The 143,329-nt window shown below is 42.7% G+C and overlaps 6 protein-coding genes and 2 long non-coding RNA genes across 11 annotated transcripts; 5 read left to right on the top strand and 3 right to left on the bottom strand.

Annotated features, from left to right (window-relative positions):
* The first annotated feature begins 1,042 nt into the window (after positions 1-1,042).
* On the top strand, positions 1,043-8,294 carry RBM15 (RNA binding motif protein 15). The gene is made up of 2 exons (XM_044443183.1): positions 1,043-4,917; positions 7,924-8,294. Exon 1 carries the CDS (start codon positions 1,100-1,102, stop codon positions 3,932-3,934), a length of 2,835 nt encoding a protein of 944 aa, XP_044299118.1. The 5' UTR covers positions 1,043-1,099; the 3' UTR covers positions 3,935-4,917; positions 7,924-8,294.
* Positions 8,295-28,326: 20,032 nt separating this feature from the next.
* Positions 28,327-41,894, bottom strand: SLC16A4 (solute carrier family 16 member 4). Its single transcript, XM_044443212.1, has 7 exons — positions 41,626-41,894; positions 40,774-40,917; positions 39,639-39,800; positions 38,126-38,698; positions 36,010-36,221; positions 33,703-33,796; positions 28,327-28,503 (listed from the first exon to the last, which is right to left on the bottom strand). The coding sequence occupies exons 1-7, from the start codon at positions 41,741-41,743 to the stop codon at positions 28,361-28,363; spliced, it is 1,446 nt and encodes a 481-aa protein (XP_044299147.1). The 5' UTR covers positions 41,744-41,894; the 3' UTR covers positions 28,327-28,360.
* Positions 30,422-34,282, top strand: LOC123029860. The gene is made up of 2 exons (XR_006415989.1): positions 30,422-31,095; positions 31,490-34,282. It is a non-coding gene; the product is annotated as an uncharacterized LOC123029860 (long non-coding RNA).
* Positions 36,013-41,091, top strand: LOC123029854. Of its 2 annotated transcripts, XR_006415988.1 has the most exons (3): positions 36,013-36,135; positions 38,782-39,847; positions 40,405-41,091. It is a non-coding gene; the product is annotated as an uncharacterized LOC123029854 (long non-coding RNA). The 2 variants fall into 2 exon arrangements; XR_006415987.1 differs by having other exon boundaries at positions 38,782-41,091.
* Positions 41,895-48,241: 6,347 nt separating the features above from the next.
* Positions 48,242-52,142, bottom strand: LAMTOR5 (late endosomal/lysosomal adaptor, MAPK and MTOR activator 5). Its single transcript, XM_044443198.1, has 4 exons — positions 52,082-52,142; positions 51,838-51,899; positions 49,293-49,410; positions 48,242-48,575 (listed from the first exon to the last, which is right to left on the bottom strand). The coding sequence occupies exons 1-4, from the start codon at positions 52,114-52,116 to the stop codon at positions 48,515-48,517; spliced, it is 276 nt and encodes a 91-aa protein (XP_044299133.1). The 5' UTR covers positions 52,117-52,142; the 3' UTR covers positions 48,242-48,514.
* Positions 52,143-69,822: 17,680 nt separating this feature from the next.
* On the top strand, positions 69,823-79,625 carry PROK1 (prokineticin 1). The gene is made up of 3 exons (XM_044450907.1): positions 69,823-69,894; positions 77,251-77,376; positions 79,506-79,625. Exons 1-3 carry the CDS (start codon positions 69,823-69,825, stop codon positions 79,623-79,625), a joined length of 318 nt encoding a protein of 105 aa, XP_044306842.1.
* Positions 79,626-90,437: 10,812 nt separating this feature from the next.
* Positions 90,438-99,470, top strand: LOC123029828 (embryonic pepsinogen-like). Its single transcript, XM_044443171.1, has 9 exons — positions 90,438-90,493; positions 91,808-91,964; positions 92,371-92,488; positions 93,076-93,194; positions 94,387-94,586; positions 95,001-95,114; positions 96,050-96,194; positions 96,761-96,859; positions 99,295-99,470. Exons 1-9 carry the CDS (start codon positions 90,438-90,440, stop codon positions 99,430-99,432), a joined length of 1,146 nt encoding a protein of 381 aa, XP_044299106.1. The 3' UTR covers positions 99,433-99,470.
* Positions 98,072-129,904, bottom strand: ADGRE3 (adhesion G protein-coupled receptor E3). Of its 3 annotated transcripts, XM_044443142.1 has the most exons (18): positions 129,841-129,904; positions 128,750-128,785; positions 127,001-127,132; positions 124,982-125,122; positions 122,160-122,300; positions 121,093-121,142; positions 118,774-118,860; positions 115,711-115,894; positions 113,828-113,947; positions 112,822-113,012; positions 112,169-112,339; positions 110,715-110,909; positions 108,939-109,174; positions 107,495-107,561; positions 105,465-105,556; positions 103,975-104,143; positions 103,130-103,228; positions 98,072-101,410 (listed from the first exon to the last, which is right to left on the bottom strand). In XM_044443142.1, exons 1-18 carry the CDS (start codon positions 129,869-129,871, stop codon positions 101,327-101,329), a joined length of 2,226 nt encoding a protein of 741 aa, XP_044299077.1. In that variant the 5' UTR covers positions 129,872-129,904; the 3' UTR covers positions 98,072-101,326. The 3 variants fall into 3 exon arrangements, with proteins under 3 accessions (XP_044299077.1, XP_044299086.1, XP_044299094.1); XM_044443151.1 differs by lacking the exon at positions 118,774-118,860; XM_044443159.1 differs by lacking the exons at positions 128,750-128,785; positions 129,841-129,904 and having other exon boundaries at positions 127,055-127,125.
* Between the last annotated feature and the right edge of the window lie 13,425 nt (positions 129,905-143,329).

Below are 143,329 nucleotides of genomic sequence, written 5' to 3'. Positions count from 1 at the left end.
TCAGCTGTGGCATCTTCTCTCCGGAAACCTGTCACCAAATATGGCCTAAATTGTCTTTTTAGTGCCAGATAAAAATTTGTTAGGCGTTTCTTCTTCTTGTTGTTGTTCTTACATCTCATTATTAGTGGCCTGTTCGCGTCGTGTTACACTGTTTAATTGGACCAAAGCTTGAACAGCCACTGGCCGGTGCTTTAATCAATCAATAAACACCAGATCAGTGTGGCCGGCCCAGTGAGCCGACTTGGGCGACAGTTCGCGGCTGTTGTGCGTATTTCTGTGATGCGAGTGCAGCGCGCTTGGGGTTCGGGGGTCGCGCGAGCCCCTGCGACGGTGGAAGGCCTTGACGTCTCGCCTCGGCTGCCTTCCCAGTTGGCCGCAGCCTTCGCACGCTCGTCGCGAACGGGCTCGCCACAGAATTTCAGGGACACGCCGGCGAGGCGAGAAAGACGAGCGTCCGCTCCCTTCGCGCCTCCGCCAAGACAAACGAAGAAACTCTCGCCAAATCTCTAAAGGGCGCCGTTGACCGTCCAATGAGCTGACAGCTACAGCATCCTCGCCGCCAGTTGAGGCCGTTGCAATAGGCAATAGCATTATCCAATCAAATCAAAGGCGCTGCGCGAGCCTTTTTCTCCTTGGTTAGTACAAATGGAGGTGGGCCGGAATCACCGATTCGGAGAAAACGACCAATCAATGCTTGAGCTATTCCGGAGAGCGGAATGGCTGGGATTGATGCTATTGCTGGCCAACCCAATCTGTGCTCCTACTTTTAGCTTCGTAACACTTGACCTATGGGGTGCCACTAGTGCTATTCTTGTCCACTGGGGCTTAACAACTCTAGGAGTGATGGGCGCTTCGTCTAATCAGATTACGGGTGAGATTCTGAAGGCGGGCTTTCCGCTTCCGGAGCTCTGAGCCGCAAGAACATCCCCCCAAACCGTACTGACAAACGTTTCGTGCAATGAGAAGAATAGATTGCAATTAAGCTGTCCAATGGATGCCAAGTGGGCGGATTTCGAGTCTGCAGGAGGTTCCAAGATGGCGGCGGGTGCGTGAGGCGCGATAGTCAGCGCGCGATTCTTTTTCGCTGCTGCTCGTCGCCATGAAGGGCAAGGAGCGTTCCCCTGCCAAGGCCAAGCGGTCCCGGGGAGGCGAGGAGTCCTCCTCAGCGCGGGGAGAGCGAAGCAGTAAGAAGCCGAGCAACGGCGGCGGGAAATCGGCGGGTGGCGGCTCCGGTGAGGGCGGTGGCGGCAGCAGTAGCAGTCGGCGGAGCCTTCACCTGGAAAAAGCGAGTCGGGCCAGTAGTCGCGAATATGACTCCACCGCAGTGAGCGGAGGGAGCAGTAGCCGCCACGGGTATGGCGGGAGCAACAGCAGCAGCAAGAACGCCGAGTCCTCGTCATCCTCGCGTGGCAGCAGCAGCCGCGGCGGCGGAGATTCCCGCGCGCCCCCATCCGACTCTGGCGGCAGCAGCGAGTACAAGACGCTCAAGATCAGCGAGTTGGGCTCCGCGCTTAGCGACGAAGCCATCGAGGACGGGCTCTTCCACGAATTCAAGCGCTTCGGAGACGTAAGTGTCAAGATCAGCCGCCTCCCGCCGGGCACCGGGGCTGGCGACGAGCGAGTGGCCTTTGTCAATTTCCGCCGCCCCGAGGACGCCCGAGCTGCCAAGCACGCTCGAGGCCGTTTGGTCCTCTACGACCGGCCCCTAAAGATCGAGGCTGTCTACGTGGGGGGCAGTAGCAGCGGAGGGGGAAGCGGCCGGCGCCGCAGCAGTCGTTCTCCGGCCCTTCTGGACAAGGACTCGCCCTATGGGGCCGCAGCGGTGGGTGTAGCAGGGGCCACCCCTGCAGCCATCAGGCATCCCCCTGCTGGGGCTGCTCAGAGGGCTCTCTCTCCTGCTGGGGGAGGAGCAGGTTTGGGGTACAGAGACTTCAGACTGCAGCAGCTTGCCCTGGGCCGTCTGCCACCACCACCTCTCCCTAGAGAGTTGGAAAGAGAGCGAGACTATGGGGGCTTCTATGACCGGGTGAGGCCTGCGTACAGTTTGGATCGAGTGGCTGGAGTGGCAGCAGCTGCATTTCGTGGGGTTGGTGTTACAGGAACAGCCAGTGAGGAAGAGATAAGCCCTGAAGATGACCAGAGAGCCAATCGCACACTTTTTCTGGGCAATTTAGATATATCAGTGACTGAGTCAGACCTCCGTCGGGCGTTTGACCGCTTTGGAGTTATCACTGAAGTAGATATCAAGAGGCCAACCCGAGGTCAGACAAGTACATACGGATTTCTCAAGTTTGAGAATTTGGATATGGCCCACCGAGCTAAACTAGCCATGTCTGGTAAAGTGCTGCTTCGTAATCCTATCAAAATTGGCTATGGTAAGGCCACTCCTACCACAAGACTATGGGTGGGTGGCCTGGGACCTTGGGTACCATTGGCTGCCCTTGCCAGGGAATTTGACCGTTTTGGCACTATTCGTACTATTGACTATCGTAAAGGAGACTCATGGGCCTACATCCAGTATGAGAGCTTGGATGCTGCACAAGCTGCTTGTACCCATATGCGTGGGTTTCCGCTGGGTGGGCCAGACCGCCGTCTGAGGGTAGACTTTGCTGACACCGAGCATCGATATCAACAGCCCTATTTGCAACCATTACCACTTCCACCCCCCACCCACTATGAACTAGTAGCAGAGACATCTGCTTTTGGGGCACATCGTGGAGCTCCACCAGACCCACTCCGAGGTGCTCGGGATAGGTCCCCACCACTGTTATATGGGGATCGTGATAGAGATCTTTATCCTGAGACAGAATGGGTACCTCCTCCACCTCCTGTTCGGGAGAGAGGTAACAGAGCCACTGTTTATGATGCACTGGAAAGTCTTGAACGCCGACGAGATGGTTGGTCTCTAGAAAGAACTCGTGGGGAAAGGGAGCTAGGCAGCAGCAGTAGAGACCCACCGAGGAAGCGAAGGCTAGTGGAGGATGGAGGGCGACATTTGGACCGTTCACCCGACAGTGAACGATCATCTTCCTCTCGCAAACGGCACTGCCCTGCTGCAACTTCTCCACAAGACCGTAGTCCTGAGCCGGGTATAAGCAGAGACCGCTATAGTAGTGATACAGAACGGCCGTCTTCTCGTTTGCTCCTGCTGGAACGTTCTTCACCCATCAGAGAGCCACGCAGGGGTAGTTTGGAGAGAGGACAGAGTGAAAAGCGTGACCACAAGAGCTCAGTTGAAAGGGAGAGAAAACATCGTGCACTCACATCTGCTGCTGCCCAAGAGTGCAAGAGCCCTGCTAAAAAGGACGATCATGTTTCTGAAGGGGGCAGTAGTGGGGGATCTCGTCTGAAACCTCCACCCCAAAAACAGCAACAGCAGGATGGAACGTCCAAGTCTGGATCTTCTGCCAAACTGTGCCTGGCCTGGCAAGGAATGCTTCTGCTGAAGAACAGCAACTTTCCATCTAACATGCATCTGCTTCAAGGAGATCTGAGCGTGGCAAGTAGTCTTCTGGTGGAAGGAGCAACTGGTGGGAAAGTGGCCCAGCTTAAGATCACCCAGCGTCTTCGTTTGGACCAGCCCAAGCTGGATGAAGTTACCCGTCGTATCAAAGTGGCAGGGCCTAATGGATATGCTATTCTCTTGGCTGTGCCTGGTACAACAGACAACCGTGCCTCATCTGGGGCGGGTGAAGCTAACACCACCTCTACTCAGCGGCCACTCAGAAACCTGGTGTCCTATCTTAAACAAAAACAGGCAGCTGGGGTGATAAGCCTCCCAGTGGGAGGCAACAAAGACAAAGAAAACAGCGGGGTCTTGCATGCTTTCCCACCCTGTGATTTTTCTCAACAGTTCCTGGATTCCACAGCCAAGGCTCTGGCTAAGTCAGAGGATGACTATCTGGTTATGATTATTGTCCGTGGTGCATCGTAAAGCCCTAATGCATTCTGTGCTCAGTCCTGCTGCTTCACACAGGCCCCTACCGTTTGTTCCAGTGTCTGCCAGGTGCTATGCGATAAGCCTTAGCCAGCTTCCCAAGTATAATTTTTAATTAGAACGGTAGCTAACGTTACCTCCCCAGAATTTTCTATAAACTGTTTAGAAGGCAGACTTTAGCTATTCATTATTATGGTTAGGCTACCTCTGACTACCTTGCTGATGAGTAGGTAGCAGGAAAGGAAAGTCTGCTTCAACTAAAATATGTGACCCAGAATGAGCTCATTGCCCTCTTCTTTTTTAGGTTTTAACTTGTCCTTTTTCATTTCATAACATTAAAGTAGCTATAAAATCTTTTCCTTACACTTACAAATCAAAGTTTCCCAGTATAAAGTATTCATGGCTCATGTAGTCATTTGCCTAAAAAAACAAGCAAATGCCCATTCGGAGCCCTATTGCTTAGTGAAGGCCTTGTGCCTGTAACGCTGAAATCAAAACAACCCCCATAAAGAACCTGATAGCAAAATATGAGTTTCATAGACTCACAGATGGCTTCCCTGAGAGGTGATACTTATGGTCCATTCTAGACTTTTTTCACTGTTTATTTTCCAAGTTTACAGAAATGCATGCCCACAAAGAATGCTTCTAATAAGTGTATTCTGTTCCTTTAAACTACTTATGCATTTGGGGTTGTAGTTGTAATACATGAAAAAAGCTGAGGGCTTTGCTACAATCCATGAATATCTTATGCTTCAGTATGCAAGAAACAGGTGCTTTTAAAGACAACTGTGATTACTTGCATTTTTGTTATTATCACCAGTGCTAATTGTGGTAGGCACAGTGAATTTTAGAATGTAACTTGGAAATACAACTTTCAGAGATGGCAACTTTTGTGAAAAGTTCTGCAAAACAACCATTTCAGTACAATTTTACCCATTTGAAAGTAAGAAAGGAATGTTTCCTGCAAAGATGTTTTTCAGGTGAGATATAATGGGCATTATACAAGATTTTATAGTCTGGATTGCATTGTTTTAATCTTGACATTTTTGCAATCAGCTTGCATTTCCACATGTTGGGGAAGCAGCTCACTTATTCAAAGAAAATAATTCATTTGAAAATGAGGTGTTTCTTAAAAAACGAAAAACAAAAAAAAAGTTTTTCAATGGTACCCTAATAAGACTAGAAAAAAATAGTTGTTCAGATGTGTGGCTTCACTTGTCTAATCTCTGCATTGGTCCAAAAATAGTGTTAGTCTTTGAAGCTATTATGCCAGTCTTTGGGTAACAAAAGATTATATTTTCTACCAGGTGTAAAATGGTTCTTCCCAAATATGAAAGATTACAGTATTTTGAAATGTGACTTGTTGAAAACAATATGCTGCTAGGTGTAGCAGTATATTGGGAAACATAAAGTCACTTTTTAGAGTGGAGCCTCACTTCTGAAATTAGCTTGTTCTTTCACTTCTGAAAATATGGCTGTAGCAGTCTAAATCCAACAAGGCATTTGAAATAATGTTTAGTATAAAATACAAATTTAAAATATCAGTTGTCCTGTAATAAAGGAAGAAACATTTGAACTTTGGATTTAAAAGCCCTTCATCTCATACACAAAATCCAGCCACTGTTGTTGTTTTTGTTGTTAACAATGAGAATTGTGTAATAGTTTGAAATGGTGGCATAACCTTAGGGGAAGTGTTTCATATGTTCACTCCTTCCAGACAAAGTCAGTAGGGCAGGTTTATCTTGCTGGTTACTTCATAATATGAATATTACTGGGGTTATGCATGTTACTGCTTTTGTCAAGGACTAATGGCATATACAGTGAGTTCTACTGTAGTTGTCTGGAGAGGGAATCTGATTTATGTTGGATTAATAGGCCATTTAAAGAAAACCAATCTATTAATCCTTCAAAACATTTAAATTTGTTTATATTGAGAAGTCAAGCTTGTCGGCAAAAGCATGCATTCTCTAACATGCAGTGCTCTCCTTTATTAAATGTCCTACAGAACTTGAATGTTAGGTAAATTTTTTGAATATATTTGTTTACAAGCAAAAATTTGGCAACTGCTATTTGAAAACAGTGGATTTTTCTCCTCCTTGAAAATGAAAATCAGTTATGCTCATTACTGCTTATTTTCATGAACTGAGGTGTATAAAGGTTACATAAAATGGGCTATTTTAGTTTTCCCAAATTCTTATTTAATATTTTTGGTTTTATATATATGTATGTATGCATATATATATATATATCTGGTTCATTTGTAGTTATAAGAGGAGAGAAGATTTTAGGAACCCTTTGTAGGCTAAAAGGATTGATGAGGAACATTTTATATGACAGCACTTAGTCATGACTGCCATAAAATCTAAATAACAATTTCAATATGCTCTGAATGTTCATAGCAGTCCAAGTTATCCTGGCAGTAGTTCGGCACTAGCAGAAGTTGAATCTAATGCCATTTCTACACAGAAAGAAAAAGAATTGTCTCTGTATATGGCGGTATGGGACTTTAATGGAAGCAATGTGTACTTGAATGCTGCATGTATTCATACAAGTGTGTTTTCATCCATTGTAGTGTATGGCATTAGAATGGGTAATGTGTCTGTTTCTAAAACATAATTTAATAGCCATCTTTTTGTTGTTGCTGCTTATGGAAAAATCTTAAGTGGCATATTGTCATTAGAACGTAAATTCTCACAATTGGAAACTTTAAATGGCTGTTTTGGTTGTTAGCCAGTGGCTGTGCATGCTTGAAAGTTCAGCATATAGATTGCTGTGGCATGAATGTAAGGCTACCTCATTGCTGTGAGATCCACTTCTGTGTTCTATATAGTAGCATCCTATTTTGAGAGGTCCACATGAGAACAATGGAAGTGGAGTCAAGATTAGCATTTTAAAGCAATCTTTAGTGTGGATCACTCCTTTCCAAGGAGTATAAAGGAGAAGGAAGTAACTTCTTTGGACAATTCAAGCAAGCAGCTAGAGCATGGCTATTATTTAGAGTAAAAAGACACAGGGAATACATCCAAAGACTTTTTGGCATTGGATGATAAGTGGAAAATATAGAAATTGCCACTAAAATGAGCACAAGAACAGTGCTTGTTGGACACCAGATAAAATGGCGTAATTTGAGGAATAACTGGAAGTGAAAGCAAATTGTAAGAATAGATTTGTCTTATTTTTCTGGGCTTCCATTTATTTTCTGTAGATGAAAATAAGGGGCAAAATCTGATGTTATGCAAATAGACTTCTGATTCTGCAGTGGAATTTTCCTCTCCTCAAAGCCTCTTGTATCCCCTTCCTCAAATCTGCTATGGAGTGGCCCCAATTTTCCAGAGCAAAGTTTGAGGGGAAGGACTGCAGGGAGGAGGCAGAATTTCCCCCTCCCCTTTCAGCTGATGGAAGCAGTTCCATTGCTAAGAGAAGTTAATTAGATACTGCCCATTGATTATACTCCAGATTTGCTTTAATTAGCAATATTTCCAGTTGTACTTATCCAAGCTTTTTGAAAAAAATGGGAGAAATGTATGCATATGTAGAAGGGGGAGAATCTAATGTATATTGCTGGCTTTCCCCCTCACCAATTACTGTTGAGCCTGCAGCTGGAGATGCATAGAAAAGTGTGATAAGCATACAAACAGAACACTAAATTTCATGTTCTTGTTTGAGTTGCCTTTATGGAAGTGAGAGAAATTATGTGAATTGTGAAATAATTCAGTTGATTTTTCTCCTGGGTTTTTACTAGTTCAGTTCAATATTTCAATCTGTAACCTACATTTTAAACCCCTGAACTGCTCATTGTGCATCTATATACAGATGTTGGTTAATTCAAAAATTTTGTACCAGTGAAGGATGATTGGTGCTTTCAGACTTTACCTAGAATATTGAGTCAAAAGCCTTGTAATTATATACATTATCTGTTAATGTAGGGAGAGGACAAACTTGTTCTAAACATTTGTACTGAATAACCTCTTCTTTCCTCCTGAAAGCAAGGCTGGTGAACTGCCGAAGACATCAAGGGATTTCAAGTGCTAATGGACCTTTGCGAAGAAAAAGCTTTGGCTTATGTGGAATTTACATGGGCCTCATGGAAGAAAGCTTATCTGTTTAGTATTTGTGCATTTTACTAAAATGGCAGCTTAAAAAAAAGTTGTGTATCTGCTATTGTGATGCCAATGCCCGTGTTTTTAAGTGGAAAATTGACCTCTTTGCTTTGTGCTGTGTACACAAGATTTCTGCAAAAGTAAAGGAAAAAAACCTTTTTATGGCTCACACAGCTTAAAGTAGCTGTCACTCAAAACATGCGCTCACAGTTGAGCTGATTTTGTTTCATTATAAATAAATTGTTTCTTTTGAGGAAGTGGTTTTTCTGCCTGGAAATGAATTGACGACAAACCTTTGACCCCTTTGTTTGCAGCTGTGGGGGTACTTTGCTGCTGCTGCTCCTGCTGCTGCTCCTGCTCCTCCTCGATCTGATAGTTGTGGGTCTCAGACAAGAAGCAGGGAGACCTACGCTTTGATGTTGACCATCCTGTTGTATCAGATCTGAAGAAAATCTGGTCTGGTGTGTTGCTGTGTCCCCCGTGTTTACAGTGAATGGGGATCAATGGCTGCTATCTCCTCACCTTTACGAGGAAATGGTGCTGTTGCTGGCATGCAAGAAACAGGGAATGCATCTTAAGTCTCAGAACAGTGTACAAATCTGGGACTTGGTTGATTATGAAGAGCTGGAGTTCCTGAATTTTAAGTTCTTGATTTGTTTTGTTCACCTAACTTGTTTGGCCTTAGTTCTGATTTTAGTTTGAAGAAAATTTGAAATTGCTTTGCATCTTGCGCATAACCTTTTCACCAAATTGAAAAAAAGAAAACGTAAACTCATAAATTAAGTGATAGCACGTTTCCAGACACACTTGAAGAGCTCCTCCACCTCCAGGGGCTTTTCACCAGAGTTATGCAGTCCTGGGTGTAGTTCTGAATGGATGAAGAGTTCCTGAGAGATAGAGTGCTGTCATTTAAATCCTGTACCATTGGTATTTGTGCTCTTACTTGACGAGTTTTGAAGCAATTGCTCTACACACCTTGGATGTGCATGCAACCTTGATCGTTTCGTAGGTACCACTACAAACTTGTAGTTTGTAGTACAGATGATGAGAGGAGAAAAAAAGTGGTGACACTTTGAAAAAATGTGCTATAATTCCTGCATTTGGGGATCTTGAGCTTTGGAAAGCTGTTCCCACTGCGCAGGAGTACAACTCTTTGCTGCAGGAGACTTCGGGGCACAGCTGTCGACACACCACCAGAGGTCAAGAGGAAGCGAACAGTGCTGCACCTGCACCGTGGCTGCAGAAACTGCATTTGTTTGCCAGTCTCTTAGAATTAACTAGTTGCCATTTGACATACAGATGGAAGACACCTTGAAATGCAAGCTTGCTCTGGTTGCCTTGAAATATTTAACCTATTGTGGATAAAGAACACTAGCACTGTCCTGTATCCATGCAGGATGATTGCTAGGCAGCAGGTGCTTATCAACAAAGGATGCATCGATTGTGTTCTGCAAATTATGTGTCCATGGCAAACTGCTGTATAAAACTTAAACAGGTAAGGGGATTTTAAGAGGTGAAACTAAATTGTGATTCTAGAGAGCTGGGTTTACTGCTTTAGGCTTTTCTCATAGCCATCAAAGTCCTGTTACTGGATTGCTCTTACTAACTCACTTTTCCCACCAAGTTCAATGACTTCCAGCACAGCTGAGTACTAATTTGAACTTGTCATTTAATGTCACTTTTCTGTTGGTTCCTGATGTTGTCTTTAATTTTGCAAATAGTTGTGAAGATAGTACATTGTTCCTATTTATAAATGTTGACTATTTTGTTTGGTAAATTTAAAAGACTGCTTCTTAGATGATATCTTTCTACATGGTCCAGAGTGTTCTGTAGGAAAACCATCATGTGAAAAATATGTATGTGCTGCTGTATGCCTGTGTAGCAAAATAGACAACTGTGCATCACATGATTGTGTCCTTTTCCATATAGAATGTATGTAGGCTGTTCATTATGTCTGAAGAGGTGTTCAGTTAGTAAATGATTCCTTTTTATTATGAGGTTTGGCTAGTGATACAGCAGTTCTTCTTGTGGGATGCTGAAGCAAATTAGTACAAAGCTACTTATTACAGACACAATTATAAATTATCTGGTCAGTAGCTGGAATTTTCCCTCTAGAGGCTTAGCATTGTAAGAAAACCAGTAATTATAAGGAGGTGTTGAACATCCTCTGCAGTTATAGTCCAAGTAATTAGTCCCTCTTAACAGTGCAATCCTGTACAGTTCTACTAAGAATTAAATCCCATTGAGTCCATGGGGCTTATTCCTATAAATGCATGAAAAAGAGTGTGGCCTGAAAGACTTTTTGATTGAGTGAATGGTATGGTTGACTTAGACTGCAATCCCATACACATTTACTTAAGAGTAAAACTTATTTATTGGGATTTCTGAGTAGACATGCAAAGGATTGCACTGTAACGAAATGGGAGAGGTTTACTTTTGAAATTGCAGTGTACTGCATGTGCAACATTTCTCTAGTGTTTATTTTTCAGTAGTGTGTTCAAGTAGATAGAACTGATTCACTTTGATGCAAAAGTGCTGATTGTACTTTCCTTCTGATTGTTTACCCCAGTGTCTTTTAACTGCAGTTTGTACTTGGTGCTGGGGGATGCTCTCATGGCTGTTCCATAATAGTGAGTTGTTTCTTCACAGGCTTGGTCAGCCCCTCTGGAATGGTTAGAGGGACATCTTTTTCTGAAAGGTAACTGTATATCTTTATTAAAATACTGAAATGCTATTGCTGAAGAGGGCTTGGGCTATGGCGTATCAGAATGTGAAAAAAATGGATTCAGTTATGTAAGTGTACCAGATACAGGGAATTTCTTTGAATACTGACCCTATTTCTCTAAAGGTGTCTTATGTGGTAAGAATCCTTCAGTTGCCATGATCCAGCTAAAGTTAGTTGCTTTCAACCTCCATTGATTGCATCAAGGGAGAAAAGAGTACATTTATTTTCCCACTAAAATCAGTGGATCTGAAAAGTGCTGACATTTTGCTGGCATCATGCCCTAAATGGTTAGCTTTAGATAATAGCAAAAAAGAAAGTGTTTTAAATTATACAGTTACATAATATGTGTATATATATAAATATACCCCATTAAGCAAACTTTTGTCTATCTATCTAAAGTCTAAGCTTTAAATTTTCCTTTGAAATTGGATAAAGTAAATGTTGGTTCTTAAGAAAAACATTTCTCAGTCAGACAGTACCTTTGTTAGGTCCAACCAAATATGCACAAAATTATGGATGAGTTTTCAGCATCTCCAGATCCCTTCATCAAGCAAGATGTTACAAAAAGTATGGGTGGGAATGTTGACATCTGTATGCTCAGTGCCTTAAAACAGAGGAAAGAAACTAAATGGAGTATGGTCTACCATATGTCATGTAGGTTCAGATTATACCTGGAATTCTTAGAGGACCAAAAAATTTGCAATGACTAATTTCTCCCATTTGGGAAAGTATAAAATCCTGTTGATGTCTGGATTAGTCTGCAACTTTAGGCAAACCACAGAATTTCCTTGTTCATCCCAGCAGTCCTAGATGTAACCCCTCCTTGTTGAATCCAGTTTAAGTCTCTGGTTGTGCAGCATCAAGGCAGCCTATTCTTCCCTCCTCAGAAAATTTGCCTGATGAAACAATATGGAGAAATTTATTTGTTTACTGCATTTCTATACTGTGCCTATAGCCAGTCAGCTCTCTGTGCATATTTGGTAGACACTGATGGGATTTTAAAAAATAGAAAAATGATGCACGAAACAAAATTAAATACAACAGTTCGCTCACAATTGTAAATAAACTCAATCACTTCTTCATGCTGTTTTTTTTAAAAATATCTGTCAAATAACTATTCTTGATGTTATTAACAATTGTATGCACTAACAGGTCTCTGTGAAAGATCTGGGGAAAACATGCAGATGTCCCTTATATAACTTTAGAATTTTGCAGTATGAGTTAATAAGAATTCAAAGGGAGCTTCCTTTTGCTTTATTTGCTTGTCACAGTAAAACATGGTTTATTTGATGTATATGAGCTATAGAAAGCCTCAAGCTCTTGCATTTCTGCACACTTTTTTCTTGACTTTAGTTAGCCAAATTCATAATCTGTGGTTTATGGTTGGCTTGTCCCTAAACTCACAGTAGTTAATATTCACAATCCATGGACTGACTGAAATGAGAAACTAGTTAACTATAACTCACAGTTAAAGCTTTCAGAGTTTTCCTCCTGGCCACATGGAAAGAGAACATGTGACCCTCAAGGGGTGTTGTACTTTATCCATGTTGCAAAAAACCATGGATGAAAGCTATTCTTGGTGGATATAAATGTTTATCTAAACAACCTTTTCTAATACTAGTGTAACTCTAACAATGGGGGAAATGTAGAGCTGTGAACATAGGTTTATTCTCCTGTGCAGTTCTGTCCTAGGTTCTGTATTAAACTTTTAGATGGGAAAAGGCAAGAAAAAGCTAGTACAGTAAAGATTAATTAATCAGAAATCCTGCCAGTTGGAGCTTGCTGAAGGGAAACTAATGCTTCAATTGACCATTGACTAATTTCTTCTGTGTCTAGTTGCTGATGGGTGATCCAAGTCTTGTAAAAAATTAGCTCATCCAGATAGACTGTGGTCTTATCTCACAGAGCACATCTTATATTTGTAACCAAAATGGCACAGTTAGATTCACAACACAGATAAGTATGTACTTTTGCTGTGTAAATATAGAACACATTAGATCATAGGGACTGTAACTTTTTAAAATTAGTTAAGACTGAAGTTATTTGGAACCTTATCCTTTACAAGGACTTTAAAATAATGGATCATGGGAAATCAGTTATGTTCCTATTTGGTGAATGTTGCATATGCCTGAAGAAACTGGTTTTGCACAGCCTGATGCTTCTTAATCTGGGATTCTGAAACAGTAGAAGTAAGATTTCATTAATTGATACTGAAATATCAATACTAGAAATAGTCAGGTTTCTTGCTCCATATCAGACATAAAGAAGCCAGTAATAACAGGTGATACTGTAATCATTGGTTGGCCTCAAAGTGCTTATTGAGATAGGTGAGTTGTAGTTGCTTAGAAATCGCACTAGATTGTACAGACGTATGCACAATGAAATTATTTTGCCTATATTTTTAAATTGTAATTGCAGGATTGTCTACAAGTATAGATTTTGTGTCCATGTAACTGCTTATTTATACATAATGTCCATGTGGTAGTGGCTTGTTGGCTAATAGACTATGTAGAGTTGTATGTATTTGTAATCCTGCACAGAGATTTTTTTTTTTTGTATTCAGGGCAGAAGGCAGCATTCTGAGAAACTATGCTTTAATTAACCCCCCCCCCCCCACAAAGAAAAACCCCTTACCTAGCCAATGTGGGAGAAAATGCATGTAGGCATGCCTTTTGCAACCTGAGTAGTGGGGAGAAGGGCATGTGAACCAACTTGCTCTTTGTAGCAGGATTTTTGTGTTCTTGCTACTTTATTGCTCCTCATGAAAACTAGAATATATTATGCAAAATAAGCAGGTATCGGTAAATATGCATAACTTACACAGCTAAATTGCACTTTTCCTACTGTAGTTTAGTGCATGGTACACATAGCCCTTAGTTTAAAGCCCATCATATTCAGTCTGGGAGCTAAGTTAATGCAACAATTAAAATATAAAGAAAAGAACACAATTAACTTTCTGTGCTTTTGACCAGCTCAAACATTGCAAATGAATGTGTGGATATCAGGATACCCAACTTAGCAAATTGCTGTTTTCAGGAGCCTGGATTTTAGTGTTCAGTCTTCAGAACCTACCCACTGGATTCCATATGCTGTTATAGTAATCTTTCACAAGTTAGGAGATTCCTGATGGAATTTCAAGTCAGAAAAGAGACATACAGGTCAGGGTGTGGTTTCAGGTATAAAATAATTGTTCTGATGTCCTCATTAAGATGTTTTGAACAATGTGCTCTATATATCATTTTTGCTTTAATCCTGCCTTGTGTATTTGAGATAAATTTTAGTCACAGTGAAATTCATTTCTGAATAAATCTAATTGCAGCAAGTTAGACATCAAAGTGGGTAGGATTTTGACTGCAGTTGATCTGAATTTACTACTACTTACTGCAAAGCTTTGTGCGTCACAGAATTTTCCTTTTTAGACAAAGTTTTTTTCTGCATGGTTTGAGGATCCTAATAGGCGCAATCTTCTGCAGTTTGTGATATAATGAATACATTTCACTAACTACTTGTTGCATTTTATTTTCTATTCTGCACACCATTGATTTGGTGAACAGAATACCATCCAGCATCAACACTGTAGGAGGAAAGATGGCTTTTCTGTATTCAGTATACTTGTACAAAGACGTAGGGTATCAGGAAATGGTGAACAGGAGGGTGATAGTGAGGGCCAAGCATTTCTCTAGCTATTTCATAGTTTTATCATCTTCTAGATATCTCCACTTGACAACCTTCTGGCCAATAATGCTCCAAAGATTTGCTGCGTTGATGAGAATTTCTGACTTGGGAATACAAATGGCAATGGGAGGTGGTAATTAGCAGCCAGTAGTGGTTGTAGTGAGAAGTGAAAGACATCACAGAGAGGGAAGAAAAGCACTATGACGGCATGGTGTCAGTGAAGTGGTTCTTGGACTAGATTAGATTAAGAGTTGAAATCTGCAGTGATACTCTGATCTTTTGCTTCTGCTGGTTTACCTAGGGTTGGTCATGAGAAAAACAACTATTACTTTAAAGACTGAGGCTGCTGACTTTGCTTAGAAGACCTGGTCCTGTGAAGGCCAAAGTTTGCCCAATATTACCTCTGAGGTGTTTAGCAAGGTCTGGAGGAATAGAATGTCAGTAATAGAACAGAATATCAGTAATAGAACAGAATGTCAGTAATCTTCACAGATGCCTTGGCTTGTTCATAAAAGAGATAACGAGTTTTCATGGAATGCTTGTTCACAGAAGTAAAGGTCTGACAAGACTAGAATTTCTACTGCTATATTACGCTATGCCATCACTACCCCAGCAAAGTTTTCTGGGTTGGTCCCTTAAACAGTTTTGTAAACTTCTCAGATATTTTGGGGGTGACTTTATTAAATTCTGAGGCAAGCATCCTAAAGAAAACTCAGGAGTGCTGTTGAGTCACACCGGATCCCTAGCTTCAGTCACAGCATGTAGACTATATGGTAGGAGCCTATATTTTATACTGGCATGAACATGGTAGTGAAAGAATACCATAGTTTTTTATCTGTCTGAAACATAAATGTGCTTCTTACATACCATTTGTAGTACAGACATGCTAGGTTAGTCCTTTCCTAGGATTTCAGGAGTTGGTAAGGACCTGAGGAAATTAACCGATTGTTATTACTACATGGGATAGAAGATTGACTAGGATATTCAGTGTAACTTTTTATAGGTATTCTTGAATACCAGTTACCCTGTGCTGAGGTGTCTGGTCTATGGAGGATCACAGTGATTGGAAGGGAGACTATAGAAGAACCTCTAGAGGAAGACCAAAGGAGTGCTGCCAGTAAAAGCATCACATAGATGTGTGCACTTGCTGTCTGGCAGAAAGCTCTGGTTAGTGAATAGCCTAGTGGTCCCAATCTTTTCCCACCCAGGAATAGCCATTCTTTATATATTGCTATATTATGCAGAAAAAACAAAAAAATCTTGTTTTGATCGAAGGGCTGCTATTTTAAATTGGTGTTCACAGTATTAGTTCAGTCTTCTTTTACTTGTGAATATATGGGAAGTCTCTTGCCAGTTAGAATCATGCCTGTCCTAGCCAACAAAAGTTGATGAGCACTTGTGGCCATTGATAAATTAACTTTTAGCCAGGTGCATCTATGGTGGTGGGGGTCATCATCTGTCTTGGGCTTTTCCCATACAAACTGGCAGGTTTGGATCTTACCGCTTTGGACAAGAGAATGTGTCATTATGTAGGCGACATCAAAGATCTTTCTGTTTACACAGTGAACAAAGCTGGAAAGATAATTTATCTTACTATCTATATAATGGCACAAATTTACATTTTTCCTTTTTGTCCAACTCAGATGCTAACTATTAGAGTATCTAACAGAGTTAGAGAGGACTGGGTTGTTGTATGTAATTACACAAGACCAAAACAAATTTGCTGGGCATCAAACTCCAAATCATTGGAGCATAGGCTTAAGTTGTACTGAATTATAACTAGATTTTGACAAAACAAAATTATTCAGAATAGCAAATAAATAAATGACATATGAGATTCTATTTAAATAAGGAGGTGACTGATATTGGGATCCTGTCCTACTGTGAATTCAGTCCCATTGGCCTCTGTGTGAAGGAAAAGCTTGTAAGAGCTTCAATAAAATGTGCTAAATAAGGGAAGTGCAGTGTCAGGAAAGACTGAATATAGTAGGTATTATACAGAGCTATGGTACATATACATTTAGGATGCTGTGTTCAGTTGTAATCATTCCATCTCAAAAATGATATGAATGTATCCAAGGCTTTAAAAATTAAGTGAAGTTGGCAAAATGCCCTTATGTCAAATATGCATTGTGTGAAGAAAAACTCTCTCATATCTGTCCTGAGGTCTTGTCAGCCACATTGGATGCTGTCAAGCTCTATTGCGGACAGAAGAGAGAAAAAAATCACTATTTCTACCTGCTTTCTTCCCTACCATTAGTGTTTTCAGTAAATATGAGCCGCCCAGATGTGCTGTGGCACAACTGGGTGGCATACAAATGTTTTAAATACATGAAGGATGGGCAATGTGTGGCCTCCAGTTGTTTTGAATTGCAGTTTCCATCAGCCCTAGGTAGTATAGCCACTGGAGAGCGATGACTGGATTTCCAGGCAGAAACAGCTCAAGGACCACAAGTGGCCCACCCTTGCTATAAATTTAAAGGGAAAGAGAGCCAGTTTCAGTTTCCTTCATCATAAGTGTAAAGTTCAAAAGTGTGTTGGCTTTAAGGCACGTAAAACAAAGTAACCTGTGTTGATCCATGAGAACCAAAATCCTCAGTTGGGCATTTAAAGGAACTAGCTAGATACATACAGAATTGCAGGCAAGAGATCTTGAGATACTTTAATCTGGTAAGATGTTATAAAAAACAGTGGATAGGGAAAAGAGCATTGTGTGTTGGAGGTCTGAATAGTGAAGTCCTGAAGTTTGCGTGGTCATTCTGGAAGAAATGAGTGCAGACTTAAGTGGATTGTGGTCTGTTAGTTGTCACAGAAATTTCAGGTTATATCTAGGACTGTTGGGATAAGCACGTAAAGGCGAGCACATTTTGGAAAATAAAGAATCCATTATGATTTGAATTTGTCTCCAGCCTTAGGTGAAGCACAGGTTCCTGACAGGCAGAAATAGAAGTAAAGGGAAAAGGTTTTATAGTAATAAAGCTGGAGATAAATTGTGGTTTATGAGCAGCAAAGTCAAATGAAGCCAAAGTAGATAGTTTTGCCTAGCTGTTGAAAGTAAAATCTGCCCAATTTAGCTTGGTGTCTACTACTTGAAAATGAGCCATCACATTTGATTATGATCTTTCTTCAGTCACTAACTAATGTCACCTACTTTGGCTTCTATTGACTTATCTAGTGTTTCACCCTAAATTAATCCCTGCTTTTACTAATACAAAAGCTGCTGTATTTAGTTTCTGTTTTTGCTCTCTGCCTACCAGTGCACCAGTGTTTTTGTTTTGAAATTTTTATTTTCTTAGCATAAACAAGTACACAAAAAAGAATATGAAACAAAGTAAGCTAAAATAAAGCAAGCTAAAATGAACAAAGTTGCCAAGGGAATTTTAAACAAATACAGCCTATATATTCAGACCCCCAAATCTATCTTCCTACCTTTCAACACTCTGTGAGAGTTTAAATCATTAATCTATACAACAACAAATCTTCCAGTCACTTCAAATCTCTACTGCTTTTTTTCTCCTTTCCAAACTCCCTTCAGATCCCATTAATTATGCTGAGCATAGTAATATTTTGATTTATCATTGAATTCTTCTAGTTACATAATTAGTTAACCTTGCTATCACAGTGTATTCTACTAGTCGATTTCTCCATTCTTCAATTGTTGGGGGCTCCAATGATTTCCATTTTGAAGTAATTGTGATTCTTGCTGCAGTTGTCATATAGTTAAATAACTGACATATTCTTTAAAAAGCACTCTGACACTATATTCGTACCTGGGTATTTCATCTAATCCTAGAGAAAAATCTAATAATGCATTTTGGAATTAGTTCCTCTTGGAGGAAGCTGGTTATTTGGACCCATTACATTCGGATTTCAGACTGGGGTTTGAAATGGAGACTGCCTTGGTTACTCTGTACAATGACCTTTGCTTGGAAGGAGTCGGGAAGTATGACCCTGTTGGTTCTTCTAGACGGCTCAGCAGCTTTTGACACCATTCATTGGGGTGACTTTCTGGATAGATTGGGTGGGTTAGGAGTTGGCGGTACTGCTTTGCATTGGTTCCAATCCTTCCTGGTTGACCATGACCAGAAGGTGATGCTGGGAGATAGTTGCTCTGCCCCATCGTGATTATGCCATGGGGTTCTGCAGGGCTCTGTGGTATTTCTCATGCTATTCAATATCTATGTGAAATTGCTGGGAGAGGTCATCCAAAGGTTTGGGCTGAGGTGTCAGCAATATGCTGATGACACTCAGCTCTACCTTTCATTTTCACTGAATCCAGGTGAGGCAGTCTCCATGTTGTGCTGGTGTATGAGTTCAGTAATGGACTGGATGAAATGAAATTCAGTCCAGACAAGGTAGCAATGCTGTTTATTGATGATCTGTCTGACAGATTAGGTGGCCATTGCCCTGTCTTAGATGGGGTTGCACTTCCCCTGAAGGGTAGTTTTCACAACTTGGGGGCACGTCTGAATCAAAAACTATAATTGGAGTCCCAGATGGACTCCATGGCCAGGAGTGCCTTTTTTCAGCTGCAGCTAATACAACTATGGTCTTATCTGGACAGGCAGAGCCTGACCATGGTAACTCATGTGTTGTAACATCCCAGCTGAATTACTGTAGTGTAGTTGTAGGCCTATCTTTGAAGGCAGTCTGGTGATTTCAACTCGTCCAAAATAGGGCTGCACATCTGGTGTCAAGCATCAGTTCCCAAGCCCATATAACACGTATTCTATGTAAATTATGCTGGTTGTCAGTTGAAGCCTGGGACAAATTTAAAGTGCTTGATTTAACATATAAAGCCTTAAACAGCTTGGGGCCTGGTTACATGAAGTACTGCCTTTTCCCATATGTACCCACCCACCCATTGAGATCTGGGCATGAGGCCCTTCTGAAAGAGCCATCTCTAAGGGAAGTGAGAAGGATGGCAATTAGAAGAAGGGCCTTTTTGGTGGCTGCCCCCACCTTTGCAGTGGGGTTCCTAGAGAGATCTGCCAGGCGCCATCATTACTTTTATGCAGTGCCAAATGAAAACTGTCCTTTTCTGTAGGTGTTTTGAAACCTGATTTTAACAACTTGCCTGTAAGATCTCATTCTACTGCCAGCAATTGAGTACTGTTCCCTCCATTCCCTGGCCAGGAATTATAACATTCAATTCAATTGTAATTAAATTGGTCTGCTGTTCAGTGTTTAGAGAGCCCTGTTGGGTTATTCAGCAACATATACATTTAAAAATAAATACATAAATAAATGTCATATTTTTAAGAATGGGCAATTTAGCTATTATGTGTTTTTCATAACAGTGCTAGGTATAACAAAAAACCTGCATGATGTTCAATAGAACCTAATCTAATTAAGTCTGTACCTCTTCCTCTGTTCCATCTTTAGACTTTGCCCATACAGATCTAAACTTTTATATATCAAGTCATCCCTTTTCTTCTTCCTTTCCTCCCACCTTTGCTTTTTGTAACATTTTGCAGATGAAGAACCCAAAGCAAGTGAAAACATTTCACAACTTTGTACTTATTTTACCTATGCATGAACGATTGGATTTTCCCTGTCTGTATCACATTGAACATTCTCCCTCCTTCTGTTAGCCATTTACTCCGTATGTCATGATACTTTTGTACCATAATTTGTTTAGAATTTTGTCACCATGTACAATTTGGAATCTTCTCCTAATTTGCTTGCCTCAGTCTTCTTCCCACTGATGTTAGATTAGGGATCAATAACATAGTGCCTGTGAATACCTGTGCATATTCCTTTATTGATGTTCAGTAAGGTTCTCTACCCTATTCAATTTTAAAAAATCAAAACTTAACCCACATTCTACTGGCATTTGGGATTGCTTTGAAGTAGGTGTCTGTGGGTGCTGTCGACTGGATTCAGAAGTGTTCAGACAACCTCTGCCTTGTATTTAGTCTTTTGGGGAGGTTGTCCTTTGGCACACCTTCCATGGCAATCATGGTACCCAAGACAGCTTCCTAAGTTGCCAGATGTGCCCATTGTCCAAAAAGGTTGTCTGTCCCTACTGTAGATCATGAATAGGTTAAATAACACCTGAAGAGTGGCGCTTACTGCTTACTTCTGCTAGTATCAATCACTATTCATTCTGCTTTTTATTACTTCTAAGTTCTTGAATTTTCCTGGCCCTGTTAACAAAAATAAACCAAACAACACTGAACTTGAGCTCTTAATCAGAAAGCTGGAAGGTGACAGACACTAATACCTGTCCCTGAACTTAAGTATTCCAGAAGGGAATCTGAGGAATTTAGGCAAATCATCATGACAAAAGTTGAAATTCTCAACCTTATTGACAACCTGACAGCAAGTCACCTGATCCAGATGGTATCCATCCTAGAGTTCTCAAAGAACTCAAACATGAAATTGCTGGCTTTCATACCAAAATACTTAACATGTCCCTAACATTTAAAAGTTAGCTCTTGTACTATTTTAAAAAAAGGAATCAAGGGAGCATCCATGAAGTTACAGGCCAGCTAACTTAACATTTGTTCTGTGTAGAATGCTTGAAAGCAGTTATATCAGTAAGCACATAGAGGAACAAGCCCTGTGTGGGAAAAAATCAGCATGGCTTCCTTAAAGGGAAGTGTTGTCTCCCTACCCTATAGGGAGTCCTTTGAGAGTGTTGATAAGCATTTAGATAGGCAATCCAGTAGACATTGTTATCTTGAGAAAGTCACCAAAGGCTTCTGAGCAAACTAAGCAGCCATGGAATAAAAGGGAGATCCACTTATGAATCACTAACTGGCTAAAGAACAGAAGACAGAGGGTAGGAATAAATAGCAACTTCTCCCAATGGAGATATGTAACCAGTAGGGTCCCACAGAATTCTGTATACTGTTCAGGGTTCCCAATGCTTTTCATCGAATTCATAAACGATCTGAAGTTGGGAGTAAGCAGTGAGGTGGGCAGGTTTCAGGAGCTCCAAAGAAATCTCTCCAAGCTGGGAGAAAGAGCATCAAAATGGCAAATGCAGTTCAATATAAGCAAGTGCAGAGTAATGCATGTTGAAGCAAAGAATCCTAACTTCAAGTTACACTGATGGGATCTCAATTAGCAGTGACTGAACAAGAAAGGGATGTTGTGAAAGAGATGAGCTTCGTGATATGATTAGGAATGGAATAGAAAACAGAGCAAAAGTTGGACAAATTGCAGAGAAGGGTAACTAAAACAATCAGGGGGCTTGAGCAGCTCCCCTATGAGGAGGGGCTACAACAACTGGGACCGTTCACCTTAGAAAAAAAGGCAAGCAGAGGGAGACATGTAGAGGTGTTCCAAGTAATGCATGGAGTGGAAAGAAAAAGGGAAATATCTCCCTCTCCCATAAACATTTGAACTCGGGGTCATTCCATGAAGCTAATTGGTGGGAGGCTTAGGACAGATAAAAGGAAGTACTTTTTTACACAGCGTATAAAATGAGGGAGGAGGCTCTCCGTGGTTACTAGCCTTGTTGGCTGTGTGCTACCTCCTTTACCAGAGGTGACGTGCCGGCATACTACCATTCGCTGAGGAGCTTGGGCAGGGGGAGGCTTTGCATCCATCCTACTTGAGGGATCCTGTGGGCAGTTGATTTGCCACCCTGTATATGGAGTGCTGGACTAGATGGACCTTTGGTCTGATCCAGCACAGTTTTTCTTACATTCTTACGCTCTTGATACTAATTTACAATTACAAAAGAATACATGGACATGTCAGCTGAACATTTATCTGTTGTAAATCTCTTGTGCTTTTTACACAGTAGCCTTAGCTATGATTAAGGGGCATGCCTACAGAATCCTTATCATCATTTAAAACAATGCTTACAAGATTCACTGTAAGAATTAACTACAAATCCTGATCAAAAGGGAAGATTGTTAGGATTAGCAATGGCTAATTTTAGTGCAGGTGTGCTTATGGCTGAGAAGCTGAATAGACCAGTGTGTTACGTTTGCAGTGGCTCTTAAAGGTGGAATTATGCAAAGCAGAAGAAATTATGCTCAATTAAGGTTTTTTTGAGATGAAATCACCAGTTGTAAGGGGGAGTTAAGGGTATAATCTAGGAAGAGACACCCTTTCTTTGGCATGAATACTGTAGAAAACTTTCTTCCTTACTTAGGGATGTACAATTTGTGCTCCATTATTAGGAAAATGATGTGTTGGGCTTTTTAACCAGTGGACAGTCAAGAAGTCACTGGACAGTCAAGAAGTATAAGGGGATAGATAGTCCAGAGTGCACATCCCCTTCTGCTACCTCTTTTATTTATCAGCTGCATAGAAAGTTACACATTCCCAATACTGGATGAAGTGAAAAGACTGCATCAGGTACCTAGTCGAGAACTAAGCAGAGGGAAGGGTGAAAGTCATTGTCCTTGTAAAGGATCATATTCATGTCAGAATCACGCTTTGCTGTGTAGCTTAGAATCATTAACCATATTCTGAGAATATGTTCCCTGAACTTGTTGTGGGAAAGCACATAGACATCACTCCAGGAATCTATTGATAAATTTAACTCCTTATTTTGTATGGCCTTGTAGTATCATAATAGTAAACAACTCTCACCTAGCAGTGCTGTCCCTTTTTATTTATTTGATTATGTCCTGCCTTTTTTCCTATCAAGGAAGTAAGGCAGCTTACATAATTCTCCTCCTCTCAATCTTATCCTCACATCGACCCAATCCTGTTCTGTAAAAAACATGGCCCAATTAACTAAACAAGACAGGAGATAATAGCCAGGTTGTTGCTGTATTTAATATAGACTATTTATTTAAAATATTTTTATCCTGCCTGATGCCCAGGCCCTCAGTCAATTGCCAATATGTGAAGATGTCTATATAATAAGTTAGGATTCTTGAAAATGTAATAGTGGCTGAAGAAAGCTTTGATGGAACAATTTTGGAAAGTGTCTTTTTTCCAGGCCTTGGGTGTTGCTGCTACTGGTGGAATGGCTCTTTCAACTGCTCACCTTTGAAGACTCCATGGAGATCACAGGTTTATATATATTCGCACCTGTAGGTGCAGGCTTGGGTTTTGGTTGGGGTGTTTTGTTTTGTTTTGTTTAATACTTATTTTGCACCCATACAGATGGCAGTACAATAACTGAAGTATGCCAAAAGTGGACACAGGGGAAGTATGAGATGAAACTGCAATCTAGCTGGGTTCTGTCACTATGAAGCTGTCAGCTGAACAGCTTCGCATGATGGCCATGGTGAATGTGATAATGCAACTACACAGGGAAGAACATTTGGAAAAGAGGAAATGGCCAAGGAGGAGACAGGATTTTACACCAGTTGGCATGACTGTATTTCAGTGAAATACACACTTTCACGGAAATCTCCCTGGAAGTAAAGTATTGTACAGGGGAAAATGATGTGACCAAATATTGTGTGGGTGATACTGCCTCATGCAGTTACTAGCTTTAGTTAATATGTTCATATGAAAAGCAGCTGCTGTGTTTCATCCCTTCTCCTGTGCATACTGGTGAGGTTTGGGAATTGGTGGTTCCATAGATATATGAACTAACACGGCTCTGACAGTAGCTGACAATATAATAAACCACTTGTCAATTTAAAGAGTCTGAGAAGCTGCCCAACAACATCCCTTTATTGTAGTTTTACATCTCCCCCTTAAAAAAGAAAACCTATACATGGAGGAAGTATAATACTGGTATATAAGCACACATGACAAGACACTAAGTATCAGAGTTTCACCATATTGCTGCTAAGTGGAAAATATACAGTAATAGTATACAAGACTAAACCTTGTTGGCTGTAATGACAACAAGATTGCCATGCTTACGTTAAAAATCTGGGCTCATGCATCTGTTCTGAACAGGTTGAAACCCAAAGGTAGGAGGAACTGAGAAATGAATATTCTGGTTTTGTGTGTGAAGCGACTGGTTCAGACAGTACCAGATGAGGGATTTTTCCTCTCTGCTGGGCAGTGCCTCCTCTTTTGATGCCCCCTTCTGTACCTTCCTGTCACCACCTCTGCAAAACACTATTTCCATTTTGTAGAAGCAGCATTAGAGTCAAACTGATATGAATGGCCTTTTCCAAATGAAATAGCTTTATATCTGCAAAGGGACAAGTTGAAATAACCATGCTCCTCATTGTGTAGGTATGTTTGGAAAGAGGAATGGAATGATCTGATCAGATACCTTGTACAGTACAATTACGTGGGTCACGTAAGCCAGTTCTATCAGCCTGTGTAATAGGCTACTTCTCTGGCAAAATCCAGGCTACAGGTCATGTTAGGTGTGCCCACTAGGTCCTGATAGACCTCCTGCTTGGGCCCAAAAACAGAGATTGTCATAGACATAACAGGCAATACATGTTTGCAAGACTGCTTCAACTGGAATTGTCTGCAACTTCTATAAAATTTTAGTACAATATTAGGGACATATACAACCTAAGCGCATTATCCATGCTTATTATGTAAAGAATGGTCACCTGCTAGAATTTAATGACCTTTTGTGAACTCACCTGTGTTGTTAGGATCCTGGCAATCTTAAAATATTCATGAAGTTAAATAAAAAATAATCCCATGTGGATCCTTTACCTCACAGAAGACATTTTAAGGGGAAAGTGTTGTGCACAGGTACTATCAACTGGATATTTGCTCATGGATAATTCACAGCAGTTGGATGAAGGATATAAAATTCACTCCTAGTCAGGCACTAAGAGAAAATTGGTGCAAGATGTTTTTTCATTGGTATATTACATCAAAAGATATTGCAAAAATGGATAGGAATTATAATGGAAAGTGTTGGGAATGTAAAGAAGTGGGACTTATCATATGTGGTAGACCTGTAACAAAATTAAAGATTTTTATAAATAAATATATGCAGAAATACAGGAAAAATTGCAAATTAACTTTGGTAGGAATGCTAAGAATATGCTACTCGGTATTGTACCAGAAATTCTGCAAAGGAATATGGTAGAGTTATTTAAATACATGATTGCAGTAGGTAGATTTATACTTGCATCAAATGGAAAGCAGAAGATTAGAAAAATAAGCTAGCTGAATATGCAGTAATGGCAAAAATAACTAGTTACATAAATAGAAGACCGACTAAATAATTTAATGATAAATGGAAAGCTTATTATGTACAATTTATTTAGTAATGAAAATAGAGCTTGTAAAAATATCAATAGTGAGTTATAGTTTTAATATAAATGCTTTGTTGTCATTGCTGTATGAGTTTCCATGGATACCAGTTAACTGAGTGTAGAAGAGATAACAATTACTTTTGAGAATTTTTTTCAACTTGATATTGTATTTAATATACATGATCCCTTGGTATCCTTTTTCTTTTTTCTATATTCTACTTGTTTATGAAAATGATAATTCACAGCAGACAAGTAGGAGTGTGAAAAGGAGGTAATATTTATTTATTTATAAACTGCCTGGCGACAGTGACACACGCGTTGGTGACTTCCCGACTTGACTTCTGTAACGCGCTCTAGTGGGGTTGCCCTTGAAGACGGTCCAGATACTTCAATTGGTTCAAAATAGAGCTGCCAGGCTGCTGACGGGGACTGGGCGTTACGTTCACATGACTCCAGTACTCCATCAGCTTCACTGGCTTCCCGTTGAAGTCTGGGCCCAATTCAAGGTGTTGGTTATGACCTATAAAGCCCTTAACAGCTTGGGTCCTGGTTACCTACAGGAGCGCTTACGTTCATATGTGCCCGCCCGCCCCTTGAGATCAGCGGGAGAGGCCCTTCTCCGGGAACCCTCCGTGAAGGAAATTAGGAGGGCAAGTACTCGGAGGAGGGCTTTCTCTGCGGTGGCGCCCAATCTGTGGAATGCACTCCCCAGAGAGGTCCGCCTGGTGCTGTCATTATTTGTTTTTTGGCACCAGGCGAAGACTTTTTTATTAAAACTTTATTTTAATTGCTAATATTATTTATTTATTTTACATATTTGGCCAAGACGTCTCCAATTATATTGTTTTTATATTGTTATTTATTTATTGTTGTGAGCCGCCCTGAGGCTTTGGCGAATGGGGCGGCATAGAAGCTTTCTAAATAAATAAATTATTTATTTATTTATCGATTTATATCCTGCCTTTTTCCTACAAAGGACTCAAGGCAGCTGACATCTCCTCCTCCATCTTATCCCCACAACAACAACCCTGTGAGGTAGGTTGGGCTGAGAGTCTCTGACTGGCCCAAAGTCACTCAGTTAGTTCCATGGCTGAGCGGGGACTAGAACCCAGATCGTCTGAGTCCCAGTCCCATGCTCTTCACCACGACACCACACTGGCTCTCAACATGTGTCTAGAGACTGCTAACTGTGAAAATGCTCTTGTTCACAAGGTAGAAGGGGCATTTCACATGTTAGAACCTTCCTACATGGAAGGCACTCATGTATATCCTGCACAGGGGATAATGTCCCACCTGCATGTAGGCCATTATGTACAATGATCAGTAGTAACAATAGATGGTAAGCTTTTCTATAGCAGGCCAGACTGTTTTGTTTGTCTTACCCTTTATTTTCTAGTCTGACTGGCAGAGACTCTTCACATACTCCAGGGTCAAAGGAAAAGATCTTTTCCATCACCTGCTGTCTTTAGCTGAGCCAGGAATTAAAGCTGGGCTCTTCTTGTATGTAAAACATGTGTTTTGTTGGCGAGCTGTGATTCCTTCTGATAAAGCAACAAAAGTAAGTATCTCATTTTATGTACATGCTGAGAAATGAGGATTGGTATATGTATGTACATACATCAAGACACTACATGCGGGATCATCATATATGACTATGCATAGCTCAGACATAGCACAAGTTTTGTACCCTGTGAAATAAACAGGTAAGTCAGGGTGTTCACAAGTTTTCCTATTTGTTTTTTTTGTGACTGTGCCCAGTAGTGTGTAAGCTGTTGCTTTCTGATTGACCTCTTTTCTGATTCTGTTTCCCTTTTTCAATTTTTAATATTTTTACATAACCCAAAATGCTAACACACTACATTCTGTAATGAAAAGGCCCAGTTCATAAAATGTAGTGGCTAATAAAATCTGAAACTGGGTGTCCTTTTTCAGTTTAACTTTCTGTTTGGGCTTTTCTAGACAGAGATATGATTAGAATCAACAACATTGTTCTCTGTCCAAATACTCTACAGGTTTTGTACTTGGTGATACCATTTAATTGGAATTGGCAGTGTGTATGTGTGTGTTTCCATTGTCTTCATTTGTTTTTTTGCATATACCATTTCAGGATGTGATCTTACGTGCACTTATTTGGGTGTAAGCACTGTTGAACTCAGTGGTACTTGCCTCAGTGCAGACATGCAAAAGAATGCTCTATAGAAGGGGCTGTTTCTTTGCATAGTGGAGGTTGTCCTGCCACCAGCATGGAGATTAAACTAACTTTTCATTGATAGTTATTGGAGGATTTTTCTGAGCCTCGGTTGGCATATAAGAGATAAGTGAGAGATTTTCATGGAGAAGGACAGGAAATGTTAAACCACCTCTTCATGTGAACTTGCCCCTTTCCAAAATCTCACTGACTCTAAAGGAAAGTTTGGGATGGAGTTTTCTTAGCAGTGCCAATGACCACTAAATATTTCAGGATACAGGAACCTGGACGTTCAAAACTGAGTTAGCTATTCCTGCATTTGGGGATATTAATGGGTGATCATGCAACTCTCAACATCTAGAAAGGAAAGTGTGTAGGGCTTGTTCGACCCATGGCTAGACATATAACAGACATGTTTTACTGTGTGATTTGTTTGCATCTAACAACAGAGAAGAGCTAAATTGTGACAGAAGCAGTTCATTTATCTTAACAGGGAGACCCAGCCATTTCAAAATGTTGCTTTGTTTGAAAGTCCTTTATTTCTTTTTTTATATAGTGAACAAGTGATTAGATTTTTTTTAGAAATGCTACAAGATCCACCACTTCTTCTTCTTGTAGAATTTTGTTTTCTTACATTATCATGTCAGGTTCTTTCTTCCGTCTCCATTTTTGAGCTAAAGGCTCAAGGAATAGTGAAATGGGAGAAACAAGGAAACAGATGCCAGCAAAAATGAAGGAGCAGGCATACGTCTGAGTGTAATCATATAACCAACCTGTAGGAGAAATACCAGGCTTCATTTATTAATTTGGATTTTAATCAAGCTGCAATCTTTGAAGATATTCCCACTAGAGATCATTTGTTTTGTCACTCTTTTGTCACTGTACAGCCGAGCATGTACAGATGGAAAACTATTGATTATTGTAGTTTCATCATCTTGCCTTCCTACCCCATTGTCTATAGCAGTATGGATATATTGTTTTAAAATCTACCATTTAGATTTACATAGACCTGTATTTTCCTCCACGCATAAATACCAGGTTCCTTCGATACTTCCTCATGCCTTGTTAATTAAACCATGTTACTGTTCTGTTTTATAAATGTTTACTAATTATTCTAGTGTCCTGTCTGCCTGTACTTCAGGATCTTTTGCTGAAGCTCTCCAGATACATCCTTTACTGCAAGCATATGATTCAACAGTGAGAGGGCTTTTTCTGCAGTGGCACCCCAAGCCTTGGAGTCTGCTCCCTAAGAAGATCTGCTTGTTGGGAATGTTAACAGTATTTTTGGTGCCAAGCAAAAATGAATTTTACCCAGACATTAATCTGTTGTGTTAACTTTTATAGGCATCATTTATTATTTTATAATTGTATTTGTGACGTGAGACAATTATTTACTGTCTTGAAATCCTGCACAGGATAAAAGGAGGTATATAAATATTGGAGAGTGGGATGATCATAGACCTTGTATGAGGTAGGGAGAGATACAATAATGCTTCATAGACATTAACTATTAACAGTATCGTGAAACAGGGAGGCAAAAAAATGAAAGCAATATTTTCCCTGCTTTTTTTCCACGAGGCTGCATAGCTCCATATGATTATATTATCCCGGCCCAAGCATCAGCAATACACTTATGCCAATCTGATCACACTGCAGTGACAGGAAATGTGGTCTTACTGTGTGGAATCAGATTGGTATACAAAAAGTCTATGAGAATAAATCCCCATGGGCCTGTTTCCTGACATTTTCATGCTCTGGGCAGCTATTTTAAAATGTACCACCAGAGGGCTTAGCGCTATTTTCACAGCACTAGAATATTAGATTTGTGTTTCAAAGTATTCTGAAAAGGGCTTATGGCTGATAACCTGCTTCTGTTTATGTTTATGGGATGCTTCCATGTGTCACTCACTCGAAGCAAACCATAACAAAAGAGAACATAAGAGTCTTGCTAAGTCAGGCCAAAGGTCCATCTTGTACAATGTACTGTTTACAACAGTGGTGAGAAAAAATACCACCAGGATGCAGTTTCTTCTAGTTGCAGGCAACATTTCTCTCCCACTGTTATGTTATCAGTATTGAATTTTAAAAAGTGTACTGCCTCTAAACTTGGAGGTTCCATTTACTTAACATGGTTAATAGCTGCTTAAACTTAATGACTTTGTCAGACTGGAATTTTGTGCTTGTTTGTTTGAAAATAAGGCCCACTGTGTTTAGTGAGGAATACCCCTGAGTAAGTATGTATACAGTTGCAGCCTTTCTTATTTTTAAGGCTTCTAAACTATGGGCCATCACCACATATTGTGGCAGTGAATTCTATCGGTTAACTACAGAATATAAAATTAGCATTCAACTTGTCCAATCCGATTCTACCACTAACCAATTTGTTTACTGACCCCAAACATTATCTAAGAAATACTTTTTGCTCTCCATTTTCCCTCTACGTTGCATACATTTATAATCAGCTGTTACCTTACATCATAGTTCCCTATTTTTCTAAACTGAAAATGTCTCAAATACCTTAAAACATGTGGTAGATGATTCAACCCTCATCACTTTACTTCATTTCTGTATTATCTCTAGCACTGTGGGTCCTTTGTGATATATTACACTATTTCAAATGTAGCTGCTGTGTAAAATGAGATTGTTGTTATGTGCCATCAAGTCATCTCAGACTTATGGCAACCCCAAGAATGAAAGCCCTCCAAAATGTACTCAACAGCCCTGCTCAGCTCTTCTAAGTTCAAGGCTGGCCTTTCCCGTCCTTTTCCTAATCTCTAACATTTTGTCTGTATAACCATTACTACATACTTTGCTGCCTTTTCAATGAAATGTTTACTATGACCAAATAGTACTCCCAATCAACTAGGGCACTAAATCTTTATCTCTACACATATGAGAGAGGGGAGGGAGTGGCTTTTTGCCTCTGTATCATTTAGCTCTTACATTTATACAATCTCATTTAGGCTGCTTTAGGCTATACCTTATTGAATAATGAGGGATGTCAGGAAAGCTGATTGTCCCTGCTTGATTCTGGATCTTTTGTGAAAAGCTAATTGTCAAAAGTTATTGGTCCTAACAAAGATCCTTGGAGGATCCAGACTGCATGCTTCCTCAGTTGTGAGAATTGTTTTCCATTCTTTACTGCCTGTTCTTTAACATGTTACCAGTTAAGGTCACCTCCTTATCTCATGCTAAGTAACAGCTGTAATTTATAATTTCCAAGCTTCTCTGTATCACGCTTTCAGAATTGTGTTGCCCAGTCCCTTTGGTAATACAGCTGTTCCCATACGAGCCTGCTCATTCCAAGAGATCATCATCAGAAGCTCTATTCAAGGTGTTCTAACCTTCAGAATTTTAGACAAGTGGTAAGCAGAGCACTTTCTTTATTCCCTGTGACAGCATGTCATTTGTGGAATTTTGCCAATGAGCAACACTTGTATGGTGACTGTTTTGCTAAGTTTTAAATAACAGATCAAGAAAGCTTGATAATCTGATATTAAAAGTGGGAACATCTGCATTGCAATTTGCTGCTCTTCAGTTTTAATGATGTTTCAATGCTCCATAATTGCTTACTATTTTTTCTTTTTATTTTACTGCTGATTTATTGCTCAGTTTTTGCTTTCACTGCTCAGAAACTTTATTGCAATTTGAATTGGTACTTTAAGAACTTGCTGCTATTATCATCAGACCACAGCAACTCGTTACATTGAAATTTGCCAATTAGCTTTAAACTTCATCCTTTTATTGTTTCTATTTCAGATGCCCTCCCGGTGATTCAGTTATGGTCTCTCTCCAACTTCTTCCACAGTGAAGACTGATACAAAGAGTCCATGTATTGTAGCATCTCCCTATTTTCTTTCCATATTTCTTTTGCAAAGGAATTATGTCACCCAGGTTGATTTCTGGTTTCTGATGTGCTTATGTTAATGTCATCACTCTTCTGCCTTAGCAATTCCTGTTTGCTTGCCTTTTCATAACCTGACATTGTTTTGTCTGAGTGTCTATCCTTTCTTTAGTTTTCTCATTGGGAAAATATTTTATATAAGCTTGATGGATTTCTTCCCACTCCTATTCAATTATGGTGGTCACCTCTTCTTCATACCCTTTGTGTACATTTTGTTCACCTGTCTGTTGCAATTATTTTAATTAAGCTCCAGGGCTTAAATATTCCCCTTTTGTATGCTTTGAGCCTCTGTTATAATGGCTGTGAATAATCTGCAAATTCCATGAAGTAACTGGAACTTTTCTTTTGACTTCCATTTAATTAATGTCCTTTTTAAAAATTCTGTCTTCTGCAATTAAAGGTGATGCCTACATCCAGTTGCAGGATGTTAATGGGGATATAGATGTCCATCCCCACCCACATTCCTGACCAAAATAGTCACAAATAGTTACTCATAACTACAGCTAGATTATGATGAAAAGCTTGCTATGCAGGGCTACTGGGCAATGAAACTGCCAGCACAGCATTATAAGGCAGAGCATTGGCTAATCGCCTTGGCCATTGGGATTCAATCCCTATTACACACATGCACGCACACCCTTCAGGTTGAGGATAAAGGGCTTGGTTTGCCCTCACTCTTACAGCAACAAAATCTCCCTTGAGATGCATCACCATGATATCCTATTATGCCCACTATTTATTCATTTATTAGATTTCTGTCACACTGTTCAGCAGGTCCCCAAGCTCATAAGGATTTCTGATCATAATTTTCTAAGCCCATTCTAATATTTTAAAAATATTTCATTGCATGCAGCCACAGACACGGTTTCTTTCTTATATAAAAATGGCAGATATCTTATGTTCTTACAACCTGATGTAGAATTCATGGCGTTTCGTAACCTTTTGGTTATGGAAAAAATGAAGTTGAGTTCAGTGTACTTCTGCCTTTGTGCTTCTAAAACTAGCCAGTGATAAGTGGAAACAGTCATTTCTACTTTCAGAGAAAGTAGTTCTGCTGATCCATCTCCATCCGGAACCAAGTGTTTCCTCTCATTTCCAGGGTTATTCTTAGCTCCAATTGTGCAAGTTGTCACTCCCACAAGTGCAGCAGAACCAGCTGAAGCAGAATGGGGTTGTTAGATACTTCCCATGGAATGCCATCAACATATTATAATGTGTACAAATGGAAGTTCAACTTGTTTTCTTTTCATAGCCTTCCTGGATTATCTTTCATTTCTTTTTCACCTTACTCCTCTGCTGATGTAACTTGTTTGGCCAGCTGGTAGTTCTGCTATTTCTGCTGGTGTGCAGGTTACATGCTATTGATATCTTCTCTGGGGGAATAAACTCATCATATGGAACTGTGAGAAGTACCTTATGTTCACTGTAGTGTTATGAAGGAATAAGGCCCTAATATGGTTATTATTTCTGTTCTAGTGGACCTCCAAGGAAAAGGGAAGAGCAGAATAGAGAAGAGAATAGGGCAATGTAAGGAAAGTAAACAGAGAAGTGAAATAAGAGAAATAAGTAAAAAGATAAGATAGGAGGCAAATCTTCAATCTGTAGCAATCTGGCAGTAGAATTTTTCTAATTATTTTTATAGCATTGCCCATGTATCTGGTGTTTTACCAAGAAGGGGAGGACAGGTCCCTTCTCTGTGTAGAAATAGATACAAGGGAGAATATGTGCTAATTTAAATGTTAAGCAGATGGTACTGCAGAGATGCTACTGTTTTGCTTCTACTGACTGGGCTGCAGTTTTGTGCCTTCCTAGTTCTTTGCTTCAAAAAAGCTTGTGATACAGACATTTGAGAACTTAGATGTTTGCCATCGTTTCTTTGTCCAGCATCACATCTCTTTTGTGGTGCATTTTGCTATAATGACACAATTCTTAAATAGGATATGATATCACAGTTGGTTGCACGTTGGGGGGAAAAACAAAACAATTGAAGGTGCCTTTTCATTTTTCTCTCAAGCTTTCTTCTGACAGAGTGGAATTACTCTTTCAAGTGAAGGAAGTGACTTGTTACCTGCAATAGGAGGTCCGGTGATGACTCCAAGCCCAGCAAGGAATGAGGCAAGTCCCAGTGCACTGTGGAATCTGGGAGCCCCTACAAGATCTACCTGAAAAAGGAACCAGTATTTATTGTATTGTGTGCTGTGTACATTACAACAGTTTAAAATGGCCATATATTGTCAACCATTTCAAAACTATTCTGAATGTTGCATTTATTTGCAATTTTAGTGCTTGGATATTATTGAAACAAGTTTTATTTAAACTGTCATTAGGATGGATTCTGTCCCTGACAATTACACCATGGCTGGCTAATCCATGAGACAAGTACTGGCTGAGTCCCAGGAGGAAGGGGAAGGAGATGTTCAACTCCAGTAACTCAGGAATTAGTTCTGGGTTTCTGTGTGCAGAAAGAGGCATAGAGCTCTCAGCCCTCTAAAGGCTTTACAAGGGTTATACCAGTGCAGAGCAGGGAAGCAGGGTGGTGAGGAGAGAGATTCAACTATGTACTCTGAGGGCCAAACTACATGCAGCATTACTTGCTTTTAAAACAAAGCCCTAAACCTGTGCCTGGAGATTTAGACTCTAGTGAATGTGCACATTACACAGAGCTTTCTTTCTTTTTCTTACATTCAGGGGAGGACTGGATGATAGAAATCATTGACTGAGCATAGTAACAGACTGGATAATAATAGTGTAATCTATATAAGATACAAGTAGAAGGTGTTTTCTATACCCAAGGGAGTGGGCCTGTACTGGAGGAGGAGTCATTCCTCTAAAGGATCATATTACAAGTTTGTGGATGGTGATTCAGGCCAGTTGGTGAGTGCAGATCCAGCAGTATCATTGGGGATACAAGTGGCCTATATAGTTTGGAATGCTTTTCTTCAGCCTTGGTTGACATGGCATTTGCAACCAATCTTGATGGAGATAGTCTTTTTTAATTTATTTAAATTTATTGATGGGCTGGTAATCTTCCCTTTAATTACTGAAATGCATTGTATGTGAGAGAATGATCCAAAAACTTTAGTTAATCCTGAATAGGATAGCAAGGGACTTAATTGACTCTAGTAAATTCAGTCCTATTGAATCCTGTGTTATCTGCACAGGATCCAATTTGTTTCCTGGGTGCTGGCTTTAAAACTTCTGCTAGGTGAGGGAGTGGGGTGCATATTATTACCCCTAGAATCCTCTGGGGGTCCCCATCACCACTGGTATTGGCTACACTGCTGAAATCAGTGGGAAATGATGTGATGGGAGATGGGGAGCCCACACTTGGCTTGGCAGCAGAAAGGGGCTTCCACTAGCTCACCAAACAACTGTTCGGCAGGCTGCTAGGAGCCTCATTAAGCAAAGAGACCGGGCACATGAAGAAGGAGAGGGCATGTGAGAGGAATCATTCTCACACATCTTGCTTCCCTGCAGAAATGCTAATTGTTGTGCAGTGTGTTCTCCACTTCCCAGAAGAAATTCTGGGTGGGTGGGTGGGTGTGTCTGTGAGGCATGTTTGAAGCCCCTTTTCAGTTGACACACCATTTGCAGCAGCAAGCAGCCACTCAGGAAAGGGCCTTGTCGGCAGGAGCTCCTCATTTGTGGAATGCACTGCTCAGTGAGGCTCACTTGGCACTTACTCTTTGGTACAAGGTGAAGACCATCTTATTCTTCCTGGGTTTAGAGAGTTCTGAAAAGTTCTAAGATGTTTATTTGAGAGACTTGTAATTACTGAAAGTCTGGACATATTAATTATTATTATTATTACATTTTTTGATTCTCATTAGTTGTCTTTTCTTTGGTTTATGCCGCAAATTTGTGTTTCTAATTTGTTTTTCAAGTGGTGTTTTTAAATAATACGTTGCACACTGCCTGGAGACCTCTTTTGATGAGATCACATATAAATGTTTTGGTTTTTTGCAGGGGAAAGCAGCAGCTATGCAGGGTACTGATCCAGAATGGATAGTCTAGCTGCTTTTTCTTTAAAATCAAAGCACCCAGGTTAAGTACACTGTTTTGAAGATGTGAAAAAAGTCACATCCTTTTTGGCACCCAAGACTTGTTTAAGTCAGATCATAGACTTCAAATAAGTTATTTCAAATTATAAATTGCATCTTCAGTGCAACTGTTGGGAACTTCGTCTCATGTTCCTATGTATTTTAATCCTCCAATTGTTTAATATTTGTGTGCAAAAGCAAATTCAAATTTTGGATGTGCTCTACTTCTTCAGGGCAGACAAATGGACTGTGTATTTTGGAGTTCATCCATTGGGGGTGTAAAATATGCTTCATTGTTAACCTTTTGATGGCATGAATTTCTTTCTCCCACTTACCAGGACAGGAAGCAACAGTGCCAGGTATCCACCACTGAAAATGGCAAATGTTACAGAATAGATCATAAGTAAAGGAAAGGTTGTGGCCAGAGGACACAGCAGGTTGGTGACACCACAAAGAATGAGGTATGCCTTATGGTAATGATATTTCTTGATCCAGTTCTGATCTGCAATCCAACCAGAGAACAGTAGGCTGGCTGTCTCTGTTATTCCTAAGGAGTGCCAGAAAACAATGCTTAAACAAAATTTCTTTCAACTTAAAAAAACAAATAAAACATCAGAAAATTGTTTATACTTATTTACATTTTAAAGGATATATAAAAAAATCTGTAAAATAGATGTGAATATTCAAAATTACATTTCCATAGTTTGATAACAATGCACAAGAAAGGAAATGTGATTATAAAAACTTGATTTCTTTTAATGTTTTACTATTTCCTTGTTGAGAACTAATATTTTGAAAATGCAGGTTTATTGTTCTTATTACACAGTGATAGGCAACTCATGGTTCTCTAAATATGTTAGCCTACAACTCCCATCAGCCTTAACTAGGACAGCAAATGGTATCTGTTCATGGAAAATGTAGGCTAAAATCCCAGGGAGTCATCAGTTGCCTATCCCAATATTAAAATCCTAGAAGAATCCTCTTAGTGTCAATAACTTGAATATAACTAGAATGTTTTGTTTTATATGAAGCTAAGCTGATCTCCCAAAATAAAATAAAATGAACTATCTGATGTAATTTTCAAATTTCCTTGCAATGCTGCTTCAGGAAATTGCTTACCTGTTAAATTATGATTAAATATATGACTCACAACCCCTTGTTTTTGTTTAAGATGCATTTGTTGATCTTCTCATTAAATTGGCAAGTCACCTATCCATTAGCACTTTGTGTTTTGGCACTGCCAGTAACAAATAATAATAGTCTGGTGATCTCCCCATAAGGGTCTCAGAAATTCCATCACACACCAATATTGGAAGACTACCAAAGACCTGACTGCCCGTTTTTCTTCCTTTGAGCAATAAAGTGGGTTGACTGCAGTTCAGCATTTGATTTATTTGTATGTTAAATATTAATTCATGGAGCAAATTAAGGGGAGAGCCCTCTGCTACATATAGATATCTGGAATATGCACTATTGAGGATTGTGGCCTTTTTCCATTCTTTCATTTCTAACCTAATTCCTTGTTCTGTATCTCTGTCCTGTGACGAGAGTTCTTAAAAAGTTACTTTGTTAAATATAATTGGAATTTAAGACCAAGGCCCTGACTCTTTCCTCACAAAGTTATCTATGGGTAACTCCTCTTGCTACAGTTGAGGCTGCACAACAATGTTGTCTTTAGGTTGCCAATTGCAGAGGGAGGGAGAACAGGTGGGGAACAGGATTTGAATGTAGACCCTCCATTTGCTGATCCATGTTCTGTATCAATGTTTTTCCCTCATTAAGAGAACATTCGAAGAGTTACTATGATTAGGAGTACATAGTTTTGTTGAATAAAGCTATTTTTAATTATTGAAGCTTGTTTCTTATTTTGTAATAAAATAACCACTGAGAAGGGGGGTAGATTTTTTTTAAAAAAATAACAATGTTACTTAACCTTAATGTAAATATAAGAACACTTTTTGGGTTCTATATCCACATTCTTAAAGATGAGTATCCTATTTAAGAAATAAATAACGTACCAGTTAACATATTAAACATGCACTAAGGAAAAATGGGGCAGCAGCAGCATCATCCAACTATTCGTGATTTTGATGACTGCAGCACACCAGATCTGATGTCCCCAGGGCCTTGTCTAATACTCCAGTGTCCGATTTAGTTTTCTTCCAGTGTCTATTGCTTTGCCATTTTTTGCCAAGTCTTACACAGTTCTGAGGTACTTTTTTTTAACAAATGATTTCATTTCAGAATTGAAATGAAGAAGTTCCTGGATTTCTTTTTTAAAATGTTGCATCTTGAGCCATAGACTGTTAGAGACTTGCAGTACAAGTGTCATATGTAATGCTAATAATCATCTATAGGAATTACAATTAGTCTCTTCTACTCCAAACCATGCACTGAGCTGCTGTGTTAATACTGAGAATTTAAGAAGACTATATCAAGAACTTTTCTTACCAGCCACTGCAATGATGTGAGCTGTGTCCATGGCATCTATGCCCAATGTTTTGGCTCTGGCCGCAAGGTGGAAGGTAGGAATAAAGTAGGCTAACTGGCTGAAGAGAAAAGACCACGTGAAAATGTAGAAGAAGGGATTTTTCAGCTGGGAAAAATCAAGATGACAGTGCTTATAAGGAAAAGACTTCAGCTTCGATTTTATTTCCTTTTGGTTGAGGTAGTTTAGACTACTAGCTTTGTTACGAGTACTGTCTGGCTGAATGTCCAGGAGGCTGTCTTGCTTTGGTGTTTCAAAATACGTGTAAGTTTCTGAGATTAATTGTACGTTTCCAACCTCCTGCAGCTTGTCTGTCTTGGTGCATTCTTGGCTGGGAGGAGCCAGGCTGTCTGATTCTGTGGTGTGGGTTTCATGCAGGCTGACTTTAAAAGCTTCTGGAAACTTACAGTGCACAGACACTTGGTTGCCTTGCTTCCTAGTACTCACATCTTTTCTTTTCTTCACATTAACTGGCCGTAGTAGCATGCTAGAAGGTACAAGGTTTAACATCATGCCGCTATATAGCAATAGGGCACCTAAGAAAAAGGACAGAGATTAAGGTGTGATTTTTTTTCTCCCATCATGATAGAAAAGGAACTGATAAACATTTTTTTACTAGAATGGGGCTATTCATCTGAGAAGATGGGCATTTGGGCAACTTTGGGCTGGCATCTGTCTGGACTGCAGTGAATGCAGTAGTGCTGATGATTGAAGTGGTAGCAATATTCCTGTTCCTTTTAAAAGAAAATAATAGAAAACCTTCTGCAGCCTAATGGTAAGCACCTCCCTACATTTATATTCCACAGATTTGAAACAACCCCTGGAGATTATTCCAGTCTTCAGGAGCCTTCCATTTGCCTGAAAGAGATTTAAACTCTCTTGGTCCAGTGCTAATTTTATATTTATAAAGAGAGCATGTGCAAAAAAAAAAGGCTTTTAGAAAAAGAACCTGTTTGATTTCTTTCCCCTGAAATGGTCTTTCTCTCTCAGGATATTTATTTCCCATTGATGTCCTACAATGTAACAAAGTAGAGGACAATTTTACTACTATGGTAGAATTCCTCATAATTTGCCTATCTCAGAATTAAGTAGAACAATTGAAGCAGAGTTTAACCAATCCTAAGATCTACTGCACCAGAAGGATCTATACATTTTAAAGAAAAGGCAAATTCTTTTACAATGTTGCAGATTTTTGGATTTTGCTCATAGCAAAGGGGGGAAAGTTGAAAGGGAAGGCAGTTTAGTTACAATTTGACTCTAAAACATTTGTGTCAGATTTAACATCAGTGTAATTCCAATTACTGATTAACAGTTCAAAGAAAGGCTTGATTTAATCATTTACATTTCCTGTTCTGATATTTCAGGGCAAACACAGAAAAATAAAATATCAGCAACAAAAAAGTCAAGTAGTGATTTTGCCATAGCCGTGCCTTAGCTGACATTTAAAGTAAGTGGTGGAAAGTGAAGCTTACTAACCTTTCCAGCTATACACTTCTATCAGGAATTGAACTAACGGCGCTAGCGCAACACTCAGTCCCATTCCTGAACGTCCTATTGCGTTGGCTAGAGCCAGCCGTTTCTTGAAGTACTTAACTGTCATCACAGCTGCTACCTGATACAAGCAAGCGAAACCCAGTCCTAAAATGAAGAAGAGAAGCATAATGACCAAGAGCTGAACCTCATGTGTGAGTGCTATTTTTTTTGCTTGGTTTAGTTGAAACCATCTTATGTGGTTTAAAAGCAATTTACAGATTTATCACACTGCGGTGGGAATAAAATGCCCAGTGAAAGGACCCAAATGTGGAAGCAAATAATTGGATTGTTGGCTAGCAGTACTGCATTATAGGATTCCCTGGAGGTAGCAATAGGATGGTTTGGTGATCTTAGAGGTAACATCAGCTTGCTTTAACCTCTGACTCTGACCACATAGTCAAAGTGCAAATCAAACATTGAAGTAAGAGACATTTAGGGACCATAGCTCAGTGATAAACTTATTTTGGTACTCTGACTTAATTCCTGGTAGTTCCAGTTAAAAGGATGATGGGGAGATAATAAGTAGGATCTTTGCTTGGATTTCCGAAGAGCTAACATCAATCAGAGTGAAATAAATGATATCAGACTTAGTGGACCAATTGTCTGACCTGATATAAGGAAATTTTCCAGTTTAAAAAGGTCCCCCCCACCTCGTAAATGGCTATATAAGAAACTCATTTCTGCATTTTTCCCTTGTGTTTACCTCTAGGACATGTGCTTCATTTGAGAAGGATTCTTAACAGGTTTAAGAACAACTCATCCTCAGATTGCTTGGGATAACTAATCCTTGGGGGATCGAACCAGTGCCAAGGAAACGAGGCACCATTGCCTGCTGGTGTCTTCTGCAGTCCAACTTTGGAAGACAGCAGAACATGGGCATGCTTTACTTCCTCAGAACTGTGTCCTAGGTTTTAGCAGCTCTCTTACAAGCAGACTAGCCTCTCTTTGGTGGGAAACAGCTTTGAAAAATGTGAAAGCCCAGCTAGTTACAGCTGTTTGCAAATGATCCCTAAATATGTGTCCATGATGAGTTAAAAGTCTATGACTGACTTGTTAGACATGTTAACTGTACACTCACCTGCAAGAAATCCCATGGACACGCACAGGAAAGAAATGCTTGTGGCCAGAGTGCTGACAAGGCACCCTGCACCAACTAGGCAAGCGCCCATCAGGGAAGTCTTCCTTTCACCCAGCATTTCACATACTGCGGTTACCAGTGGGGCTGGAACAGAAAGTGTTGAATGGAATATACATATTGGTGACAGTGTTAGGGGATATTGAGCTTAGTATAGAGCTTCATTTATGGGAATTAAAAACTAGGGTGATAAAGAGAATGTATTATGCTATGTAAACAAGTGGGAAAATAAAATGTCTGAGGATACAAGAAAAGACAGTCTTTAGCTGTAGCGATCTTACTTATCACATTTGTATCCTGTTATTCCTTCCAAGGAACACAGGGTTTTACACACAGTATTTCCCTCTTTTCTTATAACCATCCCATGAGGGAGATTCAGGTGAGAGATTGGCTAAAGGTAACCTAGTAAGCCTATTGGTTGAGCCAGTACTTCCATTCAGCTCTTGCTAAGTTCAGATCCAATGCTATCCATGACATCACACTGGCTCTCAAGAAAATCAGGAAATGTTGCAGTGTAGATGCTGGTAGCACTACAGTATGAGTGTACGTGTGTGTGAGGGCAAGAGAGAGAGTCCTGCATCATCTGCCCTTAGCCTGCTCTTGGATGCTTCCCATATAGGTTTCCAGGTGAATTTAGGATTGCTGCACAGGTGAGCTCATATCATTACCTAAGTTCCTTAGGCCTACTAGAATTATTTCAGAACCAGTACTTCAATACAATTCATAAAGTAAAAAGACTTCCTAGCTGAGCCATGCTGTCTCTACAAGATGCTGTTTGAGTTTGTGTTTGCTAACCTGCCAGGAATCGAAGAGAGGACATAATAGAGCCAATCCAGCTGACATGTTCAGAAGAGCCGCCAACGTTTTCTTGAAAGACCACAAAGAAAATTGCGAAGTTTTTCAGGGTTCCCATTACAGACACATTTACCTTAAACAAGATCAATACCGATGTATTAATGAAATAGTAATTACAATATGAGAAGCAGCTGCTGTTTGCCACTTGTTCCTGTCTTCAGAACAGTGCATTTTCTAGTTGCAAACATACATTGATAGATTTTTGAAACACCACTGGGAGAGACTACTGGGCTACCATCACAGTTCCAGAAATGATGCCAGCTAATTTAGCTGGGGCAGAAAGGGAGAATGATAGAAGAGAAAGGAACAGCTTATGTTGAAAGATATTATTATTATTATTATTATTATTATTATTATTATTATTATTATAACATTTCTATGCCGCCCCTTGCCGAAGCCTCGGGGCGGCTTACAATAAGATACATTGAAATACAATAGAACATAATAAATTACCAATAAATACAAAAATACAAAAAATACACTGAGATACAATAATATAAAATTAAAATTAACAGTACAAAATAAGCAAATAAAGAATATAGGAGGAGGAAAGAGAAGGAAGAAGAAGTTGCCCTGGCCAGATCATATATTTTAACAATTAAAATGATGTTTAAATAAAAAGGTCTTTACCTGGCGCCGAAAAACCAGTAACGACAGTGCCAAGCGGACCTCTTTGGGGAGTGAATTCCATAGGTTGGGTGGCACTGCAGAGAAAGCCCTCCTCCGGGTACTTACTCTCCTAATTTCTTTCATGGAGGGTTCCCGGAGAAGGGACTCTCCCGCAGATCTCAAGGGGCGGTCGGGCATATACGGACGTAAGCGCTCGTTCAGGTAGCCAGGACCCAAGCCGTTTAGGGCTTTATAGGTCATAACCGACACCTTGAATTGGGCCCGGGCTTCAATGGGAAGCCAGTGAAGCTGACAGAGGACTGGAGTCATGTGAGCATAACGCCCCGTCCCCGTCAGCAACCTGGCAGCTCTATTTTGCACCAATTGAAGTGTTCAGACCGTCTTCAGGGGAAGCCCTACGTAAAGCGCGTTACAGAAGTCTAGGCGGGAAGTCACCAGCGCGTGTGTCACCCTCGCCAGGCAGTTGTACTCCAGGTAGGGGCGCAGCTGATTAATCAGCCGAAGCTGAAGGAAGGCGCTTCTCACTACCGCTGTCACCTGAGCTTCCAAAGAAAGCTCTGGGTTGAGGAGTACTCCCAAGCTGCGGACCTTGTCCCTAAGAGGGAGTGTTGCACCATTCAGGACCAGGTCAAATCCACCCTCTCCGAAGCCCGATCCGCCAACCAACAGGACCTCCGTCTTGTCTGGATTGAGTTTCAGTTTGTTGGCCCTCATCCATTCCATTACCTTGGCCAAGCACCAGTTCAGCACAGCCACTGCCTCACCTGGATTAGTGGAAAACGAGAGGTAGAGCTGGGTATCATCAGCGTATTGATGATTCCGCAGCCCACACCTCCTGATGACCTCTCCCAGCAGTTTCATATAGATGTTAAATATCAGAGGGGATAGAATGGAGCCCTGTGGTACTCCATGGCATAGCTGCCATGGCGCAGAGACATAGTCCCCCAGCACTACCTTCTGGAATCGACCATTGAGATAGGAGCGGAACCACTGCAAAGCAGTGCCTCCAACCCCCAATCCCGCTAGCCTATCCAGAAGGATACCATGGTCGATGGTATCGAAAGCCGCCGAGAGGTCCAGAAGAACCAACATAGTAGTATGCTGTTGAGTTCAACCACAAAAGTTTGGAAGGTAATGTAATCAGAGAGTTTTTCATGCTTGTGTACTGCAAATGTTATAATATGGTGGATATTTAAAATTTGGTACATTTCTATCATCTTCCCTTCAAAGAACTCACATTGGCATTTATCGATTCCTCTATGCCAGTTTTATCCTCACAACAACCCTGTGGGTTAGGTTAGGCTGAAAGACAGTGACTGGCCCAAAGTTACATTGTAAGCCCATGTAATGTAGTGGTTAGAGTGTTGGACTGGCATCTGGGAGATCCAGGTTCTAGTCCTCACTTTGGCACAAAGCTCACTAGATGACTTTGGGCTGATCATTGACTCACCATCCTCACAGGTTTGTTGTGAGGGTAAGATTGAGAGGGAGAGGATTACAGAAGCTGTTCAAGTTCCTTGAGTGGAAAAGGTGGGTTATAAATATAATAAATTAGCCTCTTAGCTTATTGACGGTTTGAATCTGGGTCTCTCACTTCTTAACTGACCACTGAACTATTTGATTGCACTGACTCAGGGAGAGAACTTTATTGGTACAGATGAAGGAAAGGAGGTTTCTGAAGGGTTGGAGAGTGTTCCATTTTCATCCTGAAACCTCATCATAAAACACCAAGAAGGAAATTACCTTGGTATGCATCCCCAGCATCTTAATATTTCCCCTGTAGGCTAGTATTCTCTTTTAAAAGCTAGAGCAGGCCAGTTCTAATGCATTGATTCCCCATAGTAACAAGCACACCTAATTGATATGCAGCATTCCGCATTTCTTGTAGGCATTCAGCTGGAATTTTTGAAACCAGATTGGATGATGCTCGTGATTAGGATGGAGAGACTAAAAAGTATAACGTAAATAGACCAAAGAGGAAAGGAGGAATAATAGCATCAGTCAAGGATGTATACATATGCAAGGAAATCCATTAATCTGAACATGGAAGGTTGATTTGAGGACATTGGGATGAAAATTAAAATTTGGAAGAAGCAATATAAGTGGGGAAGTCTCCTACAAGACAGAAAGACTTAGGTGAAAACTTCCTAGATTAGATTACTACTTTCTTAAAGAGGAGACCCTTCAAGTAATGGGAGACTCCACATTCCTTCACATTACAAATCAAATTGTACAAAGAACAAAAAGTTAAATAAAATCCTAACTTGCAGAATATATGCTCCAAAATATGAAAGTAGTAATAAGTGGCTTCACCATCTTAGAGCTGATAGCCAGCAACTACTTAGCTGAAAGCAATGGAGACCTTAGGTGGAAGTGACTACTTGAAATTCAGCTTGGAATATATGACTCTGAAGAAAGGGAAGGTTGAGTGTAGTGGGACTTGCACTTTGGATTTTGGAAAGCTGATTTCAACAAGTGTAATGAAAAACTGAATATGGCCCCCACAGGTAGAAATATTCAAGAAAGGGGAATTCAAGATGGGTGGGAATTTCTAAAGTGAGAGATAAAGGCACATTCACCAAACTATTCCAGTAAACAAAATAAAATGGGAAGCATCTAAAGGAGCCATTGGCTGCATAAAGAGCTTCCTGATGAGCTCAGATTTAAAAGGAACACTTAGAGAAAATGGAAGGAAGGTCAAACTGCAGGATAAATATAAAGCAGTACATGTAACTTTTAGGGATAGTGTCAGAAGGGCTAAAACTCTGAATGGGTTAAAAACAGTTATTTAGAGCAAGCAAAGGAAGTGGTATGTCTGTTAGAAGCAAAAGATTATTGTTAGCAGGTGTCCGAGAAAGTGGAATTGCTAAGCTACTTTCTTCCTGCAAAAGAGACAGCTCAAGCTAGCAAAAAATAGATTATATGATGAAGGGGAGGAGTTGCAGTTAAAAGAAGGTAAAGCATTTTATTTATTTAATTCCACTTCTATGCCACCCGTAATCCAAGTGCCATTAATACAGATGCACCTAGAATCTACATGAATTCAAGCAGTCGGGGCCTAATGAGTTGCATCCTGCAGTGCAAAAAACACTTGGACAAGATGACCTTTGAGGTTGTTTCCCACTGCATGATTTTAAAACTTGGCAAATCTTGGGTTGTATACAGACTTAGTCATATACAGAGTTGATATATTGAAATGAAGGAGACTAACGCCTACTTTTCTAGAACTTGTCTGTTAAATGAAGCAGGGTTGCTAGTATTACAACTTTAGTTCTTTATCCTGTAGCATTTCTTGAGTATCTTTGTTTATTCTATCTTTCAAAACATTTATACTTCAAGTTAAAACTTTAAAATAAAAGATAGAAGAGTAATTTCCTAACTTAGGCAGGACAAACCCAGCTTGTCTATTGAGCCTTCACTCAACAGGCTGTCATATACTCTCACAGCTTTCAGTCAAGTATGTCCCTATGGTATGTGGTTGCAAATAGGTATTTATTGCACTCACAAGTTTACATTTTTAAGTATACACTTACAACTTCACAATGAGAGGGTGTAATGTTGAGGTGGTTATAAGGGTAGATTTAAAGAATTTCCCCATGCTCCTGACTCAAGAGTTGTAATATACAGCCAACAGTGCAGAAAACACCATCAGGGAAAAACAGGTCTCTCTCTGCCTGTAACATACTTTCACGCTCACTATGGAACAGAAGTGGGCAGTACACAGCCCACGCTCTTCCATGATCCTAGACTTATGGCTGCCTCATGTAGGATGAATTGACTTTCCATATAGGGGTCAGAAACTCTGCAATAGTTCTTACTATAACAAGATCAACTCTCTGTATATAAAGAAACACTGACATGAATCCCTGCCCAGGAGCAAGAATTTTCTATTTCAGTGTTTTTGTCTTCCTACAAACAGTGAAATCAATAGAGCTTGCTTGTGACAAGTAGCAATGAAGCTAAAACACAGCATGCCATGACAGTGTCTTTGATCCATTCCTTACTCACCAAAAAAAAGTTAAGCGCAATCATCCAGCCCCACCCTCCATCTGGAACTTCTCCATCAGCAAAGTTTCTACTTGTATCATCAGCCACTCTTCCATCTTCTTTGTTTTCAGCAGACATTTTGGGCTCCAGCTGGCATTATCAAAGTCGTCTTACATGCAAAAGGTAGTGGTTCTCATTCTAGATAGCCATGCTTGCCACAAGTAGCAATGAAACTAAAGCATAACTGTGTTAAATAAGCTGTGAAGTCCCGTGTCTTTAAAAAAATGGTTAATGGTTAAGACTCAGAAGTATTTTTGCCCTACTGACCAAGATGGGCCTCTTAATTGCTGCCTTTCTAGCACTCGCTCTCTGTGAGCATGTGCTGATGCAGTCAGCAGTGTTTCTAAAAAGGGTTCAGCTGTGTATGTTTAAAAAACCCTAATTTAACCCATTTTGTACTGTTATTTATTAAACCACCTGCAAAAGGAGGTGGTAATCAGTATCCAACAATGTCTAGGAAACATGTTTTGTCTGTTAGAAGACAAATGATTGCTTCTGAGAAGGGATGAACATTTTTATCCAGTCTACCACATGAAAGTGATCCCCCACGTGTGAGCTTGCTGTGGGGTCTGTAAGTGATTGTGCAGCAGAACCTCATTACCACAGAGTATGAGTTGATTGTTTCTTTCCCCTAAAGCACTCCAACCTACTGCTGAGAGCAGCTTTTCCCCTACCCCACTACTGACAAAGGGAAGGCTGTATATGAGGTCAGGTAGAGGCTTGGCAGGCAGGAGGTTCCTCATGCTTGCATTAAGCTGAACTATAAGGGTGTGATTTTGCTACAGCTGCATGTTGCTCAGACTGCAAACTGAGCATCCGGGGCCAAGACATTGACTCTCTTTCCTTATCTTAATGGTTTATCTTTACAATGATCACACTGTTGCTACAATCATAAAAGAACCACATATTAAGATAGATCTGAATCCCAAGGAAAGCTTGTCCTTACCCTAACTGTAGGAAGCTTGCTACCATGGACTAAAGCTAAATCGGCCCTCTAGACTTGTGCAGCCCCTAGAAGCGGACTGGGCTAGTGCCTCAAGGGCTGGTCCCTCTGCATAGATTCCTTCAGAAAAAATGAATGTGTCTGTGGAAGCTGTCAAGCTTTTGCCACTTTTCCTGGAGCCATCTTACATCTAAGTAAATTGCCTCCCAGCTTTAAGTTTTTAGAACTAGCAGAGCTAACAGTGTCAGTATTGTATCATTTATATTCTGCATTATTTTCCTTTTGCAAGGAAGCCAAAGGGGCTTTATGAGTCTCCTCTCCATTTTATCCTCACAAGTAGTCTGGGAGTAGGTTAGACTAAGAATCAGTGACTGGTCAGAGTCACCCAGTGAATTCCATAGCAGCTGGGGACTAAGCCTCAGTTCTCATTGTCTTCTCATGTTACTTCACACTCAGCTAGAACAGAGTATTGCCCAGTCCTGTCTTATTTGCTTGATATGCAGCTGCCAGGAGATTACAATCTTAGAGCAATGATGCTTAGCCAACTTCTAAATTAGATTGCTTTTAACTGCCATTTTAACTCTTGGAAATTAAGTCTAGGTTTAATACCAACCCAGTTTGTATTGCTTGATCAGTCAGTACACAATTCAAGAATAAGTGAGACAGAGCCTCTTTTGATGCTATGAGAAATTGTCATTGGCTAGTAACTAGATACAAGATATTGTTTGTTGTTACTTCCCAGATTACTAACAATTGGGGTAGCATTGTTATTGCCAAGTCTCTTAAATATGATTGTTCATTTTCTGCATGAAGGAAGCTCCTATATACACCAAGGAAAGACTACAACCTTTCCAAAAAGCACTGAACACCAAGGCATAACTGAAGACAAAGATACAAAATAGAACAGTATTTAGAGTAACTACAGAGAAAGAGCCATGCATTTTGTTCTGTTTATTGATTTCTCCTAGTGCCACCTGCTAAGTGCTGTCTCTCCAGCTACACAACAGAATTTTTTTTCCAAACTTGGTAGTATGAAATGGTTGAAGTTCAGAGCAACCAGATTCTCTGCCAGTTTAGGCCTAGAGAATGCTTACAGTCCAGTCCAACTCCTTGCTGCCTAGTAACTGGGATATTCAGTCTGTATTCATCTGCAAAAAATGTGCCACAACAATGAGCTGAGGAGGGGTTCCATGGTGTGGATGCACAAACTTAGGATGCCATTTTGTGTACTGCCACCGTGATGTCATCATGCTTCTGGATCATGATGTTACTGAAAGAAAAAGAAGGTTCATTTTTATACACAGCAATTTAACATAACAGAACCAGTCCCAAATGTTAACCAAAATCAACTGCATACCTAGACCATACTGGATGATAAATTATTGTTGCCTTTATGATCTCTTAAGGCACTTCAGCTTATTGAATCTAGTATTTATCCTCACAGTAGTTCAAAAGTAAATTAAGGCTATTAACTAGGATCCTATAACCAAAATAGCTTTGCTTTTCATTTCTCAAAAATGTGCTTTTCCTGTCTTAAGAGGAACCATCATTCATACATCTATAAATACTTAGGACTTCAGTGTTTGAAGTACCTGTGGATATCCCAGATTTTATTTATCTCCTCTTGGAGAAATTAGGTGTGCTTTAAAGCCTGGAAGGACCGACAGCTGTTTTAGATATTGTGATCAGATCCATTAAAACTTTGTTAGCAATTTCTTCTACAAACAACATGCATCCACAACATAAATCAAAAGAGAAGGGGCAGGGGGAGAGAATTATCTGTGAATCCATTAAAAATAAAACCTGTATTTCCTGGTTACACTAAAAGCAAATCCCCTCCCATTTGAGGCTCTCTCTTCCTGTCCTCCTAAGTCTTAAGGGAGTTTTACATAAGCAGCAGTGTTCAGAATGGCACTTACAGTGGGTCTGTGAAGCCATTCCATGCAACAGAAATAGGAAATCAACATATGTGGATAAATATACTTACCCAGTATCTGACTCAAGGCACACTACAGGAATATCTGTTGGATCAGCTGTTAGTTTGGCTGCTTGCTGGGCTAGAACAGATATCACTCCTGCATGTTCATCTGAGAGAGTGCCACGACCTATAAGACATAGAAACAGAGAGAGTCAGAAGGTGCTTCCCAGGCCATCTAGTCTGACCCCCAGCTCCAGCAGGCTCCACTCATATAATACCCAACATGTGGTTCACCAATCTTTCCTTGAGCACTCTCACTGATGGGGTCTCCATCACCTCCCACAGAAGCCCATTCCATATCCTAGGGGTTCTAACCACCAGGAAGTAATTTCTGATATCCAACCTGACTGTTAATTGGCTAAAAGCACTAAAAGGTGGAAGAGGTTAATTTTTTCACAAATAAATAGGCAGAGAAGTGGCTGCACATTTTGCTTCATATCCCAGGTTTGACAGGACACCTTGTTTTTGGTTTACAAAAATAAAGCTCATAATCTGAAGATGAGGCCTCATTCTAAGGGGATCGAGTTCTCCTCGCCCCTTACCATGGGTCTCCATGATCATGGATAAAATCTGGAATAGCTGTTCTCATAACATTACTATTAGCCATCTCCCCCTTTCCCTCATGTGTTCTTTCAGCATTTTCAAAGCCTTTGTGGGTAAAATAGGGTTTTGAGGTACTTTCATCCAATGCAGGTTTACAAGGGTGTTAAGTAAAATGATGTATCAAACAATTTAAGGTTGGTAAAGAAAGTACAGTAAGTCCAGGAATGCAAAGGATTTTACAAAACCCAGACATTAGGGCTGGTTCCATTTTTTTTAAAGTATTGATTTAAAGAAGGGGGAACAGTAGCAAGTCTGGCCCAAACCCGTTATTCAGATATGCAACTGGTATATATGAAAAGCAATGCTGACTGGCAGAAGGAGCTCCCTCAAATACAAGACTTGTTTCACACAACTAGAATAATGATGCAACAGTAGTTAGTTTAGATAAATTTGATCAATCCTTTTAAGAAATATGAGACACTAAAATTTGTCAAAACCTATTCAACTCTCCCCCTCTCCCCATTTTCAAGTCCAGAGGCAGTATATCTTCAGTTACAAACAACTATGGAAGGCCAGTACCTTGCCTCACAAGGGAACCTCAGAGGGATCCAGCTACTCTTGGAAACAAAATGCTGGAATAGCTGGCCCTCTGGTTTAAATCACCTGTTCTCTTCTTACGGAATATTCTAATATATAATAAGGCTGCTACTTACTAATTTGGTCATGGCTGCAACAAAATTATTGTGAACCTCCCCCTCCCCTAAATCCATGGATAACTTTTTTCTGAGCGCTGTGAGCCAGTAGTAGACAGGCCAGAACCTTCTCTTTTTTGCCACTTCAATGTGTCTCTCCTTTGCAAGTGCTGATAGTCTCCAGCTATTCCCTCTGTCCACAGGGAAAGGCAAAGATTATCTCTGCCCATTTAAAAAAAAAGGCTAGCTTAACATATACAATCGGTTTGAAGAGGAAAAACAAATGCTCTCAGTTCTATCTTTATCAAGAATGCAGTATCTTTCAGAGCAAATCTAGCACTCACTCCTGTATGGTTTTCAGGGACGGTCTCCTTTCACCATCACTGACAAATAATTGTACTTTTCATGCATTTCATGAATGATTAACTGGGAGGGAGGAGACTTAATACCTCTCCTCCTTTGCAAATACCAAGAGCCTTCCTTAGCCCCTCTGCTACTGCTGGAAGAGAAGTCAGAATAGAACTAAAGCCAGACTCAAATTAAGCTGTGATGCAGGCCTTCCAAGAGTTTCTTTTGAGTATCATTCTTTTCCTAAGCCTCCTTTCCTCTTCTTAGCCATCCTCAGACCATCACATTCTCCCTTTTATTCCCTTCTCTCCTAGTCTTCCTGCTTCCTTGACCTCTTTCAAATTTGTCAGGAGAGATTTTTTGGATTAGGAATGAAATAAATTCTCCAGATTTTAATTGCACTTACTTGTCAATACAATTATAGAGTTCAGGACTCTGAAGGTTACAGCCTATTCAGTGCTGAAGGTCACATTCCGTGTCAGGGAGGGGGCTGGGGAGGAGACAGACACACACAGACTATGTGGATAGGCAGCTTCATGGTTACTGGACAAGGGAGGAGGCTAAAGTCTTTTCTCCAACACTCTGTCTTGGGACTGCTGCTTCCCAATTACATCAGCTGGGCAGATGAGAGAACTGGATAGGATACCTGCAGGTCTGGCAGGCCACACAGAGAGCAGCACTGGATATATGGAGTTCACAGGCTATGCACCCCTGATGTAACTAAGAAATGGATTTCTTTTTAGAAGCTATACTATTGCTTTTTAATTGTGTTATGTAGGCTAGCACTTAAACCAGAGAAGAAGGAAATATTTGGGAGGCTATGGAGGTGAATAGGCAGAACACAGGAGAAAAGGAACTTTTCAAGGGGGTGGGCCTAATAAAAGCAGAAGTAGAGGAGGGACCGCCTTGTAATTTGAATCCAGGTAGAACCCTTGAAGGCGTGCGGAGGAAGCACTTTATACGTTACTTACAGCCCAAGTTTAGCCCTTGGGAATCGGTACACAGGACTCCCGCTATAGAGGGATTCTTCATTCTAGTAAAGAAGGAAAAGGCAAAGATCTGTCACTCCCGCTGCGCTGGCAGGAAAGAACGACAAAATCCAACCGCCTTCCCCCCGTTACTCCTACGACCCTCCTAAACAAGAGAGGCACCCCACACACGTCCCCATTCCTGGGAGAGAGTAAGAAAGCGACACTACCGTCCTCCTTCACTTACGTATCCTCTAAGTGATGTTCCAACGCCCCTTCCATCTTGCTGCGCAGCACTCACTCTTCCTCATCCGGCTGTGTTTGTCAGCTGATTGTCCTTTCACGTGATAAGCAGGGCTGGAGCAACGGTGGCTCTTTAGAGTCAAACTTCGTCAAAGTTAAAACTTCGCAGGTGGCTGCGTGCTACATTTTGGCGAGCGCAGAAATACGGCGAGGGGGAATGAAGTTAGATTTTTGTGGTTGCTGGGGAGGAGAGTCTTTTGAAATCAGGGACCCTTACTTTCGTAATTTTATCAGGGCGTTAAGTTCGAAGTGCAATCCTAATGATATTTAGTATGTATGCCACAAATTTCAGGTTTGCAAAGTAGACAGAATCTCAACGATTTAAAAGCAACCCTAGCGGGGTACGGGGGGGGGGGGTTGTGAATACGAGAAGATTTACAGCAGGGATTCCCTTTCCCAGTTTCCTGTGGAATCCAGTTAGAATGGGTCTCTAGATGCTTGCTCAATTACAGGGGCAGCTACAGCTTAAATAAGGAACGCTGAACAGCTCCATTAACACAAATGGTCCCCCGCACTCGCGCACACACTCAAAGTCCTTGGAACATTTCAAACCATCCAGGAATCTGTGGGCAGATCTATGGATATGTAACACAGTGCATCTCATTTGTTTTACAATTTTCAAAACTGGACATCTTTAATATTAAGGGCAATGTGCGATGCAGGGAGATTGATTTCCTGAAGAACCAAAGAACAAACTTGCAATTATTGGGTGAAATGCAGCCCTACACACACAGAAACAATTAAGTGCTTTATGTTCAGCTCAAAATAGCCAGAATGCTGGTTCTTAGAATCAAACTGGAAACCAGATGCTGTCCTTACACAAATTGTGAAAAAATGGACAATCATCTTCAGCAGATATTTATATGCTAGTGATTGTTCTCTATTTTTAAGCCTTTTGACATCAGCAATAATGAGTTCATTGTTCATTGTGGAATGTTAGTCAGCACTCTAATTAAGACTGCAAATGTACACTTACACATGAAGTCTTTGAGACTGAGTTCAAACCCATAGGATTCAGTGAAATTTGCTTCCAGGTAAACAAGCTTAGATTGCGATTGAATGGAAACATGGAGGCAATGAAAAGAGTTGATTCTTAGGGGGAAGACATGGGGCTTCAGATTTTGATCAGAACGTCTGTCTTCAAATTAGGAGGGAAGCTATATCTTGGGAAGGTTCAGGTACTATGTTGGAGACAAAAATTACATTTACAGTGCTTCCTGAGAAACAAGACAACAAGAAAGCAATTGTGATGTTATTGGAGCCAGCACATCCCCCTGCTCTCAATCTGATTACTGACAAGACATTTCCAGAGGTGAGGAGAAGTTAAAATATCCACCATCTCTTTCTTCACTTATGAATCCCTTATGGACAACAGGGATTTCAGAATTTTCTCCTAGACCTCCTTTATGGGCTTGTTTCCATGGCAGTCCAACCCAATAAGCACAGTGGGTTGATTGTTATACAAAAATCACAGTGCCGCCTCCTCCCTTTCTTCAGACCACTTAATTTACACAAGATGGGGCACCCTGTGCATGCTAGAAAATACCCTCCTTTGTTCCGAGATACCATAACATTTTTGAAAAATACCACAATAACATCAAATAATGTTATTCTTTATTACATTTTTAGGATCTACTTGTTTCATTTATATCCTGCTTTTTTGCCAAAAAATGTCACTTGAGGAAGCTTGCAAAACAATGTATAGTAAACAGTGAAATTAGTTAAAACTAGAATTTAAAACATAACAGTTGTGATAACTTGGCCTACTTCCCCAACATGCTCTGGCTTTGTGCTATTCCTTGCCATATTATTGTTGTTGTTGTTGTTGTTGTTGTTGTTGTAACATTTCTATGCCGCCCCTTGCCGAAGCCTGATGCTGCATCTGCCTACTCACCCACTTCACCAGAAACTTCTTCCCACATTACAGAACTTCCAAGTTCTGAAGATCCAGGGATACCTTAAAAGCAAATATTTGTGGTAGCATATACCATTGCAAACTCAATGCATGAAGTGTTGTCCTGAGTTAGCATAATACATGCATACATACCTATGGGTATTCTCTCTTTTCAGCTGTTCTGTTCCTTTGCGTATTCCTTCTCCATGAGAGGGCACCTATGCACACATAAGATGAAGAACCGTATTGTTCTAGCAAAGGGGAACTGCATCTAGTTTCATGCCGGTTCTCTCTCTCCTTGCAAAATGCTAAGCGCACACTTCCCCTGGCAAGTACCTCCCACACACAGTATTTGATGGGATGCCCCCGTACCACCTCTCCCTGGACACAACATCCGATGGGCAGAAGTGCACTTGCTGAGAGTAATACAGCTACTTGTTCAATTTTCTTTTGTGCTGCTTCTTAAATTCCTACTTGTTTCACTTGAATGACTGAGTAAATCCTGGCACTTGGAAGTGTGGAGCTGACTGAACACTTGACTACCTTGCAGGATGGTTTTGGCTGTTCATGCTTACAGGCCCAATCTTGTTCATGCTTAGAGTGAAAACTGTCCCAGCCTGGTGGCTGCAGGATGCTGAGAGTTGTCTAAAAATGCATTGGATTGTGCCTGAAGCTGCTCGGTCTGATTTAGCTGGCTAAAGTCTTTCCCTTCTCCTCACAAATACTGCAGATTTGGGTTTCCACAGGCTCATCAGGTGGCAGCTGCTGATTAAGGGGAAAACACCTTTCAGCCTGTCCTACCTTGCCAGGAAGGTTGGAGCACTTGTTCTTTTATCACAGGTACAAAGAAAAAAAAAAAAAAAAAAGCAAACACAGGGGTCAAAGACTGTGAATATAAGAGCTATGGTAGTTTTGTGACATTTCTATACAAAGCCCAAAAGTATAAATGTAGATAAGAACAGCCATGCTAATCTTCAATATTTCTGTTTTTATCTTGCATATTTCTATTCTTATCTTGTATACATTCAGGCAAATAGTGTCGCAAGCAAATATTTTACCTCCTTTGAATTCACAAGTGCTCTTTCTTCCCCCTTACATATTGTCAGGAGTAAAAACAAACAAAGCAGCTTGCTTTTTTCAACCTATGTGCGTGAGTGTGATTAAAATATGCCATATTTTCTGAATACTTCAGAGGCTTTCCCTAGCTTTGCCTTGTCTTTGAGTCTTTGGATAATAAAGGGAAACTGCACCAACAAATAACCTGAGAATTAATTTCCTGTACTGCAGGAGATGCAGCGGGCTGTTGGGGGTCAGAGTTGTTTATCCTTAAAAGTGAGGTTCCATTTGGCTTTTTGTCCCTTGACAACTCATCTTTGACAGATGTCAAGGGAATGTAAATAAAACAAGGACTTGTTGGAGTCTCAGTGTCCATATTTGGTGCCTGCAGGACTTGTGCAAGTCTATTTTTAATTAATGAAAAATGAGTACAAATTTCTTGCACTTAATTTTGTTACAGTGTGGTGAACCCGTGCCACTCACTACAGCACTTTGGAAGGGCTGTCAGCTTGAAGATTGCGAAAGGTGATCTCTGGGGAAAAAAATGGGAAGAGCAAGCAAAAAAACCCTACAGGAGGCAGAATTGATAAGGTGGCTTTAGCTACTAAGTGCCCTGGAATTCCAAAGGTCCAAGGGAGAAGAGATGTGGGACAACCCACACTGAGCCTGGTCAACTGTTGGGCACACCATGTGTTGTTCTGCAAATAGTCAACCCACTATTGGTTATTGGCAGAGAGCATGATGTGCAAAACCACATAATCTGTTTGATTTGTAGGCATGATGAATCAAACTGCTAAGATGCTTGTTCTGTGAATACGACTGCATCCATGACCTCATTACCTCAGAGGCAGCACAAATGAAAATTCCCTCTTTAATCCTGCCATTCATACTCCAGCCTTTCCAAATCTGGTGGGGCCATCACTAGGTTGACTCTTCAAGTTGTAACTGAGGTGTTTCTGATGCTTCCCCTTAAAAATGCCACTCTTCAAATTGCTGCAGAGAAATTGGTCCATCAGGGAGATGCATAAAAGCTCATGATGAAATATCTCTGATAGAGGAGATATTGTTCGCCTTACTTTGTGAGGGGATAAAGCCACCTTATTTAATTACATTATGTTGCAGCTCAGCTCCTCATGATCAAAAGGCACTGTAGTAAGCACAGAAATCTGACAATATAATAGTGCCTTTTATTTGCAGTATAAATACTAGAGATGACCCAGAGACACAGTAACAGAACAACAACAGAAAGATCCTCTTACCCAAAGCTGCAGTTCCAGCTGAAAGCAGGATTTTTGTTACAGTATTTTATAATACCACTGATGGAATTGTATGTTGCTGGGGTAGATTTCGACAAGGAAGAATTGTTTTTATAAGGCAGTGCTAGTATCCAACTATCTCAGAAGTGTTGGTATTTGATATGCTATGAGAAAAGGGTCTGAGAAAGGACGCCAAGAGTTTGCTCTCCTACTTGATGTTTGGTAAAATCTTCTTGGACTAAGAAATGATGCATCACTGGAGTACAGTGAGGTCAGGGGGATCGAGACAACACACCACTAGAACATCTCATTCTAGAATGTTCTAGAAGCATCCGTAATGTATATGGATTCTGCGACAGTGACTATTAATGTGAAAAACTGTTTCTTGGAGGCAGAAAGTTTATGCAACCTAGAACATGTTTTTCAGAGTCTGCTGGGCTGGACAAAATAGAATTAGGACACTTGCAAAGGCACTCCAAATACTATCAACAAGATAAGCAAAGGCTATCAGCAAGATTTGGGTTCAGAGTCTGGATTAGGATTAGAATAAACATGTTGTATAAACAAATATATGGAAATAAATTCCCTGCATACACCCCAAATATATTTCCTACACACACTCACATAATTCTTACCCCCCAAGATCAACCTATCTAATGGAATGTTGTCATTTTCTAGTTGGAAAAAAAATCTAAGTTGAACCCTGTCTTGATGCTGTTTTTCCTGGAATAAATGAAATAGAAATTCATCTTTGGCTACTTCACAGTACAACAACTGTCTTTCAGTATTCTTATTTTTTTTAATCATTGAGTAAAATTATGTGTTAGTTTCCATCATGCTGATCTCATGAATGAATCAGTAAGGTAATAATCCTATGTATGTTTAGACAGAATAAAGTCCTACAACTCCCATGATTCCCCAGTATAGCTGGACTTGTAGGACTGCTTTCTGTTCAAATATGCAAAGGACTACAATGAGAACTCTAGGCGCAGAGATATAACTGAACATGAAAACCACACAAGTCTTCTGACACCTCATAAAGACTAACATTTATTTATTCAGTCCAAGCTTTTATGGACCATCACAATAGCCTCATGGCTCTCTGGATGGTTTACAGCAATTAAAAGACAGGCAAAAAAAAATCTTAAACATTCATGACAAATTCAATAAATAAATATATTGTGGTGGTGAAGAGCTATGACTGGCTCAATGGAAGAATGATATTAAATTTACTGCCAGTCAAGCATTAAGATAAAACTGGTATAAGATGTTTATATTGTGTTATATTACTCCAAAAGAAATTGGAAAAATACATAAGAATTGTAATGAAAAACACTGGAAATGCAACAAGGTGGATGGGACTATCATATGTGATGGACATGCAAAATAACACAAAACATGGAAATTGATACATGCAGAAATGCAGAAAATCTTCAAAATTAAGTTCCTATACATCCCAAGAACATGCTTTTGAATATCATCCCGGAGATCCTTTTGAAAAATATGTCAGAGTAGTTTAAGTATATTACTACAACAGTAAGAATCTCAATAGCTTCTAAATGGAAATCACTGGAGCCCCCAACTACTGAGGAATGGAGAACTAGACTAGCAGAATATGCAGTGATGGCAAAGCTACCCAACTATGTAAATAGAAGACGGTTAGAAGAATTTAATGATAAATGGAAATTTTATTGTGCTTGGCATGGTTAATGGAAGTTCAGGGGAGTTAGGAAAAGAAAAAGGAAAGCAGTATCTCTTGATGTATAGAATAATTATTTCTTTTTGGTAAACTCTCATAAAGCATGGGAAGATAGAAAGAGAGTCAGTTTGGGGGTTGTAATATAGGCTGTATCTAAAATTCCTTTGGAAATCTTGTCTATTCTGTTTACCATGTTCACTTTAGTTTGTTCTGTTCATACTAGTTTTTCTATTTTATATTTTTTCTATATATTTGTGTTTTCAAAGAAAATAAAAATTGATGAAGAGGAATAAATATATTGTGGCATAAGTTTTTATGGACCATGGTCCACTTCATCAGATGCAGGAAACATTACCCTTGCAGGTAGATATCGGCATGATGCTCAGTCTCGTACAGAGTAGACCTAGGGCAGTGAAGGCAAACCTATGGCACACGGGAGGCATTGGGGTCCCATGGGGGCAAGGGTTTGGGGTCCTGGACCGAGACACCTCTCTGTGCCCCCAGCTTAATTTTCTGCAGGTACTCGATCAAGCCCAGTTCACTGCAACAAGACCAGCTGTGAAGGAAGCAGCTAAGACAACAAGCTGTTGAGGGTAAACCAGACAAGTTAGGCGGGTTTAGCTCCCCTCCCTCACTCATATGCCCATTTCTTAAAAGCGACTCCCCACACACATGCACACCCCAGCTCCGCATTTAAAAGATGCTCCTGTTGCTATTGCATCTACTTTGAATGAGACTTATGGTATTTTTATGAAAACACATTTGCTCATATGAGCTGCACACATTGGCATTTTGGCCCTGTCATCTCTTCGCAATGGGAAATACATTTTCATTGACTTATCCAATGTCGGTGACTTATTACTGCTGCTAGATAGAGTCTGAGCTCTTAAAGCTGCTTCCGGTAATTCACTTTGTTAAAGCAGAGGCAAAGTGCTTCAAATATGTTGATATGGCACTAAAATAAGACTTTTCTGTACAGCCGTGTCAGTCACTGTGAGAACATTGCCACTGCAGAGCCTGCTAGGGAATGATGTATCCCTTTGACAGCTGGTGTGATATAGCGGATGGAATGCTGGGCTCTCAAAATAAATCTTTATTGCTTGGTGAAAGGCTGTCTCCAGTAATTTGACAATACAACAAAAAAGCAGGACACACTGCTCAAAATATAATTAAAACATAATCCAGTAACATAATCCATTAGTATATCCAATATCTTTTACATAAGTACTAAAAACCCTGTAAGACTTATTATGTGAATAGCTAAAATAGGTCCCTGCCTCTGATAGTGATTTGCTTGCTATTGGACATTCTTCATCCTCTTTCATTATTCTGTATCATGCTGGCAGTCAATCATGAGATCTAGCCTATTCCTTTTTAATAGACAAAGTCACAAATGAAAAACTAGCTAGATCAGATATAATCCTATGGGTCTACTTGGTCAGCAAAAATATCAATACAGCCTCTCCTACCCACTTCATCTTGTTTCCCCAGCTACTTTGCTATACATTTCTGTCTAGATGGAAACTACATGAACTACACACCGCAACACTGTATGTCCCAGGATTTCCACTGCAAGTCATGCACAGACACACACCAGCACCCTTCAGAAGAACCCCTCTGAGCAGTCCTTGTGTAACTGCAGAATGGAACCTACCACATCTAGCCAGAACCACCTTTGGAACTTTGAATGCATGCATCTTGTTATGCGTGGCAGATATTGACTATCAGATAGAAAGGAGGTGGGTTTTTTTTTGGGGGGGGTATTGATTTTTGCCAACAGCTCATAAATATCTAAATCCAAAATATGTAACCTAAACAAATCCAAAGTTTTCTTTGCCCACCAAATTAACAGTAAGGTTAAAATCCTGTTTAGTGGTGGATTTAACCCAGTCCCCTGTCCAGGGTACTAATCAATGTGAATTTTGAAAGCTTCTGGTTGTTTCCTTTCATTTGATAACAGAATCCTAAACTGTCACACTACTGCTATTAGAAATACCTACTTCAGTAGATCAGCTTTGACATAAAACAAAACCAAAGGTATACATGAAGTAGTTGGAATATCATCCTTAAATACTGATTTTGAAAAGAGAAAATCCTTTGCCGATCTAAATTACCCTACAGTTGTGTTCCATAAGCCCACTGCTTTGCCTGAGAAATCTAGTGTGGATGGAATTTATATGCTGACTAGAGAGGTAAGGGCTACAATTCTATACATATTCACCTATCTATAGGATTTCATATTAGTATGAGTATTTCACCCTTCAAACAAATTCCAAGGGTATTACAAAAAGACAGAAATACAATAAAAACAGTTCAGAACATACTAACCATATAACAAAAGGTCGACCTAAAGAGAAGAGCATAAAAATAATGAGCAAGAGAGAGAAGATTGAAAGTCTTGGGCTCAAATGCCCAAGAATACGAACCAGTTAAGCATCCCTGGGAAGAAAGTGCCACATTAATGGTGCCATCACCAAAATGGCCATACCTCCAGTATCTCTCTCATTTATTCCAATGTTACTTGTGCAGGATACATTACCAGGATTGGCCTTCATTTATTTTCAGGATGAAAGCACTGTCTGATGCTATGCATTTCAAAAGTTTGGGTGCAGTTATTTCCTTTATCTATCTTCCAAAAGAAGGAAACTTTTTGACTTCCCTCTGACCCAGAAGCTTTTCAGAAGACAAGCTTTAAAAAAAGTAGAACTGTTATTCTCAGTAAATTTTGAGAGACTCGGATAGATACAGATGGGTTTGCCTGCTACAGTAAATTTTCCTGCCTTGTGTCAATAGATCCTGGCTTGTCAGATGAGAAAATTAAAATGTTATTGATCGGAGAAGTTAAGCAAAGCTTTTGAACGTCTCTCTGTTTAAAAAAAAAAAAAAAAAAAGCTATTCCCCAGCTGGTCTCCCGTGCTGTCTTCCCAGGGCTGTGCCACGTTTTAGGGGGCCCTGGACAGAGCACCCCCCTGGGGCCCACATCAGCACTCTTATGCTGGTGTTCGTTGTGCTTTGGAATGTTTGGTATTTTTATTAATAAATTAATTGTTCATTACTGGATGCTTTTGTAGCTTAATGGAATCTTTGGGATTTCCACTGCAGGTTGGAATGGATGCTGGATGCTTATTTTTTGCTATTTATATGCTGCATGTTTTAGTAATTTCAGCTGAGTCTTGCTGGGACTTGTTAAAAGAGGAGGGCAATATTGGGCGCAATCCAGTCCGGAGGTCCATAGCCCTGTAACTCTGCAAAGCACCTGCATGGCTTGTGTTCGGCAGAGCTACTCGAAAAGTTCAAAGCTGAGTGAGTACAGCTTTGATTTCAGGAGTCAGGGACTCTGAAAATTCCTCTGAAATCTTCTGGGGTTCTGAAAAATCATTGTCTAGACCAGTGGCTTTCAACCACCACTCTGTGGACTGGCAATGGTCAGCGGGAAATTTTCTGCTGGTCCGTGGGGGGCACATCCTGCTTATTGTTGACCGATATGGGGGCTTGCTGTGCTCCACCACCTCTTCCTCTGTTGGCATTGTGTTCGGGGGGGGGGGCACCAGTGCTGCCAGGGGTCCAGGGAGGGAGAGATGGCTCAGTGGGAGCCCACTGGGAGCCACGCCACACCTATTTTGGTGTTTGTTCTTTTGTTGGCATTTTTCCGTTGTTCAGTTTCTGGTTGTTTTGGAGAATTTTCATTGCTTTGGTATTGTGTTTGGAAACTAATGCACAGAATATTGCATTATGTGTATGGTCCTTTTTGGTTCTGGCTCAAAAGTCCCTGAGGTGGTTTTTCTGTTTTTGCCAGTCCCCAGCTGTAGAAAGGTTGAAAACCACAGATCTAGATGGCCACATGATTGCACTTCCTGGAATTCAACAAATAAAGAAATGCCTGCGAATTTAAGAGTCTGTCTTCCTCAACTTCAGTAAAAGCAAGGAAGTTCAATTAGTTGTTGAATGCCAACAACAGACAACAACAATTCTAGTAGCCCAGACCTGACATTCCTATTCATCATTATTGTTTGAGTCTCATTGGCTTTCCTCAAAATTCTTCACTTGGGATAAGCACTGATACAGACTACAAATCTATAGTATTTGTAGTCTTTCTTTACACTGTTATTCAAGTGTTATCTTTGCTTGAAATTGATTCTGCTTGTAAATTAGATTGCCCTTACTTTGTTATCAGCCATTTTTGAGCCCCATATTGAGGCAGAAAGATGGGCTAGACATGATGCCAGCAAAGAAATAAAATGTAAGTGAACTAAAATGTCCAATCTGGTCGCTGCTAATTTCAAAATAGGAAACTTCTAGAAAATTAAAATAAGTGAAAGGATGTGCTAAAAAGAAGTAAAATTAAAGTCCATGTGGCCTCTTCAGAAGGTCCATAAGTGACTTCGAACCACAACAATAGATCTCCCACATAGTAATACTGTATGTCCTGCCAGTGTGGTTAACTAGTAGAGTTTATGAGTGTGTAACTAATACAGCTCGAAACACTGAGAAATGAAAAACATTTATTTCCATACTCCAGAGTTAAAAACAAGCAGGGAAGGCAATTCAAGAACTAGATAACAAAGGATGCCTGTAGAAGGATAGGAGGATTTTAGAGAAGCTGATGGATTCGTTGTTTCACTCTACACTGCAGAAGATTTTGGGCAGATGACTATTTCATATATTTAGACACCTTTTTTACTGTAAACTATGGGGAAAATAATGTAGCCAGTGCTACATCCTACAAACCCTGGACTTGATGGCCCTCATGGACTGGATAAAGGGCACATGTGCATACACCCCCTTCCCCTGTTACCCCTTTTGTGAATGGCTGGAATGCTACATCCAGGGATGTGGTCATGTGCCTTCACAGTCAGTTGACCCTGGCTCTGAATTAAATGAAGGTAGAGTCATGATGATTGGTGGGATGAGAAGCCCTAACCACAGGGCACAGCCTGGGCAGCTCCTGGTCTGCTTGCCTCACAAGAGGTGTCTTTTTATTGTCACCTTTGATTTCTGGTGACTTGCTGGGATAAGCCCTTATTTTCTTGGTCTCTTTGGTGGTTCAGGATAATTAACGCACAGCAATGCTTGCTGGGTGGTTTTGAAGCTTTAGGCCAATCTAAAGAGCTTGGCCCTCTAAGTAATTACTGGTTCCCTGCAGAGAAAGTTTCTGATGTACATTTAGACAGATAGAAAATTAAATACGGGCACATGAGCTTCTAAATAAGGAACAGAAATTCTGCTTGCAGATGTATCATGCAGATATCTAGCACGCATTCCACTGATGTTGCACCTATTTCTTGTTACATTTTCACATTACTTTCCATTTAGTTCAATTAATAATTGTACTAAATAGAAGACGGATTGGATGGAAGATCCAGTCTGATGATTTTCCTACTTCAGTTCTCATTAAAAGATGTCTTTCCATCACAGGAAAGTTATTTTACCTTCAGTTTGGTTCATTTTTTTCCCCTCATGTTGGATGATTATGATGCTCTTATACAGCACAATCCTCTGGTTTATTGTTTATTTATTTATTTTATTTAAAATATTTATAGGCCACCTATTGTGGCACAGCACCTCTGGGTGTCTCACAATCATAAGATAAAACCTGCTGCTGCAACTCTCCACATAGACCAATAGTGTTTACTTTCTCCACTCCCATGATTCCAATGGAATCAAAAAACAACTAGGCAGGAGCCAAGAGGGGTCCATACTGCCCAGGAGCCAAAGATCTCTGTGTGGTTTGCAAAGATTAAATTCCTTAAAAATGCATTGTCTGCTGTATGAAAACTACTTATGTATAAACAAGTAGCACACAGAGAGACACACATGTATCTAAACAATATTAAATTAGCAATTATAAAAATCCAGGACCTTAGGATATGCTGTCAAATGTCTGAGAGATGGGAAAGGTCTTAACCAGGTTGGCACCAGGTGGCTCTCACAGAGAAGATTGCGCCATGATTGGAGGCTACCACTGAGAAGGCCCTCTCCCCTTGCTCCTGACTTCCCAGTCTCCCTTGGAGGAAGCAGCCAGAGGAGGGCCTCAGATGATAACATAGTAATGGTAGGGTGAGGCCTGCCACATACACATACTTACAGAACAGGTGGTTCAAATCTACTCCAGAGGTTTCTTCACCCCATCCTCCTTAGTTATCACTTAGTGTAAATGGGTTGGGGAGCTACAAGACTGGGGAATAACCAATATGGCTGGAAGGACAGACACATGGAGGATCACATGCTTCCAGGGACCCTGCCCGAATACCAGAAAGGATAACCTTCTCTTCCTTCCAATAGTGGCCTAGAAGTTTTCGGAAAACAGCAGCAGAGAGAGAGATGATTATGGGAAAAGGCCAGCCAATGAGCACAAGCCCTCTCAGTAAGGGGAAACATCCTGGCCACCACAGTGGAGGAAGCACCCCACACCAGTGCTCCGTAATTGGCAAAGAGGTTCAGCACAGGTACGTAGGCAGATAGATAAGAAGAGCACATCACTTGCGCAACAGAAGCAATGCCAGGGCAGTAACCCCTTACACACACACACACACACACACACACACACACACGACTCACAGGAGCACACTACCTCCCCCTGGTGCCTGGAAATGGGAAGCACATTGTTACTGCTGTGAGATGACACAAACCGGCAGGACACAAGGTCGTAGGATTCTGGGAGAATCAGGCAATGCCCAGCACCCTGAGTCTAGCAGGGGATTTGCATTTCATCTGCAGGGGCAGGGAGCAGTGCAAGTGACCCCATAGTCATAGGATCCCAAGTCACTGGGATGACCCCAAAGGATCTTTTGGGATCCTGTGCCTCTGCTGCAGCCACTTGACTCTGCAGCTGCACCGGCTCCCAGAGGAATACCGTGATCGGTCCCCTCCATACAGAGCCTCACTCCAGTCCCCGCTGCACCGCCATTTTGCAGTCCTCACCGGCTCACTGTGGACAAGGAGCGCCTCCGAGCCTCCTCCACTGCCAGTGGCTGGAAAAGAGGGCAGCTGAGCCCTCCTGCCCGCAAGAGGGTATAAATCAGATGAAGGCCACAAGCGAGGCCAAGTGATTACCTGCCAACACACACAGCCGCTGGATGATGAACGCTCTCATCTTAATTCTTGAGCATTTTATCTCTCTTGTCCAGTTCAGAGTGGAAGACTGGACAGGGCAAATTTTCTTAGAGGCCTATTATTATTTTGCAGCACCAAACATAATAAGCATTAGTGTTATAACACATCATTTTCAAGTGAATTATCTCTAGAAAATGATGCTGAGTCCATCAGACTTTGTCATGCACAGCTTTGTGTCCCAGAATCTTGATCTGGGAATCTGCTCTCAGAAAGGTATTAAACCAGGATTTTTCTAACATATTGGATTTTTCTGATTACTTGTAAGAACGGCATCCCATTTTATCATCATAAACTGAGTGATATCATATATTACACAAAGTCTGGTGATGTTCATTCAAGGCTAGCACACTTTTTTGTTGTTTCCACATTTTCCAAATATTTTCCAAATATTTATTTTAATAAAAGCATAGAAACTTGCTTATTCATTAAATGAATAAGTATTATTTATTCATACAAGTCTATCATCCTCCTATGAAAAGAGACACAAACAAAAGGCTGCAATCCTAATTGCCTGGGAGTAAGCCCCATTGAACTCAGTGGCACTTACTTCTGAGTAGACATCCCTAGGATTGCATTGTAACATGGCTTTCAGCAACAAAGCTGCAAATTGTCCTTCTCAACAGAATGCATAGGTTCATTATAAAGTTTAATACTGATCAGAATAGGTTAATAATGAATAAATAGTCCAATAAATAGGCTAATAATAAATAAGGGTTAACATAGAACAGAAGTGAGGGGTAGTGTTTGGACAATGGAATTAGGGAGGCGCTTGTTCATAGCCCCGCTGTGCCATGAAGCTCACTGGGAAACTTTGGGCCAACTGCTGATTCTTAGCCTAACCGACCTCACAGAGATGTTGCAAAGACAAAATGTTTCCTTGGAGGAGGAGGAGTGATTAAAAAAGGCAAGCAAACAAATAAACAACCTGGACCAGCCCGCCCCTCACCCACAGAGAGAGAGAGAGAGTTTAGATACCTGGAACTGTAAAATGGAGTTCACTGGAACTTTGGGCCAGTTTCTGCTTCTCTGGAGATGGGGAGGCAGTAGTGGAAAGTCTTTGACTTAATCCTCTGGTTCAGAGGTGGGAAAGACAGGAGACAGCAGTTCTGCAAAGATCTCTTGGTGAGCTGGAAACCTAAGCTGGCAATGCCTTGAGTCCCCATTATTATTGTTTGGGATCCAGTCCAGAAGACGATTTCTCTATTCTTTCATAATGGATGTAGCTCAGCTTATGGACACTCAAAACCAGTTAAGCTGAGCAGTTAGCATTTGAGCACCACAGATAATAAATAAGATTGCATCAGGACTGCTATTATGATAAAGATTCACCCAGGTTCAAAGTGTATGTTATATGGGGTTTTGTAATTCCTTGGCCCATCTTAAAAATGAAATTTGGGGGAAAAGGTTGCCTGTTACCAGCTGTAACTCAGTGGTAAATTGTAGACTGTGCCTGCAGCAGGTTCCAGATTCAACCCAGATTTTAAACTGCCCAGAGAGCTAGCTATCAGATAATATAGAGGTGAAACCAACAGACAAATAAACAATCCTGACAACTCTAGCTAGGGCTAAGAAGGAATCCTGCCCGAAAACTTTGCAAGGCCTTTAGGGCAGCAGAAGCAAACTCCATTTATAACTGCAGACAAGATGGAGTTAGAAGAGTTTAAAATGCAGAACTGCAGAGTCTCCGGCTACTGCGCATGCTATTAAATGTGGGCCACACACAGTGCTGTTGCTTCTGTTGCAGTGTATTGGGAGTAGAGAAGCTGTTAGTTGTCAAGCATAGAATGGTGTGATGGGTTGGGGAGCAGTGCTAGCTAAGTGCTGTATAACTGAAGGGATACAGCTGGGAATCTCATGCCCGCTCCCTGCATTAGATCATTAAACTGGCATCCAAAATTAACTAAGCTACCTCCCTGCTAGCCAGTGTTGACAATACTGGGCAATAGTTTGACTCCAGACGAGCCATGGCCCTAAGGAGACACAGGAGACCTTGCTCAAAAGCACACAGCCTGGAGTACTTTTGCATTGGCAGGGTGAAGGCAGGAGATGCCCACCTCTAGCTGGAGGGAGAGTCTGAGCTGAACATTATGTCAAAGAAAAAGGCTTAAGCAGCATTTTCCCAACCATGCTTTCACCTGGGACAAGCTAGTCCCAGAATGCTTTGCATTCAAACAAATAAGCACAATGCCCATGAAGGAATGAATTGCAAAGTGGCACTTCTACACACCAAGTGAGCCTAAATTAAGATCATAAGAGAGCATAAGTCTTGGACTGATGGGACAGGCCCGTAAGTGGGTAATGACCTAACTAGATGGTGCCAATGGTACCTCCATTTCCTTGCTTGTGTTGGTTGGCTGGTTGATTTAAGGTCTTTTGTTTCCCCTTTTTTAAGAGAAGGAAGTTACAGCATGGAAAAGAAACAAAGGATGTGAAAGAGAGAAGGTGGGAGATGAGAAGAAGAAAGATAATGTATATGCTTAAATATTTAAAGTGGTTGCCTTGGAATGGGTGTAAAAGGCCAGCCATGAAAAAGTTGAGCTCAAATGTAATAGAGCATTTATTGCTGGACTACATCTCCCATCATTCTGCCCAATGGACCTGCTGACCGAGGCTGATGGAGTCCATCCTGGTTCCTCCACCACTTATCATCAAGGGACAGGATTATAGTGCAACAGTGAGGGCAAAGTTGGGAATGGGGAAATGAGAGCAGCAGCCCGGGAACCATTGCTAGCCTGGCACCCTACAGCTGTTTTGGACTACAACTCCTATCAACCCAGCCATCTTGGGGAGGCTGACAGCAGCAATAGCAGCATCTAAGACCAGGCCTGAGGGTGTCACTGCTTGGACAAAGCAACTAAGGTTAGCTAAGATTAAATGTCATCCTAAGAAGACAGATAGAATAGGTCCAGTCGCTGATTAATTATAAATCTGGATGCATCAGGATGCTGCTGTGCATACACATCTCAGTGGTTTGTTTATTACAGATACTGACTAAAGCAGGTGGGTGGATACTTGCAAATGACCTAACATAATGAAATGAAAACAGTGCTTTTCACAGTGAACTAACTCAGGCTCCGGCTGCTCTTGCACATAGTCAGACCATCCTGTTCTTGTCATGATGCCATCCATTCCATGGACCAGTTGTAGGAAATGGTCTTTCCTGTGGCAGGCACTTAAGGAAGCAAAGCCTGCTCATGGCCTGTGTGCCATGTTCATTTGTCTTGAAAAGAAACCATAGCTTTGCTTGCCATTGCCCAGTACACATTTGAGACTGATGAGAACGGATGTTCAGCACACCTGGAGGGCACAGAGTCAGGGAAGGCCACAAGCCACGCCGGGTGGGGAGGATGGGAGCAGCAGTCTAACAGATCTAGACCAAGCTGGGGAAGGTGAGCTCGATGCGTTCAAGAAGTTCTCAGGCAGGGCATGAAGATGTGCCCATCCCCACTCTTTTCCCTACGATCCGCTCTGCACTGACTCTCCACTGCCAGGAAGGGGTTGGGACAGTGACCTCCAGCCCTTTTGCACCAGGGACAGACAACGTGTGGGCCTCCAGATGCTTTGGAGGGCTGCTTAACCATCCAGCCTAGTCAGCATAGCTGGTGGGGAAGGAAGCTGCAGCGCAAAATCCTCTGGAGAGTCATAAGTGACCCATCTCTGCCCAGAGACTTTAGAGGGTGATGGCAGCGGAGTGCAGGCTGTGTCTATGGGGGTCCCAGGGTCCATGCCTAGCACTTACAGAGAAAAGGTCAGGTAGCCGGGGATGGAAAAGGCCAAGGTCCAGGGGGCTGCTGCCAACGTAGACAATGCTGGGCTAGATGAGCCAGTGGGTTGTCCTGGCAGAAGGCAGTTCTCTATGTTTTCTGTGTTCCCCTGTGTTGGCCTCCTCTGGAAATAAAAGATCAGAAAGAGGATTGGGCTGGTACTAGCAGGGAAAGACTAGACTGCCTGGTCTCTATGGCCAGGGCTGGTGATAAACCAAGCCATTTGTGCCAGGTCTGCTTTCGTGGATCAATAAAACTGACCTGGTCATTGTTGTACCTGGAGGGAATAGCTCTTTCCCTTTCCCCTTTCCCCTCTTTCATTTTTGAATGTAAGCAAAGGTGGCAGTGGAATGCTTGAAGTTGTAGAACGTCTTTCTTTCTGAACATGCATTGGATCACACCCTTAGTGATCATTTAAAAAAGCATCTTCCTCCCCAGATACCCAAAAGTTGAAAGACCCATGCGTATAATAGGTCAATTTAAAAATACTGAAAATGATGGGTCCTGTATTATGTGTAGGTCTACCAACTTTAGCTTTAAAATAAAACAAACCAAAAATTCTGCATGTCCAAATTCCACATGAATTAAACCTTTCAGAGACCACAAAGGTGACGCTCACTTCCTCTTCCTCCTCCTCTTCCTGTTTTATTATGCTATAGATGCCAGCCTCATCTGTGGTGTGTGGGATCATCATGGTAAGTATCACATCAGCAAAAGAGATTGAAAAGGGCTGAGATGTTAAATAGAGAGCCAGGAGACGAGGATGCGATCAGATCTCACTGAGAACCTAGCAAGGCAGGAGGGAGAAGAGGGACTCACAACATCACACTGCAACTGTGACATGAAAGAGAGAGTGTGAGAAAGGAGGAGAAAGACAAGGATTTAATCATTTCCTCACTCATCATGAAAATAATTATACAAATCTTGTGCTTCTTTCTGTTTATAACCTTGTACAAGTGTGCAGTGATCACAGGGGTAAGTTTCCTTTTTAAACCTTGCTTGTCTCTTTGCCATTATGAAAGGAGTCTGTCCGGTGTGCATTGTCAAATTGTGCTTCATTTGCTATGGAGATGGACGGTTAATTTGGCAAGTACGGGGAAGAAGCAAGGCAGCAGCCGGATTTACAGAGCAAAAGTCTTATTGGCACATGCCCAACATTTGGATCTGAGCATTTTAAAAACTAGAATCATTATCGTTTATTTCCATCACTGCAATATTTTCAATAGCAGTTGCAACACTATTTTTCTTATATTGATAGCTTACACAAATGACCACATCTGTACTTGAATATTTGGACCTAACCACTCCAATGGTAAAGTTATTGTTCTAAAAGTACAATGAGTTTCCACATTAGCACTTTTAGAGTCAAGGTGTAAAAAAAACTCACTATAAGAAATTAAAGGAGGGAATTACATTTTTTAAAAAATGGATGTACAATGGTGACTTTTTTACCTAAATAAATGTGTAAATCTTTTGTAAATTCAAGATATAAAAAAAATCACCCTGCAAAATTCCCAGCACCAGCGCACATAATGAAAACTTAACTGCAGTTGACATCAGCTATTTCAATTATTAATTTTAAGACATAAAGCAGCCATCCCAAGCTGCAGATGTGTCGGGTTGCAATCCCAGAAATCCATGATGGCTGGGAATTATGGGAGTTGCAGTCCAACACATCTGGGGGATACCAGCTTGGGGAAGGCTGCCTTATATTACCTGAGCTTTGCAGAATGTCTTAAGTCGTTGAACTGGGTACAAATCTATTTCAGAGGATGTTTTTAACAATTATGGCTGCAGGCATGGGGGAAGAACTCAAAATGTGACCTGAAGTTGTAGTTAAATACACACTTACCTAGAAGTAAGTACTATGAGCATACTTCTGAGTAGAAATGTTCAGGATTGCACTGTAATTTTTATGTAAAACGTCAGAGGTTAGTATGCTGATTAAAAGAATGGCAAATTATTTTTATTTCAGTTTTAAAAGAGGAGTTAACCACCAGTGCTAGATAATAAAACCAGCTTGATTGTCTGTGATGCCTAATTGTTTCCCTTTTTTTCTTTATAAATACACTCTTAAGTATAGAAATCTTCTCTTGATTTTGATAATAACGCTATCAACTTTGCTTATTTATGACTTCCTAAATAAAACCAGAAGACATAAACTACATATTTGTTCAAGACATACTGTCTTGTCCTATCTACAGCTGCTTAAACAAAAAATCACTGGTTATCAGCCCAGAGCTGGTGCAGATGTATTCTAAAGATATTTTCAATCACCTGCTCATGCTAATTAACATCTCATTCTCAGAAGGTCGTTGCAGCTAGTTCTCTATTATAAGTTTCATCTTTCATTTTTCTTAATGGCAAAAGTAGCCTCAGACATTCTAGGCAACCACATATCGTGCTTTACACTGATGTTGTAAGAAGACTGCTCTCACGAGCAGTTGCACAATTTGGCTGAAAATGACAATCCTTCCTGCATCAGCTGATTTTGACTAGGTGGCAAAACTCTCCCAGATTTGAAGGCTGCTTACAGCAGGATGCCCTAAGAACTCAAGTGTTTAAAATGCCTGTGTTATATATAGAAATGCTAGAAATTATTCCACAGCCTTTATAGTAATACACACATTTTACATATTGTAATCCTATGATTACCTGGAAATAAATCTCACTGAATGCAGTGAGACTGGAGGCGATGCAGTGAGGCTGCCTGCTTCCTTGGGAACAAGCCACATTGCGAGTTACTTTTGAGCAAACCAACACAGGGCTGAGCTGCTCCTAATTGGCATTGTGCTGTAGCCCTTTAACGGGACTTGTGCCTCTCCTGCTTTGGGTGGACTGCTGCATTCTGTGCTATGACAGAGCCAGCCCTGGTCACCCAAGAAGCAGTCCATGGCATGTGTCTCTTTTCACTCATTTCTGGCTGAGAATCAGCTTGGTGCTGTGTTGACTTCAGTGCCTTATGGCACTTTGTAGATAGCTGCAAACAAAGCCTGTTTCTCAGCCAAGGTGTGTGGTCCACAAAATTTGGGAAGCTGAAGGTAGTGTGACATTCCTGGGAAGCAGCCATGCTTCTTGGTTTTCATATTTGATGCTGACATAGTTTAAAGCAGAGTTTCAGGATTAAAAGGTTACTAGACTAAGCCAACAAAATTAAGCATCTTGATATCCATTTATTTCATAAGGGAAGTTTTAAAAATGTTTAAATCTCATATAGAAGGTTCTGTATTAATAATATGCCTATGATGAGCTTTCGAACCCAGATGCTAAAAGAATGCTAACATTTCTATTCATAACTTGAGTAGAACAGTTTTTGTAATTGGTTCAATTGTTGTTTAGTGGCAAAGTCATGTCTGACCCATAATGACCCCATGGACAACATTCCTCTAGGCTCTCCTGAATTGAGAGCCTGGAGAAATATCTATGTAAAACTCAAGGCATTCAAGGTTATAATTACCTAGACAGCAAGGTAAAACAAATAATGGTATTCAAGGTAAAACAAATAATGGAATTAGCTGGAAATATTTGCACATGACTTTCCAATTTATCATTCCAGATTCCGGTTGGCCCTGGTTGTTTCCATATGTATGTAGAAAGTAGGTATTTCCATGTAGCTGTAAAGGTTAGAAGTGTTAACATTTCCATGCTAAAGGGGATGGTAAGTTTCAGTGATAGGGAATGATAGGTATCAGAACAACAGGACCAGTGAAAATTCAGTATGTCAAGGAGAAAATCTCTAATGTCTCCCTAATGTTCAGTTTTCACATGTGTAGTTGGGTGAGCAGATGAAAAGGAAGCAGAGCTCTTGCACCTTTCACAATGAAATGGTGAGGGAATTTCACGTGCACCTAGTCCCTTTTAAAAAGGTGCAGGACCCTTTTTCTTTTTGAATCTGGTCTTCCTAATGTAGAGTGGTATTTTCAAATTGCGGCGAAACATCTAGACATGTCATAGAATCATAGAATACTAGAGCTGGGGAGGGCCAACCCCCTGCTCAATGCAGGACTCTAAGTTAAAGCATCCCTGACAGATCCCTCTTGAATACCTCCACTGTGAGGGACCCACAACTTTCCCAGGTAATTGGCTCCATTGCCATACTGCTTTGACAGCCAGAAAGCTTTTCCTGATGTACATTTGGCATCTGGCTTCCTGTAAATTAAGCCCATTATCCTGTGTCCTGCACTGTGACACAACTGAGAAGAGATCCTGTCCTCCCTCTGTGTGACAGCCTTTCGAGTATTTGGGGAGCGTTATCCTACTTCCCCTCAATCTTCATTTCTCAAGGCCAGGTATTTCAGTCTGTCCTCATATGACCTTGTTTCCAGGCCCCTGGTCACCTTGTCACTCCCCACTGAACCTCTTCCAGCTTATCAACATTTTTCTTTAAGTGCAGAGCCCAGAACTGGATGCAGCGATGGGACATAACTCGTGGTGAATAGAAGAGAACCGGCACTTCACATGATTTGGAAGATATGTGTGTGTTAATGCAGCCCAAAAGAGCATTTGCTTTTTTTGCACATCACATTGTTGGCTCATATTAAGCTTGTGATCTACAACAATTACAAAATCTTTCTTGTTTGTAGAATAGCTGAGCTTAGTATCCCCCATCTTGTAACTGCATTTGGTTCCCTTTTCCAAGGTGTAGAACTTGACGTTTGTCCTTTGAACTGAATTTCTTTCTGTTGCTTTCCACCCAGCACTCCAGCCTATCAAGGTCACTTTGAATTTTGTTTCTGTCTTAGGGTATTAGTTATCCCACCCAATGGTGTGTCATTTGAAAATTTGATCAGCATTCTTTGCACCTCCTCATCCAAGTCATTAATACAAATGTTGAAGAGCACTGATTCTAGGACTGAGCCCTGTGGTACAGTCCTTGCTACCTTTCCTGAATCTGAGAAGATGCCACTGAGAAGCACCCTTTGAGTCTGATTCTGTAGCCAATTGTGGATCCAACTGATAGTTGTTCCATCTAGCCACGGTTAGCTAGCCAGCTGGCCAGAATGTCCTGAGCCACTTTTTCAAAGCCTTTATGAAGTCAAGGTATATTATGTCCACCACAGTCCGCAAGGCGGGGTTACCTGATCAAAAACTGAGATCAGATTAGTCTGGTAAAATTTGTTGATAAATCCATGTTGGCTTCTAGTCATTACTGCACTGTCTGCAGTGTGTTTAAAGACTGACTTTTTTATTATCCGCTCCAGCATTTTTTCAGGGATTAATGTCAGACCAACAGGTCCATAGTTCCTAGGGTCCTCTGTTTTGTCCTTTTGGAAGATAGCAACAACATTATCCTTCCTCTGGTCCTCTGGAATTTCTCCTACCCTCCATGATTTCTCACAGATAATAGACAGTGGTTCTGAGAGTTCTGCCAGTTCCTTTTTCACTCTAGGATGCAGTTCATCAGGCTCTGGAGACCTGAACTCACTCAAAGAAGGAAGGTGCTCCTTAGCCATTTGTTTATTAATCTCAAGCTTCAATCCTCACCCTTCGGTTTGTACTTTTTTTTGCCAGAGTTGGAATCGAGCACTTCAGCCTTCTCTTTATCATCTGTTACCAATTTTCCTTCCTCACTGAGAAGTGGAACCATCATTTCTTTTCTCTGTCTTTTACTGTGCACATACCTGAAAAAAAGCATTTTGTTCCCTTTAGCACCCTTTGCTAGCTGCAGCTCATTCTCAGCTTTAGTCTTCCTGATGCCATTCCTGTGCTTCTGTGCCACCTGTCTGTACTCTTCTTTTTCCACCTGGCATTCCTTCCACTGCCTATATATCTGCATTTTTGTTTTTAGCTCAAATCAAATCTCTTTGTGAAGAAAATGTAGAATTGACTGGGCAAAAAGGAAGGTTTCAAATGGGTGCAGAAAGTAAATAACATTGGGGGCAACCACTTTCGAGAAGACATTTTAAAGTCAGCTGAGAAATCAGTTCTCAGCATTACCAGGCAGGGCTGGAAAAATTCTGCAGGAAACTCTCTAGGGACAGTCACTACTGTTCCGGGTCAACAAACCTGGGTGAATGGCACCACGGTCTGGCAGCATAAGGCAGTTTCCTCTGTTCCACTGAAATCCTTCCTATGGGATTGTAATGGACCCATAATTCACTATGCTATGATTTTTCCGTGGATGTCATGTGCTACTTTTGTAACCAGTTCTTCATATTAGAAAAAACTCACTATATTAAACGTGTATTTAAAACCAAAGCCAATAGTATTCGCATTCCTTCTAACCTGAACATTACAAAGGTTGGATTTTTTTGAAGATTAATTTGCTCTTTTGAGAAACTTGGCATTCTGTGTTGAAAGTAAAATTATTTCTAAACGTAACCCCCCAAGCATTTGAACAGAAACAGCATTAATCAAAAGCCAGGCGCAAGCATTTGAATCTCAATTGCCTCAGTGCCCTCAAATAAAAAACAAAATCAGACAAGGAAGAAACCATCAAATCTTGCATTCTAATAACAGGATACTGATCACTTCATTCTTCACAGACTACTTCCTGTTTCCTAAATAATGCTGATGCCTGCAGTGTAACGACCCATGAATAGGCTTGAGAGAACTCACTTGTTATTTGTTTAGAATTTTTCTTGAATAAGACTCATACTTACTTCCCTCATCTTTACTTAATTTTAAACTATTTGAATTTTAATAGATGCAGGAAATTGCATTATTATGTATGTGCCCTGACTTTTATCTATTTAAATTGTCACAGCTGTGGCACATAAGTGAGTCAGACAATTTTTGAGTGACTGGAGAAGCAGATATTTTTAAAGGATCAACCCAATTTAGTATTACAATGATGAAACCACACATGGAGAAAGATATATTGTCATCAAGACATGTGTGGCGAACCATATCGCATATCCTTTAACTCATTACTCAAAGGCAGGGCTTCCCTGCACCTTACAGAATAGCCAGTGTGGCCAATTCACCAGATCATGGATTCCCAAGAACAGGAGTGGCCAGGGAAGCCTGCAGGGCAGAGCATAAAGTGTACTAGGAACAAATGCAATCCCCCGGCACATCAAGACTGAACCTTGAGAACTTTTCCTACAGCAAGGGCGAGCCCTAGACTACGTGAAGCACTAAACATGTGAACTTTCTCTCTCTTGTGTGTCAAAGCCATAATTTGGGATCAGGAAATAGGACAGGGAGTAAAATGGAAGTCCTTGGAGCACACAACACATTGTTGTCCTCATATCCTCCATGTGGGGGTGGGGACTCTCCGTCCCAGAGAGACTCTCCGTCCCTTGCAGGGCTTCAGTCTGACCACTGGTTGCACCCCACTTTTGCCCCAACCACCAAAGATTTGGGGCTTTCCCCGCTTTTGCCTAGTTTCCACCCAAAACAAGCTAGTTTGTTTGCCCCTGCTGCTTTTGCTCTGCTCCAGCAGCGGTGAACTGCCTTCAGCCCAGAGCTCCAATCTGGAGCTCAGTTTTGGAGACCGTGTTGGGAGCTGCATTTCTGAGACTGAAGGAAAAAGAGGTGGCTTTGAAGGGGGGAAAGGGCAAGGTCAAAAGATCCCCTGTATCAAGATGATCCATGCTGCCTGTTTTACACCAAATTTATTTTCAATTTCCAGGCCAGATGATAAAGTTGAAAAGGCCGCTGGGTGTTGTGCCTGTCTAGTGGCCGGCTGGCAACAGCAGCCTAGTGGCCGGCTGGGCCATCCCACTCTGCCACCTGTCTCCTTGGCTTCAATGGCAGTGGCAGCAAGTGTTTGGGAAGCCACCAGGCATCCTAAAGGGTTGTCACATTGGTGGGCATCCATCGCATGCGTCCATCACAGATTGCACAGATGCTGGACTCCTATTTCTACCAAGAAGCCTGCAGGGGGGTGGGATGGTGTTTTAGCAGAGGGGCCCTCACAGCTGATGCCTTAACTAAATGCCTTTCCTAAATACAGAGAAACTTGTTCCTCATGGTTGCCAGAATGATCTCGGATGCATTGTTACTGTATCTACTTCCCTGCCTCTTTTTCTCCCAATGTTTTTCATTCATGGTTGCTCTCTTCCTAGCCTATGAAGTTTTCATCACAGGGGTGCGGCTTTAACCTTTCAATGACTTACACATCCCAGTAATGTCAGGTTGATTCCAAGCTTTTTCCTCCCTGCATAGTCCTGTACAGAAGAAGAAAAGGAGGACAAATAGATGGATTGACTCCATAAAGGAAGCCACAGCCTTGAATTTACAGGAGCTGAGCAGGGCTGTCATGGACGTGACATTTTGGAGGGCATTCATTCATAGGGTCACCATAAGTGGGAGATGACTTGATGGCACGCAACACCACCAAAGGTCCATAGGAGTAACTCAGAGCATCGTGGTGCTTCTTTCCAGGCCTGTGAAAGAGATCTCCAGTGCGGAGGTGGGACATGCTGCGCCATCAGCTTGTGGCTTCGTGGGCTCCGGATGTGCACTCCATTAGGGCAAGAGGGAGACGAATGCCACCCCATCAGTCATAAGGTATTTGCAAGGGTCCTCAGTGCCCCTGTGGTCCCTTAATCAGTAGCAACTGTTTTTAAACTGATGCACTTTTAGGCTGAGCCAGAGATCACAAAAAACCAGCAAGCTTGCAAGTGCAGTCATGGTGGCAAATAGCATGGTTCTAGAGGCTTCCATAAACCCCACAAACCCATTATATGAGCTGACACAATAATCCCTGCAGGTGCCTTGTTCAATGAGTTATATTTTCAGTTCTGGCTACATATGCAAAACCAGAGTTCTACTGTAACGCTATTAAAGCTTTTACCCAAATACAACACAGGCAGCCGAGTAACTACAAAAGATTTCCTCAGGGGGTGAAATGGCAATTTTTGAAAACTGGACGTGATCTTGGACACGATACACTTGAATACCCCAGAGTGCAATGAACATCATGTATATTTTCTGCCCTTTTGTTGATCTCAGCATCTACTGCAGTTAGAATATCTACAGATGGTTTATGGCTATCTGGCGAACCCATCACACATCCCTGAGTGTGCCAGCCTTCTCGCCCATCTTTTCCAGTTTTAACCAGTACAGAAGAAGCACCTTATCCATGCTGATTATGATGACTGGCAGCCCAGCTTCTTCATGTATCATGACAACCAGGGCCCTGTGCGGTGGGCAGAGAAGAGTTTTAATAATTGTTCTATCGCTGCCTCCAAGGCATTTGAATATTTCAGGTCTCATACAAAGGCCTGGTTGGTTTGCCCGTAACACTAAACTATGGTGTGGTTGATTGAAACCTGGCTTCTCATGGTGTCTGAATTCATCCCTGAAAACAATCTGGGGATCCCCTGTATCACCCAGGTAGGGCTGCTCACATTCTGCCTTGGATGGCTTACTCAGAAGGGGAGGAAGTGGGTGAGGTGGTGAATGATGCCATGGGAGGCTGCTGGCCTACAGGCTGGAGTTCTGGTCCCCTGATGGAATCAGGCCTGCCAGCTTGATGCAGGACTGCTATCCAGCCCCCAGAGCAAAAGTGGTTTAGCCTCCCCAGTTGTAAGGGAAAGAGGAATCCTGTCATTGGGCTTCCCCTCCCTGAAATACTTATTCCTGCCATGCAAGAGGCAGTTGGTTCTGCTGCTCCCATTGCAGAACCCCACTTTGGCTGCCTGCATTACTTCAGCTGCCACCTTTGTTCTTGCCCAGTACCAGACTTTTCAAATCTGGATGCTGTGCGGACAGCACTTGCAATACAAGATGGTCCGTTAGAAAAAAAGACCCCGGGACACACTACATGGTGCTTTTCCTGTATGGAAACTCTTCCATCAAGTATGGGATCTTGAGGAGAAATCTCTGTGGCTACATGTTTGTGTGCAATGAGCTGTCCATCTGTCCACAGTGGCCAGAATCCTGGAGGCCTTCCTGTGCAATGCAGATCCCACTGCATTTAAGCCATTTCCTTGGTCCTAGAAGAGGGAACCTATTGAGTGTGGAAGGTCAACCAATTGTCCTATTACAAAGTAGTCACAGACCTCTATTATTCTAGTTATCTGGAAAGATTAAACTTTATTATAAGATGTAAGTGGCACTTGGGCAGAATCATTCCTATTCCTTCCTGAAGAACACTGTCCTCAGGTGACACCAAATTTTCCATACCATTTTCAATGCCATGCCAGCCCCACTGAATGAAGTCGCCACTAACAAGGTGTATTTCTCTCGCTGGACCTCATGAGCTGGATCAAGCCTTATGCATCAGAATGTCCCCATTAAGCTTAAGTCCTATTTTCTGTCCACGAGCTGGTGAAACAAATCCACATTTTTATTTGCAAAAGGCCTTTCCACTATGCTTTCACAGGCTGCGGCCTCCCTCTCCTGTGGCCAGAAGAAGCAGGCTTGCTGCCTCAGCCAGTCTCAGGAAGAACCATCCAATAAGGCCAATTCCAGCAGATCTGTCAATTTTTTACTTTTCCACACTTCTTTCTTTACCCAGCAATTTACTTTGGTAGTGATATTCCCACCTTCACCCCCCTGTTTTTGTACCACCTAACGAGAAGAAGATGTTGTGGAGAACGCCAGAGCTTGCATACTTTTTGGTTCTAAGAGAAAGCATTGCCTAGCTGTGGCTTTTGCGTATAATTAATGTTCTGTGTTCTGTTCTCTTAAAGGTCCCTTTCTTTGGAAAAAGGCAACATCACACCTGTCCATGTTTGCCAAACTTCATATGTTCCAAATTCAATGATGGCCGATACCGATGTTCAATAGACTTCAAGAACATGGACTTTTAAAGAAGAAAGAGTTCCATGGTCTTTCTTACCCACAAATCCTTGCAGTGCACGTTAAACACATTGTTCTGTCTTCAGCCTCCCATGAGGACAATTGCTTGTCCATTTAATTTACACAAATATTGTCCATTGACCTAAATAGAGTCCAGCAGTCAGTGCTTCATTGACTTACCAACAGTGTGTGTATTCACAAATGATGGGATGTGGGCAGATTCAAGACAAGAGCTGCAAATACAAATTGTTTAGCAACTACCAAAATAAGTTTGAGGAGAAACCATCAGTGTGAGCTGGGTGTGGTTTTGCATTTGTAGAAGTCTCCTCAACACACACACATTTTTTAAATCTCTTGAGTTTAAGTTAGGTGGTTCCTATCCAACCATATCAAAAAGGGATGCCCTTCCATGAGTCCTCCTGAGGTCAACATTTTACGTCTCAGTTTCTTACTCAGAGGACCATCCTGATGTCAGAAGCGAGTTGCCCACTGCAACAGAGAAAGTGACATATGCTTTTCCTCTTGCGTGTCCATCGCTCAGACAGCCTAGCACGCTTGCTGCTCAGTCCAGATAAAACAGAAGTGTTGTCCTGTGTTTGCTTTCTTCTTATGGAGGCAGCTTAAATGATGCAGGACCATGGCACGGGTCACTTCCTGATCAGAGAAGGCAATGATGGCATGGGGGCTGAACCTGGCTGTGGGTGGAGAAGGGAGTTCCATGCAGCAGTTCACTGGCAGAAGGTTGGGCTTCTATCAGGGAGCTCTCCTGCCGCATGCAGGTACAGAGCCAGTGCCCGTTTTGGAAGGGACAGGCTGGAGATGGTAACACACCTGCTGAGTGAGCAGCAGTGGCTGACACCAGCAATGAAGCTGATGGCAGGGGCCTGAGTGGGAGCTGTGACCCATTCAGTGGGCAAGCCCCGGCCTTGGCTGCCACCTCCATTAAGGGTGTTGGGTTCCTCCCTTCTCAAGCAGCAGTACTTACCAGCAAGTTCAGAAGTCTGCCGGCAAGCCACTACACGCGTTACCACTGGGTGTCCCTGGAGCACCAGGCATTCATATTAACATCCAGTGTGCATTCCAAGAAGGGAGAAATGAAGTCACCACCACCATGGTGCGCTTCTCTCTCTGGGCCTCATGGGTCTTCTACCCTCACTGCTAAAAAGACTTTTGACAAAATCCGTTAGAGTTCTCCATACTATGCCTTTTCAAAATGAACAACTGGGAGAAGGCATTTCTTTAGAATGGCTTGGAAAGTTGTGATGTCATACTCAACAAACTATGGCTTGGAGCCAGAATGAAGAACCTCATGAAATATTGAGGTGTCACGGATTATATGATAATCCATCTATACTACCTGTTGTGATGGATTCCTGTGGATAAGGATCCAAAAACAAACCCAGACAATACCCTGAGACAATTGTTAACTTTGCCTCCAGCAGCTCTGATACTGTTAGTCCCAGTGGCACCCTTCTGCCTGCTGGTCGAAGTGAGAACTTCCCTGCAGTGCTGGAAATCACAAGTCAAGGAATCCTTGAAAGTACAAATGGACATGGTATCAGGAGATCAAATTTTCTGTTTACAGTTTAATAATGGCTACTGGTAGAGCAGAATGAAATCCCATCAGGATTTAACCTTTCCCCTTATATCATTTTACCAATTAGAAATATCACACCCCTACTTATACACTGTTCTGTGGGGTAAAACATGGAGGTTTTGATTAGAGTTACCTCCCTTCCTGCCCAGGATTGCTGTTTATCTTCTAAAGTTGAAAGTCACCTCTACTTTGGCCCTGTGGTTAATATTCAGGTGCAAATAATCACAACTGTTCTGAAGTTACAGGTGGCCAAAATGCAGATGACAGACATGGAACTTTAATAAGTCGTAACACACTATCAGATATAAGCTGTCTCAATCCCCCCGCCCACCCCACCACTCCGTGTGTCATCCTTCAACCCTGAACAGGAATAATTCCAGCTCAGATTTCCACTCCTCTCCATGCTTAGGGCAGAGTTTTGTTGTTATTTTTTAAAGACAACTCTTTTTCAGGCATTCAGCAAACTTATTTTTATTTTGAAAAATTGCTCAGGGGTGCATTGGGGTACGAGAGGATAAATGGAAGTAGATTTAGCTTTCTGCCCAGCCGGTTCATTCTGGAAACCGAGACTCAATTGTTCTTGACTGAATTCAATTGGAAAGTTTATATATCTGTACATAACATACTGCCCATGGTAAGCTCGCCACTCAAGATAGGAACATCAATTATGTAGCCTCCAGAACATTGCCTGGAATGTGTGAGTATAAGCCAGATTAAAAGCCTGAATATGTACTGAACCATAATATGGCATGTGTCTATGTAATGTGATGCTATGTTTACTTTGTCATATATGCTATACTGTAAGATGGATGCATATCATAAAACTGTATAGGTACTGAACTATATATAAGCCTATCTAGTGTAATTTTTGTTTGGAAACCTCTGGCTGGAGACAAAAATTATAGCCTTTCTTGAAAGGGCTCTCACCGGATGGCGTGGTCTCGTACCCTACTTTTAACAATGATAAACAGGTTTTGACATTTTTGTTTGAAAACCTATTTGACTAAAGGTGACAAAGTCAACACACACACACACGACAGAGACATTTAGGAAGCAAACTGGTGTGCTATCTCTTTATCTCTCATAGATGGATGGATGGATGGATAGCTAGGTAGCTAGAGAGATAGAGTTTGTTCTATGAGACATAATTCATCTCCCAAAAGATTTTCAACTCTCATAAAAACAGTTGCCTTGCATTCTCCAGTCTTGGGTGCCATGCATGCTTATTGACACACAGGTCAACCCTGACTGTGCAGAAATATGCTGCTATTCCTCGTTTTCTCTTTTGCACCAAGGTTTTGTTTGCTTGCACACTGGTGGGAGGGCAACTGATCTTCAGGATCCAGGCTTCCGTGAATTATTCTCCTTGGGACTCACAGCTTCAGTGATATACCATCCCTGACTTTCGAGGTACAATCCCATAGCTCTTCCTTTAGTTTCTTGCAGCACCAAAATAGAGCTCAGTAACCTTCTTTGGTTCCTAGATCTCAATTCAGTTTATTTAAACAATAATTCATCGGCCTGGGACTTTATACAGAGGTACCAAAGTATGTGAGGAGGACATATTCCTAAATATCAGCCTAGGTGTAAGGAAACGATGTAGGTATGAGGCATGAAAAATGAACAAGAGGCATAGAATGGGAGGGTACAACTCATGGAACAGCACATGCTTTGCATTGTCAAAGGTCCTGGTCTCAATTTCTGGTATGTCGAGATAGGAGTGGGAAAGACTGTTGGCTGAAAACCTGGAAAGCCACTTTCAGTCAATTTGATTAAAACCGAACTAGATGGACCAAAGGTATAAAGTAGCTTCCTCAACTGCAATCTTATGTCCAGAACATGATGATACTGTCTGTGTCTCTATTGATATTGTTACAAGCATGGAGAAGTTTCAGGGGTTTCAGCAGTTTAGAAAGTCACTTACTTTAGAAGGTCACTGAAGTTCACTGGCTTTAGAAGGTCACTGAAGGCTTAGGGTGCTCCCGTGATATAAGGCTTATTTGCACATCTATACAGGCTGAACTTAAAATGAGGGTCCACAACTTCAACATTGCACAGACCTTCCCACCAAAGGTCTCACAAAAAGCAAGCTAGCTTTCTGGCCCCTTTTAATATCTTGTTTCGGCACAGATTGGCTCAGTTTACACATGATGAAGAACCCGTGCTTTTGTAACCAAGAGCTGATCATGTACTGAGTGTGAAAGAATGTGCTGATTCCCACCTGTCTGGCTTCTTCTGCCAGGTAAACATTCCAAGGGTGTTCTGTGCTCCTATTGTTTTATTCCTTCGTTGTTTACTGTGACAGTCATACCCAGAACTGGAGGTTTATGGGGAAGGAATAACCAAGATTTGTAACCCAAGAACAAGCTGTGGGTTCCAGCAAGGCTGGGATGTTCTTCCCCACAACAACTTCCAGTTCTGGTTTTGGTCATCACGATCAAGGGCTCGCTCTTCCCAGCTTGTTCATCACTGCCCGGGGGTTGCTTAAGCCTGAAAAACTGGGCCACCAACTGCTACACACACAGCTTGCTTCTGTTGTTTGCACATGTCTCTAAATTAACACATCCCTTCGGGGTGGGGAGAGAAAATGAGCTTCTGCCCAGAGCTGTACACATGGCTATCTCCCAGCTGTACTCATGACACCCATGCCTTAGCTAGGTGATCAGCAAGGCCAGACTCACCTAATCATGTTGACACTATCTAACAATGTCATTTCACAACCAGAGTTGTGGGGGGGGGGGGGGACACACTTAAAAGATCATTCAGATCAGCCCCAAATCTATGTCAACAGTTGTCCAGTATCAGTGCATTTCTGATCTGTTGGCAGGTAGCTCCATAGTGCACTTACTGTTAGTTACCCTCTGTGATTAATGATAATCCAGAAGGACAATTGAGATAGGGCCTTTAAGCTAAATTATAGTTCAAGTGATTGCTCCTGCTTGCCTTTTCATTTCAGAGTGAGATGGAGGCAGACAGACCAGCCTCTGTGAAGGGACAGGAAATTAATAATTGCAATGGAGAAAGCAGGCTAGCAGAACCTAATGTAGAGCATCCTGGAACTCAAGCGTACTTATGGGCACATTCGTGTGTGTGTGTGTGTGTGTGTGTGTGTGAGAGAGAGAGAGAGAGGGAGGGAGGGAGGGAGGGAGGGAGGGAGGGAGAGCGCTTGTTGAAAAAGCAGTCCACCTATTTCAGGCAACTAAAATGTTGGAATTATGTTGCTGAGAGGATAGGATGAATAGGCATCACTGTGAACCTTTCTACCCAAGGTGTCGGTAGTTTGTAGTTGCTTTGCATGACATTGTCTTCCTCCAAAGCCTCCCTCAGGGTCTGCAGCCATTTTAGCATCTTTTTCTCTCTGGTTATATTTGCAACTGGCAGCATGAACACCTTCTGTATTTGTGCAATTCTGGCTTATTACAGCACCTCCTCATGGCTGAATAATGGAAATAATGTCTATAAAATAATAGCATAAAAGGGATGATATAAATCCTGAGAGAGTCTAGAAAGAGAAGCCTTGATTAAAGTGGCTGGCTAATGTAGAAAATCCCTTTATTCCTGCAGCTACAGCAAGGGGCATTCTGACATTCAGAAAGGACATTTTCATAAGAAGAAGCAGGAATACAAAAGGAGGTTCCATGATCGGATAGACTGAGCTGGCCGGGGATAGTACAGAGTCATCCGAGCACACACTGGCAACAGCTGTGTCCATCACATATGCAACTTGCCAGCCTGCTTGCATCTGCTGTTTTGCTGCTTCATTGGGCTTTCCTACATGAGGCCTTTATTGTGCTGTTAAACGGTGTATCTGCTTTCAAATTCATTGCAGCATTGACATCCAAGTTCTATGCAAAGAGCAATTTCTTTCCTGCTTTTCTGCTATACGACCTCTAGATGGCGGTGTGCTATAGTAGAATAGCACATACAAACCAGGGGGTTGAGCACCATTTTCCCCATTGTAATTAAATCATTCGTGTTCCCCATTTTAAAAAGGGAGGGAGGAGCACTCTAAAAATATAGAAGCACAACTGGAAGATCACCCAGTGAGTAAGGAAGCACAAGCACACAATAAATGCTGCGTGTAGAATAGCCTCTTTGTCAAGACAGAGCAAAATGCCAAATCTATATTGATGCAATTTCTGCCCGCAGGCAAATGACAGCAGTGATGCAGATATATCAGAACTCATCTGCTGCAGCAGTACAAACAACTGCAATGTGATCCATACGTCTGCCCTGTGATCTGGCAAACTGCTCTACGTCCCCCTGGCAGGTCTGCAAAAGTCTATTTCTTAGTCTCAGATCTTCAGCTGCAAAACGAGAACAATTGTGCAAGTATTTTGCAAATTTAAAATACCAGACAAATGGTACATACTTGCAATTGTATATCCCTCTCCCCACCATTCTGGCAGAGGACATGTTGGGAATTGTAGGACTTTCCCCTTTCTAAACATATGCCCTAAGCGAATTAATACTTTCTGCACAGTACTCTCATAACAGCATTGACAGGAAAGATGACCTACAACATCAGAGAGGTCTTGTTTAAGTCTGTGTTTATTACTAAGATAGGCTTCACAACAGATGTGATTTGGTTTGTGTACATACATCCATATCAGATTCAAATGCCCTTTTGTGTCATGATGGGTGATGCACAGGTCTAATAACCCTGTGCTGGGTTTTTACGTTGAATGTCACATATTTCTAGGGTAAAAATGAAATCTCACCTGAATACTCAGGCTGGCCCAAGAGAATTCACTGACATTAAAAAGTGGCAAATGGCACAGACACATCCTGCCCAAGTCAAGATCAAGTCTGGTTAAGTTAGTTCAGCACCCCAGGCACAAAATGCCACATACACTCCTCCACTTCCTTTGGTACCTTTTATCATGTCAACACCCTGACTTAATGACAGTTTTTTATAGATGCCAACACCTTCCATGCACAAATCTTGGGCATACCCACCTCTGTTTCCATCTTTTTTCTTAGAACAGGAAATCCATTAAGGGGAAAAACAAAACAAAAAGCAAAACAGAATCACTACATAACTTCTGATCACTGCTAGAAGCTCGCTATATGGACATACAAAATGGCAACAAAAATTCAGTAACAGTGACTTATGGTGTGATCTCATGCATATTTAGTCAGAAAAAAAAAAAAAAACTACAAGTTCCCCGCTCCCATCTAAACATATATAGGGTTTAAACCTTAAATAACTCACAAGCATCTGCCCTTTAATGCCACCCAATAACCATTTCAGGCAGGGTGATACACACTGATTTATTTATTTCAGATATTTAATTGCTTCCATATAACAAAATGTTTTCAGGGCAGGTCCCACATTAAAGCAGGTTAAAACAACAAATACAACAATGCAACTCTAAGAACCAAAGTACTCAATGTATTAAGTAGATATAAGCCGATCCTCTCTTAAAAAAAATAAAATAAAATGACAGTGTAGCAATTCCACAAGCTTACTTTACATAAGAGCCCCTCATGCATGGATTGGAGAGGTTTAGACCTTCCCCACCACTCCAGCCACTTGCTTTCTAACACCCACTTGCAAGGGCTAAGAAGAAAGATGGACAGACAGACAGACTCACTCTCCATTCCGGGTGCCTCCTTCAAAGTGGGGGCTGATTTCAGAAAACGCTTGGTGGGGAGGAGGTTTAAACTTAACCGTTTATGCAAGTCATGGTTTTGATCTGGACTGTGGCCCCAGACACTTTCAGAGTAAATAGAAAAGAGAGGGTCAGGTGCATACTAGGCATTTAATGTATCTTGTCATTTGATCCTACGAAGTCTGGGAGAAGAGACATGTCTTTGCCTAGTGCTGAGAACAATCTGTGACAGTCTCACTTCCTAGAGGAAGTCATCATAACTCTGTGAAAGGCTTCAGGGTTCTTCCCAGGTTGCAAAATGCCCTTCTCAAAGGTAGTCTATGAGCCACCCTGGGGTGAGATTTCACAAAGGGGAGTATCTAAGTTATTTGGATACCAAACAATCTGCATGATTGGTCAGACAAAACAGAACTTTTTGCTAACACTGAGAGTGGTCACATTGCTGCTCATCTGGCACCTATTTTGTGATCATTTTGGCACCTGAGGACAACTTATTTTCTCAGTTGCCAACAAGACATTTCATGTTGCAATTTAATGCTTTGAGGCATTGTATGTTAATTCTTTACGGTTTGGAAGCTGCTCAGACGACATTGGTTTTGGGAAGCCTACATAAATATTATAAACAAATGCATAAAATCCAATATGGGTCAACAGAATTTGCACAACCACATTCCACATTAACTGAAGAAAGGAATTAATTTTATAGCACCAAAATATTGCCATTTCAGCTTGAGGAAGGTGTGATACCCCTACACCAGAAGATCGAATTCTAGGAGAATATGTGTCAATGTTATTTGAGAAATGAGAAGCAATGGCATATGTGGGGAGAAAGCTGCTCATAAATGTGCCAGTTTCTTTCCTGGAGTGCAAATAAAGCTTGCAGGTCCTCTGAGCCTGAATAGTACCTGGATCTGTGCAGAGTCAGGAAGACTCACACAAGCAAACAAAACCCCAGTACTATTATGATAGGACAGGATGGGTGAATATGTAGAAACTTTTGGGTTATTCTTAATAAGCAATAGAAGCACTCAAATGGCAGACAAAATTGAGAGGGGCAATGGCTGAGATGAGAGAAACAAACTTGAAGGCCACACTAACTTGTTGACTCATACTCAAACTCTTAGAAGCAGTGCATTGATCAAACCAAATTAAGGATGCTGTGCAGGAGATCTGCATAGTAGTTTCAGAGAGAAGTCATGAGAAACAATTGGCTCAGCCATCCCCTACCTGATATTTGCACAAGCTTCCATGGGTTAATTCTGTTTTTATAATATTATCAAATTTCCACTAACGGCCATTAACAACATCAATGTTCTACAGGTATTTTCATTTTAATAACATCTCAAAGATAGGGATAAGAGTACTATGCAGATAAGAAAGCGGAACATTTGTTTTAGACACATTGTGCCAGGAGACACCCACCAAGGGCATGCTGAACATTAGCCGTTTTTCCATTCATATTTCCCCTCCCTCCATTTCATATTCTTTGTAAATATGAAAAAAATAAGACTGTAATCAAAGCACATTAACTAGCAAGTCCGGGTTACTCTATGTGCTCAATGGATAAATAATAACTAAAGCAAAGGACAGAAACATCTGGCCATAAGCAGCTGTTGATCTGATGGGTGTTCGCTGTCTTCTGCAGCAGGACTTCCAGGCTGGGGCCCTCCGGTTGTGCTCAGCTGCAACTCTCACAATTGCCCAGCCCACACAGTGCACTCCAGTGTTGGGGAAGTGATGCATGGCACCAAATAGGACAACTCCTGATGTTACCAGAAAGTTCTGGATATGTTTTGTTTGGCCGGCTATGCAGATTACTTTGTATCAAAATAAATACCACCCTTGATAAAATCTCATCCTGGGGTAATGCTCAATACGATTTAAACCATGATGGAGGGGATTCGGTGTCCAGACTGAGGGTGTAATCCTATCCTATATAATATATAATGCAATCGAAACAGTAACAGTATCAAACAGAAAACCGAAAGCATTTTTGAGCGACCCATATAAGGTCCTGAAATGGCTGAATCATAAGGCTTTGGAGAGGGAGTAGTTGCTGGCACTCTGGGAAGCACTGCTCAGAGAGAGTTTGCTTCTTGAGCAAACCCTTGAAAAAAATGTTGTTGTCATCCCATGAATTCTAGGGACACTTACAAATGGGATTGTTTTGTTCTCCTCCGCCTACCATCCCATGACACAGATAATCTTGCAAAGGATTTTGATGAAATAAAAGCAAAGGGATCAAAGGGACCACTTTAATTTGCCTCTGGTAGCAGGAATTCTTTGGTAGACCTTCTCCAGAACTCATCTATATGTCCAGTGGACGCTTTCCATGGTTCACACTGCATAAGGCAAAAGAAGACAAATCCAAAGGTCTGTCTTCCACATGATGACTTGGAATCTGTATGCTCTTTCTACTAAACATCCTTCTCAGTCCAAGAGCCATCCTAATGAACTCACTGCTTCTTGGCTTGCTATGGGAACCCCTCTAATTCCCCCATGATGGGATGCATTTCTTTTCAAGCATTGCACAATTAGGCAAGTCACATCAAAAATAGAGTGTGGAGGAACTCATAGTATGGCAGTGTTGCTTTTGAACCCTTTCCCAACATTCTGAGCAGTATGAACCCAGGTAAGACCACTCCCACCCACCTTCTACTGCAGGGAAATGACAGGCAACCCAAATGCAAGCAAGGCAACCAGTATTACTATTGTCATTATTCTTCACATTTCTATACTGACCAATAGCCCAAAATCTCTGGGCAGTTTACAGAAGATTAAGCCATAAAAATACAGTCTAAAGCATAATACAAAAACTATTTAAATACGTCGGCTATTAATATAGGTATATAGATGAATGTGTGTTAGATGGACAGATGTGTTAGACTTTCTGTCCTCAAGCTGTTTGATGCCACAAAGCTGAACTTCTGGGGCTGGCATTAGACCATTTTGTGCTAAGGATGATTCCTCAAATTACTTGTGTGAGTGAAGGGAAAGAATGCAGGGAATGGGAAAATGTAAGTAACTTCTTAGAAAAAATGCAAAAGGAAAGGGTATAGAACAAGGCACAACTTTTCATGCATGGAATTACATGTAGGCCCAAAATGATCAACATGGCTGCTTGTAATTCAGCCAGACCATTCTGCAGCCTTGGGTTGTGATGTTGCACTGGGCAAGGGGATAGAACAACCCGTTTATGCATGTTTAATCAGAAGAAAGGTCTCCAACATGCAACATTCTCCAGCCAGCATGGGTAGCTGAGGAATACTGCAAGTTGTATGACTTTTTCTGCCAATATATGCATGAGATTGCACCCTTAAAAAGTTAGGATAAGACCCTCACTCGTCCCTCTGTTTCCACAGTAATGCATTCACTGGATTTATTGATATTTACAATATCGTATGATGAAGACATGCCTCAGGTAGGATTTCCAAGTGTTTGCAAACAAAGTGAGTCATCAGTTGCTTCGTTTTCTGACTTTCAGGAATGGTCAGGACTTTGTTTATTAATAGATGGTCACCTTCAGGTAAAGGTGGGTGTTTCTGCAGCAGGTATAAAAGCCCTGAGAATGCATAGAACATGCACCAGAGTAGCCTCTGTTGAATGGCAGGATGAAGTGCCTTGCGGTCCTCCTCAGCATTGTCACCCTCTCTGAATGTTTGATTAAGTAAGTTAAAATTTTGTTGCTCCTCTTTGCTTCCCTGGCACCTACAATTCCTAATTATGTTACCAAGCAGTAGAAGAGAGCCTGTGAACTGGTATTTTCAGAGCTAAAATTCTATTCAAACTATACACAAGCACACGACATTGATCTTTAAAGCACTGATTACATGGAGAGACAAAAGATACCTTAAAAATTTGTTAGGAAGAATTCATTTTATATCAATCAGTTTTTAAATGCTTTTACGTCTATAGCACTTACCTCCCCATTCCTTCTTTCAACTATTTTATAATGGTTTTATTATGCTATTCTTGCTGCTGGGTTTATTGTTGGTTATATTTTATTGTTGGCTATATTCTCTCTCTGTTTCCTATTAACTGAATGTTATGTGGTTTTAGATGTTATGTTTTTTTAAATTTTATTATGATTATATTATGTTGCAGTTTCTGTTTTCCTGTGAGTCACCCAGAAAGCTTTTGGGCTATGGGGTGGACTACAAATACAATAAACTAACTAACTAACTTAACTTCTTGAGGGCTGAAGCAGATAAACTTACAACTCCATCTTCAGTGCAATCTGGTGGAGGATTGTGGGTTAAATTAATCTTTCTTGATGCTGAAGTACTCTTTGATAAAGCTGAGTGGGGCTGATCTCTCAATCCAATGCATATTTAGGTGAAAAAAGCCCTACACGTCCCAGTATTCCTCAGCTAGGCATGCAGGCTGGGAAATACTGGAAGTTATAGGACCTTTTCTGTCTAAAAATGCCTAGAACTGTGCCCCAAATGCCTTAATTTTGGAGGAACTTAGATCTAGCAGCTAATAAAGGGGGCAGAGTGATGTCATGGAGGATGCAAACCTACTTGCGACTCCCCAGACTCAGAAGTTATGCACATCTGATGCAAGGCAAAGGGTGCAGTGGCGGTGATCTTGTCCACTAATATGCCGTGCATCCAGCATTTTATCTGGAAGGCTTTTTGGCCTTCTATGGGGAGGGAAGATGGCCTCTGTGCCAACTGGAATAAGCATGACTCCATGGTTCCAGCCTCCCTGCTCTTCAGAATGCCCAGTTGCCCCTCTCTGAGGCCCAGCTGTGACCTGGGCAGTGGGGAGCTAGTGACATTCTTTCAAGGCCAGCCGCAAGGGGTAGAGCAGCAGCTCTGCTTTCCAAGTCCTGGGTGCAAGATTGCATCTCCGATCTGGGACGCCTGAGATCTCCTAGATGATGTTGGTGGGCACAAAATGATCATGAAATTATCACATTTGCAAGAGCAGGGGGTGAAAAAAACCAAATTTAGCCATCTTGGTTTTTCTGTATCAGTTTTCCATTACAGAGAGGGAAAAGTCTGAGAGACATTCTCCAGGAGGAGAATTTGCTGGAAGGTCTTCTTCGGAAACACCATTATGACATTGGCAGCAAATATCATTTGCCTAATGCTGCTCAGTTTGCTGATGAACCACTTATGAACTACTTAGATGTAAGTTGGTGCTTTATTCCTATTGACTTCCAGTACCACAAAATTACTTTACTGATTTCTTGAGATGAGTGCTGTGTTTGAGCAAGCTTCACTCTGCAAGAAATTGTATTTATTTACCATGCATTAATGTTTGTGTAGAGTGAGGAATCATGACAGATCTAGTGCTTTATTTCCCATATATGACTTACCTTTTAATACACACGCCTTTACTTTCCACCGTTTATTAATGCTCTACACATTTGGATGATAACCTTTCTGTAAATAATAATAATAATAATAATAATAATAATAATAATAATAATATGGATGGGAGTAGTCATTTCCACATATTCTTTTTTTTTATTCTTTCAGTTTTGTAGCACTCAGATTTATTATAGTTAGCAGATGTGCTTTTATGAATTAACAGGCACAATACTATGGAACAATCTACATTGGAACCCCACCACAGAAGTTCACTGTTGTGTTTGACACTGGATCATCGAATCTCTGGGTACCCTCTATCTACTGCCAAAGTCAGGCATGTCGTAAGTAACCAATTGATTGAAAGTAGTTCAAGCATCTCCAATCTTTGTTCTCATTGGCAAGGAAAATTAGAGATGAACTACAGGATATGGGCCTGGCTGGGACCACGATTCTGTTTACTAAGCGTCCATTGAACACAGTGGGTATTAATTATGAAAATAAATGATGATAAAATTAGACTAAGGAGCTGCAATCCTACATCCATTTACCAGGAACCAGACTCTACTGAATGCAACAAAACTGGGATCTGCAGTACAAATCATGCAGATCCAGGTTTGTGAAATCCAATTCCATTTTTGCACAGGATAATTTTTAGGAATAGGTACCCAAGAGGTATTATTAAAGTGAATTTGGTTCTATGAATGTTTAAATGATGTGATCCCCCCCACCCTGCAAAAAACAGGGATTCCTTTTATGTTAGGTAAAATGGTAGCAAAGTAATACTATCTATCAGGTTTATCTTTCCCAATTGTCTTACAGTTTAAATTATTACAGGAGTTTTCTTCCACTACTAAATTTATATTGAAGCCTGAAGCATAGTTGCTATCTACCACTGACCAATTGCATCCTGTTTCTTTTCAACTTTTAGAAAACCATAATAAGTTCAACCCGACTCAGTCTTCTACCTACCAGGGCACACAACAGAGTATATCAATTTACTATGGCACAGGAAACATGGAAGGCATCTTAGGATACGATACTGTGTTGGTAAGCCATTTGTGGGATGCATGTAGGACAAAAGAAGCAAAAAAGGGGTGCTTCCACACAGCAGCTTGCAAATAATTCCAATCAAATGAGCTGTGCAGCCATTCTGTCTCCCGCCCCCTGCTCCGGATCCTTAATGTATTCTTTGGTGTGCGTTAAGAAGAAAAGATGGAAGAAGCAGTGGACAAATGGAAGGAAAGCTGTGGGAAAACATATCATATGACACTTAAAACTCAGCACTGTGCAGCTAAATCCTTGTTTGGAAGCACCAGTGTTGAAGGCAGCTTTCTATTGTGGGTGTCTTTGAGGTCAACCGTGTGTGTAGCAGGCATGTTAGGCTTTTGAAGGAGAAAATCACCTTGACTCCACACCCAGTTTTCATCAGGTCAAGAGAGATTTAACTCTTGTCTCCGCCACTGCAATCCAAAAACCACCTTCCTCTGCAGCTGGCCTGCACAGTGGGTATGGGAAGCTCCCTTTGGCACCAAGGGAAACCTGTTTTGAATGGTAACTACTGCCTGCCCTCTTCACATGATGCAGTTCCAATGAAGATCAGGAGCCTTTTTATCTAGGATTAAATAAAACGGCAGGAACCCTGTTACAGCTGCTAGTTGCCCCTCAGTGAATGATAGCTGCATTATACAAAGTAGCATATTCTGCATTTTTCTTCTTGCAAGCAACTCAAGGAGGTGTACAAGTTTCTCCTCTTCTCCTATTTATCCTCACAACAGCCCTGTGAGGTAAAACAGTGACTGGCCCAAAGTCACCCAGTGAGCTTCATGGCTAAGTAGGGCATAGAAGCCAGATTTCCTGAGTCCCAGTTTAACATGGTAACCACTCTACCACACAGTATGGGTTGAGTGTGGGTTGGTGTTGAATGGAGGGTTCTTGTCGAAATGTGACTTATGATGTTGTCTGTAGCCAGCTGTGCTATGGAGCCATGGCATGTTAATTACAAATAACCCATGAAGAGAACCCATGGGTCATTCCTGGGTTGTAAACTGCGGGTTGTTCACCATGGTTTGCTAACTAAGCCAGGATAATACAATAACCCAGCTTTTGCAGCAACCTATGGTTCAATAACAGCCCACACTCAGCCCTTGTCTGAACTCAGGCATTGTGCCACCGTTAAAATTGTGTTCTGTGATTTACTAGCTTGTTATAGAAGTAAAGAGATATTTTGTGTCTGTCCTAGGTGTCTGGTCTTGCTGATACCAATCAACCATTTGCCTTGAGCACTCGTGAGCCTGGGCTCATCTTCGTATATGCTAAGTTTGACGGGATCTTGGGCTTAGGCTACCCCACCATTGCTGAAGACGATGCAACCCCCGTCTTTGATAACTTGGTGAATGAAGGCCTAGTGCAGCACAACTTATTTTCTGTCTATCTCAGCAGGTAAATAGCATTTAGCTCGACTGGTAACACTATTTGTTGAGTGTGTTGGAGGAAAATGCCCCTGTGATTACTTTTCATGCTGACTGCTGCTTTGTTCGCTACATCTTGTACAATGAGCAGCTAAAATCCAATTTTCTTGGAAAGATGGCTGCTGAGTCCACATTGGCCAGACCTCTGCCATAAGCAGGAAACACGAAATGTGTAGCAAAAAGGGCCAAAGAGACTCTCCGAGATTGCCTAAGGGGCTGAGCCCTGATCCAAGGTGACAAATTATAAATCCATGGTTTAAACTTTATTTTAATGGGGAAATTTTGATATATGCGTGAGTATGATGCACTCACTTTTTAATGTGCAGTTCAACTTCATATTGAAATGTATAGCTTGTAAACGATGCATCAAATATTCACATTTCAGAAATCCAACTGGGAGCATGATCACTTTTGGTGGAATTGATCACCGTTATTATACTGGTACTATTAATTGGATACCTGTCACTCAGCAAGGTTACTGGCAGATTGCAATGGACAGGTAAGTAAGAATTATTACTTGTATTTTGTCTTAGCTTTCGGAGTGTGTTGGTTTTTGTTCGGTACCATACAATGAAGCTGGAAAGTTTTACCAAGGATGCAATCCTACGTCTGCTGGACAGAGTCTACATTCAGAGCCTGCACTGGCCGTGGCTGCCAGGTTGCAGTAGTGACCTTGGAGATGCGCTGTGGGGGGCATGCTTGGTGAAGAGGAGGGCAGGGGAGCAGACAGGTGCGGCACCACCAGCCAATGCGGTACCCTGGCTGAGCTTCAGCCTCGTCTCCTCATTCTGCAAAAATGGCCATGTACATGCTTTGCAGGGCAGGGAAAGCATGGAGACAACCTTTGCCTCGCCATAGGTTGCCCATGAACCTCTGAGTTCAGAAGGTTACTGGTAGCCACACTGGCTTGCACTGCAAGCACCTTTAAGGGTTGCTAGCTGAGAAGATGAGCAGTAAGACGAAAGGAAGAGATGGAGAGTAATAAAGCACAAATCCAAAATGACAGTTTCCTGCATGGTTTTCAGCTGGTGATGGCTGGGTAAAACGCCTATCTCTTTAGTGCTATCTTTAGTCTATGGCAGGGAAGGGTCCTAGCTCAGTCTTGGGACACCGGTGTTGCAAACAGAGGTCCTAAGTTCAATCCTTGACATCTTCTGGCAGGGCTAGAAGAACTCTCATCTGAAATGGTCAGTGACGGTGATACTGTGCTTGGTGGATGAATGGTCTGTCTCTATGTAAGGCAGTTTCCTAAGTTCATGCCCTGAAGAACTTGCGATCTGTAACTTCTACAGGATCTACTGCTGAGAACATAACCAGCCACAAGGCCCAGGATGGGGCTGGATGGCCTCTTATGGGGCAGGGTTGTGATAGCTCACTAAGCTGCATTTTTTGCTTCAAGAACAAACACGAATCTCATGACTTCCAATTTCTCAGCGTTTTAGTGGACGGTCAGGAGATAGCCTGCTCTGGGGGCTGTCAAGCAATTGTTGACACTGGTACCTCCCTCTTGGCTGTCCCCGGCTCTGCCATATACAGAATCCAAAACGCCATTGGAGCTACAGCAGGGCAGTATGGTCAGGTAAGAAGAAATCTGTTACTCTTTGCCATGGTCTTCCCAAGTCATCTTGGTGCCTTGTCTACATGCCACTTTAAGTCCTGATAAAGGCTGAGGTTGCAAATGCATGCAATATAAACTGGTTAGGGTTAGGGTTAGTCTCTGTTATTTCTTTGCGTACTGCAGCCCAAATTCAGGCTTCATATTTTTCCATGATCCTGTGCATATATGAGGGGTCTTCAAAGTTTCCACACTTTTATATTTTATAAATGTATTTTCTACATTTTTTGCTGGTGGTATTAAAAAATTGGTATGATGCTGGGGAAAATGCATCACAAAGGAAGGTAACTATGTAGAACAGTGATGCAATTTGTTTTTGAAATTCCTAATAGAGTTTAAAAAGTGCGGAAACTCTTTGAAGAACCCTTGTGTATGTGTGTGCGTGTACGTGTGCACACACACTCTCTCTTGTGGGACAGATTTGTTAAGGCGACAATTCTGCTCTCTTCAGATTGCCTAGTCACAAAAGTGCAGGATTATCTCCTTTATGATAAAAGCAACCCAAACATGCTCTTCCTTATCTCCTCTAGTATACAATCAACTGCAATAACCTTCCCTATATGCCTGATGTGGTGTTTGTGATCAATGGAATCCAGTATCCTCTGAAACCAAAGGCATACACACGCCAGGTACGTAATGGATGTGGAACGGACTTACTACCTGGGTGCAGGCTCACAAGGGCATTGGGCAGATCAGGAGTGCAGCTTTTTTATGAATGGATGGGCTGACACACAGATACTCTTTGGGCAGTAATCACATTTCATACTCAGGCAGGGTCACAGGAGTTGTGTTGATACCTGCCCGCTGTCTAAAAAAAGGTCAACCCACATTCAGATGACGCTGCTCTTATGGGGGAGCAATTAGTCCTCCACTGAAAAGAGAAGCACGATCATTTGGTGCATCTCTGGCCACAGGTGACTGTGTCTGTACAGAGAGGGCAGCACTTTGCCCTGGCACGATGGAAGAACCGGAGTACCTGCCCTGGAAAGTTCATCTTGCACACCTTCTGTCAGGGAGCTCCAACCTGAGGCTAAGCTACACAGGCAAATTTTGGGCCTTGTGGGTGTTTGCCTGGCTTTTCAGAGAAGGCAGAATGAGGAAGCAGAACATGTTTGCCTCTCCTCAGTTCCTTTTTGTAGGGATGGCAAAATCTACAGAGGGTTACAAAAGCTCGCGCTCTGCCTCTTCCTCCTAGCACCCCGGAAGTGCCCGTGGCACACACGGCCCCTTGGCCATCCCGGTTGCAGTGGCTTCTCTCACTCATGGCTTCTCTGCTGGAGGAACTTATTGTGTCCTTGTGATCATTCACTCACATAAGTTTTTGGTTCCTTTCCACAGCATGGTCATCCTTTAGGTTTTTCCAGCCATTTTTCCAGCTTCGTTTTGCTTTACAGCAAGGAAAGTCAGCTATTAACTTTCAAATGCTAAACAAATTGGCGTGAGGCATGTGTCATAATCTGCTATACTGTAGCAATACCCTGTGGTTAGATAAGGCTATTTAGAAAGGCAGAGAAAGACAAGGCTGCTTCCTTCCTCCCTCAGGGGAAATGGAAAATGAAACCTCGCTATAGCAGTAGGTTAAATGCCTCATGTAGAAAATTGTAGAGTGTTTAAAGTCAGAATGCTAGCCTGAAGCAGACTCCCCTCATATGGTGTCCTCCAGTTGTGGAAGATTTTCATCAGTGGCCATGCTAGCTGGGGATGATGGGAATTGCAGCCCAGTGAATCTAGAGGGCACTGCCTTATAAAAAGACTATGCTAATAACCTAGGTGTAAGCAGAACATTTTTTATTTATTTATTAGAACATTTCTATGCCGCCCCTTGCCGAAGCCTCGGGGCGGCTTACAACACAATAACCGTTTTTGTGTGTATTCAATGGGTTAAAATGAAGTAGGAAGCCTGGTTGCTTTGGACTATTCTGCCCCCATCAGCCCTGCTTCCTGGCCATGCTGGCCAGGACACTTCTATGCATTCATTTATCTTTTATCCTGCCCAACAGGCAAGTTTCTGTGGGCAGTTGACATCAGTTCAGAAACTGGGCCATAATGCAGTATAACCGCCATAACATTTTTCATAATACAAATTTCAAAAAACAGTTCAAAATTGTAAAACAGTGTTAGTGAATCAGATTTACTATAGAATAGTCCTGTTAAAAATATTAGGCATTGATACTTGATCGAGCCATGAGATAGCTTCTCCTCTGTTAGGGCTTCTCTTGGTTGAGTGGGTGCGTAAAACCCACCTTCCAGTGACAGACTCAAGTCTTCTCATAGGTTCTATATGTCCCACTTTCCCCCAAAAATAACTTAAAGCAGTTTATAATTGTTAAACATCAAAGAACATACACATATGATAACAGCACTGAGATAACAAGCCCAACATTCCACTGAATCGCAAGAACTGTACAGAGTGAACAGCTCAGAAAGGGAGCAGCATTAGAGAAAACCAACAGTCTCAGGCTTCTTATCGGCCCCATTTTCACCCTATGCCTAAAAACATGCCATGTCAGAACCTGTCTGACCTTACCAGGCCTCTCATAATACCAAGCAGACCACAGACTGTCACATCCCATTCGTATTGATGCTTCTTTAAGGCAGGGATAGTGGATCTTTGGCTCTCCAGGGGTTACTGGACTACAACTCCCATAATCCCTGATCACTGGTCTGAAAATGATGGGAGTTTGCACACAACAACACCTGGAGGACCCCAGCTTCCCCACCCCTACTTTAAAGAAAGCAAGTATTTGCAAGCAACTGGAGAAGAGCACATCGACAAGGAAAAACGTATGTTTCAAAAAGTATGGCAAGGAGGGAATACCAGGAGATAATTCAGTGGGGAGAAGCAATGCAATGGAAAACAGGAGCATTTTTAAAATAATTGAGTCTAAGCATTTTACCTCTTTCTTAACTTTTGTGCCCTCCCCTTCTTCAAGGACTACCTTTCCCCTCTTTGGTGTTTGAATGTTATGGTACCCTATGCATTTTTAGCAGAATGGATTTCTTGGGTGATGCATATGTAGAATCACCCACATCTGATGATGGCTGTCTTTTTCTTTCCCTCTAGCTGGGCTCAGGACATTGTAGTAGTGGCTTCCAAGTCACTGGTGGGAGCCTCTGGATCCTGGGAGATGTGTTCATAAGAGAATACTACAGCATTTTTGACAGGGCAAACAACCGAGTTGGACTGGCAAAGGCAATCTAGAATAACCGTGCCTTTAAGTAGCAGCAAATACAGCAATTGCTCATCTAATCAATGTACTTAAATTGCATGTTAACCTCATAGCAATGTATATGAGCAAAGTATACCATGTTGACTCTTGGTCTGATGTCTTTGAGGACAATCTGCACTTGGTAGCATTATTGTAATGTATCTGATCTGAACATGATTGATTTCACATTTGTGCAACTAAACAACTAAAGCAACTAAATAATAGGTCCCCAAGCTACGTTGTTTGTCTTTATTCATGTGTGAAAGCCTATAGTCCATGCGGGTGTTACTGGGGTGCCAATTCCTAGTGCAGTGTAGAGGCAGGAAGGGAAAATAAGATCCAGCAAAGTCCAAAAGCTCACTCTCAGATATATTGCAGTTTTAAGGTATGAAAAAGTGAGATTTGCTTTGATTTCCTCCTTTTAAAAGTCCACAGCAGCTACTCAACAGGCAACAAAAGAGAGTTAGACTGTACCTTAGGCAATCTGGTGCCTCCAGATGTGTTGGACTAAATCCTCCATTATCCCCACCATTGCGGCACTGGAGGCAGTGGGAGCTGTGGTTGTGAAAGGCTGATAGAAGGCCAAGATGCTTTTACTGTACCATGATATTCTGCCTTGACTAGGAAGTGGAAGGGAATAGGACTGTGTTCCTAAGACTCATTCTGTTTCCCTGTAGTGAAAGGTATTTTCTCCCCATGTCCCCATTCTGCGAAACTGAACATTTTCATTATTCAAGGGCCAGTTTGCACACCTTTGTAGTAGGCTAGGATGTGAGTTGGGCCTCCACCCTTGCTGCCTGTGGCTTGTGCTGAAAAAACTTTGCAATTGCTTTGGCATATGCTTGCACAAATGGTGTGCTTGTCATTGGACCCCTCATCTTTCTGCCCCTTAACACGTGAGCCCCAAATTTATATATCACAGAAATACAGTGGTGATGGTGTTGCTGGTGGTAGCAGCTAAGTATTATGATTATTTTGTACATTTCAACTGATTCCTATCCATTGGCTTGGCTAGCCTTAAAACAACCCTGTAAGGTCAGGCAGTGTGATTTGAAAAGTCTGTAGTCAGCTGGTACTCATGGTGATCCATTTGTACAAATTAAGGATGAAAGGCTGGAATTGCCACGCAATGCCTTTTCCTTCGTACCCAGCCTGGAAGCATCCTAAGCTGCTGTTTTATTGATAACTCAGCAGTCTCGAGGTTCATCACAGTCTCGTGCCTTGTCCATTCCATGTCAACAGGCAGCCAGTCAACTTGCTGGTTAAATTTGGTGAGTAATTGCAGCTGCTGCCGCTTGATAGGCAAAATCCTGTCTTCTGTGCCAGCACAGATGGGTACAGAAAGAGAGTAGGAATTTGCTGGCCTCAGAAGACTCAGCTGAGATGTGCATCTACAGGTGGACAATGGGTCAATGCTAGCTAAAGCTAGATACTGCTTGCCAAAACGCTGTTGTACAGACAGGACTAAAGGCTGCCCTAAAGGCAAAAGGAAGCGAGAACAAAGCCATGTGTCAACTCCTCTGGATCTGTTAAGCCCGTGTCCACTGTGTTCTTCACAGCACATTGTCTGTGCTGTTAAAATGAATGTGCAGGGGCATTGAAGAGCTATTCTGTGTTGGTTTTCGATTCCAGAGAGAAGGCACCAAAATCAAGAGATGCTATTGAACAGAAGGCACTTGAAAAGCATGTCTGTTTTTTAAGTTATGGTACTTTGAAGTACAGAGTACCATAATGTGATGTCCCAGAACTGATAAAAGCTCCACATCCAAAAGAGTAGGAAAGTAACCAGCCGGCGGTGGAGAGGATGGCCAGAATAGGAAAGTTGAAGATGTCCAAAGTATAATTCTGTTAAGTCTGGATAAAGGCGAAAGAGATGAATGGTGGACGCTAATCAGGAGGCAAGCCAGATGTTGATTCTTCCCTCCATGTCACTGTCCCCTGTGTCATTAAACCAGGAGCTTGCTCATTTTTCTGGAAAAGAAAAAAAAAAGATGTGCTCCTTAATGCTGGAGCATAACAGCACAATCCAATCAAGATGCCTGTAGCTTCCAAACCTGATCCTGTGCAGAGCTGGAGGAGTGGCAGAAGCAGAGTTCACCTCCCCAGTCCTCCCAGTCTGCAGCTTTGGTAGGCAGTTGTTTAGCCATTTCACTGGCAGTTTTGGAACAGGAGGGAAGGAGACTACAGAGGATGCAGGACAGGCCACATCATGGCCTCTGCATTCTCCTTTCTTCTCCCTTTTACCCCCTCTGCAAGGTCAAATCCTTAACCTAGGAGAGACCTGGCGTCGTTTCTGCACTGGCTGTAATGGGTTCAAAGGACAAATTGCCAGCTCTGTGGGCAGCCTCAGGTCTTGACTCTGACAAGCCAAGCTATGCCATGATGCACTAGATGCAGTCCAGGGCCATAGGATCACTCTCTCAGCCACACATGGGATTGCGTTTCAGTAGGGAAGTCAGTCTGGCTTTCATATCAAATGTTATCAGGAAGCCTCACCATTCGAAAGCTAGTTAAAAGCTGAAACAAGCTAGTTTATGGAAAAACTCTGGTTGGGAGGAGACGCAGCTCAATAACATCCATAAAGACCTACAAATCTAATTTAAAAAGAAACATTTTGGAACCACACCGGCTTCCCTTTGCAAATAAAGCAGAACTTCTCTTGGAACAATGCCTCTCTAAAAGGCATTTAAAGGAGATATAGAATGGGAGCCTAAAACACATTCATTGTGGAAACAGTCTGCTCGGGTGGTGAACTCTGGCCCGACTGAGGGTACAGTAATGCAAGGAACTATCACACAAGGGGCAATTGTGCATGTAACGCAAGTCGCACTAGTATGCAACACAGCGCCATTTTCCACCTGTGTGAATCTACATGTGTTTCCCATACACTGTATGTGCAGTGTGTGTGTGCATGCAGTGAAAACCTTTGGTTAGGTTTTGGGTTAGAGTTTGGAAAGAGCCAAGAGCCATGTGCAGCTCTCGGGGCCCGCAAGTCAGCTGGAGAGGGCGACTAAGCTAAATGCTCACAAAGAAGACAGTGCCAATTGCTCCTGGGCAGCCTTCCTGGACACACAGGAATGCTCTGTGGCTGACAAGTGGATGGAAAACTTCAGCTTAGGGTTAGAATCAGGAAACCTTGGCTCCCCCTGCAAGTCCATGGGCCTTGAAGTTTCCAAGGTGGGGCAGGCAAAGCGAACTGTCCAAACAAAGGATCACAACTGATGCAGTACCAGTAGTGTTCTGTCATAGACTGGTTTCATGGGGAAGGGGATGCACCGGCTAGCTGGAGTTATTTGTGCTAGTGCACACAATTAAGTTAGTGGTGGTGCTTCATTAGATTCTGGTATTGCAGTTCCTTGTGCTCCTTCAGCTGTACTAGAAAGGTGACCTAGAAAGCTGGAATTCAGTCCTGGGGTTGAGGGGAAGGTAGTGCCTCCGCACTGCTCCTTCTAGCCATGACCTCAGGATGGCCCAGCCCCAGCTATCACCTCATCTTTACCATCTGTGAAGAGACAGCGATAGCATTATGAGGGTTGAAAGTGCCACAGGGACAAATCCGCCGCCTGAAATGTGGCCTAGGCAGGTTTCTCCCAAGCAATTCTGGACTGCAAGAATATTAGTGTCTGAGAAAGGCCGGGTACCCATCTCATGGCAGGTTTGATAAACTCTTGGGACATGCGACTGTCTTACCACGGGGTTGCTGATGGAGGTGGTAGTCATAGTAACCTCAGAAACAGGAGTCTCTTTATCTTTGCTACAAGAAATCCAGTGCCAGTATGTCTCTCTCACCTGAAGAAGCAAAATGTACAGGCATGAGTAAGAACTTGCTCATCTGCGCCAATGTAAAGACAGTTGCCTCTTTCATCTCCTCACATGTTTCTGTAGGACATGGTAGTACCCTTTCTCTTGTCTCCTTTTTATTTCTCTGTGCCACCCCCCTCTGCACTTTGTCCTGTTCACTCTTCCTTTGACTAACACCCTATTCATTTCTTTTCTCCCTGTTCTTCTAATTACATGCAGAATGTCTGTCAGATTTTGATCGATGGCTTTCCCTCTTCCTTTCTTCCCAATTTCCTATCCTTATTCTTGAATGTTTCAGGATTCACAAGGATGAGCATGAAACTCCCACCTCTCGCTGCTTTCATTGATACCCCTCCTCATTGTGCCCCAGATTTCTGAGTCAGCCTTGTGCCGCTGTGGAGGTGCAGTCTGTGGACCAAGAAGTAAGGAGGGGAAGAGTGATCCACTGATTGTTGGGTGCACCATGGGTTGTTTGCACAACCACCAAGCTACTTGGCTTATTGCCAAGAAGGGTTTGTTTGATAATTGTGCACACACTGCCAGAGTGCTTCTCTGAGGTGATGATATGACTGGTGTGTCAGAGGGGAGGCACGGATCCTCTCTTGGTCAGGGTTCCACAGAATCCTGAAAGATCAACTATGTGCTGCATCAGGATTTATCTCATCACTCATCACACCACATTATATTTGATGCAGCTTGCTCTGCATGCCGCTTTCACTCGTTCAAGACATCACCTTTTTGTTGAGCAAGCAGTGCACCAGGAAGATGAAGAATCCTTGCACGCTGTTGAAGATGGTGAACAGGTATGCCATGACAACAGCCGCTGTGCCAAACTGAAAGAGGCCCAGGAACCAGGTCATGCCCAGGATGAAGACATGGGCGATGGCCTTAAATGTCAGCAACCTACAACAGAGAAAGGCAACAAGTGTTGGAATCAACAGGAAAGGGCAGTGGTAGGAAGACAGCATCTGAGATTGGCCTCTCCTTCTCTGTGACTGTCTTCAGACTTATACCATCTAGGTAGCACTGCAGTGGAAAAGGAAAAGGCATTTTCCTTTGTCTTCAGAAATAATAGTGCATTTTCACAATTCTAAACCCCCCCACAAAAAGTGTCTTTTAAAAACCGAAGGTAAACTGAAGACTCACAACATCAGCCTAAGAACTCATAAACTATTAAGTAGGGAATAATGAACAAATAATATATTCTTTGTGTAGAAAAGCTCTGTATGTCCTGGCTCAGTTTTTATGGAAGGGGGCCAGAAGCTACACTAGACTGGAGACAAGACATACTGTCTAATTGAAATGGTTATCACTGATTCTTGACATTGACCAAAAAAGAGGAGGAGGAGGAGGAGCCACCGGCTCTGGGGAAAAATGTAGCAGAAGCACATTAAATATTCAGTTCTGTGCTTTTATTTATTATTTATTTATATATTAGGTGCATATACCACTTTTCTCTTATCACAAACTCAAAGCGGCTTACATCATTCTCCTCCTCCTGCTCTCAAGTTCATTTTGTAAGCCGCCCCGAGGCTTCGGCGAATGGGGCAGCATAAAAATGTTTTAATAAATAAATAAATAAATAAATTTGCATAACAATAGCCCTGTGAGGTAGGTTGGGCTGAGAGTCTGTGACTGATCCAAAGTCACCCAGGTGGCTCCATAGCTGAGCAGGGACTAGAACTGTGATCACCTGGGTCCCAGTCCTGTACTCTTAACCACTATACCACACTTGACTTCCCTGCAGTCACTTGGGAGTTTCCCCACTACTGGGACTGTACTCCTAATGGGCAGTAAGCCACTCTTTGGTGGAAGTCCTTCCTCCAAAAATGACTGCTGTTTAGGATTACTCTGTGAATTAGGGGAAAGTGTATGTGTTCACAACTTCGTATTACTATTATGATCCAAAGCTAAGCTCTGTCACTCAAAGAAATGGATCCATCTGAGCAATCTGCATGCCTATGTTACCTTGAGCAGCAGAGGCAGTGTGCCAGCTGCTCTAGAACATGACAGGGTGCTGCTGCCATCATGCGCAGCTTGTGGGTTTCCTGCGAGCATCTAGTTGGTCACTGTGCAAACAGAAAGCTGGACCAGAGGGGCTTTCATTCTGACCCAGAATGGCTCATCCAAGGTTCTTAGGCTGGTGGCTACACTCAATTTTTACATCACTAGTGTCCAGTGGATGCCAAGATCTATACACATCTTGCTTTGTTGCTGGTCTTACCTGGTATTCTTGATAGCAGTAACATCTGAATTGAGAGATGCAATTTTCTTATGCAGATTCTTCAGAATAAGGGTGTAAAGCACTAAGTTGATCTGGTCAAGAAAATAATAACTTGAGAAATGAGTTTTTAAAAAACACTTAATGGGATGTAGAGCAAGTGTTGTGAGCTAGGATTCCTCCTTCACATACTCAACACCACAGACCTTTCTTGCAAAACATTCTATATTGACCACAGCATTTTCAGAAGCACAAACATCCAGAATGAATCTCTGAGCATGCACAGAGCTGTTTGTTGAACTCAGTCTAATATTCACTTTCAGGGACTCTCCTTATGACCATGCCTGGGCCCTATCCCTCCAGGGGGGCTTCTGAAAATGAGCATGCCTCTTTCCTGCACACTGCCCTCTTCCACTGACAACATGATATGTGCCTGTCTCGTCCGTGTCTGAGACATTCCTCTGTTCCAAGCCCCCTACCAGCAACTGTACATCTTGGTTATTCCCAGGGACTGCCTGCCCGCCCACCTTGGAAGTCTGGCCTTGAGATGGGCATTTCTGCTTCTCCCCTCTCAATGCCTGGAAAAGGCCCACATGCCAACCCGCCCCATGCCTCTTCCTCTGCCTCTGATTCTTCTTCTGGAAACCATCCATCAGCCTTTGAGAACATGTGCCCAAACCAGCCATCTTTCTCACTCCCAGCAGCAATATTCTTGGTTCTTAAAATGGTTCAGTTTGTTTGTGGTTGATGTGGATTAATCATCATGTAGAAAGCTGAAAATTAGCCTTACAAATTTCTCACCCTTATCAGTGTAATAAAAAGGAAATCTTGTCCAAGATGGGTAAAAAGATGGATATTTGCTCCAAAGCAAGTATAAAACAGACTAGATCAAGGGTGAGAAACTTTATTTATTGACCTATCAATCAATTAATTAACCTATTAACCTTTATTATTTAATCTATTAAAGTGAGACTGAGACCTGGGGGTCCTGAGAGACTTGAATTGTCTGCCACTATTTTAGGATTAGGTGGAACTCCAGTTTTGAAGTAAAAGCAAACAAAGTGAGTGTCAGATCCAACAGCTTTGGAAGTTAGCTTCTATCCCTCACTTGTATAGAAATTAGGATCCATACTCTACTGGATTAGTGAATGGATCCCAAATTCCATTTCAGCCAGGACTCCACAAGAATTTTAAAAATTGCCTCTAAATCCAGAAGGGCCTTTTGTTTTATTTTAACACAGGACTGGGGAACCTTTAAGCAGGTGGGATCTATTTCACTTTCAACACAACTCCATGGTGCTCCAATTAGCACAAAATGTTGATTGAGAAAGCCAGAAACAGATTTACAGAACAGGCTGCCTCTGAACACATCCTTAATACATTAGTCTGTGTTCAATACTGGATCTGGGATTACAGGCAAATCCTTTCCCAAGATTTCTTGATTAATTTAGGAAGAAAATACTGAAATTTTTGCTTATTTCAATATTGCTATATCTTTAGGCTCCAGAAATTACTGCTGATGTATTAAAATAGACCTTGATTGATCTTCTGCTTGTCCTGGGTTTAATAGATGCATTGCTAGGGGGTTTTCAGCAAACCCAGGGCATTCTGCCCAACCCAAAGTGCCTGCTATCTCCTCTCCTTCCACTCCACCCCTGTAAGATTCTAACTTTGAGTAGGAGACATTGACGCTTATGACATTTAGAGAGGATATTGCAACGTTTTCCTGTTATGCCTTTTAAACAACTGTTGCTTCTGAAGGCATTCTTCTAGCCTGCCAATTGTGAAAGGTAATCACCTTTAAGAAGATGAGCAGGGCCCAACAACTGACTAGTTGATTTTACTGGGGTTTATATTAGTGTCTTGCTTTTCTTTCATTTCCTGTTCCGGACTAGATTGCTTAAAAGCCGCCCCAAGTCTTCGGCAAATGGGGCAGCATAAAAATGTTTTAATAAATAAATAAACAAACAAATAAATAAATAAAATCCATTCATTTTGTTGTTCTTACAGAATGAGAACTGATCATTACTCACCACAATTATGGCACAGACAGGTCCTAGAAAGCTCCAGTTAAAACCCTTTTCTGGACTAAGCCAGCAACTAAGGTGAAAGAAAGAAAGAAATACAGTCCACAGAAATTTAGGAAAGTTCACATATCCCACAGTATCACTTACACTGAATACGTCCAGCATATGTGCTGATGTAAGCCAGCATTATGTTTTCATTCAGATTATAGGAAGAACTCACATGAAAAACTGGGAAAGGAATCCCTAGCCTAAATATAGATTAACATGAAACGTGACATCTGAAGTCTTGATGAAGACCAATCTGTAGGTTTTGGAACAGGTTAATATTTCATATCCGTAGCAGAACTTATCAGAACTAGAAAGTAGCCCATGGCCAACTAACAGGATGTTTTGAAGTAGACTTTGAAAGCACTAGAGTAGTCAAAGATTGTGGGAGACTGAATTTTGAATACAGGTTAATGGATGGAAGAAAGTAGACTTAATATTGATGGCAAGCACAATCTGCATACAAATTAATCGATTTTTATGTATAGTCTGTTCCTATCTTTCTCTAGCATTGACCTGTAAATTAGCCTTTGACACCTTAGTATTAATTTAGCCGCAAGGGCCCATTATCTTTACATTATTTTAGAGCCCAGAACTTAATTAAACATGTTGGATGAACAGTGATATGACAAGTCTGATCATTATAGCTCTTTAGACCTCAGAAAAGAAATGCAACAGAGGGAATATGCTTGATTATTAAGATTTCGACTTGATGGCCCTGCTCACTTCCATTGTGCAGCATTACTTCCACAGTGCCTTCCTGTAACTTGCTCACCCACCCATGAGGGTCCGAGTCCCATGGATGAATATCAACTGATCATTTGGGAATTAATGTGGAAAAAGAACCTTTATGGTTTTGATTGTAGCATCTTTGCACATGGACAGCTGCAATCTGATCTGAATAGGGGTTTATGTGGCTTATGTTCCACATGCTCTTCATATATTTTAAACCATCAATTGGCAAACTTTGGGGGATGTAGGCACATTTGGAAAGTTGAGAAACTGTCCAGGATATCACCACAAATTGGCTGCCATGGGAGGTGTGACAAAGAACAACCTGCTCCAAAGACTGAGTGCAAGGCAGAAGTGGACTTTGAGCTTTAATATGGGGCCAACAGTAGGTTTCTGTAGGCTCTGAAATCACAGTTTCAGTACCATCAAAACCCTATCTGGTAGCAATCTCAGGTGATGGTAAGAATATCTCTTTTGCTTTTAAAGTGGGTGGGTAGAGCACCTTGCTAGGCACCAAGTAAAGTCTCTGGGGTGCTTTGATTTTTGCAGATACTAGATAACCTATTGTTGATAGATATTCTAGTTTAATGGCATTTTAAGAGAGATCTGTTCAGTGTTTGGTGTTAAATTTCTCTTTCTCATTGCAAAAATGTCCAATATAATTAGCACTTACTGAAAAGAAGTCCCATAAGCACTAGGATTAATTGCTGCAGAAATGGCCACTATCATGGCAGGAATCCCATAGCCAAAAACATACATGGATATCTTGATACTCTTGCTGGTACCGCTGTAATTTGCAACTTTCAGATTCCTGATAATGAGGTAGAGATTCACACCCTCCAAGAACATCCACACAAAACAGGCCAGAAAGAGGTAGTGCAGTGCTCCGGCTATCACCGAGCAAAGGACCTGGATCAGAAATAAAAAAAGCCATGCGCTGGTCAATGTTTGTCACTTGCATTTCTTTTCACTTTGAATAAGCAAAGTTAACTTTGAATAAGAATCAGAAAGGGGCTGTGAGTGGCTACTAGAATGCAACCAAAGAGCACTAGAATAGAAAAATTCGACACACCATCTAGGCTCATCAACAAGGAGAAACCAGGGCAGGGTAACCCCACTTACATTTCAGATTAAGAAACCATGTAAATTGTAATCACAATGAAATCAGATTAGGCTTTCCTGCTCCTGCCCTTTCAGTACTATCAGAAAAAGGTATAATGGCTGGGATCCCTCTAAGTTATATCAAGTTCCTTGCCATTTCTATTCTCCATTCAATATGGACATAACAATATAATGTGCTCATTGTACTTAATACACATTAATAGTAGATTGATACAGAGTGGGGGGAATGTATCATTATCACATATGCCTAAGAATTTTCTGTCATCATGAGTCAACAACTCAGTGCTTAGTTGGAAAAAGGAGATTCCCGACAACAAAAATAAAAAAAATATACAGCATAAGGAACTCTGTACTAGTAAACTATCACTGGATCAGGCAAGCAGCACTGCTTTAACTTACTTCTTTAAGAACAAAGCCTTTAAACTGGCCATGACCTAGTTGGAAGGTCAAGTTAGACTCAGTTCCAGGTATGCTCAATTAACCAAAATCAGGTATGTCCATATAAGATATGAAACAACAAAAGTACTGCGGGTAGCCAGACAAAGAGACTTCAGTGTGGGTGTAAGGTAGAATGATCCTACTTATTATTTATTTAAAACTTTTTAGACAAAGTCTTGGGACTGTTTAACAGTAAGACAAAAAATAAAACAAAACACAGCATCCTAATCAATTTCTGACATTAAAATAACAGTCAAAACTTAAAATATTGGGAAAATTAAAAAGTTTTTGCCTGGTCGCCAAAAATAATAAAGTGATACGCCACACTTTATTCCACTTTATTGTGGGGAGTGTATTCCACAGTCAGGGCGTCACCACAGAGAAGGCCATTCTCCAGGTTACCACCCTCCTAATCTCCTTCAAGGAGGGCTCCCTCCACTCCAGATCTTACGGGGTGGGCAGGCATAAATGGAAGGAGACTTAAACTACATGTAAATCCTTATCACATGGAATAAATTGAGTAGGGTTACAAAAGAGAAGAAAGAGATTAGGGCAAAAATTGGTCTCGCTGATGACACTGAGTTCAAGCCAAAAATAAGAAAGAACTAAGCCTAACTCTTATAGGAAGCTTAATTAGACTTAGGGAGCATAATTGGTCCTGAACTCTCTGGTGAGCAGAGTATCACATACCAGCTTCCAGGACACATTTTATTTATTTTATTTATTAAAACATTTCTATGTCGCCCCATTTGCCGAAGCCTCGGGGCGGCTCACAACATAAAATAAAATACAAAAATAACAAAATAAAAATAACAATATAAAATAAATAACAATATAAAAGAAGTCACCCTGGCCAGATATAAAAGAAGTCGCCCTGACATAAAAATACCTTGTTGTGTGTTTTGTCTGATCCAACTATGAAGAAGAGGTCAGCAAAGAAGAGGCACAAGCTGAGCTGTAGGTGGATGAATGTGCTTTTGTTCTGGCTGGAGGGGCAGAGGAGAAATGTGACAATAGTCAGGAAGAGGCAGAAGAGTGAGATGCTCAATCCAATGTAGCCAAGGATGATGAGGATCAGATCTCCCTAGAAAACAAGACAGTTGTTCTCAGGTACAAGATGGTCTTTTGAGAAGCAAGTTATTTTTACGTTTGCTCTAGCTGAGGAACACATTCTCAGCTGCTCTAAAGTTTCCTCAGTCCACTAGCTTGAATGGTGCTGGTCAAAGATAGAACGCTAACACCTTGCCAAAATGTTAAAATATAACTTTTATATTTATGTATGTAATAAAACAGTGCCAGTATCACTATCAAGTCTTTTCATTGATATCATCACACATGGCTTCTGAATGATAGTTTACCCCTTTTTTGCTAGTATTATTAATATATTCATCTCTGTAGAGCCTTATTGACACCAGATGTCCTCTCAAGTGAAAATCATACTGAATGTGCAGATTCTACTCCAAGAGTCATATCTGAGAATGTTTTTCAGCCAAAATGGATCTGGTATGAATAACATCATATTTCATGATCTCACCCACCCACCCATCCACCCACCCAGCCACACACTGACTACATTGAATAGAATTGAACAGAATTTCCTTTATTTATTTATTTATTTATTTATTTATTTATTAAAACATTTTTATGCCGCCCCATTCGCCGAAGCCTCGGGGCGGCTTACAACAGTAGTTAAATAATTATAATTAAAAATTTAAACATTAAAATAAAATACATACAATATAAAATGAGCCGCCCTGGCCAGATAAAATTCAATAATATTAACATTTAAAATGCTGCTTAAATAAAAAGGTCTTCGCCTGGCACCGAAAAACAAATAACGATGGCGCCAGGCAGACCTCTCTGGGGAGCGCGTTCCATAACTTAGGCGCCACCGCTGAGAAAGCCCTCCTCCGAGTACCCACCCTCCTAATTTCTTTCACGGAGGGTTCCCGGAGAAGGTCCTCTTCCGCCGATCTCAGGGGGCAGCTGGGCATATATGGATGTAAGCGCTCCTTTGACCCACTGATACTTAATGAATCTTGAGAGACTGAATTTTTTTCAGTACTGTATATACTACATTCCATAGAAAGAGTCTTACCCATTAATGATTGCAAAAGATATTTGCAGCATTTCACTGAGTGCTCTGTGACTATATTTCTCCACTAGTAACTTCATTGTGAAATCAGTATTGGTTTGAGAACTGCAGGGCAAACCCATGGATATTCAATTTGAATTTAGTGAAATAATAATAATAATAATAATAATAATAATAATAATAGGTTCAGGATCCCTTGCTGCATGCAAGAACAAACTGAAACACTTTCAGAACTAATTCTCACGTACCTTTACAGGTGTGACGGCCATCAGCATAGCAAAGCTGGGCAGGAACTGACAGCTACATGTTGAATGAGTACCATTAGAATGGAGACACTGGCAGCCTTCCTGGGACCAGGCACCACCCCCGCCTGCAGAGTTCCAGTGGACACAAATCATCTTTTCCTGGGCAATGTGATTCTGCCAAGAAGCAAAAGGGCTAAATGGAGGTGCTTAGAGTATCCACGTATGCTTTCCTCTAGTACATACACAAGGACGGTTCTCCATAACCTAGAGCCCTCTGGATGTTTAGAACCACAACTCCCAACATTCCTTGACATGTTGTCTGGAGCTGATGGGAGTTGAAATCCAAAACACTTGGAAGGCAGATGATAGGGAAAGACTGCCCTTAAGGCTACTGAATAAAATGAACAGGCAACCCATGAGATATATGGAAAAGGAAGTGTGTATATAGGCATATATAGAGATATGCACACGTGATAGCCTATTCAGCTATCACTCTGGCAGGTGGGGAGGATGGCTTGGACATAGGCAGGCAGTTCAGCTGAAAACTAGACCGAACTTTAAGTTTTCTTTCCTATCCTGGTTTTCTATCATGTCTTAAGGTAGACAGAAAAAATACGACATTTCACGGATCTCCTCCATAGACTTTATTTACACACCTCAGTGTGACGGAGAGTGAGGTTGACTGGGCTGGAAATATTCTTCCTGGAGCTGCTGGTGGCAGTGCTTACCACCCTGGAGTTTACACGACCACCTTTCAGTGTTTCATTGCCAAGCAGAGTAGCATTCTTCTGGAAACTCAGGAGTGATTCCAGCCCATTGTATGATATAAAAGCCACAGCAAGAGGGCCTTCAAGAAGCAGAAGGAAGATCAGCAACAGAACCTCTGTATTGTGATAACATTGCCCATACAGCGTAGGTCATCCTCTGCCAACATGTCACCCTCCAATTGCATTGGACTGTCATCCATGGCAACTCCCGCCATTCCCTAGCCAAGATGGGGACCAAATTGAGGCAGACTGTTATAGGTCCATACATTTACTTGTCCTTGCTAAAATAGGTGCCACAAGATGGAAAACATCTCATCCCTTGGGCTCTATCCTACATATGTACTTCTTCTCCTGTCCCCCGTGCATTTTTCTTGCATGTTTCAAACATACACATACACAGCTCAGCACATTGTTTGTGCAGTCATTGCATGTTCTGATCTGTGTGGACTTTGACCTTCGTTTGCATCCAAATCTGTGTCCCATCTGCAATGTGTGAATCTTGAGCAAAACTGGACTGACACAAATTTCGCATAGAAGCAAGTGGAGTAGAAGCATCTTTGGCAACTGCTCTTTGCATGACTTCTCCAGGCTGGCTGAATTAAAGGGGAACCAAAGTGATAAGCACACTTTCTGTCTGGTGCGATTGTTGCAGTCACCACAAAACATGTACATTCAGACAGGTCTGTTTTGGAAACTATTTTCATGGATTGAGGACATCTATTCCTTGAAAAGATTTTTCCCTACCTGCATGGCAGGCAACAATGAAAGCAGAGTTACACTTGAGGAATCCAGTCCTTGTAAATTCAGATATGAACTTACTATAATTGCATCTTCTAGGCAACAACTACTAATATTATTTTACTTCTTTAAAAAAATAGAGTATGGAAAAGCCTACCTTTGCTGGTCCCATCAAAGATGGCTCTGGTATCAATGGCCATTTGGTCTTCTTGGACTTCTAGTCTGAATGTTTCATTTTTTGAAATAAATGTTTCATTGATGATATTTGTTTGGATTGCTAAAACAAGCAAAAGAAGAGACTTAGGTTCTTGGATACATATAGGAATGCTAATAATAAGGGGTTTTTTTTAAACAAGTTGCTGGGTTTCTCCCATAATAAATGTGCAGGCTTTACTCATTTCTTCTGAAGGAGCCAAACAGCTTTCCTCAAGAGACATATTTCTTCAGCATTCGTAACTTGTGAGAAGTCACCAAGAACACACAATTTCTCCCCGGCCAGTGATAATAGGGGGTGTGAAATTTTACTTACTTGGCCACAAGGCAGTATCCAACACTGCCTGGACCCTGGTGGGATCCACCATAAGCACAGAGAATCTAGTGGTCCCTAAACCCCTGGAAACAAGCCCAAACTCTTGTAGGGCAGGTCAGCAGAGTTTGCAGACAGGAGCGCCCTTGACTGATGCCGTTCTGGAAAAGGACATTTTGGTTTGACTCCAGGATAGTCTTAAGAAATGCTTGTTTCCTGTTGCACTGGCAGTTCATCCCATGTGGTCAACAGACAGCAGCTGGCCCACCATGCTGGGTCTCCTCTCCCAGTATTTAAGCAATGCAATAAAATACCAAGAAAGGAATGCGGGAATCTACAGTAGACATTTTTACCAGCAGCATAATGGCTGACTCACCGCCATGCCACAGGTGACTCAGTTCAAACCATCCTCTTTGCACTATTTCTGCTATTATATCCTAGCTTTCTTTCTCTTGGGAATGTCAGCACAAGAAAGAGGGTGTACTTACTCTTGGAAACTGCTTTTGGGTGATAGAGTAGGGGTACTGATGCTACTGGCTTTTTCCCGTAGGAGACAAAGCACCCCATCTTCCCTTCCCCTTCCCCTCCCCATTCCCCTTTCCTCTTTTTGGCGAGGGAGCAGGTAGATCTCCCATTTTAAAGAAAATCTTGCTCACTAACTCTTTCACCCTTGTGCATAGGTAATGGATGAAGGGAATGGGTGAAAAGTCTTTTGCACCTGACCAATCATGAGCAGTGGGAATCTCTCTGTGGTCACTTACAGCTCTGTAAGCTATTGTGTCTACAGCCATGAAAAGAGCAGGCTGAAACTGGTCCAGCTTCAACCATGGCACTGGACAGGCCACAAGTAATTTTCTTTGCAAACTGACTCTCAAAGAGAGTCTGTCACTGGGAAACTATTCATGACCAGAAACAGCTCTGCTGTGCAGTAATGAACAGGCACAAAGTGGGTAGAAAACTGCCCAAGGTTACAGATTTATTCCCGTAGTGTCAGATTTTTCTTAAGGGTTCTACCAGTTGTGCTGTTGCCTTTTGGTTAGCCTTGCCCTCAGTCATAAACCTAATGTATTTGCATCAGAGGAAACATCTAGGAGTCTATTTATGAAACTGAATTCTACCCCAAGATCCAGCATTCTATCATCAAAGAAGTATCAGTGCTAAGGCGTTTGGGTCTCAATAGATTAATCCACTTCCAGAGTTTTACTCTTCTGAACTAATAGAATCCCACACTGGCGAGTTCATTGGCCAGCAGAATCTGAGCATTTTCTATGCAAGGCTTTCTCTGTGAAAAAGGTGTCAAGGCAATTTCTGATTGTCCAGCCCAGCATTGAACAAGGGTAATGTGTGGCCTACCATATGCATAACTTTCACAACAAAATTGAAAGGTGACAGATGTGAGAAAAGAAAGAAGAAACACAACACAACCATGGGATTTTGCCAGCAACAAATACAGGCAAAGAAATAATTTGTCTCTTGGCTTTCCAGAAGGTAAAATGAAAGTCCTCTTTCCTTACCTAAAAGGTTATTAACCACAGTTTCTGGTTGTCTCTCTGGAGATTCAAGAGCTAAGTTTACTGCAGTTGAGCCTAGTTTTTGTAGAATCACGTTCACACTTGATACACGATTCACATTTACTGTGATGTTCTGGAGGGAATTGTTGACCAAATGGTTCTCAAAGGAGACTGTTACGGTCTGCAGCTTTAAAAAAAATACACTGAGTTCAGAACCCTCTAAAATCTTGCTGGACTGTTTACAAGCATTTCACTAAAAGAGGCATTCTCAGAATATGCATAGCAGGAGTGGACAGGCTTAAGACTTGTTGGATCTACTTAGTTTTTCCTTGAGGTCCACCAACTGGTGCCAGTTACAAAAGTGGCTCAGGAAGGTGGATACAGAACTACAGAACAAGCGGTACTTTGAAATACTCAGCCCAGTAATCTGTGTTCAGTACTAGAACTGAGAGTGACACAGAGATAGCTTTGCACACAAATGTAGTCCAGTTTTTCTCCAAATTTTCTTACCAAGTTTAGGAGGAAAAACTTTGTTTTTAAATACTGGGATTTGGAAACCCTTGCAGGTCTACTGAAAATTGCCTGGCTTTTCCCTGGAGATCTATCAGTAGATTCTGGTCTACTTTCTGTATATTCTAGCACAAATAGTAGACTTCAGCATGGTCATCACTTGTGCATGTGTGTATAGATAGAAATAGGAGTTACTTATAGCTTGGTCTTTGGGTCATTTCCCATGTTTTGTGCATAAAATGCTAACTATCACAAGTATAAAACTTAATTTTGCCTATCAAAAGAAGCTAATGCTTGACAAAATTTAAAAGTGAACAACAGGCTCTAACAACATATCAGCTTCAAAGGTTTTTTTAAAAATTACTTCCACTACCATTCTCCATCCCATTCTCCAATGCAGAAACAGCTCTTTTCAGGTTTAACAAATCCCCCTCCCTTATTTTGTATCTCTTATACACATTCCAAGTTGACCAATGCTACCATGCAGTCATTTGAAAGAGGTTAGGTGCTACAGCTGAGCGGCAGGGTACCAGAGACTGAGCTGTCCCTTTTCACCCCCAACTCCAGACTCAAGCCCAGCACCCCTGTGGATGCAAGAAGAGAAGGACTGCTAATGAGCAATCCCGCTCTGCTGGCCGTGGCAAGAGCACTGGGTGAGAACATGGATGACAGAGGCCAAGACAGGTAGCTTTTGGCTTCTCTCTTTCTGCTTCTCTTGGTGCTCCTGAAATGATGTACTGGAGGATAAACAAGCCGGAAGGCACAGGGGCATTTTATCCACACTGTGCAGATAAATTTCCCAGGGACATTAACATATGTCCCTGGAAAGCCATCCCATTGCATGTGCTGATAGTATTTCTTTAAAATAAAAATCAGGGTTTTTAAGGACTTATACATCTCCCCGTTTTTTTTGCTCATATATGTCAAGAATGTAGAAGATGCTGCATGGCATGGAATCAAGGGGTGGTGGTGGTAGCAATGAGGAAGAACCTAGTCAATTGCATGTTACTGAAGTCAATTACAATTGCATGCTACTACATGGCCATCTAAAGGCCTCCAAAACCCACTTGCATAGGACCATTAAGGGTGCAACTGCTTGCATGTGTACACTGAAGAAAGTCCTGCGATTCCTAGCATGCCCCAGCCAGCATGCTGGAAGCTGCAAACGTTTTTTCTGCTTCAGCATGCATTGGATTGCACCCTACACCGAGTCTCACATTACCAGAGAGGGAAAATTAGCTAATCACTGGGTTCCTGGGAAAAGTTTCCAGTGGCAAATGAAGGCAAGATTTCTGCCTGAAACCCTGGACCAATCGAAGTAAAATGTCCCAGCGATCCCTGGGAGATGCAAACAATTTGTACTTACAAATGAACTGCCATAAAGTGAGCTTTGATTATGGGCAGTATAGAATTGTAATAATACTTGTTAAAATACAGCAGGAAATAATTGTCATTATAGAGAGAGGAGAAGTTAAAGGGGAGAGAGGGAGGCCTCCAAAGCAGGCCTTCCTGCCCTGCCCATCTGGGGAGGGAAATCTCTCTGGCATTTCCTTGCTGAAAAGAGGAGATGCTGGAGAGTTGGGGGGGGGGGGTGGCTTAGAGCTATTTGTGGGTTTTCCACTTTCATGGGGACCCTGCACTCCTGACCCCTGCAAATGTGGAGGACCAACTATCCGTGATTTGACTTACATACAAATTTGACTTAAAGACGAATTTCCATTTTCTCAGGAACAGAACTCATTCATAACTCAGGGGCTGCCTGTCCTGAGCTAGAATGAACGAAAATCCCGTTGTAAAGCAACTACCTCTGCAGCTGAAAATGGCCTGGGACACCTCATTGAAACTGAATGAACTGTTTGAAACCCTGATTCCTCATGTCATGTGAACCCACCATTTTGTTCTTGACCCACCCTAACAATCCATGGATTGCACTGGGGTCACTTTGACCCATCATGTGATCCAAACCCATATGACACAACCCATCATGGGTCAACCTGAACTGCTTACAAGCCACTCTTGCCAAGCAGGTACCAGGGAGACTGACATTGTCAGACGCCACAGAACTGCTTTAGTGGCTGCTGGGATGACTGGTGGAGGCATCTCCCACTTCCTGCCGCTGCGGTGCCTTCTGGGTGCACTTTTTGTCAGTTAAAAAAATTCTCCTCAAAGTTTTTTGGGGGGTGTTGCTTGAGACTATGTCTTATTAGACTCATCAGGTCTGTGTCCTTTTTGACACATGCACACACATGCATGTGCAACATTGCCACAGATTTGTTTCCTCTTGACAGCCAGCCAGTGTTCATGAACCCGTCTGACAGTTCTGAGCGGTCCCTCCAAAACGCCCAGTGTACCTTGGAGGGTCTGCCCACAGATGGTCTATCTCGCCACTAGTTCTAAAATTTGTAATGGCTTATAAGTGGCTGTGCACAGCTCGTATAGCAAACATGCCCGCCCCGCCCCGCCCCCCCCGCCCCCCCATATCAGGACAGCCCAGAGGCTTTGTAGGAGAGAGAAGCTGTGGTCAAATGCTCTTCCACAATTTTCAGGAAGTCTTACCTTTAAAGAAACATTGTGCAATCTGACATTTTCACAGACAGATTGTAATTTGTGGGAAAGGGGCGCCAGAATGGAGCAGTAGCCACCCTACAAGAAGAGAAGAAAGGGATCCTGTGTCTGTTTCTGGCAGAGATCAGCTGGGAAAAGGAAACTGCACTGTTGTCAAAATTGGCACTGGATAAGCTGGGTGGAAGTCTGATACTGTTGCATGCAGGAACAGAAATTCATAATACAGTCACTGAAGGATTAAATCACAGTTGGGAAGATCCTGGTGCATATACCCACTCAGCTAAAACATTCACCTGGCAAGCTTAGGCAGTTAATTTCTCTCAAATTCAGTGTGAGGATCAAATGGAGGTGAGGAGAACTGCAAAGGCCAGCTTGGAGAGGAGGTAAGATACTGATGCAATTCACACAAAAACAAATCTAGTACAGCAACATTTCTGCAAGCATTCTAATCTGGCCAGTACTCTTCCAGATCTAAACATTTCTGGGGCAGTAGGATCATTTGTTTTTGTTTCTAGGAATGTGGTTTAGGGCAGGGATCTCAACAGAGCCCTTAAACCTCATTTCACTTGTTGCTCTCTTCAACCCACCTTGCTATTTATGTACCCCATCTCTGTTGACTAACTAGCCCACATTAGGCAAATCCTCTACAGAAGCTCTTGTAGTGACACCCACAGCAATTTCTTAAATTCCCATAGCCTGGAAGATAACAGGGCAGCCAACGCCAGAGGATGGACTATAAATCTTCATATAAATTAAAACGTAGATCCAGTGGAATACAAGCAGAAAGTGGGAGCTACAAATGTATGGAGGACTCCAGATAGCAAAAGGAGACATGGCAAACCTTCTAGCCCTTTGCTCATTTAGAATTAAGAAAGGAGCTGTCATTCTCTAAGTTTTATTTCCCACACATCAAAGTCCTCTGCTTCTGTTTCCCTTCTCAAAACTACCCAGTTCCTATTCCCAGTCCTCAACTTTCTTTCCAACAAGCCTTCATACAGACAGGATTTCTCCCAACCCTGTTACTATAGGCAAACTCTCCAGAAGCCTGTTTCCAGTTCCAGGGCATGTCCTGGAAGATTCAAAAGGGGGAAAAGATCTTGTACACAGTACTTTCCTCTAAGCCCTGACTACCTGCGGTGCCCCACTTCTTAACGCCCTTCATGTTCACAAGCAAGTGGCCTCCCAGAACATGCATGCTGCAGAGATTTCATTTTTAATCGAAGGGCCGAGTCACCATCTGTGTTCTCACTTTCCTCTCAACTTTCCTTCTTTTAATATCTTAGTTCACAAAATTTATTCTGCCCAATCCACTCTTTTTTTGAAAATAACTTTACAGCAGAGGGGTAGAAGGTCTTTTTAGTCCTTAACGCTCAACTTTGACTGATGTAGTTTATTTAAAAGAAAGGGACTGGCTGGAGCATTAACCAAGCACTTTGGTTGTCCACATTCCTCCATCTCTCAATTTTTCCCAGTTTCAGTGGGCTTGGAGAAGAAAAGAGAACTTCCTTATAGCAAAAGCACCTACCTTTCATTCAGTACTTAGACTTTGGGGGACGGAGGTTTAGAGGAAAAAAGCTTATCATTTGCATTCTGAAAATGCAACATTAAATTTAAAAGAAGAAACTTTCTTTCAATGCTACATAATATTAAGGAAGGAGCAGATGGAGGGCAGAGGATCGTTCAGATTTCCGGCTCTGAAGTTGGAAGCAACACTCTGACCATGGTGCTCCAATAACCCTGCAAAATTTTCTTTGCCTGACCCTTGAATATATATACTCAGTGGGAAATGAGTCAATTCAGTTCTTTTGCCTAGATTGGAGTTGATCCTGCTCATGCAGCAGGTCATTGGTATATTCTACCTTGGATTCAATGAGATAACAGACTGTTCTGAAAGCAGGTCCATCCTTTTCCACAGGTACAAGTGGATTCTCGAAGAGTTTGGGCTAAGAGCAATGATCTCATCAGAACTAGTGGAGCAGTCCCACCTCTGAAATATTTTGGAAAGGGCATCTGGAAGCCTTTCCTGTCTCACTTCTGTTTGCCACAACAGGCATGTAGAGTGCAAAGTGAAAAGTCGAAAAGCTGCTGCTGTGGGCAGGGCTCTGAAAAGCACGCCTATCTTAGCTAAATCCAGACTATTGAAGAAGAATGACTATCCATATCTGGTCATGCTACTGTCCAAATGAAATGCCCGTAATATTGCTAAGTATCATTCACTGCAATAGGAGGTACCATATCAGCCATTTCCTGTGCCTTACTCTGGGATAACAATACATGTACGCACGCACACATGTTGCACAACACACTTACTGATTTTGTTGCATTGAGGCACTCAGTTTCTTGACAGCGTTGAGGGATTTCTAGGAAGAAAAGACATAATGCAAATATGTAAGTGCAAGGAAAATTTTCCATGTAAAACTAAGAGAAGTCTGTCCGTAACAGGATAGATAGAACTGCATAGAAAGGTTGGTTGCATTAATATAGTTTTAGCCAAAGTTCAAGGATGTGGGATGTAGCTCTGCCAATGCTGTATCAGCATGTTGTCCTGGGGCCTAGATGTGTTTAGACTTCTCACTACCCAGTGGATCCAGTCTTAGTCACATCACAGAAACCCACTGAAATCAACAGGACTTCAGTCTGCATCCAACCCATCACCTTTAGCATGTTTCATTCGGTGCTTCACAAAACATGTCTAGGTTCCTGCCTTGCAAGTGTGTTTAGCATTTCAGCCTCAATTATGGATGTGCAGAACCAGTTTAGTACAGAGGTCAGAATAAAGCTTTGGTCTCTCTGGGATGGATGGAATACCAGTCCAGATTCTAACATCAAGATGAACTCTTCCACAGAAAAACAGAGGCAATTACTGTGTTGTTTCTTACTTGTATCCACCATGCTTAGTGTTCTCTAGATTTTCCCTGTATACTCTTTAATACCTTTGAAGAAGAAAATGTTAGGTGCAGAAGCACGAGCAGCCCTGCTGCATCCAAGTGTTTCAGCAGTCATCTCATACTCTGCGTTCAGAGAGCTTCAGCTGCTGTTCTAGGCTGCTTCACCACCTTCCCATCAACAGAATTAGACTTTCACTCATAGATTGTAGAGGTGGTGAACCTGTGCCCCTTCAGATATTATTAGAATCCAACTGCTATCAACCCTACCCTGCATGGCCAATGTTTGGGGATGGTGGGAAATGTCCAACAAAACTGGAAGTCCATTCAGTGTAATGATATGTTTCCCATCTATGTGGTACATCTGAAAACCAGGTTGAGTTTTGACAAAATATACACAGCAATACAGCATTAGCAATGGTTGAACTTTCCACCCTGCAATTTAGCTCAAGAAGATGCAGTTTCAAAGGAGTGGAGAACAAATACACTCACTCTCGCAATGATGCCCATCAGGCTGGATTGTCACCCTGTACCCTTCGTGGCAGGTACAGAGGTATGTTCCATAATAAACTTGAGTACATGCTTTATGTGGTTTATTTATGCCGCTGCCACCAGAACCTTCATTGCTCAGACCTGTGAAAGGAGCAAAAAAAATTCAGCTCAAGCACAAATCTTACAACTTGCAACTGTGCTCTCCACCCAGGCCCAGTCAGCAGGGAGGAAACAGATGGTCTCTGGAAGACATAAAAAACATGGGTCCTCGCTATCATTTAGGGCCTATAAGAGTCTTCAGACTTTCAGATCTAAAGGTAGAGACAGAGGTTTGAGCTTGGAGTTGGGCAGTTGCACTTTGACACCCTCTCCACTCCCCACCCAGTGTGGTGTTAGGACAACTCTTAAAGGGCACAGCTCAGTTCACATTACTGCTCACAACCTCACATTTCCTGTTTGGGTTGGAGGATGCAGAAGCAGTGCCAGGACATGACTCAGCCCGGACCTTGTGGAGCATCAGCCTGGGTCACCAGCTGCTTGGTCCTTCCTCTGCCTTCACTTATTGATGCATGGGTGTGTATGCATGAGGGCGGATACGTGTCTGTCTCATGTGTGCATCTAGAGGGGCATGTGCATGCCAGTGGTGGGCATGATCCTGCCAATAACTGGAGCCAATTCCGCCTTTGAGCAAAATCGATTCTCTACCCCCAATTTCTAAGTAGCTTATAGGTACAACTGCAGCGCTGGCGCAGCATCAGAAAGTGGCAATCAATCGTTCTGAACCACTCTGTGTAAGTACCACAGTACCACTCTGTAGTTTCTGGCCTGGAGCATGGGGTTATAGACGCTAAGGAAACAGACATGACCTAAAACATGCATGTGAACAAATATACTAAGCCTTTTCCAAGTCAAGCCAGGTTTGCTCTCAAGCACCTGGTCATACAGGTAAGAAGCAATTCCTGCTAAGTATCAGTTTTAAGGTCCCATGGAGCAAGCCTAATTTATACAATAATTCTTCCTTGTGCATATTCCTAGGTGATATCAGAGATCTCCAGATACAGATGCCGGATGTGTTTGCTCATCCCACTAACCCACTAGGCTTGTGATGAAGCACTGCAGAATCCACCCCTCTAGTGTTTGTGGACTTCCTCTTGTGCTTAGCCCTTGGAAAGCAAACCAAACCGAGGTGAAGTCTGCAAATACTTGCAAACCAAAGGCCATGCAACTGACAACTGTCTTCCACATCATGTGCAGCAGCACAAGGATTGCTGCAAATGGCATGAAAGAAGGAGCCAACAAACAAGGATCAATTCCTGCCAGCCACACTGTGAATGCTGGGCATGCTCATCAGCAACTTGGACTTGGGGCCATGACAAAGTGGTCTGGAGTCAGGGTACCAAGCCCAGGAAATCCACTGAATCCCCTTGCTCAGGACAGATACCTGGTCCTCCCTAGGACCCACGATGACTATAAGCCAGGGTGTAAGGGGGTGACTTTCATTTCTATACCACCCAAAACCAAACCTTTCTGGGCTGGTCCCAATAATCATAAACACAGGTACAGCAGTAAAAAGGGATGACAATAAAAATACAAATACAATAAAACACACTATAGTGAAATGGATTGAGGAGCTTACAAAATATTCTTACATATTATTAGATGCAAATGTCAATTTCAAATGGATACTTGGCTATTTAGCCATTTGGCCCATATATAATTGCTAGAAAGTTATGGGCATTTCACTGAAATCCATATACATATATTAAAATGGATAAAATAGTAATAAAGCATCTCCAGGTGCCTGCAGCCGCCACAGCGGAAATGCTTTGTGGGCCCCGTGTTGGGAACCTCTGCTTTGGAGCTGTTCTGAAATAGAATTGGTTCTCCACCCCGGCACAGAGCATTTAGCAAAGCCTACTGCCATTACCCAGCACTAGAAACGCTCCCTCTTTCCTAGATTGTGCACTCCTTCTTCAGCACATGACCGACACACATTGATGGAACACTATAAAAAGTGATGCAGTGAGAGAAATAATCACAGCATGATTTGTTACATTTGGCTCCATTGTTATTGTTATTGTCTGAACAAAAACTCATGTAGGGTGACTATAGCATCGGCACTTACTTATGAGTACACTGAACTGTAGCCTAAATGTGTTTAGACTTCTCAGTTCTTATTGGGTTGATCTAAATTTAGTCATGATAAAAGAGAATATCAATAGGATTGAAGTTAGCCATGACTAATTTTTCTCATTGATTTCAATGGGTCTACTCTGTCTAAGAATGCATGTATCTAGTCCATGGCTTTTAACATGAAATTGAAAAGACATATTAGATGGTTTACATAGAAGTAGTTATTTTTGTTGGCAAAATTTGAAGTTAACTTCCCCAATAGTTAAGGCATTTATTTAGACTTGTAAGTGTACTGAAATTGGAGGGATCTGCAGCAAAATGCTTACTCAGAATTTCGCTCCATTTCATTCTGTGTAGCTTCCTCCTTCCTAAATGTGTTTAGCATTTTAGCTTCACTCATGAATGCAAAAAAAAAAAAAAAAAACAGATTTATGTGCCAAGGCAAGAATATGCTTTTCATTTTTCTGTGCTAGAAAGAATGCAGTCTGGATTCTAATTTCAAGAAGCAATCTTTTGTAGAAAACCAAATTCAATTAAACTCTACTATATTTCTTATCTGTCCCTGTCCAGTTGAGCTTTGACAAAGTGCACGTGGCTGTACGACATTAATAGAGGCTGAAAAATCGCATTTCCGTACTACAATTTAGTTCAAGATTTAACTTAAAGGAACTATAAATGAATACACTTACTGCCACAATAGAGTCCACAAGATCGCGACATCACTGTGTATCCTATCTTACATGTACAGGTTTTTACATGTTGACAATCAGCATTGGGACTACAGTTTTCAGCACAGTCACTATGGTAAAAACTTTTGCTTACATTCAGTCCTGGGAAAGTAAACAGGGCATTTCAGTAACCAAAAAACCCCCAAAGCCCAAAACCCCAACAACACCTCATACTACATCAAACAACATGTGCTTGTGCTCTTCATCCAGAAACATGCAGTAGAGAAGAAATGGAGGTCCCTAGGTAGCTGAAGAAGAAGAGATTTAAAACACCAATGCATTCTTGATTTGCTGTAAAACAACTAATTATTACAGTGTCTTCTAGAGAGCCAAGAGAAATGAACTAGTTACAGAATACTTGCAAACTCTCGTATCTTTGCATGATTCCACCTGAACCAGTGAGGCCAGGAATGCCACCATCATTGTTGGGAGCAGGCCCCACACTTCTTGATTAGCAGGCATCATGTGGGGGCATTGGGGTCAGCCGGACCAGCAACACCCAGTAGGGGCCAGTTTTGTTAGTGGACTGTGCCTGTGCCTGACAGTCAAAGTCATGTGGTTGCATAAGGTTGATTTAGCCATCCCTTGCCTCCTGGGTGACCCAGAATGACTTCCAGTATTGGAATAGGAGGAAGATATTGATAATGGTTAAAGAAGCTAGACTCCCATTCCTCACTCAGATTGGAGTACTTAACTTCATATCTGTCCCAGATTACTCTAAATGGTGCTTCCAAGGTATATTTACCCTATTTGGCTTAAATATTTGGCATATTGATTGCAAGTACCTGAGCTACCAGCTTGAAACCTGGCTTTGGTCTTCATCAAATCATAGGTTTGGAAGGGGCCCAGCAAGCCATCAGGTTCGACCGCCTGCTCAATGCAGAATTCAAGTCACCCATCCAGATTTCAGCCAGGCCCAACCCTGTTTAGCTTCCAAAATTAGGCAGGATCAGGCATTTCAGGTTATACAGAAGCTTGCTTAGCCCATGCCAAACGATGAGTTTAATAGAAGAAACTTTGTGCAGATGATTCTGTAACAATCAGGTGGATGCTAGTTCTCAACTCATGCACAGCTCCAGACAAATGAGGTTTAGCCTGAAAAGTGTAGAGCACACAACCCTCTCCAAGGCACTAACAGTGCGCATAGAGCTTTTCAACATAAGGCATTTATTGTGCACATCTGATCCTCCATTATTATCCTGTGGTTCAATGCTCAAGGATTTGTGGCATTGTTCCCCCAGTTTTTTATGCAGACAACATATCAGCCGTAAATGTGTTCAATTTGCTGGAGGATGATGGAAATTGCAATCCAACACATCAGGAAAATAGCAGGCAGGTAGAGGCTGATATAAGGTGTTCAGACTTAAACTGATATTGGAAAGATAAGCAAAGTAACTCTATGGGTGTTTGTTCAATAGCAGGACCCATTACATTCAGTGAAGTTTTCTCTTTCATAAGCATGTTTAAGAGTTTCAGTTCCATCATTAATGTGCAAAATTAGATTTGGGTGCAAAGTCTAGAATAATCCTTTCATCCATCCTAAATGGAATGCAAACTGGATTCTAAGGTTGCCCTTTGATATCTAAGACAAGAAGGTGTTGGGTGAAGAAGCTTGAGCAGCCCTGCCACATCCAAGTGTTTCAGCAGTCATCTCACAACCTGCTTTCACAGAGCTTCAGCTGCCATCCTAGGTTGCTTCACCACCTTCCCACCAACAGAATTAGAATTATATCTTTAGGTTGCAGGGGTGGCCCACCTGTGATCCTCCAGATGTTATTGGACTCCAACTTCCATCAACCTCATCCAGCACAGCTAATGGTATATTGGTATGTTTGCTTTCTATGTGGTGTATTTGAAAGCCCTGCTGAGTTTTAACAAAATGCACCTAGCAGTTCAGCATTAGCTATGACTGGAAATCACATTCTCTACAATTTAGCTCTAGAAGATGAGTGCAGTTTAAAGGAGAGGAGAAACACTCACTCTCACAACGGAGATCATATGAATGCACCACGCCAACGTCTCCTTGACACTCACAGTTGGATACGGAATCATGAATAGCAGTAGAATTACAGTTTTTGCTTTCATTTCTTCCAGGGTCACTGTAACACTCTTCTGAAGGAAAGAAGGAAAGAAAAAGCATATTTCAATGACAAAATTTCAGCTCAAACAAAAGTGAATAAAAGTGACTGTGCTCCATCCAGGGCCAGTCAGGAAACAGGAAACAGATGTTTTTAGAAAGCTGTAGGTGACCGGAAATACTTAAACCACAAATGAGTTCTTTATTTGCTGTACAAGGACGCCAATAGGAAAGTGTGAGGAATCTATTTTGGGGATGAGAACCAATCAGGTTTCTTGGGTTCAGCTTCCCAGACTCTGGCCAACCTTCTCACAGCCATGAGTTCAACTTCCCAGCAAACACACTAAGCATTCGTGCAGACACCACCCAGGAGTCAAGCTTGCGTGAACGCTGCGCAGGCAGCACCCATTTCCAACACATGTGACCTGCAGCCTTTGTTTACGTTGCACATGCTGTGGAAGTAGGTTGCTGGTGGTGCAGAGTTTCATGAGTTTTTACAGAATTCCTTTCAGCTTGGCTTGTTTCCTAAGCGAGGACGGAACACAAGACGAACCCTGATGAGCAGAAAAGGGCAGGAGTTCCAAAGAGATCATCACAAGCCTAAGTACTAACCAGTACACCTGCTTCTAGAAAGAAAAGAGAAATGAGCAGACTGTGTAATATAATTCAGATTATCGGAATCTTATCTTTGCTTGATTCTGTCTGAATCGCGTGAGCTTGGTGGCCAGTGATGTGGGACAAAAGGTGGTCAGTGAACACCAGTGTGAAGAGGTTCACTACGTGAGGCATTTATTGTGTATTCATTGTGCATTCTGAGCTTCTGTATAGCCTGAAGTGCCTGATCCTAATCTTGCAAGCTAAGCACAGTCAGGCCAGGTTGAGATCTGGATGGATGACTTGAGTCTGGCATTAGGCCCTTTCCAGCTGTATGATTCTATGATCACTCACTTGCTTAAAGCTGCAGAACATTTCCTTATCAGAACCTCTCTTATGTTTTCCAGCAGTTTCTTGAGGGTTTTAGATCAAGAAAAGTCTAGTATTAAATTCTAGATCACCAGAAATGGTAATGCAAGTCTCATGAAAAGTCGCAAATCCTCAATAACACACCATAAGTTTGGTTACCAGAACATACAGAGGCAGAGAAATAAAAACCCCTGTGCAGGGGACATGGTTTCTCTCCATCTATGAAAACAGAAATCCAATAAAGCAGCAGGTTAAATCCTTCCTCTAAAGAAGAGCAATTGTGGGGTCTAGTCCCCACACTGTTATATTAGCAGACATGACAAGATGGCATTGGGCTTGGACCAGCCTGCCACAACCTGTATGGGCCAGTGGCATTGGTGCACCATGCCTGCGTTGGTGGTGCTGGTCGGTCAGAAGCCATGCTTCAATTTGAAATTGATTCATCTGTCCCTTGTCAACAATGCCATAAATGAGTTCAAGTGAGCTCTGCACAGTGCAGGGATGGTCAAGCTTCCCAGACAGAATGTTCAGATGGATGGCTCCTTTTAAGAATGTAAAGGAGTCATGCGGGATTATAGGAAAGAGACAGCATGGCTGAAAACAGACTTTGGCTGCAAAGAAAATGAGCTGGCATAGAGGAGATCCTATCCCATCCCCACCCCACTTCACAAAAGATAAAAAGTTTGTACCTGTTCCAGTTACGATGACTACAAGAAATCCAAGGCCTAGGAAAATAATGACACAGAATGATGTTAAAAATCAACTCTCTGCTGTGATATACTCCCTTATTATTTTAAATGCATATTTCCAAGGCAGACAATGCTGGGAACTAAGCAAAAAGACCTCCAAAGATGCTATTTCTACCAAAAGGAGTATCTTTGAAATAGCACGTTCACCCCTTTGGCTTTGGGCTGAAATATTCTTACACCCTGGCTGTTCTGCGCTGGAGTTGGATTCACTGCTTTTCTCTATTTGTCCATTAGTATTAACAATATTCGTAACCATCATTACAAAACACCTGCATCTGTCACTTCCACTGGAGACCAGGTGAGATAAATGGCATCCAGAGTACATTATTGTGTCACAACAAACATAATTAGATACGAAATGAAAGTTTCCAAATAGGCCAATCTGAATGAGCACTATCTTAAAAGCATTCACATGGGTTTCCCATGTGCATGGGAATGTTTCCTGCCTTCTTAGAAATAAATAGTTTTCCAAACAGTGTTCAGTCCCTGCACTTGCCCCACCATGATCTGCCAAAGGCAAGTTATGTGTGGTTTTCGGGGATCAGAATGCATTAAGGGAATGCATCAGTTTTGCCCACCCCAAAACTCATACCTGACTTTCATATGAAAAATTAGAAGCCACTGTAATCAGAACAAACACATTCTAAAGACATACTGTAACTATTTGCCTGCAACATCTTCTGCATCAGATTGCACTGCCTTTTACCATTTGCTTTAGTTTTATTATTTACTGCCCCCTGCAACATCCTCTGGAACTGAGGTGTGGACTTCTCACTTCAGTCTTCCTACATAGGACACAGAAAACTGTGATAAAAGGTTGGACTGTCTGTCCACCTAGGTCAGTATTGTCCACTGCAGCTGACAGTGACCATCCAGGGTCTCAGCCAGCAGAGGGGTTTCTTGACATTTCCTACCTGATCCCTTTAATCTGGAAACACCAGGGGTTGAGCTAAGAACCACAAACATTCAGTGCATAGGCTCCAAGGTCTCTGAGCTACCTTGCATGGTTAGCCTAGACATTTCCTACTCACCCAGAATAAGGCAGCCGAGCATGTTGTTCATTGTCCTGTCTACACGGAACGAATGATAGTCAAAGCAAAGAGTCAAAGCATAAAGGAACTAAAGATGCTTAGAGCAGCTTCTTGGAACATGACATGGCAATATGCTACACTTCCCATAATCTGAGGCAGATAAAACATTCCCCAGCAGAGTGTGGCCTTCTTATGCACCCCTGCCCTTGCACGCATATGAATCACTGGTCCCTCCAGCACACTGTGGTCTATTATAACCAGCAGTCACCTTCCAAAGCAGCTTCCATAGGCAGCTAATCTTTCCAACATGCCTGTTTATGAGATCTTTTAATCGGGCATGCTGAGGATGAAACCCAGGCCTTTATGCATGCAAAGTGGGCACCCCACCAGAAAGCAATGGAAATTACTCCTCTCAACTACAACATTTCAGATGCAGATTTCAATTATGTTTCAGTTTTGAGACAAAAGCAGAAGTAACCATACTCAGTCATTAATATTACATACATCATTACAGGAAGTTAAGTTACTCAGTTACCTTCAGTAAAGCAGTATTGTCATTGACCATTTCACTTCTTCTCATAAAGCAGCTATTCTAGGAACCACTTGCCAATCTTATAAGAAGATAAGAGATAGTTTTTTATTGTAAAGATTCAGATTGAAAAAAGTTACGTAAAACCCAATTTCCTTCCTCATACAAGGCCAGACACCAGTTTAGACAGGTCAGCACATTCTTTAGAAAAATGATAAAAAATGAGTTGTAATTGCTGAATAAACTAGACCAGTGATGGCAAAACTTTTATTTATTTTTTATTTATTTAAAACATTTCTACGCCGCCCCCATCGCAACAAAGCCTCGGGGCGGCTCACAACAAAAACAAACAAAGCGAATGTCCAAACTGCAACTCAGAACCCACTTATTTATCACAAAGTGACAACACTGCAATCAAACCTGAAAACGGAGGTTTTAGTTTAGAAAAAAACAACTCATACATTAACATCTTAAAAGAAAAGATTTGTCTTAAAAGAAAAACACAATAACAGAGCTTTCAATGAGATATTTATATAAAGGGTGGCACATAAAAGCTTTTAATAAATAAATAAATGATACAAACAGCTTCTTATTGAAATGCTTTTGCACAATTAATGAGGTATTTGCTGTTGTGTGCGTGCTGATAATTTCTCAAACCTTGGCTCATACTTGGTTAGTTTGAGAGTGACACATGCAGCACTGTCTCTTGTATCAGATTTGATATAATTCAAAGATGAAAACAGCTGCTCACAAGCATAAAATGATCCAAACAAAGTAAGAAAAGCAATCCCAAGTGCTTTCTTTGACTAAAAATTGTTTGGCAGAGAATTCCCCACTTTAAGGATTTCATTTTCAGAACCACCAACTGTACTGTCCTTTGTCATCCCTTCACACTCTATCTTCTCAAGTGTTGCACGCAGGTCATAGAATTTATTTTTCAAGATAGAGTTTTCTTGAAATTTCAATAGCTCCATTTCCAGATTTTCAAGATCTAACCTGTGTAAGTAGGAAAGATCAAGTTCTTCAAATGTGAATTTATTTGGAGAAGTAAGAAAACACAGGGCTGTCTCCATCTTACAGAACTGTAAAAGTCTGTTACTAAAATTCTCCTTTGCAGCTGCTACAATGCTAGAAAATTCCTTGTAGATTTCCTGATGGCTTGTAGGATTGTCTGCAAATGTAAAATTTTCTAAATGCATTTTTAGATTTGGAAAATATTTCAGCTGCCCACTTTTAAAATCTCTTTCAAAAACCTGCAGTTTTCTCCCAAATGTTTTGATATCACAGAACATCTGCTGCTGCTGTTTTCCCTACACCTTGTAGTTTTTTGTTCAGTACATTGAAGTGTAGTATAAAATCTGTAAAAAACAGGAGGTTGTTAAGCCAGGCCATTTCAGTGAACTGTGGATATTCCTGCCCTTTTTCATTCATAAACAGCCTAATTTCATCCAAGCAGGCTACAAATCTCTCCAAGACTCATCCTCTGCTCAGCCACCGGACAATATTGTACATAAGTAAAGTATTATACTGTGTCTGAACTTCATCAAGAAGTGCTTGAAACTGTTGAAAATTAATTGTAATTGTAATTACAATTAATTGTAATTCACCATTTTTGTGACATCTTTGAGGATATCATCTAACTTTTTGCTACTTTCCCTGGCACAAAGAACTTCTTGATGTATAATACTATGAAACTGAAGGACTAGATGTTTTGCTTCTTTAACAAAGAACCGTATGAAACCAGATGTTGCCCCCACCATGCAGCGTGCCCCATAATTGAAACCACTTTTTCTGGTCTTATGTCTTGTGACAAAAAAGCCTCCATAGCAGCACTCTGGATATCTATTTCTGGCAAAGACACCAGTTTCACCAGCTCTTCTCTCATGATGTCACCAACAGCATAACACAAAATCACTGCTAGCCTTGCATGCTTATTTATATCTGTGCTTTCATCCAAGCACATGAAGTAACAGGCTGCCTTCTGCAAGTCAGTGGTGAGCTGCTAACTAACACGTTAGTTCCCACCAAGCTCGATGCCTTTCTGGCAGGATCCCCGAGCAGACATATGGGGAACCAGTCGAGCCCTCGGGGGACCTGAAGGGACATGCGGGGGGGGGGGGGGGACAGGTGCAGGCAGCTACCTGGAGCAGAAAGAGGCTCCTGCCCCATCAGGCCCAGAAGCACACACGATGAGCCACGTGCCCCCACACCCTGCAAGCAGAGTCCTCACGCCAGAGAAGCCAGAGCGGCCCAGGGGCTGGCAAAGAGGCAGGCCCAGCCTTTGTGGCCCCTGAACCCACAGAGAGCCCCAGGACTGGGTCAGAGCAAGACCTTCCCAGTCCAGCTTTCTGGCCACGCAACCAGTTGCCCACAGCAACCCACAAGCAGGACAGGAGCGCCATCCTCCCCCCTGCCCTTGCCCTGCAGCGCCCTAGAGGCGGGTCTTACCCTGGGGACCAGGAGCCCTGGACAGCCACGCCTCCTCCAAGCAGGTCCCCGATCCCTGCTAAAGGCCTCCCACTGGTCCCTCCGTGGGGCTGAACGCCAAGCTTGCCTCATGCACGGAGCCCTTCCCTCGAGCCATCCTGCACCCCCACCAATCCGCTTCCCAAGGTGACCCTTGCGGAGGGGGAAGCCTCCCTCCCCACAGTCTGGCAGCTGGCCTCACTCCACATGCCTCCGTTACCCCCTCCCGCTGCTCTTATGCCAAGCCGCCCCAGCCCAGCCGGTGCAACCCCTCTTCCCAGGGGGCCGTGCTGCACTTCTCTGCACTTCTCCCAGCTACCCGGGGCCCACCTTGCGTCCCTCCCCCCCAAGCCGGGCACGGGGGCTTCACTGGCTCTTCCACTGTCAAGCCCTCTCCAAATTATGCCCGGCATGGCACTGGCCTTTGTCAGGGTGCCCGAACCGGCTGCCCTCCACAACCCCGTCTTGCTCGCTCGCTGCCCGCTCGGATCCCAGGCACCCATCCTGGGGGTTGGGAGTCTTGGCCCAAGGCGCGGGACTTGGCCCCTGCTCGCTGCAACGGCATTTGCCAGGCTGCTGCCCGCTTGCCTGGGCTCGAGGAGATCCCTCGGCACCCTCCCCGGCCCGGTTTGCTTTTAGGAGCCTCGGCCACTGCACAGCTCACTGGCGACCCCAGATCATTCAGGAAAGGCTGCAAAGTGCCGGCCCCATTCCCTGTTCTGGGAGACTCCCCCCCCCCCCCCCGCTTTGTGCCGGCCCCACTGGGGGCTTCTCTTGCTCCACAGCCGCCGACTTTGTTCAGGCATCTCTGGCGAGGGACTCTGTCAATGGCCTTCTGGATGCCAGGCGAGCTGTGCCTGCCGGCACCCCCCTGTGCACTGACAGACGCCAGGGCGAGCGAGCCTTTCTCGGCAGGCGCATCCTGCTGCTCGAGAACAAATTTCAGTGTCAACAAAGCTCTCCAGCTATTGACCTAGACCCACGCCTGCAGCTCCTCCGATTCCACCTGGATCCCGTGGGATCGTGGCCATTCTCCAGGCCTCTGCTGAAGAGGCTGGTCTCACAGCCATGTCACATACTTCCACAATATGGCCACGATTTCACATCTGAGCGCCTTCACAGATTCCAGGGTGGCCCGTATCCAGGCCGGGTGATTTATTAACGTTCTGTTTGCCCATAAGGGCAAGAATGGCCGCCTGTGGCCCTGCCGACTGTGACTGCCGCAGACTCTCCTGCTGAAAACACCAGTCGGCCTGGGAGAGCTCCGCAGGGGAAGTCGGCCGCACTCATAGAAACATAGTAACAGAGCAAGTCAGAAGGGGTCTCCCAGGCCATCTAGTCTGACCTCCGGCACCAGCCGGCTTCGCTCACGACATGCCCACCATGTGCACGTCCAGCCTGTCCTTGAACACCCTCACCGATGGGGCCTCAACCACCTCCCGTGGAAGCCCATTCCACGCCCTTGGGGTCCTAACCATAAGGAAGTGCCTCCTGGCATCCAAATGGAGCCTTGGCTCCCTGAGCTTTGCTCCATTGGAGTGTGTCCTGCCTTCCACTTGCCCCGCTACGCAGCAGGGCCTGCTTCTCCACTCGCACACTGTCCATGCTGCATCGTGCCATGCTCCGGCAGCCTTTCTCGCCACTTTCCCACACCTGGCATATTCACGGAATCGTTTGTTGCCGGCCTGAGGCTGCTAGTGGCAAGCCCCCGAGACACGCTCCGCTTATTGCCCACCCGCCCGCCCTTCCTGTGCGCACACTCGCGCTCCCTTCGGCCTTCCCCACTTGGGCAAGACTTGCATTTCCAAAGGACGCCTCTTTCTCTCACAGCGTCCCTGGCCCTGCTTATTAACCACGCTGGAGCTGCCTGGGCTTGGCCCTGCCTTCCCCAGAGCGTCACATGCATCCCGGGCAGTGTACTTTGGGCGCATCACGAGGAAGCCGGGCTCCCTGGAGAAGACCATCACGCTGGGGAATGCCAAAGGCGAGCGAGGAGGAGGCGGACCAGCCAGGAGGTGCGTCGCTTCCGTAGTGGCAGCCACAGCCTTGCGCTGACATGCTGAGTTGGGCGCATTGGAAGGGCTGCCCTGAGCCACAGACAGTGTGATGGCACGTCACAACATTGCATCCATAAACGCTCCAGCTGAGCTTGCACAACTGCAAGTTTTTGCAACCTCCAAATATGTTTAATTCCAAGCGATTTAACCCTCTCGACTCTCCCATCCAACTTCCTTTTACCAGTTCCCTCATTTCAGAGAAATTTCCTCTTCTGAAGCCAGATGTGGCTGCCCTGGACTTAAATCTGGTAGCACCACGGGGCCACTGCTTCCTGCTGGTTCAGCAAAGCTCACACCTCAGATTAAGTCCTGGGCAGCCCCACCTAGGCATAAACGCAGGCGTGCCTCCCCTCTTTCTGGGACACGTTTGCTTGGAGCAAGGATAATCTGAGCCTCTCCACGATGGTTGAAACACACCTTGGTTGCACCTTCCACCCGACCATCACCCGGAGCCTTCTGGTCTGCGAGACAACAGGATGCGGCTGGCACTCGATTGGTTTGGGGGCCACGCTTGGCCACTCACGGCGCTTCTCTAATGTGGACACAAGGCCACCCCCCTGGCCTTCCTATGCTGTTCTTCCATGGAGGGGGCCCCATCCCATGTGGGTTCGAGTTAAGCACGCAGGACCAGGACTCAGGAGGCCTAGGCACTAGTCCCCACTCAGCCCTGGAGCCAGCTGGGCGACTCGGGGCCAGTCACAGAATCTCATCCCAGCCTACCTCACAGGGCTGTTGTTGCTGAGAAGAGGAGGAGAGGTATGTGAGCTGCCCCGAATTCCTTGAAAGGAAAGCGGGCGAGATATAAATACGCCAAATCCTACGAGCAGCACCCCAGCATGTCTCTCTGTTCCACCGCATTTCCTGAAAGCCCACCCAATCCAGCTACTCCCTTAAGAGACTGCACACCAAGTCTCCCACGTGAAAAAAAAAATGACTTGAGCCCCTGGCAGCCTCGGGCCCGCTCCTGCGCCACCCGCTCCTGATGCTGCCACTGAAGCACGTGCGCACGCTGTGGAAGTGCACGGGGGGGGGGGGGGGGGGAGCATGGCAGCCATACCAGGGACCCCTGCCAGCCTGGGCGTGTCCAGCAGCGGAGGGGCAGCACCTGGACCGCGTCCCGTGCGGAGACTCACCGCCTGGCCCGGGATGGGCAGTCTCTTCGCGCCAGTCGTGAGCCACTGCAGTCCCCCCACGGAGCATGCAAAGGCGCACGCTCATGGGAACGGCCAGCGAGAAAACGCTTCACAACGCGAACTCCGGCCTCGGCCGAAGCTACCCGAGCACTGACCCCGAAGCCGGGTCCCTTGGCCTGCCGGTGGCCGGCCTCTCATCCCCCTCCCACCGCCAGGCCTCCCGTGCCTCAGGACCTCCGCTCCACATCACCCATTTGGCACCACGGGCCCAGCATCCACAGCAGGAAACATTGTTTATGCACAAGCAGGCAGACCGAGAGGTGAGGGACGAAGCGAGTCGGCAGGGACTTAGCACGTCTGTGCACCGCAAGCTGCTCGGATGCCCACGAAGGTGCCACGCCTGCGTGCCAGCCAGGCCCAGCCCATTGGGGCCGCTGCAAGACAGCTTGCCAAGCGAGCTTTCCAGCCTGCCAGTAAGACCAGCTTTTCAACCAGGGCGGGGCAGCCGTGTCCCCAGCGCTGGCTTTCGCAAAGCGCCACTGGAGTTGGACTGTCAGGGCGCTGGCCCAGGCGTCTTGCAAAGATGTGACTGGTTGACCTGCTCGCTGGATTTCAGGATCCTGGGAAGGGACCAGCCGTAATTCGTTACAGAGTCGGATCCACTGTTTCTCGGACTGGTGCTACACCAGTCCGCTATTTTTTTAAAGATCTCAGGCACATGGCATGTCTGTCAAAGGGACAGTGGGCCACAGTCGTCTGCTCAGCATAGCACCTTGTGGACAAACAAGGGGAAGAGGCAGGGAAGGAAAACAGCACACGAGCACACGGCAGTGCCGACCCCACCGAAGCAGGCGCACGCACCATCCCAGGGAGAAGGGCCGAGGGGGCCTTGCGCTGGTGCACAGCCGCGGGCCGAGCAGGGCTTCCAGGCCACAGGAAGGACCCGGCGATGGGATGTGCGGAGCGGAGCCTGCCTGCCTGCCTGCCTGCCTGTGGTGGGGACGGCCCCAGGGCGGAACCCCACTGGGCCCTGCAAGGGCTGCATCCCAGGCGATGGCTGATGAGGCGGTGTGGGAGGATCCCGGGCGCATGAGTCCCACAGAGCACCCTCTCTTCAGAGGCGGGCACAGGGCACGCGCCCCCAGGCCCGCCAGCCAGCCCCACATCAGGGTCCCAGAGGGGGCTGTTCCTGGCTGGGACAGGAGCCACCGGCAACCCTTCCAGGCCCAGCAGAGCAGGGCGGCATGTCGGGGTGCCACACCAGGATGCCCTGGCCGGGGGCTCCTCCTCTGCTGCTGGGGGCTGCCAGCATGGCCGACCCAACCCGGCCCGGCCCAGAGAAAGAGACCCACTTATTCTGCCAACGCCGTTCCCTCCCACCCTTCCCACTTCCTGGCACCAGGCCCGGAATCAGTCCTGGCACATTCCTGGAGCTGCACTCTGCCGGGCCTACTGCCCACCTCCCACTGCAGCCCGTGTTGCCAGGCCTCTTCCTGCCCAAGCCTCCACCTGTGCCCGCACGCTCCCAGGCCTTGCCCCCTGCTCCAGCCCCCGTGCTGCAGGCACCACTGGCAGCTGGGCCCCGGAAGCCTCGGGGCCCCAGCAGACCTGCTGCTGCAGCGGGACCCCAGCCCAGCCTTCTCCGCAGACGCGCACTCAGCCACACCACAGAGCCCGGCCGGGCTGGCAGCCTACAAGCCGCAAGCTGACTGCGAGATGGAAGCACAGCAGGGCCACCCACCCCTGCTCCTACCCCTGGGGGCTCCCCCTGCCTCAGTGGGTGTAAGCGTGCGGCAGGCGCAGTACCCGCAGCCTCCCTCTCTGCCCTCTCCGGCAGGAGGGCTGCACGAGATGCCCCTGGACAATGTCTGGGCAGCTGCGCCACTCGGCCATGGCCAGGAGGGGCGGGCACCCCCCATTGAGCGTGGGCCCATAGCTCCTTGCAAGCGGGGTGCGGAGTAGCTCCGCGTCTCAGGTGCCCAGGGCAACGCCGAGCAACATGACCCTCAAGCAAACGAGCAGCCCCTGCTGCAGCCCCCCCACCACCAAGGTCTGCTCCACGCACATCCTCCGTGGAGACGCCTCCAGCTGCACTGGCGGCTGCTACTGGAGGGGAACCACCGAGGGAAAGCCAACCTTCCGGAGGGAAAAGGAAAGCCAAGGAAACCAGAGGGAAGGCCAACTGGCAGCCCGTCGCCTCAGAGCGGGAGCAGCCCCAGCGCCGCTCCGCCAGGCCAGCTCCAGCGAGCCACACGAGACAGCAGGTGCCCCTTGAAAACAGCCCGGCTGGGCAAAGGCCTCCCTTGCACACGTGCCGCTGGAGCAGCCTGGCAACGGCCACGAGGCAGAACCATCCTCACCCACCTCCAGAGTCAGCCGCCAGCTGGACTCCCCGCATTTGCCCCAACGAGATCCCGGCGGCGGCAAGAAGCCCTTTGCAAGCTCGAACCGGTCCAGAATTTGGGGTGCAGCATCCCCGGCAGAGAAGGGGCCGCTGCAGGAAAAGCACTGGCCAGAGAGAGGCTGGACTGCCCTGGGAACCCCCAGGCAAGCGGAGGCTGCTAGTCCGGGGCAGTGCTGAGCACCCCGGCTGGGGCACGAGGAAAGGGGCGGCCTCTGGAGGCCCTTCCCGGCCCACAGCAGAGCCCCACATCGCAAAGATCACGCCCCGCCTCCCGCTGTGCAGCTCAGCAAGGCGGTTTGAGTTGCTGTGTCAGGAACCTGGACTCTTCCCTGGAAGCCTGAGGGGATGGGCACCGCACAGCAGTGCTCGTGGAAGCTGGGGAAGCCTTCTCGGAGGATCGGGGCCCTGCGGGGGGAGGGCCGGGCACGGTGGCGCACTGCTGCTGTCCATCTCGTGCTGCCCTCCCAGCCCTCTGTGGGGCAGAGCAAGGCATCCACGGGGGCCACCCAGAGGAGAGGGCCAGCACGGGGCCGAGCACTTCCCCAGACACTCCTGTGGGCAGACAGCCCAGCCCACCCTGGGAAGCAGCGGTCCAGAGGCCGGGCAGGGGCGCCACAAGGCGGGCGGCCTGCAGCCAGGAACTGGCACTGCCCACAGCACACACGGGCCACCCCGATGGCCGCTTGGCCTTTCTGTGTGCTTGTGGGCACATCCGGCACCGGGAAGACCCTGGCCGGGGTGGCGCGCCCTGGGCCAAGCTGCCTTGGGGCAGCCTCGGCAGGGAGCACACCGCCATCCTCTGTTTTGTTTTAGAAAGATAGTTGATTTGTTTTAGAAAGATAGTTGCAAAAACTATGATACTGAGAATGATATTTCCTCAATTTCCCCTCAGGAAACGCTTTCCTTTCAGTTTCACCAAGTTCAGCAACACTTTTGTGGTTGGTGTTAAACTGCCATCTGACACTTGATCTGCAACACACAGCACTTTCACTACACAGAAAACATAAAGCTTTCCCATTGTATTCAGTGACTCCAAATGACTCTGTCCAAGCCTCTAGGAATGATCTTCCATTACCTGTTTTCAGTTTTGCTTTTTTTTTTTTTTTTTGCTGTAGTAATTTTTAGGTTTTCAAGACTTGGAGTCTACAAAAAACATGATTTTTTTTTTTTAAATGAAGCACCCAATACAAATCTATCCCTATACCAATAATAGCTAACACTATTAGTCAACACTAGCAAACATTAGCTAGCAAAGTTATGCTCAAAATCCTACAAGCTACGCTCCAGCAGTATGTGGACTGAGAACTACGAGAAGAACAGGCAGGATTTCGAACAGGCAGAGGAACTAGAGATCAAATTGCCAACATACGCTGGATCATGGAGAAAGCTAGGGAGTTCCAGAAAAACATCTACTTCTGCTTCATTGACTATGCTAAAGCCTTTGATTGTGTGGATCACAACAAATTGTGCCAAGTTCTTAAAGAAATGATAGTACCAGACCATCTTATTTGTCTCTTGAGATTGTCTCTATATGTGGATCAAGAAGCAACAGTGAGAACTGGACATGGAAACACTGATTGGTTCAAAATTGAGAAAGGAGTTCGGCAAGGCTGTATACTGTCGCCCTGCCTATTTAACTTATATGCAGAGCACATCATGAGAAAGGTGGGGCTAGATGAATCACCAGTTGGAATTAAGATTGCTGGGAGAAATATCAACAACCTCAGATATGCAGATGATACCACTCTAATGACAGAAAGTGAAGAGGAACTAAAGAGCCTCTTGATGTGGGTGAAGGAAGAGAGTACAAAAGTTGGCTTGAAACTCAACATTCAGAAAACTAAGATCATGTCATCTGGTCCTCTCACTTCCTGACAAATAGATGGGGAAGAAATGGAGGTAGTGACAGATTTTATTTTCCTGGGCTCCAAGATCACCGCAGAAGGGGACTGCAACCAAAAAATTAAAAGACGCTTGCTCCCGGGGAGAAAAGCTATGGCAAATTTAGACAGCATACTAAAAAGCAGAGACATCACCCTGCAGAAAAAAATGTGTATAGTCAAGGCTATGGTTTTCCCAGTTGCAATGTATGGCTGTGAAAGGTGGACCATAAGGAAAGCTGAGCGCCAAAGAATTGAAGCCTTTGAATTGTGGTGCTGTAGGAGACTCCTGTGAGTCCCTTGGACTGAAAGGTGATCAAACCGGTCGGTCCTAGAGGAGATCAACCCTGACTGCTATTTAGAAGGCCAGATACTGAAGAGGAAACTCAAATACTTTGGCCACCTAATGAGAAGGAAGGACTCCCTGGAGAAGAGCCTAATGCTGGGAACAATAGACAGCAAAAGAAGAAGGGGACGGCAGAGAATGAGGTGGCTAGATGGAGTCACTGAAGCAGTTGGTGTGAGCTTAAGTCCATCTCTGGGGGATGGTGGAGGACAGGAAGGCCTGGAGGAATGTTGTCCATGGGGTTGCGATGGGTTGGACATGACTTTGTGACTAACAACATTAGTTAAACACTAAAGAATTGTATATTTCCTGAACCAAAAATCTACAGCAGTGATTTTCAGCTGGGGTTCCTCTTGAATTTGCTGACCACCAGCACAAGGGGGCTACATTCCACTGACCACCAGCTTTTGGCCTGCTCTGAAAAGGCATCTGAGTGTATTTCCTACCTGAATATATTTCCTACCTGCTGTTAAAATCACAGCCAGTCCCTGGCAGCTCACTGGCCAGCCATGCAAAAGCTCTGCGACTCACCGCTAATGAGTGAAGTTGTTGCCTGGCGCCCTTAATCTTTCCGAATATGTGCATGGCTGCTGGGGCGATACACATATGGACAGAGAGGCTCTGCCATAGGTTCGCCATCACTGACCTAGACTTTCCTTGATTTCAAGCACTTTGCTCTTAATCAAAGTGTAGATTTCCCCCATGGTGTACATTACCTACAAATTAAGAGCACTGACAGTGGCTCTCTTCTTTCATGAAAGAATGGTCACCCTTGGCCATATCATATTGGGGACTGGGTGCATTTCCATGCAGCACAGACCTGTGTTTGGGTGTATCTGTTTGGTTATTACTAAAGCAGGAAATGACAGTTGTTACTGATGATTGATATGCTTGGTTTTGCTATGCAGGACTCAGGAAAAGTTAAGTCAGTAAAAGTGGTGAAATCACCCGGAGCACCTGACAACGGTGAAGTTTGGCTGCACATTTCCAGGTTATAATGAATCAGAATTCCAAGAGTATTTCCATGATTACTTTCATTTACATAGGTGGCTTTCTTACAAGAAGGTACAAGCATTATTTCAAATCTTGCTAAGAAAATCTTGTTAGGTTGGACTGTTGCAATGCGCACTACATGGAGCTACCTGTAAAGATGCTCCAGATACGTCAGTTGGTACAAAATAGAGCAGCCAAGCTAGTGACAGGGACTGGAAGATGTGACCGTTTAACATTGGTCCTGTACCATCTGCACTGGCTACCAATTGAAGTCTGGCCCCAACTTAAGGTGTTAACTTTGATTTATAAAGCCCTAATCTGTTTAAGGCCTACATCTGGAGCCATGTCTCCCTCTACATATGCCCACCCAACCCTTAAGCTCTTCCATAGAGGTCCTTCTTTGGGAGCCTTCTATGAAGGAGGTTAAAAGAGTGGCTACCCAGGGAAGGGACTTTTCTGTGATAGCACCCCAACCAGAGAGGTGTCCCTAATACCAACACTTTATACATTTTGGCACCAGGCCAAAACTTTTGTATGTCCCTGGTATTTTACGGTTTGATGGCATTTTTCAGGAGTTTAGGAATTTTATTATGTGATTTCATGTGCTATTTTAATTGTGCTGCTCTGTTGGACCCATCTTGAGACCTGCTGGTACAGATGGGGATATAAGTGTTTTAAATAATCAGTCAATCAGTCAAGAAGCTGCCATGAACCTATGCCTATGATGGGGGAAAGAAAAGAGGGTTCAGGAGAGCATAGCTCCAGGCAATTGTTGCTAGGGAGAATGGAATATTGGAGGAAAGGGGTTTGGCAATTAAACCTACGTAGAACAGGAGGAGAGAGTAGGGCAACCATACGTCATCTGTTAGAGTGCCCTGTTTGAAGACCTGCCTGAGGACAGTTCTCTGCAGACCTACTCTATTTGAAGAACTTTCCAGACTAACAACGATTTTATGGTCCTCCAGGCAGCATCTAGAGGGCCATAAGGTGCTTCAGATTCCCAGATCAAGGGTAAGAAAAACTATTCCAAACTCAGACTGGAAAGCCATGCTCAGATCCCGCTCCCTGCGCCAAGAAAGAAAGAACTGGGCCAGTTGCATCTTTGAGCTTGTAAGAACAACCTTGGAGAAGGTATAAAGTGCATGTTCTGGGAGATGGGGAGGTAAAGAGATCAGGGCCACCAGGATACAACTTCGTGCCTCCTGCAAATAATGCCTGGGCCTAAGCAATCCTATTATCCTAGAGAACACTCACACCCCATCCTTCCCAACAGACGCTAGGCAAAGAAGTGTGGTGACCGCTTCTCTGAGGTCATAAAAGCAAGGAACAAGTAATATATCGGCAGGCAGGGAGGAGATGAGACTTGGGCCACCAAGGTTTGATGTGTCCAGCTGATACTCCAGCCTCCTTCCTCCCTGCCTGAAGCACCATGGCTAGATGGCTACAGCTGGATGTCTTGCTGAATTGCAAGGTGTGAGAAGCGGGGAGGTGATGATTGCCGCTGTGCTTCTCCTGCCCTCAGAAGGATGCCTGCAATGCTCTGAGTTTGGAGGCTACTCTAAAATGAGTCCTGCACTGAGCAAGGGGTTGGGCCCAATGGCCTTCCTCACTTCTGAAAATACAGAAGTGGGGAGCCCAATTTGGCTGTGAGTTTCACATTGATGAGTAGGGTAGCTACTTA

The sequence above is a fragment of the Varanus komodoensis genome, unplaced genomic scaffold, assembly GCF_004798865.1.
Source record: "Varanus komodoensis strain SLA01 unplaced genomic scaffold, ASM479886v1 scaffold1, whole genome shotgun sequence".
Taxonomy (NCBI): domain Eukaryota; kingdom Metazoa; phylum Chordata; class Lepidosauria; order Squamata; family Varanidae; genus Varanus; species Varanus komodoensis.
The sequence above is the reverse complement of the archived record's forward strand: the minus strand, read 5'-3'. Positions and strand labels throughout refer to the sequence as shown.

Bases quoted from the DNA above. Each gene is read 5' to 3' on its own strand.
- RBM15 (XM_044443183.1), top strand. From the start codon at position 1,100: ATGAAGGGCAAGGAGCGTTCCCCTGCCAAGGCCAAGCGGTCCCGGGGA.
- SLC16A4 (XM_044443212.1), bottom strand. From the start codon at position 41,743: ATGGGAACCCTGAAAAACTTCGCAATTTTCTTTGTGGTCTTTCAAGAA. The intron at 38,699-39,638 runs GTTAGTAAGCTT...CCTTTTTCTTAG, and splicing joins AGAAGTGTATAGCTGGAAAG to GTGCCCTATTGCTATATAGC. The intron at 33,797-36,009 runs GTAAGTGGGAGA...TTCCTTTTTCAG, and splicing joins CACTGTTGCTTCCTGTCCTG to GTAGATCTTGTAGGGGCTCC.
- LAMTOR5 (XM_044443198.1), bottom strand. From the start codon at position 52,116: ATGGAAGGGGCGTTGGAACATCACTTAGAGGATAC. The intron at 51,900-52,081 runs GTAAGTGAAGGA...CTTCTTTACTAG, and splicing joins GAACATCACTTAGAGGATAC to AATGAAGAATCCCTCTATAG. The intron at 49,411-51,837 runs GTAAGTAACGTA...TATGTCTTATAG, and splicing joins CCAAGGGCTAAACTTGGGCT to GTCGTGGCACTCTCTCAGAT.
- PROK1 (XM_044450907.1), top strand. From the start codon at position 69,823: ATGAAAATAATTATACAAATCTTGTGCTTCTTTCTGTTTATAACCTTG. The intron at 69,895-77,250 runs GTAAGTTTCCTT...GCTTCTTTCCAG, and splicing joins AGTGTGCAGTGATCACAGGG to GCCTGTGAAAGAGATCTCCA. The intron at 77,377-79,505 runs GTATTTGCAAGG...GTTCTCTTAAAG, and splicing joins GCCACCCCATCAGTCATAAG to GTCCCTTTCTTTGGAAAAAG.
- LOC123029828 (XM_044443171.1), top strand. From the start codon at position 90,438: ATGAAGTGCCTTGCGGTCCTCCTCAGCATTGTCACCCTCTCTGAATGT. The intron at 91,965-92,370 runs GTAAGTTGGTGC...ATGAATTAACAG, and splicing joins CACTTATGAACTACTTAGAT to GCACAATACTATGGAACAAT. The intron at 92,489-93,075 runs GTAAGTAACCAA...TTCAACTTTTAG, and splicing joins CTGCCAAAGTCAGGCATGTC to AAAACCATAATAAGTTCAAC.
- ADGRE3 (XM_044443142.1), bottom strand. From the start codon at position 129,871: ATGAACAACATGCTCGGCTGCCTTATTCTGG. The intron at 105,557-107,494 runs GTGAGTAATGAT...TTTCTTGACCAG, and splicing joins CTGTCTGTGCCATAATTGTG to ATCAACTTAGTGCTTTACAC. The intron at 103,229-103,974 runs GTGATGTCTTGA...TTGCTTCTTCAG, and splicing joins ACTGCTTGCTCAACAAAAAG to GTGAGAGAGACATACTGGCA.